The 144,179-nt window shown below is 36.1% G+C and overlaps 1 protein-coding gene and 1 pseudogene across 1 annotated transcript; one reads left to right on the top strand and one right to left on the bottom strand.

The window, feature by feature from the left end:
* Nucleotides 1-19,763: 19,763 nt before the first annotated feature.
* On the bottom strand, nucleotides 19,764-21,560 carry LOC103007430 (cationic amino acid transporter 3-like; annotated as a pseudogene).
* Nucleotides 21,561-35,690: 14,130 nt separating this feature from the next.
* On the top strand, nucleotides 35,691-120,368 carry LNPK (lunapark, ER junction formation factor). The gene is made up of 13 exons (XM_007190426.2): nucleotides 35,691-35,829; nucleotides 41,248-41,337; nucleotides 42,976-43,017; nucleotides 43,810-43,997; nucleotides 57,878-57,936; nucleotides 64,404-64,444; nucleotides 71,210-71,293; nucleotides 71,376-71,427; nucleotides 94,441-94,653; nucleotides 109,483-109,588; nucleotides 110,849-110,919; nucleotides 111,825-111,995; nucleotides 119,353-120,368. Exons 2-13 carry the CDS (start codon nucleotides 41,311-41,313, stop codon nucleotides 119,586-119,588), a joined length of 1,290 nt encoding a protein of 429 aa, XP_007190488.1. The 5' UTR covers nucleotides 35,691-35,829; nucleotides 41,248-41,310; the 3' UTR covers nucleotides 119,589-120,368.
* The last annotated feature ends 23,811 nt before the right edge of the window (nucleotides 120,369-144,179 follow it).

The raw sequence follows: 144,179 nt of genomic DNA, 5'->3' as shown, positions 1-144,179 counted from the left end.
ATGGATTCATCTTAACTCCTATTCAATAAGGAGAAATCTTACTTTGATCAGCTTCAAAATTGCTATTGTACAGGCATGGGGAACATAAAAGTGAAATTAAGCTCAGAGCTTTGTTACAATGTGATCAAAAACTGATAAGTATCATCTGCAACAGATAAGGTATTCCAAGAATTACATGGTTTAAAAGACTCACTGTTATTGTAAATGACACTGTCAAATGCCAGTTTTGCATAAAAAGTCTTGTCATTTGTAATAATATTCATTCCTACTTTTATAATCAAGGTTATATCTCACAGCAGAGCAAATTTTAAATGCACTTACACAGACCAGAACTATCTTGCTTTTCTTATAATAAATTATCTGCATCAGAAATGCACGATCAGGGCTTCCCTGGTGGCGCAGTGGTTAAGAATCCGCCTGCCAATGCAGGGGACACAGGTTCGAGCCCTGGTCCGGGAAGATCCCACATGCTGCAGAGCAGCTAGGCCCGTGTGCCACAACTACTGAGCCTGTGGTCTAGAGCCCGCGAGCCACAACTGCTGAGCCCGTGTGCCACAATTACTGAAGCCAACGCACCTAGAGCCTGTGCTCTGCAACAAGAGAAGCCACCGCAATGAGAAGCCCCCACGCTGCAACGAAGAGTAGCCCCCACTTGCCGCAACTAGAGAAAGCCTGCACGCGGCAATGGAGACCCAACGCAGCCAAAAATAATATTAAAAGAAAAAAGAAATGCACAATCATGGAACCGGGGCTATAAAGAGGCTTTTATATGTGCTAAAGAAATGATTATAAGCCAGTAGAACTGCTGTCATTCAAAATATACATTTTGACTCCTGGCTGTTTAAAAATTTATTTTCATATTGATTTTGGTACAGTTTTCAATTAGAGGGATTTAGGAAAAATCAAGTTTCAACACTATGAAATATTTATTTCATGAAGTGTAGGTCTACTCTATCTATCAAACCTCAGCATCTGGTTAAAGATGTTTGGAAAATCCACCTATAGAGCATTTCTTAAATTTGGTCAAATTAATTGGACAGCCTTAACATTACTATTTTCTCTGCTTTCAGTGGGAAGTCTCATAGTTGTTTTGGTCCTGAATAAACACTGAAGTGTTTTCATGACCACACTAACTAGTTATTGATTTTATCACTTTTTAACATAAACATATTTTTGTATTGCTATGCAGAAACAACCAAAGTATCGTATGTTTAGACTCCTATTAGAATATGTGAAGAAATTTATATTTAATTTGATTTCATCATAGTCTTTTCTCCATTCTTAACTTATTCTGGGCTTATAGGGCCTGAAATTTTCAACTCAGTAATAGTAATATGGAAATTAAAGATTTAAGTAGTATTTGTTCCATAGGAAATCTAAAATCAGCATTTGGTAGGGTGGATGTGGGCTAATCTATTTAGTATAAAAACTTTACTTTGTTAGGCAATCTCTGGGAGTAGCACTCATTTGAGAAAATAAATTGTCAATTCAAATCATCTCCTCCTCCCCTTCACCCATTATTTGCCCTTATTGACTATTGATTATTTCTTATATTATATATGATATTCATTAAAATATATAAGAATCTCATTATATGAAGAAATAAAGAAAATATGTACAATTAAAGAACTAAAAGGCCCTTACTTGACAACAAGGCATATTTGTTAGATCATGCAAGACACAGGTAAGATGGATTTTTATGTGGCTTCAGGGTCTATTGGCATTTTCTTTTGTGGGTCACATTTACATCACAGTCTTATTTTGTTCTGCTCTTGAAAACATTTAAGACATGTTTGAAATCATTACACCCTTCACAAAACTGAAACAGGAAATAGGCTTTTCTATGAAATATTTCATTTTTTGAGAAGCTCCTGGCTGTTTCCCAAATCTAAGTTGGGTTTTTAATATCCCACTAAGAAAACCAGCTCACCCTGGTGAGATGATAATAGACAGTAGGCCATCTGTGTCCCAGTCCTATTTCAACAGGAGCTTGGGATGACCGCCCAAGATTTCCGTGTCTCCGTTTTTTCATCTGTAAAATGCTTTGTAGAGGTGCTCAGTGTTTGTTGGATGAATGAATGAAATAATAATAACCAACACTTACTGAAAGCTCACCACGGGGGCTAGGCACTTTATCACACCGAAGCCCTATGAAGTAGATGCTGTTATTAACTCTATTTTATAGAGGAGAAAGGAGCTTAATTAACAAGTCCAAAGTCACACAGCTAGCAATGTGTGAAATTTGAATCCAGGCCATCTAAACCCAGTACCTGTGTTTTAAACATGCTACGTCTGAGTCTTCCCCCTGGTTCCAGGAGCAGAACATTAGCTAAAGGCAACTAACAGCACCCCAGCTATCCTCTGCCTTGTGAACCCATGTCTGTGCTGTGTTGTGTTACACCACAGAAGAATTTGGCAGGGCTGGAATCTCTCACCATGTGGTGTCAGTAATTTTGGGTGCAGAGAAACTCCTTTACCTTTTGTGTCTTGAAGATTGCATAACTAAGATCCTTCTAAACCAAAGAGACAGAGTAATTGACCTCAAAATATGTACTGCCCTTTGATCCCTCTGGGGGTAAGTGAGGAACAGAGAGCTAAGTAATACTGCCATCTCTTTCAGAAATCTCAATATAACACTCTCAAAAAGAAATTTGACACCTGGCAGAACAAATGGCCAATGGATGCTTCAGATCCAGATGGCGGTGGTTGGAAATTTGGAGAAGGAGACCCCACTACAGTTTATCGAAGACACAGAGTCTCCTAATTAATATTTAGAAAGTGTATACTTGGATATGGAGGTTGAGTTTATATGACTCTGAAAACCTTCATTTCATTTTGAAAACAGTCAGTGCCACAGAGTGACCTGACTATGTGTAGTTTGAGATGAGATTCTACACTTTTCGTTATGGCTTAGAAATACATTTTTGTTTTGGAATCTTATTGAAATCTGATTTGTATAGTGAACACATTCTGGGGCATAAACTGAATATTTTACCAAGCTGAAGTTAAGTAAGAGTGACTCCAGTCGTGGGTGTCAAGGGTGTGCTGAGGCAGAGCTCACCATGTGTGTCTTGAACAAAATTGGAGATGCTGCTGCACGTGAGAAAGGTCAAGGGGAACTCACAACCTATTAGGTCAGGCACGAGAAACAGATAGCACAACCGAGCAAATCTGTATCTTTCCTAAGCTATTTTTAAAATTTCTTTTAAAAAATGCAGTTTGGCTGAGAGGAAGAGAACAGAGAGACTACCCCAATGTACAAGGAGGAGAGAGAGGCACGGAGTGGAGGAAAGAACTGTAAAGAAAACAGAAGTGTGATTTTTGCTTTCTTAACCAGAATCACATACCTAAAGAGACTAATGCTTCATAAACTCTCAAAAGTACTTATCAAAACACAGAAGACATTTTAAATGCCCAACTCTGCAAAAACAGAAAACACCGCCCCTCCCAAACTATTAAGATTGTGATATAAGCCAGTAGGCAGCAAAATACTCTGTTAATTTTGGAAGCCTACCTTATGTCATTGGAACACAGCAGAATGCTGTTTTAATGGTTCTCTTAGCATACCCTGCGGTGTTTGAGTGTTGGATGACACAGTATCTTTCTGGCGTAATTGTGCATTTCCTTGCTTCCTTTCGTTACTGTCAAAATAGAAGTATTCTAATGTTATGCATATAAATATAAAAATCTAATGGTTAATAATGGAACAATTTAGTCTGCTCCAAACATTTTTAAAACTCAAAGCAAAGCATACATAAAATATTTTAAAATTTTTCCATAGGAAAATTTAAAAACAGTTTTCTGTGTTAATAATTTATCTTCTAAATTAGATTCAGGGAGAGAGGTTTTAAGGTGGTTATTCAAACCATGTACAATGCATAATTATTAAAATGGATGTAAAAAATAGAAGTAACTAGCTCTGAAGAAATGGGTTAAATTATGTAAAAAAACCAGTAAATGGCATTAAATCGTTAACTTGTAAAACTGAGCACCATAAATCTTAAATGTACATTTAAGATATCTTAGCACAATAACCTGTATTTATGGAAAGTACTTTTCCTTGTAGAAAATATCTGAAGAGCTGCACTTTAATCATTTACATTTATATGCATTTAAAATGTTGTGTTTGTGGAATCAAAACCTATTAAGAAAACATCTGAATGTTTGATTATATATGTAATTTATTTATTAGGAAAAACTGAAAAAAAAAGATGAAATTGCTTAGCACACTTTAAGGCAATATTAATACTACTGAACTCAAGAATAAGGACAAACAGAGGTCTTACTCATAACATGGTGTAGGCGAAGATTGTCTTCCCTTCTCTCCACAGGTCCTCCTATTTCCACATTAAACTTAAAGGAAATTCCTTTTTAAAAGAACTTGAGAATAATGAAATATTATGATTAATTTAATATTCTGAGTAATGAAGACATTGCCACACATATGAAACTTTTAATCCTGGATCATACATTTCAAGGAAATAATAAGATGACTTTAATACTGAGACTAAGTCAAACATAACTGTACTGCGTTGTGCTTCAGAAGGCACTTTCATCTTGTGGAGTTGTAGGGCCATCTATAGGAACATGAATTATTGCCTATGACTACAAAGAATTCTGGTTATTTCGGTCTGACTAGATAGGAGCTTATGGTATTTGCTTCAATTCTCCTTTTGACTTCATATAAATAAAACCTTAAGTAAAATGGTTTTTAAAACTTTTCTTAATGGTCTTTTTGCAGTACAATAGACTACTTCTTATGTTAGATGTTTTCTTCAAAACTAAAAGTCATGAAAGACTTGCAGTAACTTAAGTCCTATTTGTTAATTTACTTCTGATTTAATATACTACATTATTAACTAATATTAAAATATAAAATATAATATATATACTACATATATTAAATCAGAAGTAAAAGTTTTTATCTATCAGGAAAATCAATGGAAAATTACATTTATAATGTGCATGACAGCATAATGCCCCAATTTAAGAAATAAGTTTAATTGGGAGATCAGTGAGGGAGCATATCCTTTTGAACTTTTCAATTTCTGAAACTATGTACATGTATTACTGTTTTAAAAAAAGAAAACAAAACAATTAATATTTTATTAGGCTAGAATGGGGGCAATAATATTCTATTATTGTAGCGCAGGTAAAATGGCTTATTTTTTTTGGCCTTTTTAAAAAAATTTTTATTGGAGTATAGTTGATTTACAATATTGTGTTAGTTTCAGGTGTACAGCAAAGTGAATCAGTTATACATATACATATATCCACTCGTTTTTAGATTCTTTTCCCATATAGGTCATTACAGAGTATTGAGTAGAGTTCCCTGTGCTATACAGTAGGTCCTTATTAGTTATCTATTTTATATATAGTGCTGTGTATACGTCAATCCCAATCTCCTAATTTATCCCTCCCTCCCCCTTTGCCCCCTGGTAACCATAAGTTTATTATTATTATTATTAATTAATTTATTTTTTTTGGCTGTGTTTGGGTCTTCGTTTCTGTGCGAGGGCTTTCTCCAGCTGTGGCGAGCGGGGACCACTCTTCATCGCGGTGCGCGGGCCTCTCACCGTCGCGGCCTCTCCCGTTGCGGAGCACAGGCTCCAGACGCGCAGGCTCAGTAGTTGTGGCTCACGGGCCCAGTTGCTCCGCGGCATGTGGGATCCTCCCAGACCAGGGCTCGAACCCGTGTCCCCTGCATTGGCAGGCAGACTCTCAACCACTGCGTCACCAGGGAAGCCCCCATAAGTTTGTTTTTTACATCTGTCACTCTATTTCTGTCTTGTAAATAAGTTTATTTACACCTAAAATGGCTTATTTTTAAAAGTACCTTGCAGAGTCAGAATTATAATTTTTCTCCGTTCTCTCTCATTGCTATTTTCTGGTATTACTGTTTGACTTTCAGCTACTAAGTATGGCTATTTCTTTAAAAAGTAGTAAAAATCATTCATCTTATGAGAACATTGTGACTCAGATTAGAGAATCCTGAAAAAGTCCTTTAATGTTTAAAAAAAAATGTATTATGTTAAAAAAGCATTATTATGTTGAGTTTAGAAAAATGTACTCAGAGGCCAGTTTCACAGTGGTTCTTTCAAAGAAAGTTAATGTTTTCCATATTGGAATATGTAGAAAACAGGTAGATGGCTGCAGGGGAGTTTATTTTCCCAGCTGACCTAATAAAACCACATATATCCACTTATGTTTTATTCATGGGAAGACACAGGACATGTACATTATTGTTGATTTAACCTGGAGTTTAGGACAAAAGGTAGAACCCAATAATCTGGTGTTTCTGTGGAACTGTGAAGGCAAAATAATATTAAATACTTGATTTTTTGTGCCAGAAGTTGAGATTTGGAAACTGATGACATCTCATCAATTTTTTAATTGACCACCAGGCAGCCTAAGTAATGGCAGTCACATAATTCTCATTTGGTTATGTCTCCAAATTTATTAGTGGTTTTTAATAAAAATATTCTATAGACTCCACTAATGAGATGATTTTGTAAGATAACTCCTTATCTGCCTAGAGAATGTTGCTTGGTTCCAAATGTTTAGCTGAGTATATATCATAGCAATAGTTCATTTTTATTGAGTGCTTACCATGTGCAAAACATTTTACATGAGTTATCCCATTTAATCCTCACAAAAATCCTTATAATGTCGGCAATATTATTATTTGTACTTTACCAATAATGAAACTGAGACTCAGAGAAGCTAAGAAACTTGCCCAAGAACCTGTTCATAAATGTCAGAAATGGTATTAATTCAGGTCTGTCTGAGTCTAAAATCTGAGCTCTTTCTATTATGCTATCATCAGGCTCCAGATCTTAAGTTCATAACCAATGACATAGTTAGACAATATTTTGTTAAAAACGCATAAATTTATTAAAGATTAAACACCTCTCAGGGCTTTGACAAATTGTCTTTTATTCATTGCATTAACAGATGGGCCACCTATTTCTTCTGAGGGTTAGTTTTGTTCCTGTATGTCACTAATTCAGTTTTATGATATATTGTTCCTTTTATATTTTCCAGGATTAGATTCTAATCTGTATTGTGATGTTCCAGATCTTTAAAAGTGACTTACATAATAAAGTATTTCACATTTCTAGTTTCTTGCTGATTTTGGGGGGAGTCATTTTCTTTACATCATTACACAAGATCCTCATTTTTATCCTTACACCCTTCTGTGGTAAGGAACTAAATGTTAGGAAATGCTTCTGTCTATAAGATACTACTCATTTAAAAAGAATTAAAATCTCAGTTTGTTTTCACAATAAAATGATCAATAATGCAGAGAAACTGCTTGTGATGAAGAAAGTAAATAAAAATAATAAAATAGCAATTAAGTTTTACAGCACCATCCCTGGGTACTTCCCCTTACAATTTCTACTGCATTATTTTGCACTGATTCAATCAGTCACTTTGTCACTGTTCTACAGTTTCATACACTCCTCTTTTGTCATCTCAATGACTTTATATTTTCACTGGAACATCTTCTAGGTTTTTGTTTTTGTTTTTTAGATTATGATCCTGAAGATCTTGGTATTATGAATAAATTAGCACTCAGTAAATGCCTACTAAAAGAATGCTTAATCATTTATGTGTGAAGGGAAGAATTAACTCCATTAACTAAGAAGTAGGATTTATTTATTTCTGAGTCAAAGAAACAAGATGGAATTAATACATTTTTATAGTTCTAAAATCCCAGTGTACTTTAAAAAACATGTGCCTCCTTAAGAGCAAACACCAAAGGATTAATTTATCAACAGACATAGCATTTTCATGGAAAAATCATGAGAAAGAAAAATGTTTATTAAATTTTATTAAGGCAAAGTCTTAGGCTACAGGGTGGGAGTAGATCACGGCTCTCCATTGCGGTTTTTTAAATGGAAGTGGAAAGAGCATAGAAACCTTATAGTCTTTGGGCACAAGAGTATCACACACTCTTCCTGAGAAGCTGCTAGAGTTTTGGTGTGTGGGCGTGTTATCCAGGCTACTAGTCCTTCATTAGCAACCCAAGAACGTTGGTTTTACTATGTAGTTTGTCTTTTTGTGTTAGATTTATTTGCGATCATTTGCCACCTATTATAGGCACATATTATTTGGATCTAGACAATCTGGACTAAACCTTTTTCCATGAGAGGAAGTGAAGGTATAGAAAGATGAGTGCCAGAACCCAGAGCATTTTTCTATTTAAATTCAATTTTTTCCCTTCTTGTATTCTATGTGCAAGATTAAACTAAGAAGGATAGAGCATTTATTCCTTTTAAAATTCCACCTATATCTCTTCTAAAAAATCATCTAGGATCCTCTTGAAGCATCTTTATATGCAGATAGTTCCTAATTTTATATTTATATTTATGGATTTTTTTTCTCTGTTAGGTCTCAGCCCTCATTAACATTCTACTGTCTTTTGGGCACTCCAAGTGGGATTGTTCTCCATGAAAATATCTACATACATATTTTCACTTTGCTCTTAACACAATTCATAGCTATGCTAGTATTAAAAATATTGGTAAACCGGTATGTGAAAAAATCTGATGAATCACTGCCTTTCCTCTCTATAGTATTATTTTATTACTTTTGAAAATGATAAATTAAGGGAAGAATTTTGAAGATAAGTCCTTTCTCTCCATTTTGTTGTTACTAGAGTCAATTTGTATGTCCTTTATCGTCGGTTCTTTCAGCAAATCTCATCTCTCAGCTTGTCCAAAATTTATTATGCAAGTATTCAAGCTTCAGTCTCAAGCCAAAGAAGATAATAAATACAATCTCTTTGTTATATCTCTTAGAAAGTTTTTAAGAAAACTATTCAAAACTATCCAACTATTCTAGAAATCTTTAGTACATTCTTTCAAGGTATGGAGTTTCCACATACTTTCACGGTAGAGCAGGGCCCTCTTAAAAATCCCTTCTTTCTTCACATCCCCCTGTGTATATGAGTTTAATTTTTCACTTCTTACAAGTCATTTCAGAACAATTCTGCTTTAGTATCTTCTTTTTAGAATTTCTTTTTATATTTATATTTCCTCCCATATCACATCATTCTGACTTTCTCAACTAAATGGTTTAGGCAAATATATATTTATGGTATTGCTGTACTGTTATAATGATTTGAAATAGGAAATTTTTAAGTGGAAAAAAGGAAACTTGACAGAGTGAAAAGTTAAACAGCCTATGAAAACACCTAGCACTGCCGAGCTGCCCTAAGAGATTGGTATTGGACTCCAACTGTGATTTTGTTATTTATTTAATTGCGAAGAAAAGGTCTTGTGTAAATTCAGTTTTTAAAAGAAGGTTTGATGTAATACTAGTATCCACAACCTTCTTAGCACTAGAGCCAATTACAGTGGGAAAATGGAGACACGAAAAAGACATGGATTATCTCAATTTGCATGTCTATATAATTTATCTGATATATTTGGTCAGATATTTTCCTCCTTTGACTGAATTTCTTCTGCATTTTACAGTTACTGATTGAAAGGAGTATTACATAGTCTATTTTGGGTTCCTTCCTTGCCCTGCTGTACAAGTATACTATGCTTGGTAAGAAACAATGTGATGAGTTAACAGGAATCATGCAACAGGAAAGGAAGTAGACTGTTTAACTGAAGGGATCCATTATAAGAGGAGCCCAAGACTGGATGCAAGAAGCAGCACATAAAGTTGTCTTCTCCTTCACAGAAATACGAGCTTACCCGCCCCACGTGTACTAAATGAAACACATGCACACAACATTTCTTGAATTTGTGCACTAGTAGTTAGTTTTTAAAAGTCATACCCATTTTCTGTGCATCAAGTTCCTTGGCAGTGGCCAATGAGGGGGATTTTAGGATGTGAGCAAAGTATTTGAATGACAGTATCGAAGAAAATTTGGCTGCTTTCCTTTATTAACGACCAGCCAATTAAATATCTCTAACTTTCCTTAGATAACTTAACAATGGAACTTATAACTGAGACTTGATCTTGTAAAAAAAATTTTAACTGTAAAACCACCACCACAACAACAAAAGAATCCTTGGCTTAATTTGAGTTTGAGCATTTCAAAGCTGGTATTTGCAAACTCAGAAAAAAGAGCTTTTCATTAATCCATGATTTTGGAAACAGTTACTCTAACACACAACCGCATACAAATACAAAAATCCTAATGGGACTATTTTCTTACTAAGCCTGTAACAGTTTACATTCACCTAATGGCCTGGGGTTATGAGCAAACTACTCAATTAGAGAATTTAGGCTGGTTGCCCACATATTTTAGAGCAAATTATCCCTTTACAAATGCAGAACCCCCTATATAAAACGCCTAACCAGTATTTTCTGTAAAAAAAATACTATTCCCTAAATTCTCACCTTGAACCTACTAAGAATTTCCCTTTTTGCTAGGGCAAAGGTTTTATGGAAATATTTGTTTTTATATCACATACCTTACTGTTGGTCTTCTTGTGGGCTTGTGTTTTGACCTTAAAGCGGCTAAGAATTTATAATCAAAACACTTCTAAATAAGATATTTCTTTCTAAGTACATTTGCTAAGTACTCAAGCTAAGAACCTTAAGTTAGAAGGTGTAGACTTCTGTCAATTCTTTGATAACAGATCTTCTGCTTGGGGGGTTAAATGAATTTCATGGTTATCCTTAACACTTACTATTTCTTCTTAGGCCTCTTTCATTTAAAAGGGGGTCGGTGCTTCCAATCTATAAACACCTATTAAAAGTTCTCCACCCTTTTATACTTGGCTGCTGGTCCTAATTGTCTGCAGATGGGTGGATCACTACATTTTTATTTCAAAGGTAGAGATTTGCAAAATGTAAACGAGCCTATTAAAAGTTCTAAATCGAGACTCTCAACATCCATTAAAGGGATCCATGTGTAAATGCGGATAGAACTCAATCTGAAAGTGTCTTTTTGTAACAAATGTTTTCACCCACATCTAAGTAAGACTGCATATTCCCACCAATGCATTACACATGTATTCAATACAAATAGTGCATCACTAGAGGGGTATTTAAAAATTTCTTGCAAAACTTGGAACTAAGGAAAATATGTGTTTGCAAAACATTATTTTTCCCTTTTATAATAGTTGATAGAGATGCCACATAACTTATCCTACATTATAAGTTTTCACTGGGTTGATCAGAAACAAAAACATTTTTTATATTTTATCCAACAAAATAAAAAATCAATACAATATAGACATATAGTACTACCAAATATTTTATTGCACTTACTATGAAATCTTAAAATGTGACTATTTTCAGTTCACCTACTAAATTATTATTTTCCATCCTGGTAAAATTCCTTTTTTAAAAACTAAACCTCAATTCGCAGTGTTGCTTGTGACTGAGAACTGAAATCTGAGCTAGTTGTTCTTGGCACTGTGGTGTTCTGGCTTATCTTGCCTAAGGGACTGACAGTTTATCTCAGATTCTACAGTTTCTTCCATCCTTCTTTCACTAGCATTTCCCCTTAGTCTTGCTTTTCATTAGCCCACCCTGATGGCTGATCATTTCTAATCTATAAATTAAGCAGAAGGAAAACACAAAAGTATGCTTCTTTTATCTCTGGAAATCAAACCCATCACAAACGCAATTTAGTTTGAGGTCTTTAGGTACGAAATAAAATATTCCAAGTAGCACAAAATGTTGCTAGAATACCTGAACTTAAAAACCAGCCTGAGGGACTTCCCTGGTGGCGCACTGGGTAAGAATCCGCGTGACAATGCAGGGCACACAGGTTCGAGCCCCGGTCCGGGAAGATCCCACATGCTGCGGAGCAACTAAGCCCATGTGCCACAACTACTGAGCCTGCACTCTGGAGCTCGCAAACCACAACTACTGAGCCCACGTGCCACAACTACTGAAGCCCACGTGCCTAGAGCCTGTGCTCTGCAACAAGAGAAGCCACTGCGATGAGAAGCTCGCGCACAGCAAGGAAGAGTAGCCCCTGCTCTCTGCAACTAGAGAAAGCCCGCACACAGCAACGAAGACCCAACGCAGCCAAAAATAAATTAATTAAACAAACAAACAAACAAACAAAAAAACAGCCTGAGATACTCACCTTGCAATGGAGGATACAATGGAATTACTTCCGACTATTTTATTAACTTTGGCTTTGAGCCCCACAATCTGTACCCAGTAGTCATATCAGGGTTTGAACATCTGACAACTATATTTCCTTCATCCTTTCTCTAAATGCAATGCACAATTTATTTAATTTTAGGGGAATGGTGTTTTCCAGTTTTAATATACAGACTACAGTGACAGTAATTCAGAGAAGACCCAATCTTTGAAACCGCATTTTCTTTTCTTATTTAACTTTTCCGTGTGACAAAAAGGGAAGCAGAAGTTGGGTATCTAAATAGAAACAAAAAGACAATTTAAGTTACTCTCCTTCAGCTTACAAAAATACATTTACAACCTCTCAATAAAATTTTACTTTTAAAAGCCATTTAAATATCTGTTATCTTTTTCTGAGTAAAATAAGCTGATGCTTTTACATGTGGATCTTATTATGTGAAAAGCTGTCTAAACCTGCTATTGAACATAATCATATGAATTACGAACTGTGACTTTATTTCTTTTATAATCTTTGTAGTTTTTGCCATTACTTTTACATGTCTATGTCTGGCATTATGTAGCTTTGAAACTACGCCAAAAATATTTATTGTCGTATATCTGGCATTCTCATACTATGTGGCTGAGTTTGGTTTCCAAGCTGGGTAAAACTTATTAGCAGATATAGTTCTTGGCATTTGTTTGAAAAAAATCATATGTAATTTAGTACCCCCCCCCCCCCGTAATACAACTTTTTGCACTCTTCAAAACATGTATGGAGTTGAAATTCCTGTGCTTGAGCTATCTCTTTTTCCAACTTTGAGTAATTCTTCAGTTATAAAGCACATAAAATGTAACAAAATAACAACAACAAAACAGAAAATAAAAGAATGAATTTAACTGCAAACCAGGACATTTTGAAATACTTGTATGGATGGTCTCTGTAAAATATTTTCCTAGTATGCAAATCCTAAGCTGGGGAAGGCTCTGAATGATACAGTGAAGTGCTAGTACTTTGTTACATGGACTAACAATAGTGATAAAAAACAAAATATGTAAGAATAGTTTTTTTAGTAATCTCTTTGCAGCTTGACTAGTAAAATTTTTTAAAGGTGTGTATTCAGTTCCTGCTCAGGCATAGCACAGTGTTCATGTAGTTCATTCTCAATACATCTTTGTCTACATAAATAAACTATTAGTATTATTTAAGATGTTTTTAAGGTATCAAAGCATATTTTCTAAAAGAAGGTAAAGTCATGACTCATACAAATATAAACACATATCAAATATCTAATTTAATGCATTGATTAATGAGGGAACCAGTAGAATGTTATATGCATTTCAAAGGAGAATTCAAAGAACCACATACATGTGGGCAGTATGGAAAGCTAAACTACATTTACAAATGATGCAAAACTGATCTATGCATAGAACAATAATCAACTGCATTCTACTGGGTATAATTTATTTGCATTTCTAAGGACAAGAATCATTTGTATTATCCATTCTCTATAATTTACAGAGTAGTGTATAAGAATACTTGCACCATGTACTTTAGATGGTAAAGATTTTATTACTTGAAATTTAATATAAATTATTCTGTATTTATATATTCATGAATTTTTTTTGGTCACCAAAATTTTTTTGAGTACCTATTATGTGTTAGGTATTGCATTTGATGCTGGAGATACAACAGTGATCAAAAGTAGTCCTCACAGATCTATAGTTTAGTGTGGGAGACAGACATTAATCAAATAAGCCCAAAAATAAATGTACAATTGTAACTGTGAGTAAAGCCACAGTGCCTCAGAGGAGTCTGTAGGGCTCCGAGAGGGTAAAATTTGTAGAATTTTACTTTAGCATCTCTAGTTCCTGATTATTGTATTTATCAAAGGCGATATTTTAACTTAGAAACCTACTTAAAAATAATTCTATCTTGCTGTGTTAATTACTCATACAAAACCTAGTAATTCTGCAACACACAAATAAGTCTCATATTTACATACTTTAATATTATTGTAAAAAATACTGTGCAACATAAACTTCTGTGTTAATTTATTAATTAGGATTATAGAAGAGAATCACAGATGGTTACAATTAGTAAAGTCAAAACTAAATCAGCTAATCTTTTGCCAGTTGCTTCTTCTGCAGTCCTTCTGCCTCCCCATACCCAAAGGCCCGCACGGTTTTCTCTGTGGTTCAGCAACCAGTACCCTTGTTCAAAACAATTACATGCAATATATTTGGGCCCCCAAAAGATGTCACTCTTCGGTGCTTTAGAATCCATGATATCTTGTATTTGGAAAGGCTCTAAGTACCTGTGGGTTACCCAGTGCTGAGGTGTCACTGAGCACTTTCATTGCCCATTCTCTCTATTAACTTAACTGTATTCCCTTTATCTTCAAAGATCCAATTAGAAGACTGCTTTTATGAAGCTTAATTTGATAATATACAAGATACAAATGCATTCACTTTTTGAACAAATTGTAGATATCCACATCACAAAAGCTAAATTTATGTATATGAATGTACCCCTAGCAACAGAAATACACATTTTCATTTGTTTGTTTGTTTTTTTCCCACAGTAGTGGTGATAGCTGCTAGCTAAGTCATTCATACTTGTCCAAATACTCTTTTTGATCGTATGTGTGAAGCCACTGAAAATGATCCAGCACCTTCAATGCTTTACCTTGTGTCTTAGATTAAGTTTCCTAGAAGCAGACCATCAGATGAGGATTCATGTGCAAGTGATTTATTAAGAAAGTACTCTTGGGGGAAACCAAGAAGGGGATGTGGAAAGCAGGACAGGAAAGAGAAGACATCCAAGCAAGGATGAATCTCAGGCCAACTCCCATAGAGAGTAGCTTCAGCCTATGCTTACATGGGAACTCTGAAATGTAAGTTATGCCTCAGAATCATCCTGACAGCAGAGGGTAAGGGGGCTGGTCTTTCATACTCCTGCACTCATCAGTCCCCCCTGGGTGAGGTAGAGTGGGGGGAGGTAAATTCCTAGGACTTTCCAGTGCTCCTAGAGCATCTTCTGAGAAACAGTCCAGTGTTTGACATTGGAAGCAGAAACACATAAAGAGGTAAAACAGGATCTGAGGCTACTGGGGAGAAACAGCGTGGAAGGAAGGGGTAGTTACAGAGTTTGGGGTTGACATGTACACATTGCTATATTTAAAAAGGATAACCAACAGGGACCTACTGTATAGCACAGGGAACTCTGCTTGATGTTATGTGGCAGCCTGGATGGGAGGGGAGTCTGGGGGAGAATGGATACGTGTATATGTATGGCTGAGTTGCTTTGCTGTGCACCTGAAACTATCACAGCATTGTTAATCGGCTACACTCCAATATAAAAAAATATATATATATATTTGCCTTGAAATATTTTTTATTAAATATAATCATGTATATGCATCGCATTGATAGGCAAATTTTCCATTTTAATCGATTCTTTATTTTTTGAATTTGTTACAACTCAATGAAAATTTGAAAATATTTTCTTTTTCTCTTTGTCCTGGAAAATAAAAAATTCTTTATATTCTAAAAAAAAAAATCTACATTTAAAAAATATTTAGTTATTTATTTGGCTGCATCAGGTCTTCACTGTGTCATGTGGGATCTTTTGTTGCATTGAGCAGGCTCTTCGTTGTGGTACATGGGCTTCTCTTTAGTTGTGGTGCGAGGGCTCCAGAGTGGGTGGGCTCGGTAGTTGCAGCACTCGGTAGTTGCAGCATGCGAGCTTAGTTGCCCCATGGCATGTGGGGTCTCAGTTCCCCGACCAGGGATCAAACTCGCATCTCCTGCATTGGAAGGCGGATTCTTAACCACTGGACCACCAGGAACGTCCCAATGTTGATAGTGTTTGCAACACCCTATCTGGGCCCCCCGAAATCCATTCTCCTCTTCTTCATGGGCACATGGCTAGCCAGTCTCTCTTGCCAAGTGTGGCCCTGTAACTGTGTTCTCTTCATTGGAAAGGAGTGCAAGTGATGTGTGCCATTTCTGGGCCTGGGATAGCTTCATCCATACTGTCTTTCTCCTCTCTGCTGGCTGGAACTCTGGGTCACCCAGCTTATACTATAAAGATAGTGACAATGACCTAAGGTTTGATTATGCAACATGATGGAAGGACTGGCATCGCTGAATGGCTTTATGGAGCAGAACTTCTTGATGACAGAGCAGTCAGGGTGGACCGTTAGGTAAGAAACAAACCTCTTCTTCAAACCACTGAATTATTGTTGGGTCTCTATCACAGCAGCCTAGCTTTTTTCTAATTCATACAAGGTGCTTTATTCTTATCATAACATTATATTATATTACATTATAGATCCATTTTTAATTGCTTATTCTTGATTTCTTCTATTAGAATATATATTGTATGAGAGCAGGAGATCTGCCTATCTTTTTCTTGCTGGCACAAAATACTCAATAAGTACTTATTTAGTGAATAAACAAAAGTGTTGTTACCTTATCCTACAATAATTAAAAATTTAAAAACCACATTACAATTAAAGAACTTACTATAATGTTAAATTAGGGGTGATATAGAACAAATGGAAAGAATTTAATGATGGGCTTCCCTGGTGGCGCAGTGGTTAAGAATCCGCCTGCTGATGCAGGGGACACGGGTTCAAGCCCTCCCTGGTCCAGGAAGATCCCACATGCCATGGAGCAACTAAGCCCCGTGCACCACAACTACTGAGCCTGCGCTCTAGAGCCCGCCAGTCACAATGTGAGCCCACGTGCCACAACTACTGAAGCCTGCATGCCTAGAGCCCGTGCTCCGCAACAAGAGAAGCCACTGCAATGACAAGCCCGCACACCACAAAGAAGAGTAGCCCACATGCAGCAACGAAGACCCAATGCAGCCAAAAATAAAAATAAAATAAAATTTTTTTAAAAAGAGTTTAATGAAAAGTAATCCATATGTTTAATGAGATAAAATAGTGATATAGAGAAGATAAATTGTGTAAACTTGAAAAAACAAGGCTGAAGGGCACCTTGGTAACTGTCTTTGCCTATTGGAAAGGTGATTATAAAGAGGTTGCTGACCAACTGTTTTCCATGTCTGCAGAGGAAAAACTAGCAGGAAAGAGCTTAAGCTAACCTGACAGTAATAGTGATTAAACATTAGAAAAGGCTCCAGAGTAATACTGTAGAATCTCTGTCCCTGGTGAATTTTAAGGACAAACCATCTGTCTTAGACATTTCAGGCAGAGCCTTGCAGGAAGAGAGAGGTCTGGATTAAATGACTCCTCGAGCTGGCTCCTTTTCAATTCCAGGAGTCTGTGCCACTATACAGGTTATCAGGGGATCTGGCAGTGACATCTTTCACTCCAGTGACCAGCCGGATTGATTAATTGGCATCTCTTATCTGTAACTTGAGAGAGCTATTTCTCTGGATGAGGATGATCAGGTGGGTGGAAAGTAGGGAGTAAGAAGACTGATCCCCCCCCCCCAAAAGATATTAAAAATACTAAGTATTTCCATACTATCAATACAAACTAACTAGAAAAGTTCTAAGATGCTTGATACATTTCAAGTGCTAGATTTTATTTAGTAAGACTAACTTCTATAACAATGATTAAAAGATAATGGTATACTACTATATATAAACTAGATAACTAATAAGGACCTACTGTATAGCACAGGGAACTCTACTCAATACTCTGTAATGACCTATATGGGAAAAGAATCTAAAAAAGAGTGGATATATGTATATGCATATAACTGGTTCACTTTGCTATACAGCAGAAACTAACACAACATTGTAAATCAACTATACTCCGATAAAAATTTTTAAAAATTAAAAAAAGAAAGAGAATGGTTTAATGCCAACAGTGAAATGACATAGAACAGAGGGAAACATTACTATTGACATTCATTTACAATATTTATTTACATTGGTGTTACTACTCTAGCAACAATGTAAGAATGTTATTTATGGATACCGCATTAAAATTTATACTATACTTATGTTACTCATCAATAATCATTTTAGAAGGTCCCTAAAGACAAGCTTTCATTAGAAGAGGGATTTTCTAAGTCTTAGAAGTTTACTTTTTATTACTGAATAATATCACAGCTATTGTTTTGAAGGAAAACATTTTTTATTGTTTTGTTTTTTTTTTTTTGCATTTTGGCATGGAATTGTGAAAAGCAATTCAAATTGAGCATTTATATACTGTGGGGATTTCCAACTTTACTAATAGATAATCTCTGTGAAATTTCACATCTTTGTTACAATCCAAAGATAAACTTTTGAATTCTTCCAGAAAAGGTGGAAAAACTCTGCTTTTATATTCTAAAGTGTTGTAATGTTTTTATTTATTTATCTATTTTTTAAAAAATAATTGTTTTATTTATTATTTATTTATTTATTTTTGGCTGTGTTGGGTCTTTGTTTTCTGTGTGAGGGCTTTCTCTAGTTGTGGCAAGCGGGGGCCACTCTTCATCGCGGTGTGCGGGCCTCTCACCATCGTGGCCTCTCTTGTTGCGGAGCACAGGCTCCAGATGCGCAAGCTCAGTAGTTGTGGCTCACGGGCCTAGTTGCTCCGTGGCATGTGGGATCTTCCCAGACCAGGGCTCGAACCCGTGTCCCCTGCATTAGCAGGCAGATTCTCAACCACTGTGCCACCAGGGAAGCCCCTATCTATTTATTTTAATGGTAGCTGTTATAAAGCTACAACTCAGTAGGAGGGTTTTTTGTTTTTGTTTTTTTCATTGAAAGGAAAAGAATCTAGTCAAATCTGGAAGGAAATATTGACTACTCTTTCCATAATGAGCCTTGAAAGTAAATGTTGCTCTTAAACACATGAAGTGATGATCCACCTCCCTCATAATTAGAAAAAATACAGAACTATGATGAGATACCATTTTAAAAAATTGAAGCATAGTTGATTTACAATGTTGTGAGATACCATTTTTTAAAACTATCATACTGTCAACAATTTTTAAAATGTGATCATACACTGTGCTGTCCAGGGTGGGGAAAAAGGCATTTCTGGTGGGAATGTAACTTAGTACAACCTCTGTGGAGGATAATTTGGCAATATCTATTGAAACTATAGTTGTATAGATCCTTTAGCCCAGCAATTCTACTTCTAGAAATTCTTTTTTTTTAATTTCTAGTTTCTTTTAATAATAATTTTTTTAAAAGAAATTCACATTCTTTTATTTATTTATTTATTTATTTATGACTGTGTTGAGTCTTCGCTTCTGTGCGAGGGCTTTCTCCAGTTGCGGCAAGTGGGGACCATTCTTCATCGCGGTGCGTGGGCCTCTCACTATCGCGGCCTCTCCTGCTGCGGAGCACAGGCTCCAGACGCGCAGGCTCAGCAATTGTGGCTCACGGGCCCAGTTGCTCCGTGGCATGTGGGATCTTCCCAGACCAGGGCTCGAACCCGTGTCCCCTGCATTGGCAGGCAGATTCTCAACCACTGCGCCACCAGGGAAGCCCTAATAATAATTTTTTAAAGGCCAATAAGCAGCTACAGATACAATTAAAAAGTAGACAAGTGAAAAAAAAATAGATAAGAAACAGCAAAGACACATTCTTCACTCCACAATAACTACAGAGCTCTATCTGTGTTCCCCCACCAACATCCCATGGGAAGCCTAGCTCTCCGTGTGGTCAGGAGTACTCTCCATTATTGTGTGGGGAGACCAGAGAGCACTCAGGTGTGATTATGTCAGATCAAATGTGTACAGGCACTGCTGAAATCCAGGTCTATAGTTTTTGGCCCTAGACTTGAGTGGGGGTTGGTCACTCTTAACCTCTTCCAGGCTGTGCTGCATCCCATAGCCAAAGTAGATAGCAAACCCAATCAGCATCCAGACCCCAAATCGGGCCCAGGTGCCAGCTGTCATCTGCATCATAAGGTAAATATTCACAAAGATGCTCATTAGTGGGAGGAGAGGCAAAGCAGGTACCTTAAAGTGAAGTGGAGTGGAGCTCGGTGGCTGTCTCCAGATGACTCCAGTGATCCTAGAAATGAGCATCAGGAGCAGCACAAACGCTGCAATCCACTCTGGGTCTCCAGAAAGCGGTGGAACAGACTACTGGGCCAGCAGCAGGCAAAGGACACCCAGCAGTAGAGCAAGCAGTGAGGAACAAACGTAGACAACTTGGCCAGAGAGTGGAGTGGGGATGGAGTTGAGTGGACAAAATAGTCCCTGTAGGGTCAGCTTCTCTGCTTCATGGATCTTCTCCTCCACTTCACCTTCCTCATTCCTCATCTCCTGGTCAGGCTGATACCTGAGGCTGAGAACACAAATAGCCACCAGGGAGTAAGCAAGCAGGGTCCCAATTGACATGAGGTCCACCAGATCAGTAAGTTCAAAGAGGAATGCCATGAATCCTGCGATAATGCCAGAGACCACAGTGGCCACGATGAGGGTGTGTGTGCCGGTGTGGTTCCCGGCAAGGACACAAAATAGGAGGCCATCCTCTGCCATCGCGTAGATCACCCGAGGCATGGAGAACATAGAGCCCAGAGGCTGGTAGACAGAGCACAGAGGGATCCGACGGCTACAACATAGCAGGCAGGGGCCCATCCAGTACAAAGAAAGGCCTCAGGCAAGGGGCTCTTGGGTTGAAGCTGATAGTAAGGCATTATGAGCGTGAGTGCCAAAGAGACACCAAAATAGGCCAAAAAGCAGACGAAGAGTGAAATCACAATGCCTGTGGGGATGGAACGCTGGGGATTTTGGGCCTCTTCCCCAGTGGTAGCAATACAGTCGAAACCAACAAATGCATAGAAACAGGTTGCTGCTCCAAGGAGAATCCCCTCGAAGCCGAAAGGCACAAACCCTCCAGAGCCCAGAGGGCCCAAGCTATGGGTGTCATTGAGTCCAGCCATGGCCAGTTTGTAGTCCTCTTCTGTGCGCTTCCAGTTGTGCAGATCTCCCGTAATGAAGCCAGAGATGATGACAAAACCGAGAACCAAAAGATTCACCACTGTGAACACTTTGGTAACCCGGGCCGACTCACTAGCACCCAGAGCCAGCAATCCACTGAGCAACAACACAAGGCCCATAGCAAAAAAGTCTGGATATTCTGCGAGTACGTGGGGAATATGCAGTGAGATGCTCCCCTGCAGGGTCTGAGAGATGTGGTTCCCAATCAGGTTGTCAAAAGCTGAGCTCCAGGCCCGGGCCACACTGGCTGTACCGATGACATAGGAGAGGATGAGTTTCCAGCCCAGAGTTCACCCACAGTGACGTGGCTGTAGAGATATGCAGAACCAGAATGGGGAACCCGAGCATCAAACTCCGCATAGCACAGCCCAGCCAACATAGAAGATAGGGCGGCCGCTAGAAAGCAGATCACAATGGATGGTCCTGCTTTATCTTTGGCCACCCACACCTAGGGCCACTAAGTCCAGAGTGGTCAGGCATCTGGCAAGGCGAGTCTCAGCCTTGCCTGTCTCCAGTGTACGTCTGCATGCCAGCTTTTGACCAAATCTGCAAAGCGCCTGCCACAGCATTCTAGCTGGAATTGAAGAGGATGCTAGGAAGGATCAGGGAGCTGTTGCAAGCCCAGGGCGCAGAACGTCTCGGATAGGGTTCGGCGAAGCTGAGTTCAGCCGAGTTGGGTTGTGGCTGCCGAGTTCGGTTGCTCAGGCTTCAAAGCTGTTGCTTCTAGAAATTCTTTCTTACAGATGTATATTGATATACAAAGAAATGGCACATGTAAAAGGTTACGGGCTTTTTTGCATTGCTTGTAATTGTTAAAAGATCAGAAGCAACCTAAATAATGATGATGAAGAATGCTACATCCTTTCAATTGAATATAACACAGCCATTAAAAAGACTGTCATTCTTAAGATATATGCATAATAGTGTATAGAATGAAATAATCTTTGTGCCAAAAAAAAAAAAAAAAAGAGAGAGAGCGAGCAGAATATATCCTTATATTCACAAAAGACATCTGAGAAGCTAACCAAGAACTGGCAACAGTGGTTGCCTCTAAGGAGAGGAACTATGAGTCCTGAGAACAGGGTGGGAGAGAGACAATTTTCACTGTATGCCCTTTTGTAACTTTTGAATTTTGTATCATATGCATGTTACCCATTCAAAAAATAAACAAAATAACTTAAAAAGAGAAATATATGAATAGTATAATAATTTATTTGTTCTGAGTTTGAGGATTTATTTACATTTAACACAAAATTATCTTTAATTTCGAAGTGTAGAATTAAGGCAATTTCAAAATTTTTTAGACTCTCCTTATACTTTCTATGTGGGCTATAATTATGGGTTATAATTAATATTTATAATATGAAAACACACCTCAAAACAATTTTAAAATATCACCCTATGTAAAGACCACAAGTTATTCTTTTCTCCTTCACCTTTAAAGTATGAGGTCCTTGAAGCCAGGGATCCTGTACTCTTTCACCTAGAAGGATAGAACGGGAAAAAAAGTGCACTTAAAAAATTATTATTTTAATTATAAAAGTAATATGTGCCATGCATATTTCAAATTTGGTGGTTATGTTAGAATTGACCTTAAGCAAGTACCGATTTATACTTTCACCAACAGTGTATGAGAGTACACATTACAGAGCATATCTCAAGTAGACTATCTGAAGTGTTTTACTCCATCACCTCAGAGAAATAGTCATAAATAAATTTGGCTAAATAATTTAGATGGAAAATAAGAACTTACTGGTATATAGGTAGAATTCCTAAAGGAAGCATAAGATCTCTGAAGTACTCTGAAATGAGTCATTTTGCAAAAGGTTGAGAGTGAAATTTAAATAGCTTCAGTGTAGGAAAAAATGGAATAGATCATTCTAGAGTGAGGTTATCTGTAACAGAAATTGATTTCCAAAACAGTAACCTACTTTTCAATAGAGCAAACAATATTTCTAAGGTAAAACAAAGATAATTTGCGCATAATCATCTATTGTGGAGGGTTAAGGGTTTTTTTTTTTGTTGTTTTTTTTTTTAGGGAACGCGCTATTTATTTATTATTTATTATTGGCTGTGTTGGGTCTTCGTTTCTGTGTGAGGGCTTTCTCCAGCTGTGGTGAGCGGGGGCCACTCTTCATCGCGGTGCACGGGCCTCTCACTGTCGCGGCCTCTCTTGTTGCGGAGCACAAGCTGCAGACGCGCAGGCTCAGTAGTTGTGGCTCACTGGCCTAGTTGCTCCGCGGCATGTGGGATCTTCCCAGACCAGGGCTCGAACCCGTGTCCCCTGCATTAGCAGGCAGATTCTCAACCACTGTGCCACCAGGGAAGCCCGAGGGTTAAGATTTGATGCTAGAAAAATTAATACTGGAGGTATTGAAATATGGCATCTGTAAAAACAACTGAATATAAAGAGAATAATTTAAATGCCATGAATAGTTATAAAAAATAATCTTCCAAATTCTTCCATCAAGTTTTGATCACCAGCTCCAATGTGAGTCATATTGGAGCCTAAGGCAAAGGAAAAATCAGTAGTACTGATCCCATCGTTAAAAAAATTTTTGATATTTTGTTCTTTATGGATTTTTTTCACTGATTTTTTAAAAATATTGAATTTATATTGATTACTGAGTTTTTTGACACCTCCCTATAGTTTGGACCTAAGGCAAATGTCTCACTCACTTCATCCTAGTTCCAGTTCTTTTGATCACCCAAATAATAAAATAATGCTAAAAGAAGAGAAACAAATAATTTAAAGCCTCTCTTAAGCACCATTTTCTCAATGTTTCCAATATTCTATGGAGAGATATTAAAATGAGAAAAAATAGAATTGATGAAATTGCTAAATTTAAAAAAATTCTTACAAGTCAGCAATGTATATATATTTTATCCGTATTTTATATATGAAGAAATTGAGGCTCAAAGAAGTTAGTACTTTGGTTGTGACACACAAAGAACATGAAGCCCAACCAAGATTGAAACCCTCTATCTGTCTTTTATCAGAGTCCAAATTCTTTCCAATACACTGAGTTCTTTCTCAGGGAATTACTGACATTTGAATTAAGCCGTGAAAGAAGAGTAGGGATTTGCTAGGAGTAGAAAAAGAGAAGACATTTCAGGCAGTTGGGGAAATTGTGGATAAAGCCTGGAAGTAACGTCCAGAGGCAGATTTACCAAGAAGCTAAGGAGGTTGATGTGTCATGACTCCTTGGAAGAAAATGTTAATAAAGCTTCTTGATAGGGACTCTAATGACGTACTCCCCAAATTATATATTTTTGCAAAATTTGCCCAAGTAAGATATTTTAACTCCAACCAGTGAAGATTGCTGTGTCTTTCCTTTCTGTCTTTCCCTTCATCACACTTCCCCTTGTGTTAGGTGGCTTTGCAATTGCTTAGGCAGTTTTGGGATCCAGCTTAGAGGTAGTTGATTTGGAGATATGCTATTTTAGGTTTAGTGGGATATATTTACGTGGTTCACAGCCACTCCTATGGTTATTGCTAAGCACCTCAGGGTAAGAATAACCTCTCAGCATACTTCAATTGCCTGTTCTGCCTGCTCACTTGGCATGGTGGTATGAAGGTGCAAGGCCAGAGGCTACCGCAAGATGGGTGGTACTTGGATGGTGGGAATAGGCTGTTAGTGGAGGAGAAACAAGGTTTGCAACATATGGAGCTAGAAGATAGTCTGTGGAAAATTCTTTCAGTCATCAAATGAGTAAAATTATAAGTGGAAAATTGAGTTCTCATGAAGAGAGTATCCTTTTGGAAGCAAAAAATTTAAACTGAAGATTCACAAAAGCTTCAAAATATCAAAAACTTTCTTATTAGCTTGGAATGTATACTAAAACTGCCAAAATCATGAAGAAAAGAAAGCATTCATTAGAGCCAAGAAAATTTAGATGATTAAAATGACAACAGAAGAGATAAAGATTATGAGAATCAGGGCACTCCCAAAGAGGAAATGAAAAAGCAGGAGAAATAGAAAATAGTCAAGCAAAATACAATTTGTATAGTCAACAAAGGTTGGCAGCAGTTTGATGTTGATGACTTCATTGACCTTAATAAGGACTGTGGTCTTTTATTATGGCCCTATTGCAAAAAGTAATAATGTCATTCAGTACTTTAATTAAAGAAAAATTTTTCCTTCAAAATTGTGATTCCAATAATATTTATACAGAATCAAACAGAACATAAAATGGGCAAGAGAGATGTTTCTCAAAAAGATATTTTGAAAAAAAAAGTTTTAAATAGTCATACTCTTATGAGATTCTAGCTAGTTTACGCCAAGGCAAAAAAAGATCAAAAACATTGTTTTGTTTGTAAATTATTTTCAACAAGACAGACATTACTTATACGGGATGGGTTTTCAGACTAAGCGAATATATCGAAAGCCGTCAAAAGCTGTGACTATTCTGTGGAGCACAAGACAACTATCTTTTCTTAGATTACCCATGAATCAAAAAACAGCTGAGTAAGAACATTCCATATTATTTTGAAGAGCTGAAAAGAGTAGTTGAGGTTATTGCATTTTTAAGGGAACTTTCAGAGGTCATGATGAAACAATAATCATGATTCAATTAACAGAAATTTAATGGGAATCCTAGAAATAATTGTTAAATTTAACTAATTTGTGCATGAGAACTTGGAAAAATGCCCAAAATAGGGAAAAAGTAACAGTTTATGAAGAATGAATAGAAGTAATGGGAAAATATTTATATAATGGAAGGGTTAGCAGATAAATAAACCAGAAACCAAATACTACTCCATTAGTTGGCCATTATTGTGCTCTACTGCTGTTATCGAAAACTCTATGTATAGTTTTAAATTTTTTCACCGACTGAAAACCAGCCTGTGGCTTTATCCAACAGTGTAAAATAACTTTTGGAAATAGTAACCTGTGGTTGAAAACATTCATGGAGTGTTGTCCAACAAAGGTGAGGAAAAGGGCTCCCAGCAACCTTTAAAGAATGTTAATAAGTGTGCAGGATATACACCACATGCAGCTCATTCCTTTAATCTGGTAAGAGAAAAAGCTGCTTCACAGTTGTTAACCACCTCGGCATTTTACAACAGTTATTTTCATTTCAGGTTCCTCTCACAAATGGAGTATTTTACATAAACATATCAACTTGGATTAAAAAAAAAAGTCTAAGAGTAATATAATGGGTTATCCATTATAAAGCTGTTCAAGCTTTACAACATGGGTCAAGGATATTTTACAGACGCTAAAATATATTTTCAAAGATTTGGAAGAAAAACCCCAACACAGAAGAAAAACCAAAAAGCTTATTCAAAAAATTGACAACCAGCAAATACATCATTATAACTGTAATACAGAAAGACACTTTGAAATGCTTCTATATTTAAGAAATTGCAATCACCTTATTTGAATTACATAAAGGGGACCATCTTTCTTCATCTTTAAATCTATTTATAAAGAACTGAGAAAAAATTCAGATAAAAAAATTAATGGAATATGAAACAAAAGTGGAAAAGGTAAGCAATTAAATTAATAGAAATTGTTCTGACATCAAGAAGTATTTGCAACAAAAGGTGTCAAATCATCACCAAAAGCAGGAATTCACTAAAGGAAGAGATACATTTCAAATAAAAGTGATGAATAGGCTCTTGGATTGTTTGATAATGCAATTAATGAGAGGAAGGAATCATATGAACACACTAGAAAACGATTTAAAACTCTTTGATTAGACACAAAATGATTACTTTGAAAAAAGTAATATAAAACTCATAATGTGCTATTACAACAAGGACATCAAGAATGAGTAATAACTGTTATTGATTCAAAGAATATTTTCAATTAATTACTGCACAAAGAAACATGAAACCCTGACATCTTACAATGCCTATATGAAAAAACTAACAGTCTGATAGCACTTTTCCCACACTTGACAGCCATTCTTAAAATTCACATATTGGGCTTCCCTGGTGGCGCAGCGGTTAAGAATCCGCCTGCCAGTGCAGGGGACATGGGTTCGAGCCCTGGTCCGGGAAGATCCCACATGCTGTGGAGCAACTAAGACCATGAGCTACAACTACTGAGCCCTCGTGTCACAACTACTGAAGCCCACGTGCCTAGAGCCCGTGCTCTGCAGCAAGAGAAGCCACTGCAGTAAGAAGCACGCGTACCGCAACAAAGAGTAGCCCCTGTTCGCTGCAACTAGAGAAAGCCTGTGTGCAGCAACGAACACCCAACACAGCCAAAAATAAATAAATAAATACATTTATGTTTAAAAAAAGTACCAAAACCATGAAATACTTAGATATAAATCTAACAAAAATATGCAGGATCTATATGCTGAAAACTATAAAATAATGATGAAAGAAATCAAAGAAGATCTAAATAGATGGAGAGAAATACTCTGTCCTTGGATTGGAAGACTCAATATTGTTAATATGCCAATTTTCCTCAATATAATATATATATTCAATGCAATCCCAATAAAAATTACAGCAAAATTTTTTCTAGAAATTGATACATTTACTTAAAACTTCATATAGAACTAGGATAGCCAAAACAATTTTTAAAAAGAGCAAAGTTGGAGGACTCACACCACCTCATTTACTTACTGTAAAGGTAGAGTAGTCAAGATGGTGTGGTAAACAGCAAAAATATAGAAAGAAGAGGGAGCCCAGAAATAGACACACAAATATATAGTGAACTGATTCTTGACAGAGGTGCAAAGGCAATTCAATGGAAAAAAGATAATCTTTTTAACAGTTGGTGCTGAAACTGTTTGACATCTATATGCAAAGAAAATTTTAAAAATGAACTTCAACTCATACCTCACACCTTACATATAAAATTAACTCACAATGGACCATAGACCTAAAAGCAAAACCTTAAAGCATAAAACTTGTTGATGGAAACTTGGGAGAAAATTTTTGTGATCTTGGGTTAGACAAAGATTTCTTAGATATGATACTAAAGGCACAACCCATAAAAGAAAAAAAATGATAAATTCCCTTCATTAAAATTAAGAACTCATGCCTTTTGCAAGACACTTAAGAGAACGAATAGACAGGCCACAGACTGGGAGAAATATTTGAAAGTCACATATCTGAAAAGGAATACCCAGAATTTATAAAGAATGCTCAAAACTCATTAATAAAAAGACAATGTCATTTAAAGATGCACAAATTTTTTGAACAGATAATTTCCTGAGTATGACCTATTTGGTGAATAAAGAGAAAACTGTACACCTGCTGTGTCCTCAAAGGTAGCACATGGAGATGGTGTGGGCCCTGAATACACTGTACAGGAAGTTGCCCTTTATCTTGGAGAGAAATATTGGGTCTGATTTCAGTATTGCCATAGCATTGGGACTTTTCTAGAACATATGTATATATAAAGAAAACTACTGCTTTTGAATATATAGTCTAAAGTGAAGTTCCTTTTACATTATAGCTAAAAAATATTCTTAAGCTTTTAAGTTGTTCACAATTCAGCTGCATACAGAGTTGTACGGAATCTTATTTATATATACATATGTTATAGATGGAATAATTTGGCTTGAACAAGAAGTTTGGTTTAGTGTCTACTGTTTGGAAAATTTGCTCTTAAACTTTATAAGAAATAAATTGTATAGTTAGGATTTCCAGTTGTCTAGTTTCAGAGGTTTGTCAAGCAAATCAATCCTACATTTTTTCTCATGTATTGGTTCATGCCTCACAGTGGCAAGTCTTTTCTTTTATCTTTATCTTCAGTTTTTTCTCCTTCCTCATTTCTTAGACCTTTGTCTTTCATTTCTCACATCTCTTTTTCATTCTTCCTTCAAGCTTTTGCAATCTTTTTTCAAATCCCTGGCATTTCCCAATTCTTTGTTTTTATGACATCTTTTTTTTTTATACCCAGTCTCCCATTGGTGATCACTTGTAAATCATCATGACTTAATATTTTTCCTGTTAGCTACTGCCTACACATGTTTTACTAAGCTCCTCAGGGCAGAAAATTTGTCTTCCATATTTTATGCTTTGTAAAATCCCATGTACTCTTATGACTCCTATTAACAATAAATCTCAGTATGAATTAGCTAAAGCTACATCTTCCTTGTTTTATGTGTAAGCTTTACATGCATACAAGTGAAGACTCAAGTTTCACTAGCTCCCTGATTTGTCATGTGTATCATTATTTTTCAGGTAGCATTAGAATGCCATCTTTTAGAATTACTGGGCAGCAAGCCAATAATTTATTTTAGCTTAGTTTATATATATATATTTCCAGAACAAGCAAAGTTTTTTTTTTTCATTTTAAGAAGGAAATGTTCCTTTCTTTTTCAGTAACTAGATTGAGCTCGCATGGAACTATCTACATGCCAGGATACTTTGTGTTCTAATTTTAAATTATGCCTTTCAGACACAAATGGTCTCTGGAATTATGCATTATTTATGATAATAGATGGATCTTTAATGTTAGACTTGATAAATGTCAATATTTATTTTCAGTTATTTCACAGCAATCTAGCCTTTCTTTCTTCACTTTTTTGTTGGAACATGGGAACTACATTTAGCATGCATTTGCTTCCAGAGCACGGGCTGGACGAATCTAAATGTGAAGTGAGCAAACAGGTTGAGGAGCCGCAGTGCTCCTTCTGCTGCACCGCAAGCTCTTGGCTTTTGTTGCTGTGCTTTCCCCGACTTGTCGTCCCTCTCCTCCCGAGTACTATCAATCTACCAAACCCAGCTTCAGAGGCAGCTGAGAGTAGCTTCAAGTGTCACCTTCAGTAGATATACGTGCATTTTTAGTCTGGATTCTAAAAGGTGAAGTGATCTCAGCTATAGGACTTGAGTAGTGTGACCTCCCTGGTATCATCCTACTTTGAGTAAAGGCTTACTTGATGAGCCAAAAAGATTTTTGCTTAATAAGAAAGGTGTGTATTAATTTTCTTTTGCTGCCATAACACATTACTGCAACACGCACATCTTAAAACAACACTGATTTATTATCTCGCAGTTCTGTAGATCAGAAATCCAGGCATGTTGTGGCTCATCTCAAGTAATGGCATGTGGTTAGCCTGGTGCGGGGCCCAGGCACGGCAGTATCTGCCTCCTGCGTCCCCCAGGGATGCACAAGCACAGCCTGGGGCTAGAAAGGTCACTCTAGAGGCTGGTTCTGGAGCGGAGTCTGGTCCCCTCCTGGTCCACACGTGGTCCCTCCAACCTGAACATGCCCTTCAAGGTCCAGTCCCTGGAGCTCGGGGTTGCCTCTTTTACATCCGTAAAAGGCCTTCACAGCAGGACTATTGTTTTTTGTTTTTAAAAAAAATTTTATTTATTTATTTATTTATTTTTGGCTGTGTTGGGTCTTCGCTGCTGCACGCGGGCTTTCTCTAGTTGCGGCGAGCAGGGGCTACTCTTCGATGCAGTGCGCGGGCTTCTCATTGCAGTGGCTTCTCTAATTGTGGAGCACGGGCTCTAGGTGTGCGGGCTTCAGTAGTTGTGGCTCACGAGCTCTAGAGCACAGGCTCAGTAGTTGTGGCACACGAGCTTAGTTGCTCCGCGGCATGTGGGATCTTCCCGGACCAGGGATCGAACCCGTGTCCCCTGCATTGGCAGGTGGATTCTCAACCACTGTGCCACTGGGGAAGCCCAGGACTATTGTTTTATTGGCTCACCAGGGGATGGGAATCTTGGAGGGCCATCTTTAGAATTCTACCTATTATAACGTATGAGACTCATATGATGAAAATGAAAAATTTTTTTAGAAAACACATTAGGACACTTGAATAAATGTAGAGTTATACCACATTACAGAAAGGGAAGGCTCATGTGGAAGGATATTATTCTCCCTGAAATTAATACATACAGTTAAAGAAATTTTAATAAAAATCTATAGCCACATCCACATGGATGAATCTTAAAGATATAACTTTGATTAAAAACATTCAAGACGTGAAAAAAAACTTACTCTATGATTCCATTTACATAGAGTTGAAAGACAGGCATAAGCTATATTGTTTGAGTGATTAGTCAATAAAACTATAAAGAAAAGCAAGAAAGTGAATATGTTAATAATCATGACAGTGGTTATTAACCCTAGGTACTTGGGGGTTATAAGGGAAGGGGCACTTTGGGGCCTTTTGGGATGTTGATAATGTTCTACTTTCTGACCCAGTGGGGGTTACATGAGTGTTTGGGTTATAGTCTTTAAGCAGTACACATCTGTTTAATGAACTATTCTGTGTGTTTGCTGTATTTCCCATCACAAAAAATAATTCTAGAGGCTTCCCTGGTGGTCCAGTGGTTGAGGCTCCACACTTCCACTGCAGAGAGTGTGGAGGGTGGGTTCAATCCCTGGTAAGGGAACTAATATCCCGCATGCCGCACGGCACAGCCAAAAAAAAAAAAAATTCTAATCTTCTCTTTTCCCCCCATACTTTCTGATTCTTCCTCTACATCTACAGTACCTCATAGAGAAATAGAGATGTTACAGTGACACTAACAATTCAGTCTTTAAAAACAAAACGCTTACAAAGTAGGTTCTTGAGAATAAAAAAAACCTTGCTGAGAGTGAAACATAGCATTTGAACCTATTTCTCTCCCAACCCTGGCCAGATTAGCTAAAAGAAACCTCTGAACTGGGAGCATAATACCCGTAACACCTTCCCCAGGGAGGGAAGGATGAGGTTTGACAGGAGTGACAGAAAAAGAGAGCATCAGAATAGGCTGAGCACCATTTCAATGGACAGGGCGGGAGACCTGGGCTAGGAGCCAGGAAAGCTGTTATCATACCAGCCTGCCAGGGCTGCCTGCTGCCTACATTTGCATCATACAACAAAGGACACCAGCTCTCCTCTGAACTGCCTGGTGGAGGGCCTAGGACACCTCTGCCATAGATGGTGAAATCTTGGACAACCTGGTACTGTACCATCTTCCTTTCTCCAGTCCTCCCATCCCTAGAGATTTTAGTCTGCAGGGCCCAAGAGTCTATATTTTAATAAGCACTTAGGATAACTCTCATGCAGGTGGCCTCTGGCACTAGAGTACCATTGCCCAGAGAAAAACACTGAGAGGAAGGATCACCGGTGGCACTTGTTAAAAATCCGAATTTTGAGGCTTCATACTAGACATGTATAATCAGAATCTGTAGGGTAGAAGCCTGAGAACTTGTTTTCTTCAAAATGAAGTCCCCAGGTAATTTGAAAGGAAGTTTGGGAAACAGCTCTAGAGACTTCTACTTTTTATTTCATTTTTCCACAATATTTATAATATTTGCATTTTGAAATAATAAGTACCTTGTGGAAAAGAACATATTACAAACCATAAAATACTTTTTCTCCAGCCCAGACTTCTCCTCAGTGCTGCAGACCCATAGATCTGTTTACATGACATCTCTCCTTGAAGTCCCGAAAACATCTGAGACTCAACATGTTCGAATTGAAATCACCATCTTCCCCCAAATCCGACTCTCTTTCAGTGTTCCCCACACCTCAGTGAGCATTGCTATCCACCCACTGGGCCTGCCAGAAATCCCATCATTTCTGACTCCTTCCTCTCCCTCAATCCCCATTCATTCCACTCTGCCTTATCAAAATCCATTCCCAAGACCTCCTATTTCACTTCCTAAATCGGTCCATTTTCCGCACTTGTCTCCGTCTCCTTGTGCCCATCCCAGTCCACTTGAACTACTTACTACCAACACTAACCATGACCTATAGATCCTACCTGGTCCAAGGCTGATCCTGTTCCTGTTCCCACACTGCATCTGGAATGATCTTTTCAAAACACAGATCTGATCAGGTCATATCCCTTCCCCACTTTGCTCTGAAGAAAAAGATGAAGGTTCTCAGTATGGCCAACCAAGTTCTGCTTAGTTTGGTCTCCCTGCAAACTATGCTCTAGCCACAATGGCCTCCTTTCAGTCCCTCAGGTTTGCACTGTTCACTCCTGACAAAATACATGATGCTCTCTGTTTCCTTTTCTCCTTTCTTCAGTCTCTCATCCTTCAGATCCCTCTTCCAGGAGACCTCCTCAAACATGCCTTACCTAACTTTTCTGACCAGATCAGTGAATGACCCTAATGTAAGCTCTCAGAGCACCTATCTCTTGCAACTTTCATTTATTTATCTAAATAAATGTGGCTCACTTATTTGTTGAATTAGACATTTTCGAATTCCTTTGCCTAGAATAGTTTGTTTCCTTGCTCATCTTCTCTCTTGTTTGACTTCACTTCCTTAGAACCTATTCCAGAACAATTTTTAGGATGAATATTTGGACTCAACTGAAGAACCACGTTCATTGGCTTTCCCACATCACCTCTGGCTCTTGTTGCCTAATCATTTTCCAATCTGTTGAAATTTGCCTCTACCACAACACTTATTTACCTTATATTGTATTTTTTTGTTGTTGTTTTCTTGAAGGTTTCTCTCACTAGCATCAGTTGCTTTAGGACAGCTGTTTTACTTATCTCTGTATCCCCAGCACTTAACACAGGGTCTTGTCCTCAATAAATATTTGGAATGACCGTTGTAGCTTGTAGTACAGCCATATAGTGCATATGCTGATTTCTCTGCTTCTAATGTCTTCCCTCACTGTGCCTACAAACTCTTACCACTTGATAGAGGCAGTGCTAGCATTACCTTCAATGATATATGTATAATTTTTCTACTTTTCAGTTTCTTCATTTGAATACTGATACCTTAAAACATTGCTGGGAGGATTAAAAAAGTTAATTATTTAATACTCTTCTCTCTCCCCTTGCCAGGCCAAATCTCTCCTCTTGTAGATCAATTACCTAGGGAGTTCTGTCTCAGGATTAGGTTTTTGGAATCTCTTGCACCCAGTTAGCTCTTTTCTGTTTCCCTCTCTTGTTTTTGTCCCCTTTACAGTAGATCTTGATGGCTCAATTAAAACTAGAGAACAGGGGCTTCCCTGGTGGCGCAGTGGATAAGACCCTGCACTCCCAATGCAGGGGGCCTGGGTTCGATCCCTGGTCAGGGAACTAGATCTCTCATGCATGCCGCAACTAAGGAGCCTGCGTGCTGCAACTAAGGAGCCAGCAAGCCGCAACTAAGACCTGGTGCAACCAAATAAATAATATTAAAAAAACCCAAAAAACTAGAGAACAAATGATTAGCAAGTAGAAAACATTTCTTCCTTGTTCTCTTAGGAAAAGAGATTGTCCTGAGGTAAGGAGATTCATTTGCAAAACTGCACAGGCCTTTTTTTTTTTTTTTAACATGTACATGTATCTATTCTTTTTCAAATTCTTTTCCCATTTAGGTTGTTATATAATATTGAGCAGAGTTCCCTGTGCTATACAGTAGGTCCTTTTTGGTTATCCATTTTAAATATAGCAGTGTGTAAATGTCAATCCCAAACTCCCTAACTATCCCTCCTCCCCCTGACCCTTGCCCCCTGGTAACCATTAGTTTGGCCTCTAAGTCTTGCACAGGTCTTTTTTTTTTTTTAAAAAAACAACTTTGAAATAGCAAAGGCTGAAAAAACAAAATGATTAAATTTCCATACCAGAATAGGTGAAATGTTTCTTTTCATTTTCTTTTAGATTTGTAAAGTGTCTGACCCAGAGTACGAGAAGAAACTTTGGCTCCCTTCCCTTGTTTTCAAGTTTACAAAGCTATAACTAAAGATTTTAGCAGTTAAGCAACTCTACAGTGAATTATCTGGTAGCTTCCAGTATAATAAATTATTCTTACCAACTAGATACTATGCTCACTTTCTTTTCTTACTTTACCTGTTTGGTTGTCAAAGTTTAAATGTAGCATATTAAAACGGTTATACTCTTTAAAAACTATGGACACTTTTCATTATTTTAAAATGTGTATGTAACTAAATAAAATAGAAAAATCCCATGAAAAATGTTTGCACACAGGGGTAAAATGTGACAAAAGCTTTTGCTGAGGTTTCTCTACCCTTTTCCAACATTACCTTGTGTGGTTCAAGTACCATTTGTTATTTAGACTTGTCATTCCCAGTTGACTAGGAGATTTAACACTCTTTAGCCAATGTTTCAAATCTGAGGCAAATAAAACCTAGGTGGTTCATTCGTGGGCCTAGTACCAGGACCTGTGAAGGGAGTGTTCTTAAGGTAAGAGATAGAAAACTCAGCTTATGTTGTTATCCGCAAGTTTGAAATCAACATCCTTGGGCATTCGATGTTTACCACACAATGGTAAGCGCCCAGATATCAAATGACCCTTTTTGGCGTCCAAGAGTCATTAAAGCCTCAAGCAAGCACTCCTGGATTCTAGGCTGAATTCCTCCACTGGCTTGTTTGGGAACCCGTCTCTTCTAACTGGTGTAGCATTAACTTGCTCTTCTAACGGCTGGATGACAGCTGGTCGGGCACTCTTCAGGGCGGACTCCTTTCCAGGTGCACCCACCTCCACCCAAGCGCACTCTTCTCTCCCGCGGCCGTCTAGGACCATCAGGACCAATTTCGGTGTTTTCTTTCGCCGGTAACACTTGGCAGAACGGGCTCTAAAAGAAAAGAAGGAGGCAGAGGAGAAGTAAGAAGTAACTGTACTGGTAAGAGTCATAATAAATGACAGTCCACCTGTGAGACGCGACGACGAGCACCCTATTTTGCCGCGGAAGCCACAGGGACATAAGTCCTCGGGCCAACCACCGGGCTCGCCCCCCAACTGCCCGCCCCGGTCACGGTTACGTGACGGGGGAGCGCCGCGCGCCGGCTGCGGCGCCGATTGGCCGACGGCGGGAGCGCGGGGTTTGATGGGAAGTTGGCTGAACCCATCGCTCTGTCAGTGGCGGCTGCTGCCTGCTCCGGGAGCGGGCTGAGCTGTGGCGGCCGAAGGTGGCAGAGCTGGACGCCAGCGCCGGGCTTTGCCCGCTTCTACTTGAAGGTAGAGGGGTCAAAATGAGGGCCGTTGGAAGGGTTCGGCAGAGGGGAGGTGCGCTGAGCTTTTCCATGGGAAATACGCTTCGGGTTCCCCCGCTTGCCTCTCCTGGGCGCCTCCGCCCCATGCCGAGTGGCCTACGAGCTCTGCGGCGGCGGCTAGTCGAGCTCCTGCCCGGCTGCGCGCTGACCCTGTCTCGCCGCCTGATCCCCTTGGTTTCCCAGCACAGTGGCAGGGGTGGCTCTGGAGTGCTGGAGACCCCTTTCTGTTCCCCGAGGGGAGTTGGTTCCCCAGCCTTTCTCGGAGATTCGGGGCGGGGAAGGGGGGCAGTGACTGGGTTGAGCTGAGCATCGTCTCTTTGGCCCACCTCCCTGTTCGGTCGAAGGGTCAGAAGGTCCTACACTAAGCCATCGCTTTGAGTGGGTTCTACCCTTGTCTTTTGCTGAGTTGTGTGGAGGCGCCACGAGTTGGTGAGATCGGGAGGGACCGAAAACTGTCAGTGTCACGCTGCTCGGCCCAGGCGTGTGGGCGTGGATTGTATGCTGCTTAGAGAAGCCTCTCTTCGACTGTATTCCTTTTTTGAGCAATGGTGGGGTGGAGGGAAGGGCGAGATTGCGTGGGTGTCATAGGCATGGCAGAAGGAGAAGAGCAAATCTAAACTACATCATAGTTTTAATTCTTGAATACAGTGTAAGGGGATTGAGAAAGAGTTGGGATTGGTGCACTCAGTTTTGCTGATGGTGCCCTCACTCTACTAAGTAAAATTTGTGACTCACTGAATTTTCCATATTCCGCTTTTCCCAGTAGGCTTCTGGTTTGTGGTGCCTAGTGTCGACTTTCTTCTCCTTTCTCAGTGGCCTGGGTGTCACCATTGACAAAATTGTCACCACACAAAATTCAACAGCGGGTTGTGTGGATGTGAGTAAACTTGGTTTTAGGCATATGTTCAAACTGGCAGGGAATGCTAATCTCTTGTCTTCAGTAGCCCCCGTGGTTTCATTTTAGGAGGACTAAGTTGATTTTCAACACATTTTTTTAAACATTTAAAATTAGAATTTCAAGTTTCTCCGTCATCTACTGGCATCAACCCATTGCTGTTAAAAACCTTAGTGTTTACATATTATTAACTTGAAAGAATAAAAAATGGGAGAAATTATATGGCTTACAACAGGTATGATTTATAGGAGAAATCTTTACAATCAAATAGTCATTTTTTGGTAGTATTTAGTTCAGAATAAGCATTGACTTACCATGAAGACCAGAACTTAATCATTATATAATAAAAGTGCTTTTAGAGATGTACTTCTTTTCAGTAATTTTATTTTTGAGCAATAAATGTGGCGGTTTGGGATATTTCAGAATTGTCTTTTTTGTTAGGATATTCGAAACTTAGAGTTCTAGAACAAACACTTTTAATCTCAAATTGAATAGTCCAGTGTGTTATAGAGGTACTGTTGATGGTGACAATAGTTTCTACTTAAGTTTAGAACTTGATAAACATAAAAGTAAACTTCCTTTGCTGTTAAAGGTTATTTTAATGTAAGAGTCTTCAGAGTATTTTGTTTTATTTTTTATACTGGAGAAAATGAGAGCAATACAATTTCAGTTAAAATACAAACTAACTTTATTTTCCAATTTTAAAATTATGAAACAGTTTCTTCATACGAAGTTAGAAAGAAATGTGTTCCATATGAGAAGTATTGCCGTACTACATGTGTTTTCTGGTAATAGTAGTAATAATATCTATAATTTATTATACACTTATTATTTCATTATCAAGTGATATATAATTTTATTTAACTCATGCAACAATTCTGTGAAGCGTAGATGTAGATATTTTCACCGCTTTACAAATGCTGAACTGAGGCTTAGAGAGTTTAGTTTATCCAAGATCACGTAACTAGTATGTGGTTGAGTCATATTTTGAATCAAGACCTTTTTTATTCCATTATTTCAATATGACTTGAAGTAAGCTGAAAATTTGAGAATAACACATCCCAAGATTTCAAATTCTGACACCTAAACCTGAGTGTGAATAGCAGTTAGTAGAAAACATTCAAATAATATGGTGGGTGTTATTATTTATTGAAAAACACATTAGATGCACCCAGCTCTTAAGGTCATGTCAGGTCCCATTGTGATATCAGAGGGGAAAGAGACTCTTTATACACGTTCACGGAAGATTTCTTGGAACAGGCCACTTGAGATTGAACCATCTGTCCACTCAAGGGCAAGCAAATTGATTTATGCTTCAGAAAGAAATGCTAGTTATTTGATTCCCATGTATTTTCCATGTGTTGAAAGGAAGCAGAGATGGACTAGAAAAGGGCAGCAACCACGGCAGTAAAAACAATTTGTATCGAGAAATTAGTATGTGTCAGGCACTGTTGTAAGTACTTTAGAATACATTATGCTGTTTAAGCTTTTCAGCATTTGAGAGGATTCTTAACTATCGTTCTTTTGCAGATGAAGATAATGAGTAACTGAGAGGTTAAGTTATTTATTTGCCCAAGGTTTCATAGTAATGGGCCACAGGAATTGGAGTTAAGATGTTCAGGTGGCAAGGAGGGAAAAAGTGTTTGGAAATAGAAGAGGTATGAAATTAAAGTTGTAGAGAAATAGTTGATTTATTTAATTTTGTTATGCTTTCGTATCTGTTGGAAAGTACTACTTATACATGTGTATTATAGTAAATCAGGCTTCCCTAACAAATACCAGAATTTGATAGAAAAAATGTTGGGACAATGAGGGTTGATTGGCTCTTTGATTATGAACCTGAAAGGATGAATATGGCATTTAATGACTACTACCATAGTGTGTTGTTCTAGAGGACAAATTTAGAAGCACAGTTCTCTGCTTCAGGGATCTTAAAGGGATCTTATGTAGTTTGTTTCATTAACACCAAAACAATTCTCCAAGCAAATAGTTGATGTCAAAGTTGGTATTAATTGTAATAGTATGCATACATTTCATATTACACGTATTTTAAAAGTGATGTGCAGTAAACAAGTAGAGGCAGTACTTGCAGACTTCTAGCACCAGTTCTGCCCCTAGCTGGAGCTGCATGATTTTGGCACGTCATTTAGCTTCTCTTCCATGCAGATTTAAGCATTCAGACTTAATCAGATGAAGGAATTGGGCTACATCATACACTGTACTAACCCTGTGTCTTATGTTTATAACTTTCCACTTCAGTAGCTCTGTTTTCCAGCTATTTGAGAATGTCTGAGGTGCTTTTATATATTTTATATATAAATACTCCAAGCTAATCTACAGAAAGACTTAATTTCTGATTTTGAGTTATTAGAAGTAACTTCTTGCTTTTTTTTTTGGCCTTTTTTATTGAGCTATAATTGATTTACAATATCATATAAGTTTCAGGTGTATAATATAGTGATTTACAATTTTTAAAGATTATACTCCACTTATAGTTATAAATCTTGGCTATATTCCCTGTGCTGTACAATATATCCATGTAACTTACTTGTTTTATACATAGCAGTTTGTATCTCTTAAGCCACTACCCCTAACTTGTTGCTTTTTAAAAAATCAAAACTAAAATACTGAGTCTGGCTCTGCTAGTTCTTTGGGAACTTAGCAAATTACTTCACTTCTGTAGACTCAGTTTTGTCATTTGTAAAATGGAGTGATGGTAGTATCTAAATGATAAAATTCATGAAAAACATTTGTTTTAGGGCCTGCTAGAAGATTAAGTCCTTACCAAGTGTTTAAATGATATTATTGTTGTCATTACTTTCAAATATTAAAAATTCTGATTTGTGATAGCTATAAACTGTTTCAAACCAAAATGTGTAGGTCAGTTGTGTACAAAACACTGTGCTATACACCATACATAGTGATGTATAGCACATACATTCAACGTATACATGGCATAATGTATACTTTGAAAATACACAAGTTAAGTGGTTCCTCTGAATCTTCCCTTCCCAGCCACCTTTCTTGGTGATTTTTAGCATCTTAAGGTTTTAAGATCTAGTTAATGTCTTAACTCAGAAATTTATACTTTTATTCATTAAAGTTCCTGGATTTCCTACAACCACACTTTAGAAATTTGAATACTGATTTACTATTGAAGGATTAATAATATTTAGATTGCAACTTAAATGTGACTTATAACATTGATTACATTTATAAACTTCAGAAGTTTTCAGGACAGATTATAGGTATTTCTGTTCGTAAAAATCACTTTGTGTGTTTCATTATTAGGCTTTTTGTTACTTCTGTAACCAAGAAAGTTCAAGACAGGCATGCCTGATGCTAATTCCAACCTAAAAATAGTATTGCAGAGTGAATGTACTTACTTTGTACTGGCATTATTTTGTGATTACATTTATGGGTTTAAAAAAATGTAAGAATTATGGCCTAACTTTTTTTAGGTGGAAATGAAGCAGTTTTATACATTGGTAGTATATAACTGTAACCTGGTAAAAATATGTAAGTTTGAAAATATACTTTCACTATTTCTGTTTAAAAGAATTAAAAATTATATAACTATTGACTGGTAAATCGATTTAGGATATAATATTGCTGATACGTTTTTATATGTATGGTAATATTTAATACATTTGAGAGTCATAGAAAAACAACTAAAAGAAGGGGATATGAGATACAACTAGCTGACATGACAGTTTAACTTGAGGGACTTAGACACAATTTCAGAAAGAAATGTTTATTTGGGTGTTGAACGGTAGTGAACAGACCAGAAGTCTGCAGATAGAGTGGCTTTGGGTAATGTTTCTTCTGAGCTATTGGGTGAATCACTAAACTTCTTTCCACTTAATTTTTTTGTCTGTAAAATGGTAATAATAAAGGCTATCCTGTGAAAAGTGGTAGTATTATTAACTTTAATATACAGAAAAGAAAATTATGGCTCAGAAACATTAAATGATATGCTCACTGTCACAGGTAGCTTTATAACCCTTATTTTCTTACTCAAAATCCTGTTGGCTTTCTATTATTGTAAGGTGATGTTATTCTAAACATTGTAGAGCACCCCTAATTCCAAATAACTAGTTTAGTTGGGAGACAGCTGAATGATAGAAATGACTGTATCTAAGAATGTAGAATGAAAGTAGTACAGCAGAATTTTTCTTAGAACAATATAAGGGACCTACTTTAAGGAACAGAAAATTGCAAAATGGTATGAATATACACTTTTAAAATGCCTTGCTACTTAAGTCTTTCCAGCTTTATTTTCACTTTTAAATATGTTTTGGCTTGGAAGAAAGGAATTTTTAAAAGGTGGACTGTCTGCAAGACTGTCTGAATTAAAATTCCACATAAGTGGAGTCCAAATAAATTAATATTTTATAGTATTTTTGGGTAGTATTGCAACATCTAAATTTTATAGTGAATATGCTGTATGTTTAACTTAAATTTTAAAAATAATTGCTTTATTTCTAGCTGTGAATTCCTTTGGACAACTGATGATATTTATCATTGTGCCCAGTTTCTACAAATAAAAAAATGGGTGGATTATTTTCTCGATGGAGGGTAAGTTACTTTTCTTTACAGCCAGTTCTTAGTCTAATAAAGAAGTGTCACATAAAGCTATTTGTAAAGGTCTCCTTTGCGGTGTAGACTTGAGTAGTAGTTTAATATTATCCCTAACTCTATTTAATATTTTTTCTTTCTTCTCTTATGAATTAGTTTTTTATTTGGACTTTAATGGTTCTACTTGCTATATAGGTGTCTGATGTCTCTGTTTAACAGAATTATTTCACGTTGACCTATGAATTATTTTTATTTCTCTGTTTATACATTCGTGTACAAATGGTTATCTTTTCTTGTTTTTATACTGCCTAAATTTCAATCTTACTTGAAAGATAGTTGAAATTAAGTATTCTATACAATATTTATGCTTTTATAGGCTATATCTTTTTGCTTAAAGCTTGTCACAAATATTTACTAAAGTCACACTAGGTATACTTTTAGGAATTAATAGGTTAAACAAAATTTAAAATATAGTTTGATTTTTTTGGCTAAGTCTTTAGAGGAAGTATCTCAAATTTAGAGCTATAAAATATAAAATATTCTGGTCAATGCTCTTCTCTAATATAAGAGGAGGTAATGTAGTCTAGGACAACTACTTTGCTTATTTTTTGACTCCTTTTTACCATAACAATGGAGTCTAGCAATACTTGGTACACAATTTAGTTTTTGGACTATTACTGGAGGTGCTCTGTTTTGGATTGGCATTACATTGACACCCTCCACCCCCCTTTAAAACCTTATTACAGTTCTGCCTGAGAATCAAATTTATCTATTCTTCCTTTGTCTTTCTTGTTAGGTTGAACCATATGAAACTGCCAGTTTTGACTACATAAACAGCAATTTCATGTGGTTCAACCTAATGTTAACAACTCCTGTGGGCGCTACAATGAATTGATAATCATTACCCTCTTAGATGGTTGAGTATATAATTGGTAATTACTTTTTTCAAATGTTGTATGAGCCATTTTGGCTGGTTTTTATTCTAGGTGATATAAAAAAATATCTTTGACAAACAAGCTCTGCAATAATGAAGTATTCTTAGGCGCCCTTTAAAAATCTGATCTTCAGAAAAGTACTTTAGGAATTCAGAATGAAGGTAACCTATTGATTTTTGACCTCCAGAGTCCTAAGTGAACTTTTAGCAATAGTAAATCAGACCATCTTTAGTCTTGAATTTTTAAATAGAATTTATAATTATAATAATTTAATAGAATTATTATAGAATTAATAATTTATAGTAACTTAATAGAATTCTTTTGAATAATCATATCTAAGAAAATTTTTCTTAGAGGAAAATTTAAACAAATTTTCTCTCAATAAAAGTATGTTTTATTGGGGTTGGTTAAGGATGGTAAAAATTGAGCTATCAGAGTTGAAAGTACTTCTAGGACTAAAAATAAGTTAAGTAGGTACATCTTATTTCTTATTTCTTTAGTCTTATGTAATTTTATTTATAGTTATAATTTTTATTTAAGTCTAAATCTCATTTGTAAAAAAACAGGAATACATATTGCTTGATAACATTGAAAAAACTTAATTTTGGATTAAAATGTTCTTTTATGATTATATAAGTCAAAGTGTTTCTAAGTTAGCAATAACAAGTTTTAATGCTGTCTCTTATTTCTGTTTCTATAACAGACAAAACCTTCAACTGTAGAGGTTCTGGAAAATATAGATAAGGTATGTTCTTTGGCTCTGGGGTGTTTTAATTCATTTTAGGTGTTATATAAATATTATTTTAGTACATATTACTTTGGAGACTAGATCTGGTATGGGAATTTAGAGGTGATATAGAGTAAGCCTGAGAACTTTAATGTTAAAATTCAAAGTCTATCAGTGACCTAAGAAGTCTGTGTCAGGTAATAGTGAATGTTAGAATGAAATTTGATCTACAGCATGGTGTAAATCAATGTTACGGATAGGACAAAGTAGATTATAAAATAGTCTGCAACTATTTGTATCAGTTTGCAAACTTCACAGCTTTTTATACTTTCTATCATAAAAAATGGTTATTCTTTGAGAATATTGAGAGTGATGAATGGATTGAAAGAATCTAGTGTGGGTCACTGTTTCAATTTTTATGAATTCTTTTTAGAGTCAAGAGTTTTTTTTTTTAGGCCTTATACAGGGAGAATTATTACTTGTTTGATTTAACAAAGACTATTTATTGATGCCAATTTTATACCTCTGATCTTTGCTAATTTGATAAGTTATCAAATATTATTTTTAAATATCTTAATTTTGAATTTAAAAAAAGATTTGTCAAATCATAATAGACATTTTTCATATATTTTAACTTCATTTTTAATTTTCTTTTTCATATTATGTTCTGTTTAAAATATTAAGGTATTATGTTTCATTGAATTTTTAAGAGTTCTTTATAACCTCTCTATCATATTAAAAATTTTTTTACCATTTTAATTTCTTTATGAATTTGAGATTTAATAATACATAATAACTTTCTCTTTACAGGAAATTCAAGCATTGGAAGAATTTAGGGAAAAAAATCAGAGATTACAAAAATTATGGGTTGGAAGATTAATTCTCTACTCTTCAATTCTCTATCTGTTTACATGTTTAATTGTATACTTATGGTACCTTCCCGATGAATTTACAGCAAGACTTGCCATGACACTCCCATTTTTTGCTTTCCCGTTAATGTAAGTAAAATGTTCTTTTTGTTGACTTTTCCTGACTAGATAGTTTTAATATAGTCAGTTTCTTTTTATTATGAAATAATAATGTTGCAGATTGAATAAATTTGCATTTTTTTGCAGTTTGAAAACTGTTTCTTTAAAAAATAGAACAATTGTTTTAAACCTTTATTTACAATCCAACATACTTGAAGAATATGACCCAGTGACATTAGTAATAATGGCTCTGTATGGAATCTTTTGTGATTCTCTAATACATGTTCATGCTCCCTAGGAGTACTGGGCATGGAGTAGGCATTTCAGATTGTGGGTAGTGGCAAGTGAGGAAGGACTTGTAAAACAAAAAGAACAACTGCCCCATGTTGAATGTATTCCATTCATCCTACCCTTCCCCTCTTTTTAGTAACTGCTATAAAGCAATTGACCCTTATTACAGAAATATTTTGTAATACAGCACTTTACAGGAGGTGTGAATTGAGATGAGAATGATTGAGAATGATTGAGAATTTTGAGAGAAAGTTGAATGAAAAATTTGTTCATTCAATCAACAAACATTTAAAGGTACCAATTGTGTGCATGTTGGATTATAATGGTGTATGGTACACAAAAATACAGAACCTTTGACTGCAGATCTTAGACTGCATACATTAAATTAAGTAAAATGTATAATGAATATTATAATGGGTCCCTAACACAGTCTGGAGTGGACATGCAGGTCAGGGAAGGGCCTTTGTATTCTTTACTACTGTTGCCACAAATTTAGTGACTTAACACCCATTTATTATATCACAGGTGTGTAGGTCAGAAGTCCGGGTAGTTTGACTGGGTTTTTTTTTTTTTTTTTTTTTGACTGGGTTTTTTGCTTAGGATCTTGCAGGCTTAAATCATAGTTATCAGCTGGCCTGGAGTCTCTGAGGGGGGAGAATCTGCTTCCAGGCTCAAACAGGGTGTTGGCTGACTTCTGCTGTATCTCTCTGATTTCCTATTTTGCCCTTGGCTGAGAGAAACCTCTGTTTTTAAGCTGATGGTATTAGACGCACCAGGATAATCTAGGTTAATCTCTCTATCTTAAAATCAACTGAGTAATACTTAACTATATCTGCAAAGTCCCTTCATGGTAGTACCTAGATTACTGTTTGATAATATAACCAGAGAATGGAAATCTTGGGGAGAGAGGGGGGGATATCTTTAGAATTCTGCCTACCACAGCCTTCCTGAGGAAGTGATGTTTGAGTTTGAGACCTGAAGGATAAGTATGTGTAGCAAGGGTGGTGTGACATGGTAGGTAGTGTTTTAGGCAGAAGGAAGAGCATATCTGAAGACCCTGAAGGAGGATAGAGCATGGTAGGTTTAAAGAATTGAAAGAAGGCCAAAGACTGGATTATGGAGAAAAGTCTGGATAGTTAGACGAAGGATATTTCTTTTGGGCCTTATAGTCCATGATAAGGATTTTAGGTTTTAATCTAAGAATGGTGGGAAGCCACTGAAGATTTTTAAGGAGTATGACATGATCATATCATTATCTTGAAGATACCAGTGAGGCTACAGCATGGAGAGTAAATTAGAGGGGAGTAAGAATGGATGCGGAGCAGCAAGTTAGAAGGTTATTGTAGTTGTCTAGGGGAGAAACGATTGATGGTGATTTGCACTTGAGTGGTGGTAGCAGCGTTGAAGAGAAACAGATGGGCTGAATGAAGTGGATGGGTTGAAGAGATTTAGGAGGTAGAATTGAGGTAATATGGAGAGGCTCTTGGTGATTGGTTAGATGTGGGGTGAAGAGGAAGAATTGCATCAAGGATAAAATTCAGGTTCATGGCTTGGGAAATTTGGTTGATGGTAGCATCATTCATCTAAATAGGGAACAACATGAGGAGGAGCAGGTAGTTGACCCACTGAGACCAAAATACCTATGTTCTATCCAGATAGAGCTGCAAGTGGGATGGTTAAGTATGACTATGAAGCTCAGGAGAGAAATTTGAATGGGAGATATAAATTTAGGATTTGGCAGCTTATAAATATTAGTCAAAGCCGTCATCTGTTCATTCAGTAAATATTTGGCACCTGCAATGTGTTAGGTTTTGGGCTAGCCCGTTGTGATTGAGAAAGTAGGGAGCTTACATTCAGTTGGGATTGGACAGACAAAAAACAAGACAAGTAAACAAACATAGTTAATTTAGAGAGAGATAAGTGCAATGAAGAAAATAAACAGGTGATGTGATAGAGAAGAATAGGATACTTTAGGATGGTCCTGGAAGGCCTCTTTTGAGGAGGTATTTGAATTGAGAACTAAAGTATGAGAAAGAACCAGTACGGAAAGAGTTGGAATATACGGAAGAGTATTTATATATACAGTATGTAATAGCACATATATCCATAGAGAGATATAGGAAAGGATTATCCTCAGAATAATAATGGTAATTTTCTCAGGTGTTGGAATTTTAAGTAGTCGTTTCTTTCCACATGCTTTTTTTTGGTATTGTTAGAATTTTTTACATCAATGTGTTCTTCAAATTAAAAAAAAAAATTCCAAGAAGAAAGAACAGAAAATGCAAAGTCTGTGAAGTAGGAGAGAGCGTGACTTATGCGAGGGTCAAAAACATAGCCATATCTGGAGTGTGTGATGGAGAGGAAGAGTGATGCAAGGTGAGCTTGCACAATCTAGGTCATGGAGGGTCACAGAGAGGAGTCTGAATTTTATTTTGGGTGAAATGGAAAGTGTGTAAAGGTTTTAGTAGAAGAATGGCATGATGAGATCTACAAAGATCGTGTGTGATGTTTTATGGAGATGGAGTAAGAGGAGGGCAAGAATAGAAACTGGGAGATCAGCTAGGAGGCTGTTATAGAAGTTTAATAAAAAATGAAGACGGATTGGACTGCCCAGTGGCAGTAGAGATGAACAGATGATTTGGAAATATTTTGGAAGTAAAACTGAGACAACTTGATGGGAGGAAATGGAAGGTAAGGGAAAAGGAGGAATCAGGGTGATACTTAGGTTTTTTGGTTTGACATTGGTGGGTGGGGTAGGACCTTTTTCTTTGGGACTACTATAGTAAACATTTTTGGTTTAGTCTTTAGGAACTCCTGGTGCTGATACAATTTTAACTTTGTATGTAGGTAAAGAGCCAAAAATCGAGTACATGCATATTACAAAATAATTGTCTCTGCCATTTAAAAAATGTTTCTTCTCTTTTGAAGTCTTTTGGAATGCTTCTTATCCCAGGTGTAGTCTCAGATTTCATAATGCTGAGCCCCTTTCCCTTGTTAACTTTCTATTTTTTTTTTTTTATGAAAAGAAGGGAGAAAAATTTAGAAAGGGAATAAGTGTGAGATGTTTAGTTGATTTAAATGTCTTTAAATACTTTAAAAAACTCCATTTGACATCCATTTCCATATAAAAATTGATTTTCTGATTATAGAAGATTTTTATCTAGTTGTAAAAGAATACCTGACAGGGAACTCTCTGTGCTAATTCTAATGCCTATGCACAGATTGTGATTGGCTATTGTGACTCAGAAGATTTCTTTTTGTTTTTTTGCGCATAAATCATATACTAATTGTTTTTAAAAGTAAAAAAACTTAGTTTCTTTAAAAATGTTTGTTATTTCTTCAGTTTGATCTTTCTACTCTTTTGAGTATGAAGCTTTGTTATCCTTACTGTGTCCTTCTGCCTGTTCTGCATCACCTGCATCTAGTATTTCTTGGCTTGTTAAGCTTCAGAGCCATTTCTCACTTTGTCTCATTCACATCTGTGACCTGGTTCTCAACTGCTGCAGCTTCTATTTCAGTGAGCTGTTGTTCACTTTTGGAAGCAGAGACCAGTTATCCAACAAAGAATAGAATTGTCCTTCTGATTGATGACAATCAAAAAAGCATGAAATAGAATACAACAACATGAGAGTGGATGTTGTGGTGAACAGAAAGAAGACTTACCACAGGACATTGCCTTTTGAGTGTAATGTGAGCTCTCGCCCAAGCTTACCCCTGGACTTTTTTTCTTTGGAAACAAAGTTTGAGGTCTAGACCAGGGTTTGCTTAAAGAAATGGAGGCAGAAGGAGCAATAAAAGGTATTGCTTTACTCATCACTGTCTACATTAATTATAAAGCTTAGAAATCTACCTGGTAATGGCAAAAAATGACTGTTTTCTCTGCATTCCAAGTTTCCCAAATGCTTTTACTGGCAGAGAGGTCATGGATTCAGGACTGAGCATATATTTCCTAATCATAACTGTCCCCTAATTATCTTTTATGGTAGAGTATCAATACCTAAGAAGCTTTGAGATTTTATCTTGTCTTCTTTTTAGGATGTAATAGGGAGGAACTTGGTGAGATTCCAGTCTATTGGTTTTCTGCTTTTCATATTCAGTAATATATTTATATCTCTCTGATCTTTTCAACTGTTACTGAAACTGAAATTATGGTGAAGTGATTTCATAGGAATTATTAAGATTGTGCTCCATAGTGAGGGAAGGTTTGGTTTACAGTTAAATTTTTGTATTTCTGCATTATGCTGGCAGATAGGCATTATCTTGGGAGTTGGCTCATTTTCTAAGAATGAACAACCATAAACTTTGTCTCTACCCTTAACTGACTCTGCAAGCAATCTTACAAACTTTTATTCCTGGATACCTTATTCTTACAAATAATAACTTTCTAGAAGTTCCATTCTCTATAAGGTCATTTCAGAGACCAATTAGCATAAAATGTTAACCTTCCCAGAGGATTTGGCCATATTTTCTTTCCGTGTGTATGTGTGTTTTCCTCTTAAAATGAGATCTGAGGGGAAAAATTTTAAGCAAGGAACTGAGGAATGTGGTTTTGTCTCCTGTTTTTTGTTTTCTTGCTTTCCTACTTGAATTGAAAGCCATTTGAGGTTAGAGCTTTGATTTTATACAATTTTTGGGTTTTTTTTGCTGCACTGTGCAGCATGTGGGATCTTAGTTCCCGACCAGGGATTGAACCCGGGCCCCCTGCATTGGAAGGTGGAGTCTTAACCACTGGACTGTCACGGAATGCCGCCTTCCCACTTCCCCTCCTCCCAACCAGTTTGTGGTATATATTTCCTCAATCCAGCTAGGCAGCTAACAGACATAATTTGTAGCCTTTTCAGGAAAGTTAAAAGTTTGTCTCATGGCACTCTAATAATAATACAAAGTATCTCCCATCAACTGTAGTTGGCTCTTAAAGGAGAAGGTATCTGAACATCTCTTGGTATTTACTCAAGGGGAATATTTACTCTTAGTTTTTGTAGGTAAGAAAATCATTTTGCAAGCATCCCTTTTATAATATTGATATTAAAATATAGATATTCACTTGATATAATTCTGTACTTAAAAAATTATGTACTGAGACATAATTAAGAGACAAATCCTATTCTTGGATGGGAAAACAAATCCTATTCTGAGATTAGTTCTCCCTAAATTAATCTAAAAATGTGTGATCACAATAAAAATAATAACAATACTTTAAAAATCTTGGCACACTTATTCCATAATTTTTAATGGAAAAATAAGCACATAAGAATAGTCTTGAAAAGTCTAAAAAAGGAGCAGAATGAGAAGCAGAGGTCTACCAGGCATCAAATGCATTGTAAAACTTCATTAATTAAAAGTTTGATAGTGTCTAAATAGAGACACAGACCAAAGGAAGAGATACAAGAATCCAGAAATAAATCCCAAAAGGAATTTTTATCATATATGGTTTTTATATATGATAAAGATAGCATTTCAAATCATTGGGGGAAAATGGTGTTGAGTTATAGCTCTCCCCAACAAATAATAAAAAATAAATAAATAAATAAAGCTTGTTCCTTATACCAAAATAAATCATTGTTACTTGTCTAAATGTGAAGGTAATTCTCCCTAAAGCCTTTGATGGTTAAATAAACTGACAAAATTGTCAACATAGTTATAAATATTGAGATCTGTATCTTTTCATTTTTAGCTTTATGTATTGTTAAGTCTCATCTTAAAGACATTTCAATAAATTGGATTGGACTTGTGTAGTTGTTGGAAAGAAAGCACTTAAATTTGGCAGAAAGGACGGGATAAGTAAAAATTCCTTTTTATATGAAGGTTGGTGAAAAATCATTAGAGGTTTATGGAATGTTAATCCTTTAGTAAAAGTGAGGAAGGTTTTATTATATTGATTGAGTTTTAGGTATTCTGCTACATTTTAACTTTTAGCATTTTTAACTTTAGTACAGTAAAAGCACTTAGTATTAAGGATTTAAAATGTTTACTGAATCTCGGGCTTCCCTGGTGGCGCAGTGGTTAAGAATCCGACTGCCGATGCAGGGGATATGGGTTCGAGCCCTGGTCTGGGAAGATCCCATGTGCCATGGAGCAGCTAAGCACCACAACTACTGAGCCTGCGCGTCTGGAGCCTGTGCTCCACAACAAGAGAGGCCACGATAGTGAGAGGCCCGCGCACAGCGATGAAGAGTGGCCCCCGCTTGCCGCAACTAGAGAAAGCCCTAGCACAGAAACAAAGACCCAACACAGCAATCAATCAATAAATAAATCTTTAAAAAAAAATGTTTACTGAATCTAAAGTATGATTCTGTTTTATTGAGGCTCCAGTTATTCCTGTTAGAACACCTTTATAATTTTATAGTGCAAGTCACTGGATAATATTTAACAGAAATTCATGCCGTACTTACATTTCAAATAGCATCAGTTTCATTCAGGAAAGAACAACAGGAATGATTTCATGAATGTAAGTTAAGGTATTTAGTATGTCTTAGAACTGATAGTATATATGAACTTATTGATTTTCTATACTAATTTTGTACTCAACTATAATAATTGTCTTATTGTTTCTAATAAGTTTTTTAGTTGATTCTTTGAGAGTTTCCAAGTATACAATCATATTATTTGTAAATAGCAATAATTTTACCATCTCCTTTCAGATTTTTTGACTCTTTTCAGATTTTTTTTTCCTCTTTGCTAATTGTATTGGCTAATACTTTCAGGACAATGTTAAGTTACAGAGAAAATAGTCGACATCCTTAACTTGTTCCTTGGGAATGCTTCTAATGTTTCCCCATTGGGCATTATCCTGACTTTTGGATTGAGACAGATATATTTTATGTTAAGGAATCTTCTAGCTATTTATATTTTATTTAGTTTTTTTTTTTTTAATCAAGAAAGATTATTGAATTTTGTTAAATGCTGTTTCATCATCTATGGAGATAGCCATGTGATTTTTCATCTTACATCTCTTGATAATGATAGATTATATTAAATATGGAAATCAAATATTGAAATCTTGAATTCTAGGAAAATTTCTACTTTCTTAGTTGTAGTCATTTTATAAGGACATCAGGAAGCTTTTCTTTCTTTTTTAATGCTCTGGAACAGTTTAAATAATACTAGCATTATCTGTCCTTTACAGGTTTAGTAGTATTCCATTTGAAATCTTTTGGTCTTGGTGTTTTTTATAGAGGGTAGCTCTTAACAACTTTTTTTTTTTTTTTTATAGCTACTTTATTTATTTACTTATTTAATTTTTGGCTGTGTTGGGTCTTCGGTTCGTGCGAGGGCTTTCTCTAGTTGCGGCAAGTGGGGGCCACTCCTCATCGCGGTGCAGGGACCGCTCTTCATCGCGGTGCACGGGCCTTTCGCTATCGCTGCCCCTCCCGTTGCGGGGCACAGGCTCCAGACGCGCAGGCTCAGTAGTTGTGGCTCACGGGCCTAGTTGCTCCGCGGCATGTGGGATCTTCCCAGACCAGGGCTCAAACCCATGTCCCCTGCATTAGCAGGCAGACTCTCAACGACTGCGCCACCAGGGAAGCCCTTAACAACTTTTAAAATTCAATAATAGTTAATTTTTTAGGCTTTCTCTCTCTTCCAAGGTTAGTTTTGTTAACCATTCTACAGTTTTAAAGTGTATTTGCATAGTGTTGTAATAGCAATAATCATTGTCTCATTGATTTTTAAAATTTCTTTGTAGCTATGATTATTGCTTCCTTATTATTTCTTACTTTGTATATTTGTAATTCTTTTTTGGTTGTTTTTATTAGCTGTTTCTTCCAAAGAACCAGCTTAAAAAATTACTTCTTTTTATTAATTCTTTTTTCTTCCATAGGCTTACTTTATTCTTGTAACTCAAAATGGGTGCTTTAATGTATTTATTTTCATTCTTATTTCTTAACACAGTACACCACACATGTATTTGAGGCCATGGTATTTTTCTGACTGCTTTAGTTTTATCCCACAGGTCTTGATAGGTAGTGATATGTATTTACTTTGGTTATTTTTAAGACTTCATTACATTTTTTAAAAGATTTTTTTAAGTTTTTTTTTTAAGTTTTTATAATCTAAGAGTTATTTCCAGGTGGCAATGTGTGTTTGTATGTTTGGTTTTTGGCTTAGTTACTATTTCTAGTTTTATTATATTGCTTTCAGAGAATGTTGTTTAATAATATTTCTACTTCTTTGATTTTATTGAGACCTTTTTTGGTGGCATGCTATTTGATCAGTTGCTGTGTTTCATGAACACCTGAAGATATATATATATTTTTTTCAGAGTTTAGTACTATCATTGAAAACTACCTGACTGTGTTAATAGGTCTTCTGTATCCTAATAACAGTATATTTCTACTTCTCCCTATATTTCCTTTAGTTTTGCTTTATGAATGTTATGCTTTTCTATTTGATGAGTAAATATTCTTGTTATATCTTCATTGTAGGCACATCCTTTAAAAAATACTTTTTATTTTGAAATAATTATAGATTCACAGGAAATTGGAAAAAACAGATGTACAAGCAAGTCCTGTGTACCCTTCACCTAGCCTTCCCAGTGGTAACATCTTGCATGACTACAGTTAAATATCACAACAGGAAATCGACAGTGGTTCAATTCATAGAGCATATTCAGATTTCACTAGTTTTACATACACTCATTTGTGTGTATGTGTTTTATATTTCTATGCAGTTTTATCATATGTGTAGCTTCATGTAAGTACCCCACAATTTAGATCCAGAATTGTTCACAGAGTTCCTTTTTGCTACCCCTTTGCAGTCATACCAACCCTCTTCCACATGCCCCATTCTTAACCCCTTCCACCCCATCTGTTTTCCATCTGTATAATTTTATTTCAAGAATGTTATAAAATGGGATCACATAGTATGTAACCTTTTGAAATTGGCTTTTTAAACTCAACATATTCTTGAGATCCATCCAAGATGTTAAGTGTAACAATAATTACTTTTTATTGCTGAGTAGTATTTCATGGCATTAATGTAGCACAGTTTGTTTAGCCATACACCTGTTAAAGGACATTAGGATGGCTTCCAGTTTCTGGCTCTAACAAATGAGACTACCATGAATATTTGTGTACAGGTTTTTGTCTGAATGTAAGTTTTTATTTCTCTGGGGTATATGCCCAAGAGTGTAATCTCTGAGACACTTGTAAGTACATGTTTACTTTTATAAGAAACTGCTAAACTTTTTTTCAGAGTAGAGGTACCATTTTATATTTCCACTAGTGATACTTGAGTGATCTTGTTTCTCTGCATCCTTGGCAGCATTTGGTATTATCACTATTTTCTGATTTGATCATTCTGATAGGTGTGTATTGATAGCTCATTGTGGTTTTAATTTACATTTCCCTGATGGCTGTGACGTTGAACATCTTTTCATGTGCTTATTTTCCACCTGTATCTTTTCTTCATTGAAATGTCTGTTCAGGTCTGCTGTCTAATTTTCTAATTGGATAATTAGTCTTTTTACTGTTGAGTTTTGAGAGTTCTTTATATATTGTAAATACAAGTTCTTTGCTGGATATATGGTTTGCAGATATTTTTTTTCAGTCTGTAATTTGTCTTTTCATCCTTATAAAGGGTTTTCCCAGAGCCAAATTTATTATTTAAAATTTTCCTTTTATGGATTGTGCTTTTGTTGTTAAGAACCCCTCTCTATCTATAGGTCCTGAAGATTTTCTTTGTTTTTTTGCTATGCTTTTTTCCTTCTAACATTTTACATTTAAGTTCATAAGCCATTTGAGCCAATTTTTTATATAAGATGTGAGGTTCACACTGAGATCCATCCTTCCTTCCTCCCTCCCTCCCTCTCTCTCTCTCCCTCCCTCCCTCTCTGCCTCTCTTTCTTTCTTTCTTCTGCCTGTGGATGTGCAGTTGCTCCAGCTCTATTTGTTGGAAAGAAACTGCATCCTTTATAATACTATAAAATGACCTTCTTTTTCTAGTTTAAAGCTTTTTTTGGTGGGGGTGTAGTCTTGAATTCAGTCTTGTGGCATATTAAGATCACAACCCTTATTTTGTGTGTATTTGCCTACTATATTTTTTGCCCATTGTTTTATTTTCAACCTTCAAAAACAGTTTTAGGTGTCAGTTTACATTATAGGGTTGGTTTTTATTTTATGATCCAGTCTGAAAGTCTTTTTCTTTTGCTCTAGTGAGTTTAGCTCATTTACATTCATCGAGATGAAAGATGTTGGTCTAAGTTTTGAAACTAATTTTCTATTTTGCTTTTGGTTTTTATACCTTAAATAGAAAATCTCTAGCTATGTGGTATGTTCGCTTTGGCCCAGTTATTTGTAAGAGGTTTATGTGAGAGTATAGAGGCAAGTCTTCCTACATTTAGGCTATCTAGAATTTTCCTTATGATCCAGGATTTAGTGTGTTAGTTTGTTCAGCTTTTATCCTTCTCCAGCCAATAGGGTTAGGCAACTGTGTATAAAATTTTTCATAGTACAAAACTTTTCTCCCCTGCTGCCATAGAAACAGAATATTCTTTGTAAATAGAGCATTTCTGAGTGATTTCTCTTTAAGCCCTGCCTTTTCTGTTTCACTGTTGGAACCAAACTTAGGAGTTTCTGCCTGTAGCATGTGTATCTTATTCTCAGTGTAATAAACATGAGTTTTAGGCTTTACGCTTTGAGAAGTTTATCTTCCTACCTTTTAGTGAGATAAGCAGTTTCCCTTCTCTGCTTTTACTCTTTTGAGCCTCTGCATGAGCTCCACTGTTTTGGGGAACACTTCCACATATTTTGAGGGTTGAGTTTTAGCTTATCTTAACTTTATCAGAAAAGGAATTTGTGTTTTTGTTTTTGTCTCCTTGCTGTTTGGATGATTTCTAAGAAGAGAAGGGGGAAATGGAGATTAAGCCACTATTCTCAAAGGAGGAGTCAATAGTAATATCTTTAATATCTTCACAAAACATGTTGCTGTATTTTCATAAATTATATTTAATTATTGGGAGAGCAACATCTTTGTTAGGATAAGTAGAACACATATTCCTGAAGTACTTTAATTCTTTTCCTAAATTTTATTTTAAAGAATTATGCAAAAGAATTTCATTTAATTTAGCCTTAAGGAATAACTAACTCTATTATAGTCTACCTTTTCAAGGCTTGAAGGCTTGACACTTAGAAATGTGTATTATTTGATAGCTCATTTTCTCCACCAGTAGTTCTGATAAAAACCAAAAGAAGAATTTGTTGTCCACAAAGGGAAATTAGTGAGTTTTATTGTGAAGTAAGGGAGTATATTTCCATTCTTGTAGTTTTTATACTTTGAAAATTATACATGCTTTAAAAAAATCTACCATTTAAGAAAATTTACTGATTTCCTTCAGAATTTTAGTCATTATCTCTGCAACTCCTTCTCTTGTGTTCTCAGTTTTCTTTCCCTATACTTTTTTTCCTAAATCATCTCTCTCAGCTTGCCACTGTTTCAGGGGGTTTGCAATGGGGAAATATTATGGGACTTTTCTACTGTTGTAGGATCATTGAGGGTTGTGAGCTGTATGTTTAACCTCTTTTCTCATCTCCCTTCCCTTGATAAGGACAATGCCCAGTGTCTTTTTTTTAGTGCTTAGATAGTTGTCCAAGTACCATGTAGGAATCTGGTACTGGTTATTTTGGTGTTTTCATATCATAAAAATAAATCATCACCATGTAAAAAACATGTAGGGGCTTCCCTGGTGGCGCAATGGTTAAGAATCCGCCTGCCAATGCAGGGGACACGGGTTGGAGCCCTGGTCCGGGAAGATCCCACGTGCCAAGGAGCAACTAAGCCCGTGCGCCACAACTACTGAGCCTGCACTCTAGAACCCACGAGCCATAACTACTGAGCCCACGCACCACAACTACTGAAGCCCGTGTGCCTAGAGCCTGTGCTCCACAGCAAGAGAAGCCACCGCAATGAGAAGCCCATGCACCACAACAGAGTAGCCCCCGCTCACCGTAACTAGAGAAAGCCCACATGCAGCAACAAAGACCCAACGTAGCCATAAACAAGCAAACAAACAAACAAACAACCCCCAAAACATGTACAGGTTATCTATTGCTGTGTAACAAGTCGCCCCAGAGCTTAGTAGCTTAAAACAACAAATGTTTATTCTCTCTCACAGTTCTTCAGGGACAGAATATGGGAGCAGCTTAGCTGATGGTTCTGGCCCAGGGTCTTTTTTCATATATAAATTGCAGTTAAGCTATTGGCTGGGCCTATAGTCATCTCAAGGCTTACCTAAGGCTGGAGAATTTACTTCTAAGCTCACACATGCAGTTGTTGGCAGGCTTCAGCTCCTCACTGGCTGTTTGCCAGAGACCTCTGTTCCTCACCAAATGGGCTTTTCTATAGAGTTCCCTGAATGTCCTCATGTCAAAGCAGCTGACCTGTCTCAGAGCGAGTAATCCAAGAGAGAGAAAGAAAGCAAGCGGAAGAAGAGGCCTGAGATGGAAACTGCGTATTTTTATAACCTAATCTTGAAGTGACATGCTATTGGTCACACAGACCAACATTGGTGAGAGAGGACTACACAAAGTTATGCATACCAGGAGACAGCATTCACTGGTGATGACCTTGCAGGCTAATTCCTAAGAATAGCAATGATATATTTCAGAGTGGCCTGAGATGGAAACTGCGTATTTTTATAACCTAATCTTGAAGTGACATGCTATTGGTCACACAGACCAACATTGGTGAGAGAGGACTACACAAAGTTATGCATACCAGGAGACAGCGTTCACTGGTGATGACCTTGCAAGCTAATTCCTAAGAATAGCAATGATATATTTCAGAGTGAAGAACTAATTTTCATACCTATTATCTGAATTTGCATTTAGATACAATGTATTTCTTTTATAAAATGATGGATAATGTTTGTATACTTATTCAGCCATATTCTAGGGAGAAGGGAATTTTGTTTTATTTACATTGAATTTAAGAGATGACCTGGACAAGTTTGTGACTAGGATCATTCTTTGATTTTCTTTTAATTCTTTTAGTATCATTTGATGACTTACTAATGCAAGGCCTAAAGAATTACCTTCATAAAATCTTTGAAAGGCGATGTTTAGCTAAATTTACTTATCAGTTATTTACTTGATGGTAAGATTTTATTTTTTCTCCAGATAGCTTATCCTATTTAGTAGAGAAGATCCCTCTAATATTAAATAACGGAAGGAGTAGCAACTTACATTTGTATAATGGTTTGGATTTGTAAAATGTGTTTTTCCCTAACGTATGGGAATAGATAAAGTTTTAGAGTTGATGCTTACCTAGTAAGAAGGGATTTTATAATTTGTTCTTAATCTTTTGGAGGATTCATAGACTCCTTTGAGAATGATGAGGGTAATGGTCTCTCCAGAGAAATGCACTTATGCACACAAAGGCAATTTCACAATTTGGAGGGACCCTCAGGAGGTCCATGGATTTTAGATTGAGAACTCCTCCTTTGAAAGCACAGGTAGACTTCTGGTGGCTTCTGAAAGAAAGGAGTGCTTTTTGATTTTCAAAATACAAAGGGATACAATGTCCCTAACTCTAATTGGAAATGTGTGTTTGTTTTCATTTTATGTGGCTTCTAATTCATGTATCCTAATGATGGTTTTTGTTTCTGAATTTTGCTTGTTCTATAGCATCTGGAGCATAAGAACGGTGCTTATTTTCTTCTTTTCCAAGAGAACAGAAAGAAATAGTAAGTTTAATTTCGAAGTTTTTATAAATACATTAAAAAAACCCATCTTATGGTGCATTGGTTTGTAATTGAATAGCAGGTTGTGAAATGGTATATTGAAGTGACAACGTGGTAAATATTGAAGAGCTGTTTACTGTAAAGTATAAGAAAGGTTATGAATGATCAAACTGGTTCTGTTTTTCAGTTGTGTTATTTCTGTCTTGTCCATTTAGAATTTTTTTTACACAATACACAAAACAATTCATTTCTTTAAATGAAGAGAAATTATATTTATTGAATTATCTTTATAGAAAACATGTTATTATGGAGTAAAATATAGTTAAACATCTTTTGATTTATTCTATTAATTGCATCATTCTCTTCAGGCTCACAACCCCTAGGCTTTTGTTTTTATTGAAGTATGTAAATTATGACAATTTTCCTGTATTCTGTATATGTGCAGATTTTAAAGATATTCAGGTCTTAAAACTATGAGTTATAATTAACCCAAGGTATGCAAATTTCATTTTAAATGAACTTTACATGTGATTTTTTTTCTTGTTTTAACTTTTCATTATAGAATATTTCAAGCATATACAAAAATAGACTGAATAGTATAATGAACACTCATATTACCTATCACACAACCTAAACAATCATCAACTCCTGGTCAATCTTATTTCATTTTTACCCCCACCCACTTCTCCATCTCTGTTATTTTGAAGTATATCCCAGATATATCTATCCATAATGTACTTAAAAAATATGTAAACAATGTACATTATTATACTTAAAAAAGAATTCTTAAAAATATAAAATATTAAACATAAAAATAATAAATTTCCAGTTATCTTACAAATGTCATTTGCTTTAAAAAATATTTTGTTTGACTCAGGATCCAAACAAGGTTCACGCAGATACATAACTTTCAAACTGCCCTCCTCATGTATGACTTATCTTTGACCCAGTTAAGGTTCTGTGATCTAGACCAATGATCATCCCTTTTAGACACCCTTGACTCCTTTGCCTCTCTTTCCCATTCTACTTGTCTGGCAAACCATACCTTCTTTAAATACAGTTATATGCTTAATCTGTGACTGGCAAAACCATATCCTGGTTAAAAACATTTATATGCTTAGTCTATGTCTGCATCAGGAAAGCTGAATTTGTTAGAGGAAAATCATACAACATGCTGACTAGATTCACTTTAAATCTATGATTGCAAATATCAAATGTACACTCAACACTGCTACACAATCCTATTATAGTTCCCTAGTAAATTTACTTTTTTCTCTTTGAGAGTATTATTTGACACTGTATTTCTCCTCAAATCACTAATACCCACCACCATACCAAAACCCCAAAACCAAAACCAAACCAAACCAAAATAAAACCAACCAACCAAATAAAAATTCAGAAGCCACAAATAAACAAAACTTCACAAAATCTACCTGGACACTCTCACCTGATAGTCTCACTTCATGAAGAAAATAGATATAAACAGGTGAGTGCTATCTCCACCACCAAAAACATAAAGTTAGCCCCATCTGTTACTCAGTATGCTGTCATCCATCATGGTAATTTGGAAGACCGACCTTGATCCCATCTCTGGCTAAGCCTTTCATTTATGCTCTGGATTCTAGATACTCTGACCATCTCATGAACTTTGCTCTTATAGTTATCCCTACCTGCATCTCTTTTGCATTATCTATTTGTATTGGCTTGTCCCTATTTGGCATGTAATCCTGTCTCAATACAATCATCTGGGGGAAAAATCCCATCCTGACTCCATATTCCCTTTAATTTACAATGCATTTCTCCCTCCCCTTCAAAGTTCTCTCATTTTTACCTCCAAAATTATCTTGAATATGACCACTTCTAACTTTCTTTACTACTACTACAATTCTAATTCAGGTCATCATCATCTGTTGCTGGCACTATTGCAGTGGTTTCCTAACTAGTCCATTTTTAAGGTATAAATCAGATCTTGTATCTCTCCTACTTAAATTCTTCTAGTGGTTTCCCATTGCAACCAGAGTAAAATCTGACCTTAACCCCAACTTTCTGGCTTATGTCTATTTCTCTAACTTCATCTCTTTCCACTCTCCTTTTTTCACCTTTGCTCCAGCCACACTAGCCATCTTTTTGTCCTACAAATAAGTTTAAGTCCTCTGAACCTCAGTTTGCTAGTTTATAAACTAGAAACAAATATTTGTTTTGGCAAGACTGTTATGAGTTTTAACTGATAATATTGTGTGTGAAAGCATATAAAAATTGTAAAGTGTTATGTACATGTGAGCTGATGGTACTGATTTTTCTTTTCCAATTCCTATTTTTATTTTTCTTGCCTTTAAAATTTTTCTTGCCTTGTTTAATGGGTTAGGACCCAGTATAATATTGAGTTGAAGTGGGAATAGCAGGTATCTTTGTCTAGCACCTGATTTTGGTGGAAAAGCTTTTAATTTTTACCATTAAGTATGATGTTTGCTGTGGTTTTAAAAAATATTGATACTTTTAATCAGATTAGAGAAATTAAGCTTACGGCATTGTTTCCAGTGATATTTAGCAATATAGTAGATGCCGGAAAGACAAGGAGAAGTTTAAAACAAATATGATCTCTGACCTCATGGAACTAACAAAATAGTGAAAAATATAAGAAAATTTATTTTAAAAGAGCCCTTGGAAACACTTCTCTAAGGAAAATGTGTGAATATTTTGACTTGCAAGTAGGCACATTAGGACATGCTTATTATATAAAGGAGTTTTTTGCTTTAAAATTTTATTTCACAGATCCTTTCATTTAAAAAAATTGTACAAATTCATTTGCGTAGGTATTGCATGTAGATAAAATCTCTTCATAAGAGATTGTCTTGCAGTCTTACACTTCTTTTTAGCATAAAGTTAGGTACCATATGTACATATATGTGTGTGTGTATATATATATATATATTTTTTTTTTTTTTAAGTCTGAAGCTACTGATCATGTCTTGCTTTTTGTTCTCTGTTAGTTGTATTTCCTTTGTTTTACAAGTTGGACCTAGTATAGATTCGAGCAAGGATTGGCAAACTACAGCCTGTGAGCCAAGTCCTGCCCACCACCTTGTACAGCTCATGATCTAAGAATTGTTTTTACATTTTTAAATTATTGAAAAAATTCAAAGAGTAATATTTTGTGACATGTTAAATTTGAATGAAGTTCAAATTTCTGTTTTATTGGAACACAGCCACATCCATTCATTTATGTTATCTGTAGCTGCTTTCATTCAATGATGGCAGAATTCAGTAGTTGTGACAGACTGTATGGTACTCTCAACATTTCAGCCTATTGTAGGATGCACAACAAATCACAGTGACACTGTTATAACTTGACAGCACTTCATGTGCCATGTATATTGCTGTATTGCGACTATTTTATTTAATATTACCAGTGTACACTCATTATGTAAAAACAAGAAGAGAAAATTGGACTTTGAATGTTACACTTTTAAGGCACAATGGATTATGGACTATTTTATTATCAAAACACAAAGCATTGTGCTTATTATGCAATGCCATTATAAATGTACTAAAAGAATACACATATACATTGACTATCATGCTAAGTACTCATCATGATACTCCCAATGCACAGAAAAGCAATGTTAGAAAAATTAGAACATTTAAAATGGAATATCTCATCATAGCAGAATTTCTTCATAAAAATAAGAAGTGAAAATGGAACTTAAAAGTAAGTTTATGAGTCGCTTATTTGTGAAGCAAAGAAAGCTGTTTACCAATGGTGAGTTAATTAAACTGTGTAATTGCAGCAGCTGAAAAAATGTGTTTAGAGAAAATACTTGCTTGGCTAGTAGCCTTTTTAGCAAGAACAATTGCTTGAAGAATTAAGAACACTGGAAGCAACATAGTTAATTTAAAAACAAGATCATTTAAAAAAAATTATTTCAAGTGATTGTCATTGGCTCTTTTTTTTTTTGTTTTTTGGCCATGCTGCGAGGCTTGCAGGATCTTAGTTCCCTGACCAGGGATTGAACACGGGCCACCACAGTGAAAGTGCCAAGTCCTAACCACTGGAGTGCCAGGGAATTCCCTGTCATTGACTCTTGATGAGTTGACAGATGTTACTGATACAGCTCAATTGTAGTTTATTTCAGGAGTCAATACTGAACTTGAACTGACTAAAGAATTAGCCTCTGTGAACAGTCTGTGTAGAACACTCTGGGAGAGAATATTTTTAAAGAAGTTGAAAAAACACTAATTTAGTACAACCTGAAGTGGAATCTACTGAGATGTATTTACAACTATTGGTGGTAAAAATATGTGTGAAGCAGAAAGAGGCTTAGTGGATTAATTTACAAAGCTCATGAAACTGTAAGGTGTTTAAATTCTGTGGTTATCCACTGTGTTATTCAACAGCAGGTACTTGCAGAGCATATCTGAACCTATCATGTGTTACTGAACGAGTATTGTCAATGGGGAACTTCATTTGCTCTCATGGACTTAATCATCATCAGATATGTGAACTTTTATCAGAAATACAAGCAGTTGGATGGATTAGTAGTAGTAGTAAAGTTTTATTGTGATGTTTTGAGCTCAGAGCCAAGACTAAAATGTTTCTGAATGAGAAGAACCACCTTCAACCATTAAGAATGAACTGGCTTTGGAAATTAGATTTTGCTGCAGACTTGATAATGGTTCTTAATGAATTCAACCTAAGTACAAGGCAAAACAGTCCTTATATGTGAAACCTATACTGCTATAAAGTGATTTAGAAAAGCAAATAATTTAATGACGAAAGGTAATTTTTTAAAAAGTGCTATGAAAAGTTAAGAAACAAGATCTCCATTCCCACGCAGATTTGCAGCAGATACATTATCTGAACTCAAACTGCGATTCCAGCAGTGTTTTTCAGACCTCATGCAAGTACAAAGGAAATTTCCGTATTTCAAAATCCATTTAACTGGAAGTGATTAATTTGCAATGACATGATAAAAGGCAAATATCAAGAGAAGAATCTAAAGAATTTTATAAATGCCTTTCACACAATGAATATGCTCAATTAAAATCATGTGATTGTGGATTGATTTCAATATTTAGCAGCACCTATCTGTGTGAAAAAAATTTTTCAAAAATAAAATGTGTGAAATCTCATTACAGATAAACTAACAGATTGACATTTGTGATCAATTTTGAGGATGGGGGACACTAATTTTGAATCTCAATTAAGTGAAATGTTACCCCCCACCTACCCCCCCAGATTCCATTCTTTTCATTGGTAGACCTATGTTACAAAAAATTGAACTCAATTATTATTATATTTGTATTATGTCAATGAAAGTTTTGTGGAAATTTGTTTACTCCTTTAAAAGTGCTCACCTAACTTTGCCTTTTGGCCCATAAAGCCTAAAATATTTACTGTCTGGCCCTTTATAGAAAAAGTTTGCTGATCTCTGCACTAAAGGTTAGATATTTGGCTTGGTCTTATCTAACTAAAGATGACTATTCTCTTTAAAGATGTCAGCAGTTTTTTTCCCCTTTCAGTAATAAGTCTGCTAGAACACTTTGAAAAAAATATATAGTAAAATCATCTTTTCATAAGTTTGTATTTCTTTGGATTTTTACATAAATAGTATTATTTGAATTGGGTATTCAGATGTTTGCTACTTCAGAACTTCAATGAAAAGGCAATAATTTTATTTGTAAATTTAATTAAACATTAAGAACAATTATTTAAATTCTATTTGGTAAAATGTTTAAATCAAGTTGTAAGTCTTCTTTCCAGCTGGAATAGTATTCTTATACTAGTTCAGTATTCCTAGAGAAAAACTAGAAACCTAAAATAAATTTGTAAAGCAGATATTGACATTCATAAATTATATCCTTTGAAATGATTCTTTATGTTCCACCAATGCAACCTAACTAAACAGGCAAATCTTGGAAAAGTTTAATTTTGAAAAGTAATTAGAATCCTCTTCCTTTCCAAGTCCCTCCTCAGGTATATAATACTATAGATTTTCAAAGGTTTTCTTTATTAGTGCTCAGTATCTTGAAGATCAAATAACTTAATAAAATATGTACTTCTTTCCTCATAAATAAAGAGAACATTTTTATTACCAATGTATAAAAAGAGAATTGGCTTTAATTTTGTAAATTAACATGGGTGGGATGTTGAAAGGAAGGAGAAATAATAAAAAGTAATATTTCTGAAAACATTTTAAAAATATGTATCTTTTAAAATTTGGAAACGTGTTTTATTCTATATAAAGTCCATTTTTCCCCTCCTGAGCTTGTAATACATAATATAAGCAAACATATAAAATATATATGGGTAAAAATTGAGATGACTTCTGTCTGTACATATCTGTGAGAAATTCTAAAATGAGACTGTTTTCTTGCAGTTGCTTAATGTATATCATTTGACATGATTTTTTTTCTTGTATCTTAAGTATCTTAATATCTGATTTAGTTTTGGTTTAAATCTTGTTTTCTAGATGAAGCATTGGATGATTTAAAATCCCAGAAGAAAAAAATAGTAAGTTAACTTTTATTTAAGTTAATTTATATAAAACTAATAAATTAAGAACTGAATAATTAATGTTTATATGTTGTAAGTAATGACTCTCCAAGGAACAAGTATGTTTTTAGATAACAGTTTAATGGTGAAGCTAAGTTATGAATATTTTTGCTAGTTAATAATGATGGACAGGAAAAAGTAGTTAGATGAACTTTTGAGAGTCTGAGTGTCTATGTCAATTGGAAGCTGAGAAGTAAGTAAATGAATCATTTTGGAGGACTAAATGAGGCAGAGTGGTAAAAAGGTGGGTATCCAGATTTATTATTAGGGCCAAAAAAAGACCAAACATCATATGTCAGTTCTCAGATTTTCTTGACATAATAAGGCGAGGAGAGACAGAATCAACAAGATTGGTTGTAAAAAACGAATTTAACATGCAAAAAAAAAAAAAAAAAAGCCAAAGAAAACTGGGGAGAGAGAAAGAGAGAGTATTTTTTCTTTGGTTTCTTTCGTTTTCTATCAGCAGTTCTGATCACATGGGTGTCTGTTGTGAGGCCAGTTAAATGCATCCTTCAGATGGGTTGGAAAAAGGAGGATCAAGAGAGAGTAAGGACTCTAGATGTTTAGAGGTTGATATGCAATAGTTTTTTTTGTTTTTGTTTTTGTTTTTTTTAAGTTTATTTATTATTTTTGGCTGTGTTGGGTCTTTGTTGCTGTGCGCGGGCTTTCTGTAGTTGCAGCGAGTGGGGGGGTGCTACTCTTCGTTGCAGTGCGCGGGCCTCCCATCACGGCGGCTTCTCCCGTTGTGGAGCACGGGCTGTAGAGCACACGGGCTTCAGTAGATGCGGCATGTGGGCTCAGTAGTTGTGGCTCACGGGCCTAGATGCTCCACAGCATGTGGGATCTTCCCGGACCAGGGCCTGAACCCGTGTCCTCTGCATTGGCAGGCGGATTCTTAACCATTGCGCCACCAGGGAAGCCCTGCAGTAGTTTTTAATAAGTGGGTTGAACTTGGTGTTTGGCTTGAATTTACATATACTTTTTTCATATAATTATTTTTGAAGTATAAAAATGATAATTGATAGGAGCATCATGTTATATGGAAACTTAATGAAATTTAATCAGATGCAAAATCAATTTAATGTATTTTAGTCTAACATAATAAGTAACAATTATGGATGAAACTAATAAAAATTATGAAGGTTAAGATTAATGTTAAAAATTGTTCTGTGAATTGGTAAGAAAAGACACTGGTCCTGAGGGATTTAAGTACCTGAAAAATAAAGAAACTTTAATTCTGAAAGGATTCTTTATCTTTTTTATTTGATGCCTCTTCAGTGTTCTGTGAGGTATTTATCAAGATTGCATTGATATTTTTGATGGTCCTAAATTGAAACGTAGAAATATTTCCATTGTATCTTATTATATTTCTGGCATTCTACACATTATGGAACAGCCAGAAATTCAAAGTGAGTAAATACTGATGGTTCTCAATAATATAGAAGTTGTGATATGATTGGTTTGGCTTGCTGATGTGATAAAAAAAGAAGAGCTGGTAGTGTTGATCAGAGCCAAGTCTTACTTGTACCAAAATGGAGAAATATTGATTAAAGTAGAAAAGACAAGGAGGAAGACAAAAGAAAAAAGAAAAAAAAAAAAGAAGAAAATAAAAAAATTCTAAGTGATGAGAAGCTGATTCAATGTCAGTGGCATCACATGAACAGAAAACAGAATCTTAGAGAACATATGATTGGTGAAGAACTCTCAGTAGAGTAACAGAGCAGACTTAGAAAATTCTTTGACAGGGCAAACGAAGCTATTTACTTCTTTAATAGCCCTTGATGGAATCACAACATAAACGATGCTCCATCTAGGTCTGACAGTTGGGAAACTCAGTTCAAGGTTCAATAGTTTTGTATATCTAAATGGTTCATGAGACATCAATATTACAGAATACTTCAGTATTTCATTTCTCTTGCAGTGTATGATTAAAGAAAAATAAGTTGGCTGCTCTAACTCATTTTGTTAATTAGGGAACACAATTTGCATTGACTTGATTGTTTCTGGTTTCAGTACTGTTGCTGTTGGGAACTAGTCCCTTGCCTTTACTGCTCAAGCCCTTAACAGAGCTGCTTTGTTTGAGTAGTAGCGTTATACTTTGTTTAGAACAATAGGTGTTAAGGGTGAATTTGTAAGGAGTACAGTGCTAGTTAATGATTGTACTGGTAATGAGAGGAAAAAGAAGGGACGTTACTTTTGAGCAAAAGCAAAATGTAATCAAAACTGATCTTGTTCCTTGATGTTTAACTCTACATTTATAGCTTTAAAAATGCTGGCAGGAAAAATAACCATTAGTTTAAAATTACCCAACTCCTAACCCTTCTCTTTCACTAAAAAAATGAATGTAAATTGTATTTACTACTTGATGTGTTATTAAAGGTGGTTTCCTCAGGGATGCATCTCTTTAATCTGGATAGATTTGTAATGTAATTTGTAATTTGTCAAAATGTAATTTGTAACAATAAACATGAATTATCAATTGATTAAAAAGTTAAATTACTTAGAAAGGAAAATGAGTGACAACAATGTTTTAAATGTTTTAAAACAATGTTTTAAATCTAAAAACTTAATGTAAGTATTTACTTACTAAAATAAAGCTAGGAATTAATCTTTAGTTACCTAAAAAACCTCCCAAGTCTGGTTGTGTACATTTTGCCACTCACATTTTTTTTTTTAACTTTTAGTTTAAAAAATATCAGTATTCAATAGATAATCGCTTTGTATCCATGAGCATCCCATCAAAACAGCTCAAAATCAAAATCCATCAAAACTCGAGTCAAAATGACCTCTTTAAGTGGCTTCATGAAAATGCTGTGCTTTTTTCAGAATAGTACAGGTCATTCTATGTGGTAATTCCTTTCTGGCATTTCTCAGGCAATTTATATTTTTCCAAGTCCTGAGGAAAATCGGTTGAGAAATTGGGAACCTGGGAAAGAAGTATTACAATTCTCTGAGAATTAGAACTTAACAATCACTACAAATGTTACTGGTTCAAAAGAATCCACTAGTGTCAGTTGAAAGCAAGAGCAAGAAATGCTGACATGCTGAGCTGTAGGTTAATGTGGACATTTCAGGCAACAGGACAGGAGCACATAGAGGAGAAGTGGCACAATCTAATTAGTCAGTCTTGCTTTTGTGGCCATAAGTCTGTTTTATGGGCCCTGTCTCTTATTAATGGTGACTTATTCTTACAAATAAATGTTAATAAGTTTATATATATAGAATACTCTATACAAAATCCTGTGAGTGATATTCCATGAAATAAATTTTGGAAGCAAAATAAGTCCTTAAATTGGCAATTTTAGCATGTGATTCTGTGTGGGGCTGTTAACCTCACTAGAAGTTTCATATGTTACATTTTTATATTACCCAGTAATATTTGCTGGTGTTTTCCAGTGTTTGAATATTCACTGTAGGCCAGAGATCTTTGTAAATACTTTAACAGAAGAAATGCTGAGAGAGATGTTACTGTTATTGTAGAATACTCCTATATGAAATCAGAAAATGATTTAAAATCTGAATTAGTAAAAACAATATTGATTTCAACAGCAAAACAAAATCAGGATAAGCAGACAGTATTTTCATCATTTTAAAAACATGAGCTTAAATAATGCAACATGCACCCTAAAGCTGTGAATTGAAGATGCTTTTAATAATTTGACCAAAGTCAGTACAAAACAGAAGACATTTTTCTACATCTGGAATATTTGTTGTGAAACAAGGATCAAGAATATTGGATAGGGCAATTAATGCTTTGTGTGTTTTAAAATTTTATTTCAAGAGTTATAACTTAAATATTGTATAATTATCTTTCAGAATTAAAAAAATTGACATTTATTTTGTGTTAGTGTTCCCTTCTTTTAGTATTCTCTATGATGAAATTCTATATCAGGTAGAAATAATTTTTATATGTCCTCAAAATATATAATCTTGTCAAAATAATGTTGATTCATAATAAATAAGCAACCATGTGTTTATTATTCTCTTTTTAATTTTTATTTCTTTAATTTTAATTAATTTATTTTATTTTTAAATTTTTTGCTGTGTTGGGTGTTCGTTGCTGCATGCTGGCTTTCTCTAGCTGCAGCGAGCAGGGGCTACTCTTGTGGTGCGCAGGCTTCTCATCGTGGTGGCTTCTCTTGTTTCAGAGCATGGGCTCTAGGCACGCGGGCTTCAGTAGTTGCAGCATGCGGGCTCAGTAGTTGTGACTTACGGGCTCTAGAGCGCAGGCTCAGTAGTTATGGCACGCGGGCTTAGTTGCTCCGTGGCATGTGGGATCTTCCCGGACCACGGCTCGAACCCGTGCCCCCTGCATTGGCAGGCGGGTTCTGAACCACTACACCACCAGGGAAGCCCCTATTATTCTCTTTTTTAAATAAAAAACTTTGAAACTTTTAGTATACTCATATCACAGAAAAACAATTCACTCTTTGTTACATCATTCATTATTATTTGAAATATGTAAAATTTTAGGAAGAATACAGAGTAATTTATAATTTAGGGAATTCTGAGAATTCAATTCTCATTCCTGAATCCTGATATTAATATGTTGGGTATTTGAAAACACTGCTTGTTTCAGATCCACTCTGAATAACTGAGGTATCATTGAAGATTATGCATTTTTGTGTTAGGTACTGTTATAGACTCTCCTACATTATTTAAATTACGTAACAGTGCTATGAGAAAGTATTAATGTTTCTGATCTACAAAAGGAGAAACTGAGGCTAACAGACTTGCTCAGTCTTTCTACAGCTAATTAAGAATGGAGATGTACTTTGAACCCAGATCTTTTCTGATGTCATGGTTTCAAGTTTGTATTCTTCCCACTGATCAGATGTCTCCCTATTTATAAAACAAATTATTCACTTAAAATGTAGTAGGAATATATGTGTTAATTAAGCTATTATGTGAAAAAAGAATTCTTCAAAGTAAATGCAAAAGAAAAAGAGAATGGATTTGTACCTTTTGCTTTTTAAAATGATTTTATTTAAGATACTTTACATGTACATAGACATAAACATGAATACTTGCTGAATGATGTACTAGGAATGGCAATCGTTTAATAAAATGACATTTTAGTTTTGAGTTTTATGTATTGTTTTAAAGATCACAGTTGTATCTAATCTTCTTTTTAAACCTACCAATAGTCTTACTCTAGAATTGTGCTGTCCAAATCAGTAGCCACTAGACCCATGTAGCTTTTAAAATTTGCATTATTCAAAGTGGAATAAAAGTAGCTACAGTTGGGTTCCTCAGTTGCACAAGCAATATTTTAAGTGATCATTTATCACATATGGCATTGTAGCTACTCTATTGTGCAGATATAAACCACTTCCATCATTACATGTAGTTCTGTTGTTACAGCACTGGTCTGGACCATGAAAAATTAATTTGTAGAGATCAGGGATTCAGTTCTTTGCTATTTCATGTAGATTATGTTGATTTGGGGATAGATTCTATCATGCCCTCTCTCTGTCCCCATCCCAAGTTTTTCCCCAACCCTAAAGTAGTAATGTTACAAACATTTTCTTTACATCAGAAATTTAAACTTGCTTGTTTTGAGAATTTATCATAATTTTGAAATAATTAGAAAAATATTTTAGTTTCACTAAACCAAGGTTAATAAATCATTCATCTAAGCACTTAAGTGTTATATTGAGTTTTTAATGAGGAATCTATTAACTATTGTGGCAGCATATTTTAAATTGTATTTTAACTTGGTAAATGTTCTCTGCTTTGCATTTTAAAATAAATGTCCTTTGGAATAAACATGACATTTAATGAATCTAAGTGGCTCTCAGTGGTCACTGAGAAGGAAAAGGTCCTCTTCCAAGTTTTGCAAAAGCATTTTTATTCTATATATTAGCTATTTGTCATAACTGTGACTGTCTTGTACTAAAGTTAAACTTTTTCTGATATTGGGCTGTAACTGCTAAAATGATACTTTACTAGTGATTACTTTTTAAATTAAACCCACATATTAAGCCATAAAGTGACTTGAATAATGAAGTGCTTTAACTACAGTCCCTAGTGTGAGCATAGAACTCAGTAAAATCTTTACTTAGGTTCTTATTATGTTCAGTTTTTTCCCTCCAAAGTTGTTTGAATCTAAGTAAAAAAGGGGGAGCTTCAGCTTTTAAAGTCATTTGAGCAAATTCCATGAGAGAGCATGGCTGTTCTCCCAGTTAAGTGAGTTTTCACTGCATTTTGCAGCAAGCTAATTGCTTCTGCTAATAAATAATCTAAAATCGATGCTGACAGCAGTTAATTGGCACAGAGATTTTATTTTGTAAAGCTCTTGGCTAACGACCTTCTTTAAATTAATAGCATTAAGTGCTAGGAGGAAATAAATCTGAGGAATTGCCTGTCATTTGCTTGTCATGTCTAATAACTTCCAATAATGATGGCTGATAGATTTTTGCACATTCCATTATTGAAGTTGGTGCATGTAATTATTCTCCTCATTATATGTAAACAATTAGCAATATTTGGTATTTCCTTGCAGTAAAGCTGTTAAATACAAGTAACATATTAGAGGTTAGAAGCCATTTTAAAATCTGGATTTTAATTATTTGAATGTGGCAGTCTTTCATGCTATCTGGATATATTATGTGCTGTTTATTTTAAGCCTTGTACTTGAATACTTTTTGAATAGGACTTATGAAAGTAAGTAGGGTATGTGTGTTTTAAAGTGTGACAACTTGTGGAAATTTTTGTTTGCAGCTTGAAGAAGTCATGGAAAAAGAAACTTATAAAACGGCTAAATTAATTCTTGAAAGGTTTGATCCAGACTCAAAGAAAGCAAAGGTAAGGCTGTAATATCACTACAATTTTATTATAAATCGCACATTGTAGTAGGTCACTGTAATAACATTATTGTATTTGACAGGAGTTGGAGCCGCCATCTGCTGGAGCAACTATAACTGCAAGACCTGGACAAGGTAAATAACTTTGTAAAAACTGCTGCTGCTGTTGGAAAGATCCATATTTACCCAAGTGAGTTCAAAAGTGTGATAGAGGTGTGAAAAACTTATGTAGAATGCTTTTATGTTAATTTGTTTTTGGTAATTTGGGATATGACTTAACATAGATGGCAATAAGTTTATTTCATTTTGATTTTATAGAAATATGTTGATGAGTAAAGTTATTATCTGTTGAGATTAAATATATAATTAGTTTTAATCTTTTGAAATTTAAGTGATTTCACCAGTATTTTGTAAGGTTTTTTCCCCCCTTTAAATAAGAGTCTCCTGGAATATCTGCTATTATGAAAATTCTTACATTTTTATGATTTATTTTTTGAGGAATTTAATGAAGATTTTTGTCAAACTTGAGTTCCTTCTAAAGTAACACTTTTAGTTAGGAAGAGAAAAAAATAATTTAGAAATGAGAAAAAAAATTGAATTACTGCTATATAATAACATTAACTCTTTCTTTTTGAGGTTATATTGCCAGATTACTAGTGAAACCATTACTATTATGTTATTATTTTAAGTGGTTACATAAAGTATTCCCAAGACTGGCACGTGAAAAGATATTTTTGAGTTTGCATTGGCTTCCTTTTTTGTTCTCTTCTCTAGAGTATAATAAAATAACAGGCATACCTCAGATATTGCAGGTTTGGTTCCAGACCACCCCAATAAAGTGAATATTGCAATAAAGTGAGTCACACACACTTTTTGGTTTCCCAGTGTGTATTAAAGTTATGTTTACACTATACAGTAGTCTATTAAGTGTGTAATAGCGTTCTGTCTAAAAAAATGTACATACCTTAATTAAAAAATACTTTATTGCTAAAAAATGCTAACCATCATCTGACAATGCAGGTTGCCGTAAACCTTCAATTTGTAAAATTCATGTTGTGAAAAAACTCAGTATTCACAAAGTACAATAAAATGAAGCACAATAAAATGAGGTATGCCTGTAGTTTGTAAGGCTTTTGTTGCTATATGGAATATACTATTACAAAAATTTAACTTCTACTCTTATAAATCATCAGAATTGGAGCCTGGTTTATAAAGTTAGGGTGACATTTAGAGCTTCGAGAAGTCAGTTCTTTTATAAATATCCACAAAGACCATGGGTACTAAATAAGCCATAATAGTTTTAGGTATTCTAATTGGTGGAGGTATGTGGGAAGAATCCCACTGTTTCCCATCTTTTTTTTTTTTTTTTCTTTTTTGTTCCCATATCTCTTCCCTCTTGCATCTCCCTCCCTCCCACCCTCCCTATCCCACCCCTCTAGGTGGTCACAAAGCACCGAGCTGATCTCCCTGTGCTATGCGGCTGCTCCCCACTAGCTATCTATTTTACATTTGGTAGTGTATATATGTCCATGACACTCTCTCACCCTGTCACATCTCACCCCTCCCCCTCCCCATATCCTCAAGTCCATTCTCTAGTAGGGCTGTGTCTTTATTCCTGTCTTGCCACTAGGTTCTTCATGACCTTTTTTTTTTTCCCTTAGATTCCATATATATGTGTTAGCATACTGTATTTGTTTTTCTCTTTCTGACTTACTTCACTCTGTATGACAGACTCTAACTCCATCCACCTCATTACAAATACCTCCATTTCATTTCTTTTTATGGCTGAGTAATATTCCATTGTATATATGTGCCACATCTTCTTTATCCATTCATCCGATGATGGACATTTAGGTTGCTTCCATGTCCTGGCTATTGTAAACAGAGCTGCAATGAACATTTTGGTACATGACTCTTTCTGAATTATGGTTTTCTCAGGGTATATGCCCAGTAGTGGGATTGCTGGGTCATATGGTAGTTCTATTTTTAGTTTTTTAAGGAACCTCCATACTGTTCTCCATAGTGGCTGTATCAATTTACATTCCCAGCAACAGTGCAAGAGGGTTCCCTTTTCTCCACACCCTCTCCAGCATTTATTGTTTGTAGATTTTTTGATGATGGCCATTCTGACCGGTGTGAGATGATACCTCATTGTAGTTTTGATTTGCATTTCTCAATGATTAATGATGTTGAGCATTCTTTCATGTGTCTGTTGGCAATCTGTATATCTTCTTTGGAGAAATGTCTGTTTAGGTCTTCTGCCCATTTTTGGATTGGGTTGTTTGTTTTTTTGTTATTGAGCTGCATGAGCTGCTTGTAAATCTTGGAGATGAATCCTTTGTCAGTTGCTTCATTTGCAAATATTTTCTCCCATTCTGAGGGTTGTCTTTTATAAGTAGGATTCTGGTTTATAGAAATATTAGCCTGCTCTTTTGATAAATGTAAAATTCTATCAAAAGTTATGTAAAAGTTTAAATATGATTAAAATAAATTAGTCATAGAGAATTCCCTGGAGGTCCAGTGATTAGGACTCTGCCCTTGCAACTGCAGGGGGTGCAAGTTCAACCCCTGGTCAGAGAAGTAAGATCCCACAAGCCGCGCTCTGCTGCCGAAAAAAAGAAAATTAGTCATAGATACTTGCAATGTAACACCTACTTTCATAATCAGTTTAAATTTTTCTATAATTTGTACTTCTTACTAGTAATTATAAAATTTTTTTGGCCTGCAGGCCAGGTTTCTATACTTTTTACTTGTATGACTGGTAGTAACTTTTCAAAAGTGCTTCTTGAATAACCTTAGTGAATATATTTTTAAAATGTGATATTTTGCAGAAAGCTGTTGCTGTTACTTTAACAAAAATCTGTTTTCTCTCTTATTAAAAAAGAACAGATGTATGATGCCCTTTATTGACATTCTTAAGCATTTATTAATATTAGGCAACATTAGTTCCTTTAAGAATCTAAACTTATCTTTCCTTAGAAACTTTTGAAGCCCCAATTTTTTTCTTCTGCTGTCATATTGTAACTATAGAAAAACCATTTCTGGTCTCCTACTTTGGATTCCTGCAGCACTGCTTTTGGATATTCTTTTAGGGAGAATTAACATTTAGCTATAATATGAATGAATCATTCACTTCAAAGAATGTATTAAATAACTCTTACGTGTAGACATCATGGGGAATAAAGAGATGAATGTAATATGGTTTTTGACCTTAAGAAGCTTATAACCTATTTTTTTTTAATATTTCTTCTGGGGTACACTATTCTAGTATTTCTAACTTTTCTGGGTCTGTAGATATTAATTGCTATTTGGAATTTTTTTCCCTATTTAAAAAAAATTCTAAGCTGTATCTCAACTTTATTCTACTTTTTGAGAATTATAATTTAGTTCCTTGTTTAATTTGATCTTGTTATTATAGGTGACTTCGTCATACATTTTATTTATGTTTAAGTTCTGAGTTTCTGTGAGTTTAAAATTTTTATTTCTTTGCTTTGAACCATTGTTAGTCCGTCAGTCCCTCCCTCCCTCCCTTCCTTCCTTCCTTCCTTCCTTCCTTCCTCACTCCCTTTCTCCCCAACACCTTCTTCTCTCCCTCCCCCTTTCTTTCCTTTTTGTTTCTTTCACCTATTTCTGAACTTAAATAATAGAAAAGGGAAAAAATACTAAAGGATGTATGTATGTACATATGTGGCTCTCCAAACTGAATCTAATTGTGGTGTCCTTATTTTACTAGCTCTCTTGCATGTTTTCTGAACCAGAACTTGGGTTCATGTGTAGTAGATAGCTTTCTTTTATTTTTTATTATTTAGGTGTTAATGATATATATTACACTAAGAATGATTATAAAATTTGAGAATAGTATTCTTTGATTTGCTTAGGTGTAGCACTAAAAGGAGTATAATATTTACTGAACATAATACTAACCTGACTGCCAGCCTCTCACGGCCCCACCCCCCCACCATTTTTTTATCTCTTGTGTTTTTCTTTATTTTTTAAAAAAATAATTGAAGTATAGTTGACATACAATATTGGTTTCAGGTGTACAACATAGTGATTCAACATTTACATGCATTACAAAATGATCTCCACAATAAGTATAGTAACCATTTGTCACCATACAAAGTTATTATAATATTATTGACTATATTCCCCATGCTGTACACTATATTATATCCCCTTAACTTATTTATTGTGTCACTGGAAGTTTGTACCTTTTAATCCACTTCATCTATTTCATCCATTCCCCAACTCCCCTCCCCTCTGGCAGCTACCAGTTTGTTCTCTGTATCTGTGAGTCTGTTTCTGTTTTGTTTTGTTTGTTCCTTTGTTTTGGTTTTTAGCTTCCACATATAAGTGGTTTTTGTCTTTCTTTGCCTGACTTATTTCACTTAGCAAAATACCCCCTAGGTCCATCCATGTTGTTGCATATGGCAAGATTTCATTCTGTTTTACGGCTGAGTAATATTCCATTGTATACATAAATACATACCACATCTTCTTTACCTATCTATGGGTGGACACTTGCTATTGTAAATAATGCTGAAATGAACACAGGAGTGCATATATCTTTTCAAATTAGTATTTTTGTTTTCTTCAGATAGAAACCCAGGAGTGGAATTGCTGGATCTTCTGGTAGTTCTATTTTTATTATTTGAGCCAGCTCCATACTGTTTTCCATCGTGGCCGCACCAATTTACATTCCCACCAACAATGTATGAGGGTTCCTTTTTTCCTCCTTGCCAACACTTATTTGTTGTCTTTTTGGTATTGGCCATTCTGACAGGTGTGAGGTGATATCTCATTGTGATTTTGATTTGCATTTGCCTGATAGTTAGTGATATTGAGCATCTTTTCATGTGTCTGTTGGTCATCTGTGTGTCTTCTTTGGAAAAATGTCTATTCAAGTCCTCTGCCTATTGTTTAATCAGATTGCTTGGTTTTTTTGATATTGAGTTGTGTATGTTCTTTGGATATTTTGGATATTAACCCCTTATTCGATATATCATTTACAAATATCTTTTCCCACTCGGTAGGTTGCCTTTGTGTTTTGTTGTTTGTTTCCTTCTCTGTGCAAAAGCTTTTTAGTTTGATTAGTCCCATTTGTTTATTCTTGCTTTTGTTTCTTTTGCCTGAGGAGATAGAGCCAAAAAGACATTGCTAAGACTGATATCAAGGGTTTATTGCCTATGTTTTCTTCTAGGGGTTTTATAGTTTCAGGTTTTGCACTTAAGTCTTTAATCCATTTTGAGTTTACTTTTGTATATGGTATTTGATACTTTTGCATGTAGCTGTCCAGTTTTCCCAACACTATTTATTAAAGAGACTGTCTTTCTCCACTTTGTATTTTTGCCTCCTTTGTCATAGATTAATTGACTATAAGCATGGGCTTATTTCTGGGCTCTGTTCTGTTCCATTGATCAATGGGACTGTTTTTGTGCTAGTACAATACTATTCTGATTACTATAGCTTTGTAGTATAGTTTGAACTCTGGGAGCACAGTAACTCTGGCTTTGTTCTTCTTTGGCTATTTGGAGTCTTTTGTGGTTCCTACCAGTTTTAGGATTATTTGTTCTAGTTCTGTGAAAAATGCCCTTGATATTTTGATAGGGATTGCACTGAATTTGTAGATTGCTTCGGATAGTGTGGACATTTTAACAATATTAATTCTTTCAACCCATGATCATGGTATATATTTCCATTTATTTGTGTCATTATCAATTTCTTTCATCGGTGTCTTATAGTTTTCAGAGTATAGGTCTTTCACCTTCTTGGTTAAATTTATTCCTAGCTATTTTATTCTTTTTGATGCAATTATAAATGGGATTGTTTTCTCTTTTTTTCCCTTTCTGCTAGTTCATTATTAGTGAATAGAAATGAAACAGATTTCTGTATATTAACTTTCTGTATATTAACCTTCAACTACCCTGAATTCATTAATGAGTTCCAAAAGTTTTTGGGTGATGTCTTTAGGGTTTTGTATATACAATATCATGTTATCTGCAAATAGTGACAGTGACTTCTTCCTTTCCAATTTGGATGCTTTTTTTTTTTTTTTTAATAGAGCAAGTCAGTAGAGCAACTGCTCCTAATCTCTTTATTTTTATTTATTATTATTTTTTTGAACTTTATTTTATTTTTTTATACAGCAGGTTCTTATTAGTCATCAATTTTATACCCATCAGTGTATACATGTCAATCCCAATCTCCCAATTCATCACACTACCCCCGCCCCCTCCCAGCCACTTTCCCCCCTTGGTGTCCATACGTTTGTTCTCTGCAACTGTGTCTCAATTTCTGCCCTGCAAACCAGTTCATCTGTACCATTTTTCTAGATTCCACATAGATGCATTAATATACGATATTTGTTTTTCTCTTTCTGACTTACTTCACTCTGTATGACAGTCTCTAGATCCATCCATGTCTCTACAAATGACCCAATTTCATTCCTTTTGATGGCTGAGTAATATTCCATTGTATATATGTACCACATCTTCTTTATCCATTCATCTGTCGATGGGCATTTAGGTTGCTTCCATGTCCTGGCTGTTATAAATAGTGCTGCAATGAACATTCGGGTGCTTGTGTCTTTTTGAATTATGGTTTTCTCTGCGTATATGCCCAGTAACGGGATTGCTGGGTCATATGGTAATTCTATTTTTCGTTTTTAAAGGAACCTCCATACTGTTCTCCATAGTGGCTGTATCAATTTACATTCCCACCAACAATGCGAGAGGGTTCACTTTTCTCCACACCCTCTCTAGCATTTATTGTTTGTAGATTTTCTGATGATGCCCATTCTAACTGGTGTGAGGTGATACCTCATTGTAGTTTTGATTTGCATTTCTCTAATAATTAGTGATGTTGAGCAGCTTTTCATGTGCTTCGTGGCCATCTGTATGTCTTCTTTGGAGAAATGTCTATTTAGGTCTTCTGCCCATTTTTTGATTGGGTTGTTTGTTTTTTTAATATTGAGCTGCATGAGCTGTTTATATATTTTGGAGATTAATCCTTTGTCTGTTGATTTGTTTTCAAATATTTTCTCCCATTCTGAGGGTTGTCTTTTCGTCTTGTTTGTAGCGTCCTTTGCTGTGTAAAAACTTTTAAGTTTCATTAGGTCCCATTTGTTTATTTTTGTTTTTATTTCCATTACTCTAGGAGGTGGCTCAGAAAAGATCTTGCTGTGATTTATGTCAAAGAGTGTTCTTCCTATGTTTTCCTCTAAGGGTTTTATACTGTCCGGTCTTACATTTAGGTCTCTAATCCATTTTGAGTTTATTTTTGTGTATGGTGTTAGGGAGTGTTCTAATTTCATTCTTTTACATGTAGCTGTCCAGTTTTCCAGCACCACTTATTGAAGAGACTGTCTTTTCTCCATTGTATATTCTTGCCTCCTTTATCAAAAATAAGGTGACCATATGTGCGTGGGCTTATCTCTGGGCTTTCTATCCTGTTCCATTGGTCTATATTTCTGTTTTTGTGCCAGTACCATATTGTCTTGATAACTGTAGCTTTGTAGTATAGTCTGAAGTCCGGGAGCCTGATTCCTCCAGCTCCATTTTTTTCCCTCAAGACTGCTTTGGCTATTCGGGGTCTTTTGTGTCTCCATACAAATTTTAAGATTTTTTGTTCTAGTTCTGTAAAAAATGCCATTGGTAATTTGATAGGGATTGCATTCAATCTGTAGATTGCATTGGGTAGTACAGTCATTTTTACAGTATTGATTCTTCCAATCCAAGAACATGTATATCTCTCCATCTGTTTGTTTCATCTTTAATTTCTTTCATCAGTGTCTTATAGTTTTCTGCATACAGGTCTTTGTCTCCGTAGGTAGATTTATTCCTAGGTATTTTATTCTTTTTGTTGCAGTGGCAAATGGGAGTGTTTCCTTAATTTCCCTTTCAGATTTTTCATCATTAGTGTATAGGAATGCAAGAGATTTCTGTGCATTAACTTTGTATCCTGCAACTTTACCAAATTCATTGATTAGCTCAACTAGTTTTCTGGTGGCATCTTTAGGATTCTCTAGGTATAGTATCATGTCACCTGCAAAGTGTGACAGTTTTACTTCCTCTTTTCCAATTTGTTTTCCTTTTATTTATTTTTCTTCTCTGACTGCCATGGCTAGGACTTCCAAAACTATGTTGAATAATAGTGGTGAGAGTGGACATTCTTGTCTTGTTCCTGATCTTAGAGGAAATGCTTTCAGTTTTTCACCATTGAGAATGATGTTTGCTGTGGGTTTGTCATATATGACCTTTATTATGTTGAGGTAAGTTCCCTCTATGCCCACTTTCTGGAGAGTTTTATCATAAATGGGTGTTGAATTTTGTCAAAAGCTTTTTCTGCATCTATTGAGATGATCATATGGTTTTTCTTCTTCAGTTTGTTAATATGGTGTATCACATTGATTGATTTGCATATACTGAAGAATCCTTGCATCCCTGGGATAAATCCCACTTGATCATGGTGTATGATCCTTTTAATGTGTTGTTGGATTCTGTTTGCTAGTATTTTGTTGAGGATTTTTGCATCTATATTCATCAGTGATATTGGCCTGTAGTTTTCTTTTTTTGTAGTGTCTTTGTCTGGTTTTGGTATCAGGGTGATGGTGGCCTCATAGAATGAGTTTGGGAGTGTTCCTTCCTCTGCAAATTTTTGGAAGAGTTTGAGAAGAATGGGTGTTAGCTCTTCTCTAAATGTTTGATAGAATTGACCTGTGAAGCCATCTGGTCCTGGACTTTTGTTTGTTGGAAGATTTTAAATCACAGTTTCAATTTCATTACTTGTGATTGGTCTGTTCATATTTTCTATTTCTTCCTGGTTCAGTCTTGGAAGGTTATACCTTTCTAAGAATTTGTCCATTTCTTCCAGGTTGTCCATTTTATTGGCATAGAGTTGCTTGTAGTAGTCTCTTAGGATGCTTTGTATTTCTGCGGTGTCTGTTGTAACTTCTTTTTCATTTCTAATTTTTTTGATTTGAGTCATCTCTTTTTCTTGATGAGTCTGGCTAATGGTTTATCAATTTTGTTTATCTTCTCAAAGAACCAGCTTTTAATTTTATTGATATTTACTATTGTTTTCTTTGTTTCTATTTCATTTATTTCTGCTTTGATCTTTATGATTTCTTTCCTTCTACTAAGTTTGGGTTTTGTTTCTTCTTCTTTCTCTGGTTCTTTTAGGTGTAAGGTTAGATTGTTTATTTGAAATATTTGTTGTTTCCTGAGGTAGGATTGTATTGCTATAAACTTCCCTGTTAGAACTGCTTTTGCTGCATCCCATTGGTTTTGGATCATCGTGTTTCCATTGTCATTTGTCTCTAGGTATTTTTTGATTTCTTCAGTGATCTCTTGGTTATTTAGTAATGTATTGTTTAGCCTCCATGTGTTTGTGTTTTTTACGTTTTTTTCCCTGTAATTGATTTCTAATCTCATAGCATTTTGGTCAGAAAAGATGCTTAATATGATTTCAGTTTTCTTAAATTTACTGAGGCTGGGTTTGTGACCCAAGATGTGATCTATCCTGGAGAATGTTCCATGCGTACTCGAGAAGAAAGTGTAATCTGCTGTTTTGAGATGGAATGTCCTATAAATATCAATTAAATCTATGTGGTCTGTTGTGTCATTTAAAGCTTGTGTTTCCTTAGTAATTTTCTGTTTGGATGATCTCTCCATTGATGTAAGTGAGGTGTTAAAGTCCCCCACTATTATTGTGTTACTGTCGATTTCCTCTTTTAGAGCTGTTAGCAGTTGCCTTATGTATTGAGGTGCTCCTATGTTGGGTGCATATATATTTATAATTGTTATATTTTCTTCTTGGATTGATCCCTTGATCATTATGTAGTGTCCTTCCTTGTCTCTTGTAACATTTTTTATTTTAAAGTCTATTTTATCTGATATGAGTATCGCTACTCCAGCTTTCTTTTGATTTCCATTTGCATGGAATATCTTTTTCCATCCCCTCACTTTCAGTCTGCATGTGTCCCTAGGTCTGAAGTGGGTCTCTTGTAGACAGCATATATGTGGGTCTTGTTTTTGTATCCATTCAGCAAGCCTGTGTCTTTTGGTTGGAGCATTAATCCATTCACATTTAAGGTAATTATTGATGTGTATGTTCCTATTACCATTTTCTTAATTGTTTTGGGTTTGGTTTTGTAGGTCCTTTTCTTCTCTTGTGTTTCCCACTTAGAGAAGTTCCTTTAATATTTATTGTAGACCTGGTTTGGTGGTGCTGAATTCTCTTAGCTTTTGCTTGTCTGTAAAGCTTTTGATTTCTCCATCGAATCTGAATGAGATCCTTGCAGGGTAGAGTAATCTGGTTGTAGGTTCTTCCCTTTCATCACTTTAAATATGTCATGCCACTCCCTTCTGGCTTGTAGAGTTTCTGCTGGAAATCAGCTGTTAACCTTATGGGAGTTCCCTTGTATGTTATTTGTCGCTTTTCCCTTGTTGCTTTCAATAATTTTTCTTTGTCTTTAGTTTTTGCCAATTTGATTAGTATGTGTCTTGGCATGTGTCTCCTTGGGTTTATCCTGTATGGGACTCTCTGCGCTTCCTGGACTTGGGTGGCTGTTTCCTTTCCCATGTTAGGGAAGTTTATGACCATAATCTCTTCAAATATTTTCTCACGTCCTTTCTCTCTTCTCCTTCTGAGAACCCCTATAATGTGAATGTTGTTGTGTTTAATGTTGTCCCAGAGGTCTCTTAGGCTGTCTTCATTTCTTTTCATTCTTTTTTCTTTATTCTGTTCCACAGCAGTGAATTCTGCCATTCTGTCTTCCAGGTCATTTATCCGTTCTTTTGCCTCAGTTATTCTGCTATTGATTCCTTCTGGTATATTTTTCATTTCGTTATTGTATTGTTCATCTCTGTTTCTTTGTTCTTTAATTCTTCTAGGTCTTTGTTAAACATTTCTTTCATCTTCTGAGTCTTTGCCTCCATTCTTTTTCCGAGGTCCTGGATCATCTTCACTATCATTATTCTGAATTCTTTTTCTGGATGGTTGCCTATCTCCACTTCATTTAGTTGTTTTTCTGGGGTTTTATCTCGTTCCTTCATCTGGTACATAGCCCTCTGCCTTTTCATCTTGTCTATATTTCTGTGAATGTGGTTTTTGTTCCACAGGCTGCAGGATTGTACTTCTTCTTGCTTCTGCCGTCTGTCCTCTCCTAATCTCTTTATTTTTAAACCAGGACTTTTCCAGTCTATAACACCCTGCTAGTGTTGGAAGGTGTTCTGCAGAGGCGGGAGGTGGCTGTGTCTTACCATGAGGACAAGGACACTGGCAGTAGCCTGGATGCTTTTTATTTCTTTTTCTTGTCTGCTTGCTGTGGCTAGGACTTCCAATGCATGTTGAATAAACATGATGAGAGTGGGCATTTTTGTCTTATTCCTGATCTTAGAGGCAAAGCTTTCAGCTTTCTCCGTTGAGTCTTAGCTCTGGGTTTGTCATATATGGAATTTATTATGTTGAGGTATGTTTCCACTATACCCACTTTGTTGAGAGTTTTTATCATAAGTGGATGTTGGATTTTGTCAAATGCTTTTTCTACATGTATTGAGATAATCAGGATTTTTATCTTTTGTCTTGTTAGCGTGGTGTGTCAGATTAATTGATTTGTGGATATTGAACCATCCTTGCATCCTTGGTTTAAATCCCACTTGATCATGGTTTATGATCCTTCTAATGTATTTATTGTTCAATTTGGTTGCTAGTATTCTTTTTTTGATTAATTATTTTTTGACTGCATTGGGTCTTTCTTGCTGCGTGCAGGCTTTCTCTAGTTGCGTTAAGTGGGGGCTACTCTTCGTTGTGGTGCATGGGCTTTCATTACAGTGGCTTCTCTTGTTTTAGAGCACAGGCTCTAGGTGCGTGGGCTTCAGTAGTTGTGGTGCATGGGCCAGTAGTTGTGGCTCGTGGGCTCTGGAACGCAGGCTCAGTAGTTGTGGCGCACGGGCTTAGTTGCTCCGCGGCATGTGGGACCTTCCTGGACCAGGGATTGAACCTGTGTCCCCTGCATTGGCAGTCGGATTCTTAACCACTGCACCACCAGGGAAGTCCTGGTCTTGGTTTTTTGATCCATTCAGCCATCCATTGTCTTTTGATTAGAGCACTTTGTCCATTTACATTTAAAGTAATTATTGATAGGTATGTACTTATTGCCATTCTGTTTATGGTTTTCTGGTTGTTTTTGTAGTTCTTCTTTGTTTCTTCTTCTCTTGCTTTCTTCCCTTGTGATTTGATGAATATCTTTAATGTTATGTTTGGATTCCTTTGTTTTGTGTGTGTGTTTTGGTTTTAGGTACTATGAGGTTCATATATAATGACCTGTGTGTATAGCTGTCTATTTTAAGTTGATGATCCTGTTTTAAGTTCAAACACTTTCTAAAAGCCCTACATTTTTAGCCCCCCATCATGTTTTATGTTTTGAATTTACATCCTTTTATTTTGTGTATCCCTTAAGTACATAGATATAGATGATTTTACTACTTTTGCCTTTCATCATTTCTACTAGCTTTATAAGTGATTGATCCACTACTTTCACTATATGTTTGTCTTTAGTGGTGAGATTTTTCCTTCAGAATTTTCTTATTTCTAGTTGTGGCTTTTTCTTTTCCACTTAGAGAAGGCCCTTTAACATTTCTTGTAAGGTCAGTTTTGTGGTGATGAACTCCTCTAGCTTTTGCTGTCTATAAAACTCTACCTCTCCTTCAATTCTGAATGATAACCTTGCTGGGTAGAGTATTCTTGGTTGTTTCTTTCTTTCTCCAGTACTTTGAATATATTGTGCCACTCCCTTCTGGCCTGCAAAGTTTCTGCTGAAAAGTCAGCTGATAGTCTTATGGGGGCTCTCTTATGTATAACTAGTTGTTTTTCTCTGCTGCTTTTAAGATTCTCTCATTATCTTTCTCTTTTGACATTTTAAGTATAATGTGTCTTGGTGTGGACCTCTTTGGGTTCATCTTGTTTGGGACTCTCTGTGCTTCCAGCACCTGGATGTCTGTTTCCTTCCTCACATTGGGGAAGTTTTCAGCTATTATTTCTTCAGATAACTTCTCTGCCCCTTTCTCTCTCTCTCTTTCTTCTGGAATTCATGTAATGCGAATGTTAGTATGCTTGATGTTGTCCCAGAGGTCCCATAAACTATTCTCATTTTTCTGAGTTCTTTTTCTTTTTTCTGTTCAGTTTGGGTGATTTCCACTACTCTTTCAGATCACTAGTCTATTCTTCTGTATCATCTAGTCTTCCATTGATTCCCTCTAGTGTGTTTTTAATCTCAGTTATTGTATTCTTCAGCTCTGATTTTTTAAAGTATTTTCTTACTCTGCTGAAGTTCTCACTGTGGTCATCCATTCTTCTCCTGAGTTTTGTGAGCATCTTTATGATCATTACCTTGAACTCTTTATCAGATAGATTGTTTATCTCCATTTCATTTAGTTTCTGAGATAGGTCTTGTTCTTTCATTTGGAACATACTTCTCTGTCTTCTCACTTTTCCTAATTCTCTGTGTTTATTTCTTTGTATTAGGTAGGCCCATTACATTTCCTGATCTTGGAGAAGTGGTCTTATGTAGGAGGTGTCCTGTGGGGCCCAGGCACATGCTCTCTTCTGTCCACCAGAGCCAGATGCTTCAGGGGTGTATCCTATGTGGGCTGTGTGTGCCTTTCTCTTGTTGCAGGGCTAACTGCCGTGGGTTTGCTGGTATGCGGGACTGGCCCCTGGGCCCAGCTGGCTGAGAGGACCTGCTTTGTGCTATTATGGGGGATACATTGGTGGGTGGTGCAGGCCCCCCAGCACATCTGGCTGTGAGGCCTGGTGGCAGGCAACTGATGTGAGCACAGTGGTAGGTGAGGCAGGCCCCTGGTGCTAATAGGCTCGAGGGAGGATTCCAGAGCATGCCTGCCGGTTCTGGTGTCATCTAGGTAATATGAGATCACATAAGTGGCTGCTGCCATCATCTCAGTCCCCAGGGGGAGTCCCAGCAGGAGGCTTTCTGAGATCGGCAAGTAGGTCTGACCCTGGCAGCTTTCACACTGCTGCCTTTCTGCTTGAATTCAGATTGAGTGAGTTTTTGCCTGCACCCTTTAAGAGCAGTCTCAGTTTCCTACAGCCCTCTGGCTCTGCAAAATGTGAACCCTGCTGGTTTTCAAAGTCAGACATTTTGGGGGCTCATCTTGGTTCAGGACCCCTGGGCTGAGGAGCCCAGTGTGGGGAGCAGACTCCTCAGTCCTTGGGGAGGACCTCCTTTTTAAGGTTTTAATTGGTATATGGGAATAAATTTGACTTGTATATACTAATTTCTGATGTATTCATTTGTTTTTGTTTTTTCCAGTACATGTTTATTGAGTGTGTGCTGTCAGGCACTGTTTTAGGCCCTGAGGTCATAGTAGTAAACAAAAGAGACAAAAAAAAAATCTCCCTTTGTGCATGTTGTGGGGGTAGACAATTTTATCTATCAGTTTATCTGTATAGTGTTAGATAGAGGAAAATGAAGAAAGGATGATGTATAGGGACTGTCTTGAGTGAGGGTGGGTTGAAGTGTTAAATAGGGTTGTCAGGGAAGGCCACATTGATAAGGTGACATTTGATCAAAGTCATTTGACCTCAGAGGTGAGGGAATGAGTCATGCAGATATCCGAGGGAAGTACATTCCAGACAGAAGGATCAGTAAGTGCAGAGATTGAGTAAAGAGCATGCCCAGATTACTCTAGAAATAACGTGGAGGCCAATATGGCTGGACTGGATTGAACAATGGGGAGAATAGTAGGAGAGACAGTAAGAGAGGTAGCAAAGGATCATATCATGTGGGGTCTTGTAGAATGTAGACCACTGTAAGAACTTCAGTTTTCAATTTTTAAAAAATTTTGTTTTTTGTTTTGAGCAGAGGATTGACATGATTTAAATTATGTCATAAAAGGAAGGTGACTGTGTTGAGGCTGCAAAGGAAGCAAAGGTGGTAGCAGGGAAAGTACTTAGGAAGCTCTTGCAGTTATCTAGGAAAGCACTGATGGTGGCTTGAACCTTTGTTTAGTAACATAAGAGGTGGTTTAAGATTCTGCATATATTTTACAGTTGGAACCTAAAAGATTTCCTGATGGATTGGATATTGGGTCAGAGACAGAGGAGTCAGAGGTGACCTTCAGGATTTTGGCCTGAGTAACTGGGAAAATAGAGTTTCCATTTACTGAGATGGTAGAAATTACAAGAGGAGCACTGTTTGGATGGGGTTTCAGGTGAGGTGGTGAAGAACAGGGTTTGATTTTGGATATGTATGTTTGAGATGCTTATTAGACAGATGTCCAAGTGGGGATTCTAAGGAATTAGTTGAATATGAGTCTGGCAAACAGGAATTATGTGGGTTGGAGATATAAATTTGGGTGTCATCAGTATTTGGATGGTATCTATTAAAACCATGAAACTGGATGAGATTATCAAGGATGTAAATGTGGAGAAAGAAGAGGAAAGGACCAAGGCCACCCTAGGGTACTCTAACATTAAGATATTTGGAGTAATGAAGAAGAACCAGAAAAAGAAAGTGAGAAGAAGTGGTCAGTGAGATAGGAAATCCCAAGAGTGTGCGGTGTCCTGGACACTAATTGAAGTTTCTGGGTCATGATCATCTGTGACACATACTGCTGCCAAGTAAGTTGAGGGTCGAAAATTGACCATAGGTTTTAGCAATGTTGAGGAACTTGGTGACCTTGAGAAGAATAGTTTTGGTAGAGGAATGGAGTAAAAGCCTGTTTAGAGTAGATTTGAGAAAGTAAGGGAGTAGAGAAGTTGTAGACAATGAGAAGAGGCAGTTCTTTTGCGTAAAGGAAATTGAAAAAATGGGTAGCTGGAGGGGGAAGCATTTTGTGTGTATGAGTGAGCATGATGTATGAAAGAAATGATAGCATGTGCATGTTTATGTGCTACTGGGAATGGCCTAGAAGACATGGAATAATTGATGATGGAGAGAGTGGGGACAATTGATGGAGAACCATCCATGAGGAGGCAAGAAGGGATGGGATCTAGTGTACAAGTGCATCTTGTACTAGTGAAATTAACAAAAGGAAAGTCAGTTATATCCTGCCACAGCTAAGTTTGAAATCAAACAGTATTGAAAAAAAGTTAATGGTCCTAGTAAATGGATTACAACTTGTTATTTTTTTTTTTTAAAGAAATTCACATTCTTTTATTTATTTATTTATGACTGTGTTGAGTCTTCGTCTCTGTGCGAGGGCTTATCTCCAGTTGCGGCGAGTGGGGACCACTCTTCATCGCGGTGCGCGGGCCTCTCACTGTCGCGGCCTCTCTTGTTGCGGAGCACAGGCTCCAGACGCGCAGGCTCAGTAATTGTGGCTCACGGGCCCAGTTGCTCCGTGGCATGTGGGATCTTCCTAGACCGGGGCTCGAACCCGTGTCCCCTGCATTGGCAGGCAGATTCTCAACCACTGCGCCACCAGGGAAGCCCGCAACTTGTTATTTAAGTAGGTTTTTAGAGTTTACTCACTTGTGTTCCATGGCATATATGGAAGATTAAAGTAGAAGTCATGAATCTTTTTTGCTCTTGATAGTAAATGGAATGTTACTTCATCCTTTGCTGTTTTGGGGGATGTACATTTGATAAAGAAAATCTGCGAAAACATAAAATAGCAAATGCACTTTTTTGGGTGTTCTTACATGTTATAGCTATACTGTTGTAGTTATCTATTGTATTACAAACCACTCCAAAACTTAGTGGCTTAAAACAGCATTCATTTGTTTTGCTCATGAATTTACAATTTCGGCAGAGTTTGGTAGAAACATCTCATCTCTACCCCACATGGGTTGGAGCTACCTGATGGGGATGGAGGATCTACTACCAGGATGGCTTACTCACATGACTGACAAATTGGTGCTGGCCACTGGTTCCTCTCCACATGGACCTCTCTAATGGAGCCACTTGGACTTGCTCCTAATATGGTGCTGGGTTCTAAGAGCAAGCCACCCAAAAGACAGAAAGTAGTTTTGAAAGCTGGCACACCTGTATTCTCTTGGTTAAACAGCAGTAGTACAGATTCAAGGGAGGGGACATAGGCATTCTCCTCCCTTTGAATGGAGGTGACTCAAATAATTTTGGACTCTTATTTTAAAACTGCCACATATACCTTAATACAGGTAACAAAGGCATTTCTATCCCCATCCATTTTTCTGTGTTCATCTTAAATGCCAACATTACCATGAAACCTTTCTTCATCCCATCACTGATTTTAATATCCCCCTTCCTGAACCCTTCATGGTACTTTGTTGTTTCCTTTTTTTGTGGCACTTACCTTGCATTAGTGTATGTTATAATATTGTGTTATCTTTGCTTGCCACCTTTATATTGCAACTCTGAATTCAATTCAGTAGTGCTTTGCTCATAGTGGTTGCTTAATAAGTGTGTTGTCAAAGGAAATAAAAGGAATTTTTTTTTAAGAATTCATAAATTTTGTTTAAATGTTGTAAAAAAGTGATTAACCAAATGAGACCTTGGTGAACTGCAAGGTGCAGGTTGTTTAAAATTGAGAGAGGTAGGAGACAAGCTAGAGTAGAAATAAATCATCAAGGTGATGAAGAAAAATAAATGTTTCGATAAATTAAGAGTACATTTTGCTTAATAGTTCTTTAAAAAGCAGAACAACAAAAAAGTAAACTCAACTAAAGGCTGGCAAGTGGTATATATTATTAGAAAATTTTCTGCTTGAAGATAGCTTTTTTGTATGGTCTCCTGAAATTAGGCTGAAATTCTCAATGTAGCAGGCAACAAAAATTCAGTTGATTAACAGTCTTATTCCATGTACCGCCTTACTTATTCTTGCATGTAACATAACATATTTATATTTTCTGGGGATGAGGACATGGATGTGTTTGGGAGGCCTTTATTCTGCCTACTATACCACGTAAGTTGGGTAATAGGCAGTTGGAAGTTCATTATTAAAGTGCAGGAGGAACATAAATTTGTTTCATAGACTTTATTAAGCTCATACTCTGTGCCAGTGCCTTGCCACATCCTGGGGCTATAAAGATGCAGTTCCTGCCTATTAGCTCATGGTTAAAAAAGTTATGCACATGTAAATAATCTTAACATACCAAGGACCATGGTGAAGGTCGTCACGAATCACAATGCATGTTTTAATAACAATTTGCTTTGAGAACATGGTGGGAAAGGACTCTTAAGGTCTACTCTAAGGTACCAAGAAGAGACCTTGGTACCTTGAGGGACTGCAAATAGTGCCATATGCCTGAAAAAGTGAGGTAGGGTTTATGTGAGGGAGGGATAATTATGAAGGATTTTGTATGCAGCATTACAGAGTTTGGGACTTTATCTTATATGCAACATGGGAACCACTGGAGGCTTTGCATTTTAAAAAGAACAGCTTTTGTTTATTTGGTTTTGGTTTTTTCTTTTTTGTAACATGGAGAATGGATTGGAGAGAGCAAGGCTGAACACATGGAAGTCAATTAGGATACCAACTAATATAGGTAAGAGATAAGGGCCTACACTAGATAGATTATTGCAAAGAAGTTGAAAAGGGAAGAGATTTAAGAGATAATTCAGATTTAAGAGTAGATTGATAGGACTTGATGGCTATTAGATTTGGAAAGTGTGGAGTCGAAGGAGGAGTAAAGATTTTTAGCTTGAGCAGCTGGTTAGATGTTAGTGTTTTAAGCAAGATAAGGAACATAAGAATCAGAGTAGTAGGTTTGTGTTGAAGATAATGAATTTGCTTTTGGATCTGTTGAGTGGGAGTTAAATCCAGGTGATATGGTTTATAGGTAGTTAATTATTTCAAATGGAGCTTAGAAAAAAATTGAGGTTATAGATACAGATTAGGAGTCATTGGGAAGTATAGGTGATATTTATTGAAACCATGGGATTAAGTGAAATTGCCCAGGGAGAGAAGATAGAGTAAGAGGACCTATAAGAACAGCGTCCCCAACCTTTTTGGCACCAGGGACAGGTTTCATGGAAGACAATTTTTCCACGGCCCGGGGTGGGATAGGGGGTGGGGGTATGGTTCAGGCGGTAATGCAAGTGATGGGGAGAGGCAGATGAAGCTTCACTCGCTCGCCCGCCACTTACCTCCTGCTGTGCGGCCCGGTTCCTAACAGGCCGTGGATGATACTGGTCTGTGGCCCTGTGGTTGGGGACCCCTGTATAAGAACATTAACATTTAAGTGTAGATGGAGAAAGAGGAGCCCAGGAAAAAGAAGAAATGATCAAAGTTAAAAGCAGAACTAAACTGGCATCTAGAAAGCTGAAGTGTAAGTAGGGATGATATCCATTGTCATATTCTGCAAAGGGTCAAGTAAGTAGAAGACAATGAGGCCCTTGTTCTTTGTAACAACCATGGAGGTAAGTATTCTCATTATGTGAGGAAGCTGAACTGCGAGATGTCAACTTGGAAAAGGCTGCATGCACATCTAATAAACAGGGTGGAGCTAAAATTTAAATCAAGACAGTTTGATTTCGGAATCTATGCTTTTAACAACTATCTTATTTTATTATTTTAAACTTTGTTTTCTTCCTTTTGTTTATCATAAAATAGTAGTTTTTAATCTCATTTTGAGTCTGCCTCATTTTGAATTTAAAATTATAGACATGTCCTCATACTTGGTATGATTTTTATTGAATAGTTGATTGATCATTGATAAGGATGTTAAAACATCCTCTGGCCAAGAGGTGGCTTTATGGGACAGTCCTTTTTTTTTTTTTTTTTTTTTTTAAATTTATTTATTTATTATTTATTTATTATTTTTAGCTGTGTTGGGTCTTCGTTTCTGTGCGAGGGCTTTCTCTAGTTGCGGCGAGCGGGGGCCACTCTTCATCGCAGTGCGCGAGCCTCTCACTATCGCGGCCTCTCCTGCTGCGGAGCACAGGCTCCAGACGCGCAGGCTCAGCAGTTGTGGCTCACGGGCTCAGCCGCTCCACGGCATGTGGGATCTTCCCAGACCAGGGCTCGAACCCGTGTCCCCTGCATTGGCAGGCAGATTCTCAACCACTGCGCCACCAGGGAAGCCCCTATGGGACAGTCCTTATACTTAACCAGACTGACACAGAATGCTTGGTAAATCTTTTTGGGGGATGGTATTTTACATTTAAATGTGGGAAATGTTCAGTATAACCGATATGACTACTTTGTTGAGTACTAGAAACCTTTTAAGAGAATTATAATACAAAGCACTTTTAAGTGCCATGTAGCTATAAGTAGATAAATCTTAGATATTTTAAATTGAGACTACCAGAATATTCCATAACACTTTACCAAATATAGATTTGGTATTGTATTGCTAACTATTTTCAACCATTGTCATTGTAACTCTTTGTTACCTGCTTTTCCTTTGTAAACATTGAAACTTTTTCTCCCTTTCCTGACTCTTCTGTATCAGTTTTCCCTTTTGTCTGCCTAATTTTAGATTTAGAAATTATTAAGCCATATCTCTTTTATGGAATGCTAGATATGGTGTTCTTTGTTAAATAGTTAGTTATAGGCCTTACCTTTCAGTAGCATATGAGTGATGTTAAAAAAAAAGAGTGCTTTAGTTAATTTTCACTGGGTAAATGCACAGTCAGAGGAAGCAGTCTCAAGTCTTTGTTCAAGAAGTGAAAGGATGGGGCTTCCCTGATGGCGCAGTGGTTGGGAGTCTGCCTGCCAGTGCAGGGGACGCGGGTTCGTGCCCTGGTCCGGGAGGATCCCATGTGCTGCAGGGCGACTGGGCCCGTGAGCCACAATTGCTGAGCCTGCGCGTCTGGAGCCTGTGCTCCGCAACAAGAGAGGCCGCGATGGTGGAAGGCCCGCGCACCGCGATGAAGAGTGGCCCCCGCTCGCCGCAGCTGGAGAGGGCCCTCGCACAGAAACGAGGACCCAACACAGCCAAAAATGAATTAAATAAATTAATTAATTAAAGAAAAAAGAAAAAAAAAGAAGTGAAAGGATAATAGTAACTTTTAAGATAGTCTAAAAAATGTTAAGCATTTATTTATCTGGAAGAAAAATGTAATTTTTGAGTTATGTTTTACCTAAAAATCTGCTAAAGAAATGATTTACAATATTTGATGCCTTGTTTTTTTAAATTAATTCCAGTGACCAGATCTTTATATGATTTCATTGATCTCAGTACCTTTTGCAGCGTTTAATGGCTTTCTTAATGTGTAACCATCTTTTAAGGTGTTCCTTGTGAATAAAAGATAATTAAGTGACCAGCTAATTTGCAGGAGTTATTAAGATACACTTAGTCTAGGTAAAATCTGAAGTTTTCTATAAACTGTAAGGAAAGTAGCCAAATATAAGGGCAGTTCCATTTATATAATGATGACATGCTTGTAATTTATTATTGCAGTGGCTAGGTTAGAGATTAAATTAAGAACCAATGGAAAATTAGTTGGTCCCACTAATTACAGATAAATGGTGATTTGAAATACTTAGCTGTATGAAAACACTGTCATCTGAAATATGTATTCAATAAATGTGAGCTATCAACTTACAGATATTATCTTATTTAATTCTCATAACAATTCTGAGTTAGGATATTATTATCCTAATTTTAGAGATAAAGAGACAGAGACTTAGTGAAGTTAGCCCATCTGAGGTCTTGTAGCTGCAGCCAGGATTCTAACCAAACCTTTTTGACCGCAGGGCCCAGGTTCTTAACTAGTAGACTAGATTATAGTAAACTGAAATCTGATGCTCAAGCTGTACTTTTGATTGCAATGAACTTTTCATGAAAATCTTTAACTGCCAAATAGAGTCCAAATCTAAACTATTTTGCTTCTGGAAGTATGTATTTTTTACCAGTCATGCCAATTAAAATTTAACTTCTTTAATTTTAGCCTACAGTTTCAGGATTTGTGATAATTTAAGGTGATATGTAGAATTAAAAAGCTAGACGTGCATCTTTATTTGAGATCTTACCATCGATATTCAAGTAAGATACTGGTGGGTATGGGGAATGACAGAATTGAATTTTATGTTATCGAGTAGGCAAGGGATCATGAAACTTTCTGTAAAGCACCGGATAGTAAATATAGTAAATGGCTTTGAGAGCCATAGGGTCTCTGTTGTAACTACTCAACTCTTCTAAAGTAGCCATAGACAGTATGTAAACAACAGCATTATTGTGTTTCAAAAAGAGGCAACAGCCTGGATTTGGCACATTTGCCCACTTCTTGTAATTTTTGCAACAAAAAGATAAAATTTGTTTATGATGATATATTGTTTATGCAGAGTGGAAGTTTTCCTTTGTAAACTGTATTGGCAAAAAAAGTTTACCCTGGGGCTTCCCTGGTGGCGCAGTGGTTGAGAATCTGCCTGCCAATGCAGGGGAAACAGGTTCGAGCCCTGGTCTGGGAAGATCCCACATGCCACGGAGCAACTGGGCCCGTGAGCCACAACTACTGAGCCTGCGCGTCTGGAGCCTGTGCTCCGCAACAAGAGAGGCCGCGATAGTGAGAGGCCCATGCACCGCGATGAAGAATGGCCCCCACTCGCCGCAACTAGAGAAAGCCCTCGCACAGAAATGAAGACCCAACACAGCCAAAAATAAATAAATAAAAATTAAAAAAAAAAAAAAAAGTTTACCCAAAAAGGTAGCAATAGTATAAAGGAGAATGGGAAGCTAATGGTACCTAATAGTAAAGAATACTTTTTCAGCACTTCTATGACTACTTTGATTAATTACTTCATAAATACTTGATAATTACAGAATATACTTATTTACTCATTTCTTAGCATTACCATTTTTTTATCTTGAAAACACAATTCTACAGTTTTCACTGGTGTTTTCACTAATTCTGATAAACTTTCTTTACCATAACTTGGGAAGGATTATTGTAAAAAGATATGATACATAACTGGGTGATGATTTTATTTTATTTGAATTTATTTTGAAAAATAATATCAGCAGGTAGATCAAGGCTTGTTGCGTAAATATATACATGTAGTTGAATTGTAGGTTCAGAAATGGAGTACTCTACAGTCAGCTTTCAGTGTCACATTTTATAGATTTCTTATTACAAGTAGTTTTGACCCTACAGATGCTTTCTAGTGCCACAAAACATTATTATATGTAAGTCATTTGTGATATTGACTAATGGTGGTATGTTGGATGTTGAACCTAATATATACTTTTTATTCTTATTCTCAGAAATTCGTCAGCGACCTGCAGCTCAAAGAAACCTTTCTCCAGCACCAGCAGGCTCTAGCCAGGGCTCTCCCCCAAAAGTTCCAGTATCTCCTGGACCACCAAAGGACACTTCAGCCCCTGGTGGACCCCCAGAAAGAACTGTTATTCCAGCCCTATCGTCAAATGTGTTACCAAGACGTTTTGGATCCCCTGCTACTTCAGTGCCTGGAATGGGTAAACAGAACACTTAATGTTATTTACAGTTTATATTGTTTTCTCTGGTTACCAATAAAACGGGCCATTTTCAGACAGTATGGAAATGGCATTTCATTTGGAAATAGCAGAGCAGTTATCTGATTAAGCAGGAGTTCCATATTCAATTAGCCATAACTCTTTACAGCTGGCACCTTGTGATACTGAAACCTATTTCTTGAGCTCATTTAACTGTTATGGCTTCTTTGTTTAAATGGCAATAAAACTTTGTAGTATTCTGTAGTCAACAGTATAACATGTCTTTTTATATTCAGCTTTAGAATGGTCCCAGATTTATATAAAATGAGGATAGAAGAGAACATTTTTGGAATATATTCGTGCTTTTTGCTAGCCCCTTCATATATATTTTAAAATATGACAATTAACATATTTCAGGAAGAATATTCATGTGTTATGGTGTATAATACTACTAATGTTAATGTGGGCTTGGTAGATTTTTCTTTTTTTAAGCCATAGAACCTTAGTATTTTCTGACAGATACTTTAACATAAAGTTCTATTGAATTAATAACATACTGCCTTTACTACTATTTCATTTCTTTGGATTCTCTTTTTTCAGTGTTGTAGATCTCTAGGGGAAGATCCCATTTTTGGAGTGTAATAGATTATATTACCCTGCAACTTTCTTTTGGAGTGTGATTGGGACATGGAAGTCCACTACATCAGCAGATCACATTAGTTTATGTAGATTTCCATGTCCGATTATTGAATATGATAGTAAATTATTTATCTTATTTTAGAATATTTAATTTTAATTTAGATTACTTTCATATTTCATGACTAATTACATATAATTTATAATGATTTTGAGGCTAGTCAGTAGTTGATATCAGGTATTCAGGGCACTTATGTAATAAAATCAATAAGCAATCTAAATGTTACTAATGCAGTAGACTTTTTTTCCTGCTTTTTCTTCAAAAAAAGCAGCATAAGGTTTTAGAAAACTAGAAAACTATTAATTTATAAATACATTAAGAAAGCTAGCTACAAATGAAATGAATACAAAACATAACTTTTAATTATTGGTTATTGAAAAAATACTTTTAAACTTGACATATAATGATGCCACCCAAGGCAGCCATATATTTTGTGAAGTTGAGTAAATTAAAGTGATTGAAAATTATTCCTCTTTCAGTTGTTATCTGGTTGATTCGAGATACCCATATTTGTAAAGTAAAGCTCTTAGTTGTTTAATGAAAGAACTTTTTTTGTGAGAATGCATGAGTTATATACATTTGTGTAACTAGTTTTAAAGAAATTAAAGTTTAGCAATTTATATAAAATAATAAAAATTATATAATAGCACATGTAAGAACAGGATTATAGAAGGAGCAATGGCCTACCATTTCATGATCATGTAAGTATAACATATTTTACTGAAGTTTTTAATTAGTTTCCGTGTAAAAGACTTTGTATTTAAGTTGTACATTGCCAAAAGTCTGAATGAGTTAAGTGATTTCTTACAGAGAAGATTAATAATTCATATTTTCATTATGCCATATTTGTGGAAGAGAATCAATTTAATGTGTATTACCACAGGGCTCCCATATGTTTGGAAATTAATAACCAGCAGGTACTTGATAATTTGCCAAGCTGTGTAAAAATGACCAGTATTCCTACAATGATTGCTCTTGATGTTTTTATTAATTACTGTTACCCATAACAGCATGAATACAAAGATGTGTTATTTTAAAAGTTATTAGTATGCAAGGGAGTTAAGATAGTTTTATGAAATCTGTTGTTTTATTTATCCAGATTCCTTTCTGGACATTTTCATTTTAAACAGGTAGAAGTAAAATACTCCAGAAAAAGTTAAGTTAGCTTAAATGCTTTCAAAATCTAATTTGGCATGTTTATTCAAGTTGAAAATTTGGTAATGAAGGATGACACTTAATGTCTGCATTCAAGTTAATGTTTTGATGATAATGATTGAATGTTGTTAGTACGACTATACCAATAACTGATGAAATCTGAAAAATGTACTTGATTTGTAATACTAAAAACTTATTCTAGAACCTAAATTTCATTTACTAGCTATAATTCTACATCATTTGCCTTTTTAAAGATGGTAACAACCTTTAGATTTGTGATTATTTACAAAACAAATCTCTTATCTTTTAATATATTAATACCATATTGCTGCCCTAAAGCCATTTTTTAATGCTTTAAAGTTTTTGTCACAGTCATTTTGAAAACCTTTTATCCATGTATTGCAGGGCTTATTCCAACAAGACCGCATTTTTTCAAAGTCTTCTACGAGGTCTCCACGTAACCTCCATTGCTGCCTATCTTACTCTTATCTGGCCTTGTTTTACAAAGGCAAACATCACATCTTATTTATTTTATTCTCTCACTTCTCAGTGCCTTCAGTGTAGTCTCTCAGTTCAGAGTATCTCCTGCACACAGTTCTGTTTCAGTTTTCAGAGACTGTGGAGTTACAATTCATAAAGTTTGAATGTGCAACTCTTTGTTGCTACTGTTTTTATATGATGTAATCATTAACTAAATTCTGGGTTATTCCTCCACTCCGCATTCTCCATTCATCTCCTCTGATACTGGCTAATTTATTACATGAACACAGTGTATCTCTCTATTTATTTAGATCTTCTCTAGTTTCTCTCAACAATGTTTTGCAGTGTTCAGTATATAGGTTTTGCACCTTTGGGGGGTTAAACGTACATCTAATTTTTTCATGTTTTTATCCTATTTTAAATGATATTTTATTAACTATTTCCATTGTTCATTGCTAACATATATAGAAATAGAGTTGATTTTTGTATATTGATCTTGTATCCTGTAATATTGCTAAACTCACTTGTTAGTTCTGATAGCTTTTTTTTTTTATAGATTCCATAGTATTTTCTACATAGGCTGTCAGATTGTAAGTAAGGACAATTTTACTTCTTCTTTTAAAATCTGGATTCCTTTCATTTCTTCTTCTTGCCTTATTATACTAGCTAGAACCTTTAGTGCAGTGTTAAATAGAAGTGGGGAGAGCAGACATCCTTGCCTTATTGCTGATCTTAGGAGGAGAGCATTTACTCTTTCTTCCTTCAGCCTGATGTAAGCTATAGGGTTGTTGTTTTTTTTTTTTTTAATAGATAGCCTTTGTCAGATTGAGGAAGTACCCTTCCATTCCTAGTTACAAAGGTTTTTATCAGTAAAAGATGATGGATTTTGTCAAGTGCTTTTTCTGCATCTATTGAGATGCTCATGTAGGGTTTTAGTTTGTTCTTTTGTTTTAACATCACTATTTCATATGGTGAAACACACTGATTGAGTTTTTTAAAATGAATTTATTTATTTATTTTTGGTTGCGCTGAGTCTTTGTTGCTGTGCGTGGGCTTTCGCTAGTTGCGGCGAGCAGGGGCTACACCTCGTTGCAGTGTATAGGATTCTCATTGTGGTGGTTTCTTTTGCTGTGGAGCACAGGCTCTAGGCACAGGGGCTTTAGTAGTTGTGGCACGTGGGCTCTAGAGTGCAGGCTCAGTAGGTGTGGCACATGGGCTTAGTTGCTCTGCGGCATGTGGGATCTTCACGGGCCAGGGATCAAACCCGTGTCCCCTCCATTGACAGGCGGATTCTTCTTTTTTTTTTTTTTAATTTATTTGTTTTATTTATTTATTTTTGGCTTTGTTGGGTCTTCGTTGCTGTGCGTGGGCTTTCTCTAGTTGCGGCGAGTGGGGGCTACTCTTTGTTGCGGTGAGCAGGCTTCTCATTGTGGTGGCTTCTCTTGTTGCAGAGCACGGGCTGTAGGCACACAGGCTTCAGTAATTGTGGCTCGCAGGCTTAATAGTTGTGGCTCACGGGCTCTAGAGCACAGGCTCAGTAGTTGTGGCACATGGGCTTCATTGCTCCGCGGCATGTGGGATCTTCCTGGACCAGGGCTCGAACCCGTGTCCCCTGCATTGGCAGGCAGATTCTTAACCACCGCGCCACCAGGGAAGGCCGGCAGGCGGATTCTTAATCACAGCTCCACCAGGGAAGTCCCTGATATGTTTTTTTAACACTTAAAAGGATCTTAGATTTTTAACACTTAGAGGATCTTAGATTTTTAGATGTTAAACCACCTAGCTTTCCTGAGATAAAGTTCACTTGGTCATGATGTTTTATTATTTTATATATACTGTTGGGTTCAATTTGCTAAAATTTCATTAGAAATATTTACATCAATTTTCCTTAGGGATATTGGTCTGTAGTTTTGTTTTTGTTTTTTGTTTTTTCTTGTAATTTTTTTTTCTGGTTTTGGTATCAGAGTAATGCTGGCCTCACTATGAGAAAGTATTTTCTCATTTTTAATTTTATGGACAAGATTGTGTAGAATTGGTATTATTTCTTTCTTCGAATTTTATTTTATTTTTTAATACAGCGGGTTCTATTAGTTAACTGTTTTATACATATTAGTGTATATATGTCAATCCCAATCTCCCAATTCATCGCACCCCCCCCACCCGCTTTACCCCCTTGGTGTCCATACATTTGTTCTGTACATCTGTGTCTCCATTTCTGCCATGCAAACTGGTTCATCTGTACCATTTTTCTAGATTCCACATATATACGTTAATATATGATATTTGTTTTTCTCTTTCTGACTTACTTCACTCTGTATAACAGTCTCTAGGTCCATCCACGTCTCTACAAATGACCCAATTTCATTCCTTTTTATGGCTGATATTCCATTCTATATATGTACCACATCTTCTTTATCCATTTGTCTGTCAGTGGGCATTTAGGTACTTCCACGACCTGGCTATTGTAAATAGTGCTGCAGTGAACATTGCGGTGCATGTGTCTTTTTTTTTTTTTTTTTTTATAGTTTTCTTTTTTACATATAATTTATTTATGTCTTTTATACTTTTATTTTTGATAGTGGATGTTTTACCCCCTTTTTTTTTTTTAAAGAAAGGGCAGTGTTTATAAATTTATTTATTTATTTATTTATTTTGACTGTGTTGGGTCTTCGTTTCTGTGCGAGGGCTTTCTCCAGTTGCGGCGAGTGGGGGCCATTCTTCATCGCGGTGCGCGGGCCTCTCACTGCCTCTCCCGTTGCGAAGCACAGGCTCCAGACGCACAGGCTCAGTAGTTGTGGCTCACGGGCCTAGCCGCTCCGCGGCATGTGGGATCTTCCCAGACCGGGGCACGAACCCGTGTCCCCTGCATTGGCAGGCGGATTCTTAACCACTGTGCCACCAGGGAAGCCCCATGTGTCTTTTTGAGTTATGGTTTTCTCTGGGTATATGCCCAGTAGTGGGATTGCTGGGTCACATGGTAATTCTATTTTTAGTTTTTGAAGGAACCTCCATACTGTTCTCCATAGTGGCTGTATCAATTTACATTCCCACCAACAGTGCAAGAGGGTTCCCTTTTCTCCACACCCTCTCCAGCATTTGTTGTTTGTAGATTTTCTGATGATGCCCATTCTAACTGGTGTGAGGTGATACATCACTGTAGTTTTGATTTGCATTTCTCTAATAATTAGTGATGTTGAGCAGCTTTTCATGTGCTACTTGACCATCTGTATGTCTTCTTTGGAGAAATGTCTATCTGGTCTTTTGCCCATTTTTTGATTGGGTTGTTTGTTTTTTTTAATATTGAGCTGCATGAGCTGTTTATATATTTTGGAGCTTAATCGTTTGTCTGTTGATTCGTTTGCAAATATTTTCTCCCATTCTGAAGGTTATCTTTTCGTCTTGTTTGTAGTTTCCTTTGCTTTGCAAAAACTTTTAAGTTTCATTAAGTCCCATTTGTTTATTTTTGTTTTTATTTCCATTACTCTAGGAGGTGGATCAAAAAAGATCTTGCTGTGATTTATGTCAAAGAGTGTTCTTCCTATGTTTTCCTCTAAGAGTTTTATAGTGTCTTGTTTTACATTTAGGTCTCGAATCCATTTTGAGTTTATTTTTGTGTATGGTGTTGAGGAGTGTTCTAATTTCATTCTTTTACATGTAGCTGTTCAGTTTTCCCAGCACCACTTATTGAAGAGACTGTCTTTTCTCCATTGTATATTCCCGCCTCCTTTATGAAAAATAAGGTGACCATATGTGCATGGGGTTTATCTCTGGGCTTTCTATCTTGTTCCATTGATCTGTGTTTCTGTTTTTGTGCCAGTACCATATTGTCTTGATTACTGTAGCTTTGTAGTATAGTCTGAAGTCAGGGCGTCTGATTCCTCCAGCTCCGTTTTTTTCCCACAAGACTGCTTTGGCCATTTGGGGTCTTTTGTGTCTCCATACAAATTTTAAGATGATTTGTTCTAGTTCTGTAAAAAATGCCATTGGTAATTTGATAGGGATTGCATTGAATCTGTAGATTGCTTTGAGTAGTATAGTCATTTTCACAATATTGATTCTTCCAATCCAAGAACATAGTATATCTCTCCATCTGTTGGTATCATCTTTAATTTCTTTCGTCAGTGTCTTATAGTTTTCTGCATACAGGTCTTTTGTCTCCCTAGGTAGGTTTATTCCTAGGTACTTTATTCTTTTTGTTGCAGTGGTAAATGGGGGTGTTTCCTTAATTTCCCTTTCAGATTTTTCATCATTAGTGTATAGGAATGCAAGAGATTTCTGTGCATTAATTTTGTATCCTGCAACTTTACCAAATTCATTGATTAGCTCTAGTAGTTTTCTGGTGGCATCTTTAGGATTCTCTATGTATAGTATCATGTCATCTTCAAACAGTTTTACTGACAGTTTTACTTCAGTGACAGTTTTACTTCTTTTTTTCCAATTCGTATTCCTTTTATTTCTTTTTCTTCTCTGATTTCCGTGGCTAGGACTTCCAAAACTATGTTGAATGATAGTGGCGAGAGTGGACATCCTTGTCTTGTTCCTGATCTTAGAGGAAATGCTTTCAGTTTTTCACCATTGAGAATGATGTTTGTCGTATGTGGCCTTTATGATGTTGAGGTAGGTTCCCTCTATGCCCACTTTCTGGAGAGTTTTTATCATAAATGGGTGTTGAATTTTGTCAAAAGCTTTTTCTGCATCCAATGCGATGATCATATGGTTTTTATCCTTCAATTTGTTAATATGGTGTATCACATTGATTGATTTGCATATATTGAAGAATCCTTGCATTCCTTGGGTAAACCCCACTTGATCATGGTGTATGATCCTTTTAATGTGTTGTTGGATTCTGTTTGCTAGTATTTTGTTGAGGATTTTTGCATCTGTGTTCATCAGTGATATTGGCCTGTAGTTTTCTTTCCTTGTGACATCTTTGTCTGGTTTTGGTATCAGGGTGATGGTGGCCTCATAGAATGAGTTTGGGAGTGTTCTTTCCTCTGCAAATTTTTGGAAGAGTTTGAGAAGGATGGGTGTTAGCTCTTCTCTAAATGTTTGATAGAATTCACCTGTGAAGCCATCTGGTCCAGGACTTTTGTTTGTTGGAAGATTTTAAATCACTGTTTCAATTTCAGTGCTTGTGATTGGTCTGTTCATATTTTCTGTTTCTTCCTGGTTCAGTCTTGGAAGGTTATACCTTTCTAAGAATTTGTCGATTTCTTCCAGGTTGTCCATTTTATTGGCATAGAGTTGCTTGTAGTAGTCTCTTAGGATGCTTTGTATTTCTGCAGTGTCTGTTGTAACTTCTCCTTTTTCATTTCTAATTTTATTGATTTGAGTCCTCTCCCTCTTTTTCTTGGTGAGTCTGGCTAAAGGTTTATCAATTTTGTTTATCTTCTCAAAGAACCAGCTTTTAGTTTTATTGATCTTTGCTGTTGTTTTCTTTGTTTCTGTTTCATTTATTTCTGCTCTGATCTTTATGATTTCTTTCCTTGTAGTAACTGTGGGTTTTGTTTGTTCTTTCTCTAGTTACTTTAGGTGTAAGGTTAGATTGTTTACTTGAGACTTTTCTTGTTTCTTGAGGTAGCATTGTATTGCTATAACCTTCCCTCTTAGAACTGCTTTTGCTACATCCCATAGGTTTTGGATCATCGTGTTTTCATTGTCATTTGTCTCTAGGTATTTTTTGATTTTCTCTTTGATTTCTTCAGTGATCTCTTGGTTATTTAGTAACATATTGTTTAGCCTCCATGTGTTTGTGTTTTTTAATGTTTTTTCCCCTTTAATTGATTTCTAATCTCATAGTGTTGTGGTCGGAAAAGATGCTTGATATAATTCCAGTTTTCTTAAATTTACCAGGGCTTGATTTGTGACCCAAGATGTGATCTATCCTGGAGAATGTTCCGTGCGCACTTGAGAAGAAAGTGTAATCTGCTGTTTTTGGATGGAATGTCCTATAAATATCAATTAAATCTATCTGGTCTATTGTGTCATTTAAAGCTTGTGTTTCCTTATTAATTTTCTGTCTCGATGATCTTTCCTTTGGTGTAAATGAGGAGTTAAAGTCCCCCACTATTATTCTGTTACTGTCGATTTCCTCTTTTAGAGCTGTTAGCAGTTGCCTTATGTATTGAGGTGCTCCTATGTTGGGTGCATACATATTTATAATTGTTATATCTTCTTCTTGGATTGATCCCTTGATCATTATGTAGTGTCCTTCCTTGTCTCTTGTAACATTCTTTATTTAAAGTCTTTTTTATCTGATATAAGTATCACTACTCCAGCTTTCTTTTGATTTCCATTTGCATGGAATATCTTTTTCCATCCCCTCACTTTCAGTCTGTATGTGTCCCTAGGTCTGAAGTGGGTCTCTTGTAGACAGCATATATATGGGTCTTGTTTTTGTATCCATTCAGCAAGCCTGTGTCTTTTGGTTGGAGCATTTAATCCATTCACATTTAAGGTAATTATTGATGTGTATGTTCCTATTACCATTTTCTTAATTGTTTTGAGTTTGGTTTTGTAGGTCCTTTTCTTCTCTTATGTTTCCCACTTAAGGAAGTTCCTCTGGCATTTGTTTTAGTTCTGGTTTGGTGGTGCTGAATGTTTTTAGCTTTTGCTTCTCTGTAAAGTTTTTGATTTCTGTGTTGAATCTGAATGGGATCCTTGCCGGATAGAATAATCTTTGTTGTAGGTTCTTCCCTTTAATCACTTTAAATAAATCATGCCACTGCCTTCTGGCTTGTAGTGTTTCCGCTGAGAAGTCAGCTGTTAACCTTATGGGAGTTCCCTTGCATGTTATTTGTCGTTTTTGCCTTATTGCTTTTAATAATTTTTCTTTGTCTTTAGTTTTTGTCAGTTTGATTACTATGTGTCTTGGCATGTTTCTCCTTGGGTTTTTCCTGTATGGGACTCTCTGCGCTTCCTGGACATGGGTGGCTATTTCCTTTCCCATGTTAGTGAAGTTTCCAACTGTAATCTCTTCAGATGTTTTCTTGGGTCCTTTCTCTCTCTCTTCTTCTTCTGGGACCCCTATAATGCAAATGTTGGTGCGTTTAATGTTGTCCCAGGGGTCCCTTAGGCTGTCTTCATTTCGTCTCATTTTTTTTTCTTTATTCTGTTCCTTGGCAGTGAACTCCACCATTCTGTCTTCCAGGTCACTTATCTGTTCTTCTGCCTCAGTTATTCTGCTATTGATTCCTTCTAGTGTATTTTTCATTTCAGTTATTGTATTGTTCATCTCTGTTTGTTTGTTCTTTAATTTTTCTAGGTCTTTGTTAAACATTTCTTTCATCTTCTGAGTCTTTGCCTCCATTCTTTTTCCGAGGTCCTGGATCATCTTTGCTATCATTATTCTGAATTCTTTTTCTGGATGGTTGCCTATCTCCACTTTATTTAATTGTTTTTCTGGCGTTTTATTTTGTTCCTTCATCTGGTACATAGTGCTCTGCCTTTTCATTTTGTTTTTCTTTCTGTGAATGTGGTTTTTGTTCCACAGGCTGCAGGATTGTAGTTCTTCTTGCTTCTGCTGTCTGTGCTGTGGTCTGGTATTATTTCTTAATAATAAATTAAAATTTTACAGGTTTAAGTACCTGGGCCTGGTGTTTTCTTTGTGGAAGGTTTTTTTTTTTTAACTAAAAATTCAATTTTTTAAAGGGAAAACTACAGACTAATATCCCTCATGAATATGGATGCAAAAATTCTTAACAAAATGTTAACAAATTGAATAGTTGTCTAATTCTTGTTGAGTGAGTTGTGGTAGTTTAGTAGTCTTTCAAGGAATTTATTTCATCTAACTTATAGAATTTATTGGCATAAAGTTATTCATAATATACCCTTCTTATTCTTTTAATATTTTTACTATCTCTATTTATGTCATTTCTCTCATTCTGTTTTTTATGAATTTATTTATTTATTCATTTATTTATTTTTGGCTGCATTGGATCTTCATTGCTACGCGCGATCTTTCTCTAGTTGCAGCAAGTGAGGGCTGTTCTTCGTTGCAGTGTGCAGGCTCCTCACTGCAGTGGCTTTCTTGTTGTGGAGCACGGGCTTTTAGGTGCCTGGGCTTCAGTAGTTGCGGTGCACGGGCTCAGTAGTTGTGGCTCGCGTGCTCTGGACCACAGGCTCAGTAGTTGTGGCTCACGAGCTTAGTTGCTTCTTGGCATGTGGGATCTTCCTGGATCAGGGCTCGAACCTGTGGCCCCTGCATTGGCAGACGGATTCTTAACCACTGCGCCACCAGGGAAGTCCCTCTCATTCTTAACGTTAGTATTTTGTATCTTCCTTTTTTTTTTTTTCCCTGATTAGTCTGGCTAGAGGTTTATCAATTCAATTGGTCTTCTCAAAGAACTAGCTTTTCTCTATTATTTTTGTATTTTCTCTTTTATTAATTCCCTCTCTGATCTTTATTATTTCCTTTATTCTGTTTACTTCAGGTTTCATTTGCTGTTTCCTTTGTGGTTCTTAAGGTGGAAGCTGAATTCATGGATTTTAGGCCTATCCTGTTTTGTAGGTGTTTAGTGGTATAGTGTTTAGTGTTATAAATTTTCCTCTAAGTATTGCTTTAGGTGCATGTCATAAATTTGACATGTTTTTTTTTTTTTGTTTTCATTCAGTTAAAAATGGTTTGTAATTTATTTTTTGATTTTTTTTAAAGCCTGGATTTTTTATATCTCTGTTATTTAGTCTCCAAAAATTTGGATATTTTCATGAAGTCTTTTTGTTGCTGATATCTAATTTAATTCTATTGTTATCAGAAAACATACTTTATATTATTGAATCTTCTTAAGTGTATTGAGACTTGTTTTTTTTTTTGAGACTTGTTTTATACCTCATACTATCATTTGTCTTGGTGTATGTTTTATGTTCACTTGAAAGGAATATATATTCTGTTCCTGTTGGGTAGAATGGCTATAAATGTCAATTAGGTCAAGTTGGTAGTAGATAGTATTGTACGTCATTAATGATTTTCTGTCTGTTTGTTCTGTCAATTATTGAGAGAATGCTGTTGAAATCTCTGACTATAATTGTGTCTTTGTTTCTTTTTGTAGTTCTGTTAGTTTTTGAAACTCTGTTATGATGCACATATATGTTTAGGATTATTATGTCTTCTTGATGAATTGACTTCTTGTCATTATGAAATTACCCTTTTCATCCCTGATTATATTCTTTGCTCCAGAATCTACTCTGATTGCTATTAATACAAGTGCTCCAGGTTTCTTTTGATTAGTGTTAGTGTATTTATATATTTTTTCCTGTCATTTACTTTTAACCTGTTTGTGTCCTTATATTTAAAATGGGGTTTTTGTAAGCAGCACCTGTTGGGTCTTGCTTTTTTATCCATTCTGACAATCTTTGCCTTATAGTGAGGATGTTCAGGCCACATACATTTAATGTAATGATTAGTATGTTTAGGTTTGAGTTTAAATCTTTTACTGTGCTATTTTTTTTTCTATTTGTCTCATCTGTTCTGCTCCCTTTCTCCTGTTTTCTGCCTTCTTGTGGGTTGAGTGTCTTTTATGATTCCATTTAACTTTTTTTGTTGCCTTATCAGCGATAGTGCTTTTTTGTTTTTGTTATTTTAGCAGGTACTTTAGAGTTTGCAGTATGTATCTTTAATTTGTCACAGTTCATCTCAAGTAATATGATACCAGTTCTCACATAGTTTACGAATCAAACTACAGTGTACTTATGTTTCTCTCCTTCTGGCCTTTGTGCTATTGTTGTCATACATTTTGCTTATATATGTATTATAAACCCCAGAAGAAATTACAGATATCCCCCACATTTTGAAAGTTCACTTTACACCACTTTGCTTTTATGAAAGACCTACATTAGTACCTGTTTTCAGTAACTGAAAGAAATCGGAAGAGGGTTTTCGCTTTTACAAAAAAAGGTGGAAAGCAAAAATAGCGTTTAGCATTTGTTTTGCAGTGAGCTGTTATAGAGGCAGCGCACATCCTGAGCAGCAAGAGTGGCACCACCAAGCTCCTTCCCTGGGAACTACACTCAGCCTCTCAGCCTCAAGCCGCCATAGCTTTGAACTTTGTCTGTGAACATCTGTGTTTTATCTCAATTTGTTTTGTGCATCCATTAGCAAGATTTATTCTAAGGTAATTGCTTCTTCACTTTATGCCATTTTGGCTTACAAAAGCTTTCATGGGAAATTTTGGACAGGAAGGGAAATCATGTATTACTTTTTCCTTAAGCCATTGATTATTTTTTAAAGTGATTTAAATAATAAATTTTATATATTTACCCACATGGTAACCATTTCAGGTACTCCTCTTTCTTTTGTGTAGATCCAGCTTTCTGTCTGATGTCGTTTTTCTTCTGCCTGAAGGATTTCTTTTAACATTTCTTGTAGTACAGTTCTGCTAGTGATGAATTCTTTCAGTTTTGTATGTCCAAAAAAAGTCTTCATTTTGCCTTCATTTTTAAAAGATGTTTTCATTAATACAGAGTTCTAATTTGATAGTTTTTCTTTCAGAACTTTAAAGATACTGTTTCACTGTCTTCTGGCTTGCTTATATTCTGATGAGAAATCTGTCATTCTTATCTCTGTTTCTCTGTATATAATGTATCTTTTTCTGACTACTTTTAAGATTTTCCCTCTATCACTGGTTTTAAGCAGTTTGAGTATGCTGTGCCTTGGCACAATATTATTTATGTTTCTTTTGCTTAGGGTTTGTTGATATTCTTGGGTCTGTGTTTTTGTTTACAGTTTTCATCCAATTTGGAAAATTTTTGTGCATTATTTCTTCAAGCATATTTTTCTTTCCCTCTCTCTGCTCTTCTGAACTTCAGTTATATGTATACTAGGTGCTTGAGGTTGTTCCACAGCTCACTGATGATTTGTTCATTTTAAAATCTTTTTAGACTTTGTGTTTCATTTTGTATGGTTTCTGTTGCTCTGTCTTCAAGTTTACTAATTTTTTTTGTAATGTCCAAACTGCTATTCATTTCGTCTGTGGATTTTTTAATCAAGATATTATAGATTTCATCTATAGAGGTTCAATTTGGATCTTTTAGATTTTTTTCATGTCTCTACTTAACATATTAAATCTTTCCTCTGGATTCTCTAGCATATGGAATATAGTCATAATAAGTGTTTTAGTATATTTGTCTATTAATGCTGTCATCTTTGTCATTTCTGGGTCACTTTTTTTTTTTTAAAGGATTTTCTTATTTATTTATTTATTTATTTATTTTTGGCTGTGTTGGGTCTTCGGTTCGTGCGAGGGCTTTCTCCAGTTGCGGCAAGCGGGGGCCACTTTCATCGCGGTGCGGGGACCGCTCTTCATTGCGGTGCGCGGGCCTTTCTCCATCGCGGCCCCTCCCGTCGCGGGGCACAGGCTCCAGACGCGCAGGCTCAGCAATTGTGGCTCACGGGCCCAGCCGCTCCGCGGCATGTGGGATCCTCCCAGACCAGGGCTCGAACCCGCGTCCCCCGCATTAGCAGGCAGATTCTCAACCACTGCGCCACCAGGGAAGCCCCTGGGTCACTTTTGATTGATTTTTCTCATATGGGTTGTATTTTCCTGCTAATTTGCATGTCTAATAATTTTTTATCTGATGTCAGACATTGTAGATTTAACCTTATTGGGTACAGGATGTTTTCATATTCCTATACAAAGCTCCTCTGAATACTTACCCGATGACCTGTGAGTTATGAAGTTTTCCACCCTGGCTGGTGGGAATATGTGATTTTTTTTTTTTTTTAATGTGATATTTTTGATCCCATGTGAGCACTGGTAGCTTTAATATTTTGGGGCAGTTATTTCTCTGTCCTCAGGTAGTCTTCCTCATATGCATCCTGCGCAGATCTTTGGTGTTCTTGCTCTGTGCATTCTCTCCTCTCTGGTACTCTTTCCAGTGAACTCAACCTGCCTTGGCCTCCCCAGAGTTCCAGCTTTATCTCCTCAACTCAAGGAGACTGATGAACTTCACCTGGATTTACCCTTCCTGAGTTGCTACCTGGAAATTCTCTCCAGGCAACAGGTTGGGGGCAGTTGGCTGTTGGCAGTGGGCTCATCTTATTTGCTTTTTGTCTTTCAGAGATCTTTATCCTACATTGCCTGATATCCAGTGTCTTTAAAACCATTGCATCATATATTTTACACAGTATTTTAGTTGTTTTAGGTGGGAAGATTAAATCTGACCCTGGTTATTCTATTGTGGTACAAAGTGGAAGTCCCCTAGTTTATTATTACATAAACTTTTAAGAGTCTGAGCATTTTAAAAATTAATTGTACAGAACTCAACATAGCTTTATTCCTTAATAGATTATGTTCCTGGTTCTAATATAGCACATGTATAAATGTATTTTTTGTAGTGCAGTATTTTTAATGAAAATTTGAATACAGAGGTTAATAACAATATTATTTTTGTTTTGTTAAAATCATTTAAAAGTTCTGACAAGCATAGGTAGTTTTTGGCAACTGAATTAAAGTTTAAATGTATTTTATACATATAAGTTATATATATATTTATTTATTTACTAGGTCTTCATCCTCCTGGTCCACCTTTAGCAAGACCTATTCTGCCCCGAGAACGAGGTGCTCTGGATAGAATTGTTGAATATTTAGTTGGTGATGGTCCACAGAACAGGTAATGTTTACTAGGGTGGTAGATAAATGAAAATGAAGAAAAGTTTATTGGTTAGGGTATGTGTGTGTGCACATGTACTAGATGTTCTACAACTTTGTGGTTCTTGTTTCCTGATTTTAGAACGTAATGGAGTATTTTATAGCCCTGCAAAAGAGTACATATTCAATTATTTTTCAGTAGTAGCTTAAAGTATCTAGATAAAACATTTAAAACAGAAAAAATATTGTAACTCTGCTATGTTATAACTGCACTATAAGGTAATTTTTAGAGAAATTGAATCATTTCATTGACTCTTTTGAACTTGAAGAGCATGTAAATAGTGAAAAGTTGGTAGGTTGTTAAAAATGGAGTTTTATAAATGTGAGTACTGGACTTGATGGTGATAATTTTAATAACAGTGAGGACAATTTCATGTATTTGGCACTTACAGTTCCAAAATGCTTTTCCAGTTATTATCTTAATTGATCCTTGTAATAACTGTAGGATTATAGGTATGATGTGAGCAAAGCAATTGTTATAGTATAGACTTTTAAGTAATTCTTAGGATATTCTTAGAGTAAATATTTGCCAAGGTTATTGTAATATTATCATTTTAATAAAGGGACTAGAATTTAATGTTAATGTAAAAATTTATATGTTATCCAAAACAGATAGAATGTTGTTTGATAGGGCCAAGTATTTGTTAAGTACATATGCAGAGAACAGAAAGATTACATAAGTAGAAAATGCAGAAGATGTTTAAGTGTAACTGGGATAGATACAGGAATCATGATGTACAGAAATTAACCTTTGGACTGGACTAAACAAAATTAAATTCATTTCTTTACTACAAGACATCTCAGAGGTTTTAATAATACTCACTGTGAATCTCGGAAGAGGTTTCATCTTTTCCAGTCTTATCTGACCACAGATTTGGGGTCTGTCATCCCCAGGAATATATGTTAGAAAACATTAAAATTTAAGTGTTCTGTTATCAAATATGTTTCTGCTTACTTAGTAAGAATATTTTCATTTGAGTGTTTCTTAGTTTATTTTTAATTTGATGTATAAATTATATTTTAAAATAGTTGAAATTTTGACTGTTAGCATGTTTAAAGAGTATTGTTTATTGTTTTATAAGTAATATCTAATCTACTATGACACATTTAGCTATATTAAATGCTATGTACTGTGTACTTTAGCTGTGATGGCTAAAGTAGCCTCTCCCATGGGTTTTATCTGCATTTGTAACTGGTTTATTCATTTTTCCTTTTGGTGTAGGTATGCCCTTATATGTCAGCAGTGTTTTTCTCACAATGGCATGGCTTTGAAAGAAGAATTTGAATACATTGGTAAGAATTATTTGGCAGATTTAAATGTTTTAAATATTTCATTCTATGCCAATTCCCATGTAATGCCATTTTATTTTAGGTACTACTCTTTATATGTTGTTCAGGCATATTGTAGAACACAGAGCAAAGCAAGAAAGACAACTCAGGTTCTTTTCTTCGTACAGTATACAGTTGTTCTTTTTTTTTTTTTTGCCGTGCAGTGTAGCATGTGAGATCTTAGTTCCCCGACCAGGGATCGAACCCACTTCCCCTGCATTGGAAGCATGGAGTCTTAACCACTGGACCGCCAGGGAAGTCCCTATGCCAGTTGTTCTTAAACTTCACTGTGCATCAGAATCACATGAAGAGCTTTTAAAAATTGTGATGCCCAGGTCCCACCTACAAATAATCTGCTTTAATTGGTCTGGGGTGGGGTCCAGGAATCAGCATTTTTTTTAAAGCTCCTCAGAATATTTTTATGTGCAGCTACTAGTACTTAAAAATATTGAACTAGATTAATTATGCTTCTCAAATATGACATACTACATTTTTTGGGTCAAGTGAGCAAAGTTCTGGATTTTAAGATACCTAATGATTCCGGTGACTAGAAATGTAATTTCTGTAACACATTTAGATCATTATTAATATTGTTTTGCTATTAGTTAACCTGCTATGTAACTTATTATCTTTTCTGCTTTAAATTGATATTATAATTTTAATAATAATTAGAAAGTATGCTTTAAAATAAACTTTGGTTAGAACACCTGCCATAATATTATTAAAACCACGAGTAATTTCACAAGGGCTAAGTAACTTTTGAAGGGTTCTTTGACTGTTTGTAAAAGTAATCTTGAGAGTTACTTGATTAGTCCTTAAAATTTCTTTGGTTTTATGGTTTTTGTTTTGTTTTTTTTAATTCTCTGCAGCTTTTCGTTGTGCCTACTGTTTTTTCTTGAATCCTGCAAGAAAAACCAGACCCCAGGCTCCAAGACTTCCAGAGTTTAGTTTTGAGAAGGGGCAGACTTTGGAAGGCTCAAGTACAGTTGGTTCCTTGCCCTCAGGAAGTGTGATTTCATCAGAGAACCAGATCAGTGAAGGTATGAATATGTTAATTAAAAAGTTTTGTCTCTTAATAATGTTTTAGACAAGAATGGATCAGATTTTGCAGCATGCGTATATCAGCTGTTGTTCTGATACTGTGGCCTCCCGTGCAACTGGTATGATGTGTTTCAGTTTTAAAATACAGGTTATATTGTGTTAAGCAGCATCTAGAAATAGCTAGGTAAATATTATTTATGGAGTTACCTCTTTTAATAACTGTTGGGAGATTTAACTAGTAATGTTTTCACGGAATTATTTTTCAATTTATTTAAATGAAGCAGATTATGAGAATTATGAAACTACTACTCATAAGGGTAAATTTCTTATAAGCTTTGTAATTAACATTGATAAAAATAGGTTTGTGCCTACCATTTCAATGAATAGAAGTTACTCGAAAGCCGGAAACTTTGGAGTTGGAAAGTCAGCCTTACATTCTTTGGAAGACTATGTTGATAGGACTGGTGTTCCTTTGAAACAAACAATTTATTGAGGTCCACAAGATTTAACACTGCTGATGAATGCCTTTGTTGTAAAACAACCTTATTTTAGAGAAACTGAAGTTATCAGGATTCATTGAGTTTTAGAACTTATCTTTTAATTCTGTTTTAGGAATTCTTGAGGAAGTTTCATGAAAAAATGGAAAAGATGAGATGGAAGATCTGACTATTAATTGCCAGCTATTTCTTGTTATTAATATTGGGTGAGGAGCTGCTTGTTAAGCAGCTCTGAATTATGAAGATTGCTAAAATTATGACAAAGGCCCTGATATTTTGGTGCTTTACCTGGTACAGAAAAAAAAATCCATATGGGAAGTTCAGTTCACATAGTTTAAGTAGTAGTCAGTATGCATCTTTTTAACTTCTTGAAATTATCAGTTACATATATTTGATTTCTTTATAAAATCACTGAGTAGTAGAAAAAGTGCTTAAACTGAGAATAATATATGAGGCAATGAATTTTCACATATCTAAAGTTTAGTATGAAACTGTGAGTATCTTTTTTTTTTTTAACTTCGAAAAATGAACCTAAAATATGTGTGTTGACTTGGGCTTGGCTTTTGGCTTACTAACAAATATCAAAATGAATTTGAATACAGATAGCCATGACAAGAGGCCTGTGTACTTCCAACATTGAATCAGTGCATTCGTCTTCTCCAAGTCTGCAACATCGACTCCAAACACAATATCAGATTGTTTTCTTTTGCTTAAGTCATGCTCTGAGCTGCATGCTGTCACATGCAAATCATCTGCTTTGCCATTGCAAGCCTCTTGGAACTGAAAATTAAAGAATTCCATACTGAAGATGCCTAGAGGAAAAATTGGAGTCCTTTCCATGAGTACCCTTGCTTATGAAAGCTAAAGTGAATATTTGAAAGCCAATAGTTGGGACAAAAGAAAAGAAAAAACAGCCAACAAAATAGATATCTTGATAATGAGTCCCATACTTTATATCTTCTGCTAAGGTCAAGATGCACAGTTAGCAAAACAACACCCAGCTATACCTTCCCTTCTCGTCTAATCTAGGAGGAGCAATACCCCAGATGTCTCATTTTTTGTCAGAAATCTCCGGAATGAAGTCTAACTGGCTCAAAGTCAACCCTAATAAGGTAACGTTAATAGGTGAAGACATTGAGGCAGGGTCTGATAGTTCCACAGTGCTAGAAACTGAAGCGATTCCATTTGGTTAAGATAGTCTGTAGAGTAGTAACTTCTTCATTCTTCTGTTTGGATTCATCAAAATGGCTATTATGAGCACCTTTTTACTTCTTTGGCTTTCCAGAAGACTGAAAATTTTTTCGAAGACTCCTGTCTCAACACTGTTGATATACAGTTATCAATTCCAAGCTGGATTCTATTAGTAAATGACAGGAAGTATTTCTGATGAACGGATGAAGCTGCATTTATTTGAATGCTGGTAGCATAGCTTTATGATTAAATTGAACTATGAAGTAAGGAGCATATCATCTGAATCAGCTACTGTCTCTGCTGACAGCCGATGTGATTAAGGGCTTAGATTGCTGATTTCTACACTTTTGTCATAGAAACTTGAGGTCTGAGAGAAAAACTGTCCTGTTTTAATATTTATATTTTTTTGAAGTATTGAAATAGCTCCTTGAAATTGCATTACTGAATTTACAGATGGAACCAAAAGGTAACTTTCTTCCATCTGAATTTTTTTTTCAAAAAATATTCCAGGGGGCTTCCCTGGTGGCGCAGTGGTTGAGAGTCTGCCTGCCAATGCGGGGGACACGGGTTCGAGCCCTGGTCTGGGAAGATCCCACATGCCGCGGAGCGGCTGGGCCCGTGGGCCACAATTACTGAGCCTGCGCGTCTGGAGCCTGTGCTCCGCAACAAGAGAGGCCGCGATGGTGAGAGGCCTGCGCACCGCGATGAAGAGTGGTCCCCGCTTGCCACAACTAGAGAAAGCCCTCGCACAGAAACGAGGACCCAACACAGTCATAAATAAATAAATAAATAAAAGAACGCGAATTTCTAAAAAAAAAAAAAAAAAAGACCTAAAGCCATAAAGCTAAAAAAAAAAAAAATATATTCCACAACCATTTATATAAATCTAGAGTTAATAGAAGAAACCTTTTTTTTTTTTTTTCAATTTATGATGCAAGACTTTGAAATTAAGTTTTGTCTTGATCCTGCTACTGGAAGATTTTGCGTTTAGGATGAGGCACAAGGCTTTTGAAATTTTTGGACCACTCTTTAGAACAACATATGAAACCTTGGAAAGTTTTCATCAAAGAAAGAGACCTGGAAGAAATTCCTCCCATTAATTGCTCATTTGAATTCCTAGTATTTTTTATAGAACTGTGTATACAGATGCTTTGGTAATAGACTATTAGAGAAAGCAAGACATTAGGATTGTCATTTTATCTAAAAGCATACTAGATATGGTATGCCAAACTAATGAACTGGTTTTTGGTTCCTCGGTTTCTTTTACTGTGAAATGAATAGTACAGTAATATTTGAGTCTCTGCTAAGCCATGTTAAAGTGGGTTTATCAGTTTTGCTTTTTTTAAAAATGTATTTTCCAAAATAACTGATACATAACATTCTTTTTGTTAGATATGGTAATAATTAGAGTACAAGGTTTCTACACTGTTAGTATTTTAGTAAAGTGATTTGGAGTTAGCATGTTTGAAAAATGTTAACATCATTTTCATTGTTCAGTTATATTTGGCTAGATCTTATGTAGTTATTTTAGTCGAATATAGCTTTTATTCAACTGGAAATAACTTGCTAATAATAAAACTCATGGCATCTAATCAGTACTATCAAAAATAGTGATTAAAATTTATATAAGGTGAAATTTATCTGATAACCTGATTTCTGCTCTTCCTTTCTTTTAAGCAATATACTGTAACCATTAGGTTATGTTGAACTAGGGAAAATTCTATTTTTAGTATTGCTTATTATGATGCTCTAGGAAATTGAACTATTTGATAATATAAATTTTATTGAATTCTGTGTATTTATCAGATCAAAAAAACTTATACCTTTATTTATATTTAGCTATGTATAGCTTACTCAAGATGTAAACTTGCCTGTAGTATGGTTTTGCATGTTTGTTTTAGACATATAGATCTTTTAGCCTTTTGATTCCCTTTTCTAAAACACCTTCATCTAATAGTTTTACATTATTACTTAATAATGACATTCTAAAGTCTCATCTAATGAATTTGTTCACCAGTGGTAAATAATTACACAACATTCTGTGTGTTTAAGATAAGCTGTTTTCTCATAGGTGGTTATCATTTATTTGAATTTTGTTCGTTGAACCACTGAGTTGAGTTTTGGGATGAAATTCATGTCTTTGGTCCTTAAATATAAGTTGGCCATTTTTCTTAAGGCAGAAAAATCTTGCAAAAACTGTTTGTTTAAAATCTGTGAGTTCAAAGACAAATTGTCCATTTTAATTTAATATATTTCCTTTAGGTAAGTTTTATAGTCTATGCATATAGTAGGTACTGATGTGTTAGCAAGGCAAAAAAAAATTTTAAGTTATTATAAAAAGGAATAAGAAGTAAGAATCTAAATCACTAAAATATGAGGGGTTTTGGAAGGCATAATCTAAATACAATCATGTATTTTGCTGTGGAAGTTATGTGTTTCTTTTGGAGATATATGAACTTGTTTTGCTAGACTATTCTTTAATTTTCTTAGAAAGTTATTCTTTTAAGAGCTAGAGTAAAAACCTAAAGGTAAGGTGATCTTCTTAGATGTTTTTGCATGTGTGTGGTTTACAGGTGAGGCAGTGGTATTCACTGTACAGTTACACTCAGTTTTACGAGTTTGAGCTCTGTCTAGCTGAACTGAAGCTTTGCCCAGACAAGTGGAAGCCAGTTGTTACAATTTTGTGGAAAAAGCTTCTCTCTCAAGGATATTGGGGTGGGAGTTGGGCAGGGGTAGGAGTCAGGTAAGGAACAAATCCCTTGGGTAATTTTTGTTTTATCACATTGTGATCTGCTGTTTTCTTGGCATTACAGATGTCAAAGGTGATTTTTAAAATTTTCTTACAGATTGAATTAGGTCACTCATGTAACTTGCATCAATTTTAGTCTTAAACTGGTGCTGCACAGGGAGAGTAGGCCTGTTTTATTAGTGTGAACATGAAAGCTGGTTTCTCTTTTGGTATTTTATGCCCAAATATTGACATCTACTGTAATGTATTTTATACCACCAAGCTATTTTAAACTTAACAGAAACAATTCACTGTTTTTATTAGAATAGGCAAATGATAGCCCCCCACCGAAATAAAGTAAGTACTTTTGGAATATATTTCATAAACTTGTTATAAAGCTCTGTGGTTTAGTTAAACTGATATGTAATTAATTCTCTGTTAATCTTGCACACCTAGTTTACTTCAAGCTTATTGGGATGACCTCTCACAAAATGGCATTGGCATCCATACACTGAATATCTATGTCGTTTAGACTAGCTGATATCTGCATTATAGATATTATGACACATACCAAATTTTTGTAGTGTTAACTGCTATTAAAATTACTTTTCTAAAAATTAACCTGGGGGAAGAAAAGTAGTCATTACTATGCTTTCTGACTGTTCTCCAGCCCTACTCATCATTTCACCAGTTTTTAGTCTTCTATATATTTTCTGAAATACAGTGCAGTATTGATGAGCAAGTTTTGTATATAATGCTATTTTCTAATTATGACAGCACATGGTATTTCTTAGAATTCACCTCTATAGACATTAAAAAATTAAGTATTATAGTTCTTCTCTTTGTATTAACTGCTTCTTTAAGATCCCAGAATTTTTAAATTAAATCGGATTTGACTGGGGATGTATCTGATTCTGAAAATAGTTACATGACAGAGCTTTAATACGATAAATCATGAACTTTGATACCTCTCCTGTTTTAAGTTTAGTACTGAGGCAATCTGTCAAACAGAATATGACAAACTATGTGGGCCTATGTTCACTTAGGCACGTTTATTGATGAGTTGAGTCCTGAATTTTGAGCTTTTTGTTTTTTCATTTCATGTGACTTTATTGGAGGGCTTACTAAATTATAACCACTTGTAAAGTTCTTGGCAAGTAAGTATTGCTCTATGGCCAGAGAGTTGTGGAAAACCATGACTCTTAAAATTCTACTCTGGATAAATATGTGAAGGTAGAATTACAAATGGTTAGTGACTCCTGAAATTTTCCACTGAAGAGCTTGCTTGCCCTTATAGCAGAAATGATCTGTACATGTCCATAGAGTTTCATTTCACTTTCTGCTTTTTCTTTGAGCACTGGAACATTCAAGTAACACAACTCAAATGACCTACTGCTTTTCTGCTTTGGATTTTTGTAAGATTCCAAGTGGTGCAGCAGTGCCATTTTAAGTTCCTTTTAAGATAAAAATAGCATTTTTGTGACATGTGAACATTCCTCACTACTTTTTGTGAGCATGTGAAATTTTCATACAGTAAAACCTCATTAACTTGGATGTCCCTAACTATGCAATTTTGGCCTTTTGTTCTATATATAAAAAGAGAGAAAGAGATTGTAATTAATTTTGTAAACTAGGGTCTAAGATATCTGCTTTAAATATAATTTTAAAAATATTTTTCGACTCTTGGCATAGAGTGTGTGATTTATAGATAATTTGTATTTATTAAAACTGATATGATAAAACCATGAATTTGTAAGACCTCCATGTCAATATGTGTGCATATAGCACATAATTTCTTTGCAAAACTATTAATTAATTCTATTTAGCAAAATTCTGGCCTGTACTATATAAGGAACAAAACTAGAACTTTTTACTAGTGTAGACTGACCTTTCCTCCAGATTTTTTGAATTAGTAACATTTGTAGTTTATTGCAAGGGATCTCCTGTGATGGTATGAAAATCGGCTTATTTGCTTAGCCGATGTAGTTTAACCATATTTCTCCTAACAATAATATTAGTTGCTGTTTATTACAAAAACAAAACAAAGAAACACCTCAAAGTTAGGTTTTTATCTTTGATTTGGAAATTGGGTGGCTCAAAGCTTTCTGCTCCTGTCATTCTCTTTCCTATCCCTTTCTATAAACTTTAAAGAATTAAAGTTGTTATTATTAAATTATTATTAAGAGATTTGAATTTAATGAAACTCAAAAGAGAGTTTGAAGGGAGTAAGTTTTCAGGTAGGAACCAAGACCCTTACTTGGCCTCCGCTATGGAGACAGGGGCAAAAGACCCTTCCCTTTCTCTCCCTAGCATTCAAGGTATGTAGCATATTCTGACCCAGAGGTTTAAATCCTGAGGACTTGTCTTGCAGAGGGATGAGGGAAGATTTGTCATGCCTTTGGAAAATGTGGATCCAGACCTCCCCAGTCATGGATAATAGAGATGTAAATTAGTGTGGGAAATCACACCACATACACACACACAAAGGTACACATTTACACATTGGTCACAGCGTTGCCTGGACGCAAGGGAGACCAGTTCCTTCAGGAAACATAATCTGGGAGTTAATACATTTGCTTTTTTTGCTGGGCTGTTGTCTTATAGCACATAATTCTGTTGGGACTTTGATATATTTGGACATTCAACTTTCATACCCATCTTGAAGTTCTTAAATATTATGAAAGTTCATATATTTCATGAACTATGGGTCTTTAGGTAAAAGTATGTTTGTGGGTTTGTTTCCCCCCAATTTGTTTTTTCCTTCATTCATACCAATTCATATATGGTATGCTGTAGGGAGTTAAGTACATATTTTTTAAGATTTTTGAAGTTAATGTTAGACCATTCTACTGTTTCTTAGTCCATGTTTGCATGTGCTTATCTTATTTAGTAGTTTTAACATTTGGGTATACCTAAAGTCTTGACTCTTTATCTTTTCAGAATCTTTAGAAGAACAAGATGTTCTAGATAACAGTACAGAGCAGACAGATGACAAAATACCGGATACAGAGCAGACAGACCCAGTGATTGAACAAGCATCTGGCACAGAGAAACCAGAGGAGAAGCAAGAAGAGACCGAGAATGAGGAAACCTCAATGAATAAAGCCAAATCAACAGTTCCCAGAGCTGATGCTATTCCTAATCCTGAACTAAGTGGAGAATCTTCGACAATGTAGTAAATGCTTCCACGTGCCTTCAACTGGATATTTGTAGTCTCGTTGATGTCAGTTATTGCTTTCTTAGGTGGTGCTTTCTTTTTCCCCCTCTAAAGACATGCTTGATGTCATCTGAATTTCCGATTGCCTAGCTATTTCAATATGTCAAAGTTATGTCTACTGCTATTAAAATTAAAAGCAAGTGATACCAGTAAAGTAAAATCCTTTTTAATGTATAAAACCCACACTGTTTAGACAGCTTTTAGGTATTTTTTTCCATTCTAAATGTAAACAAATATAGCAGTTTTGTTTTTTATTTGTGACCTGTAAATACTATCCATTTTGACATAGGAAGAACTTTGGTTAGGAATAAGTTCTAATAGCGTTTGTTTTAAGGAATGAAACTCAATTAAGATTTTTAATACTACATCATTAAAATGGATAGAATTTTAACTCTTGAGATATTTTCCAAGGGGTAAAATGTCTATTTAGGCACTTATATTAAGAGGTATGAAAGTTACTACAGTAACAATATAGGCATTGGTATGAATTCTCAGTAAGAATGCAGTCGAACAGTCAAGTGCAGTGTTAATTTTGATGTCTCTTTTTTTGCACCTGGGCCAGAGGTACCTGATGTATATAATTAGCTTATGTTTACATATTAACATATAGGAACTATCTCTGCACTTGACTGTACTTGAATTTTGAGCATTATTTATATTTGTAAAATGATGATATTATAAGTGAATTTTGTGCTCTATTATGTATTTTGTTAAGGAAAATAAAGATGATCTGGCAGCAGTTTCTTTCTGTTAAATACCTAGACTTCTTCAGACAGTATCTTGGTGGCTGACATGGCTACCTGAAAAGTCTTAGGAGGAAAAGCTCACAATTCAATAAATCAATAGATTCTGCTAAGAGCAAATTATGATCTTTTTATTCAGACTTGTTGCCTTTCAAATTCAGAGAAATAGTGACATTTAGAGGTTCTAATCAGAGGTTAGATTTTTCTGATTCATGAAATCCTTAGGCCATTTGTAGTTTTTAATTTTGAGAGACATAGTTTTGTGAGAATAGGCAGTTAATTACTAAGTAGTTCATTGGATTTAATATGTGTATTAAGGATTAACTGGGAAATTTTTTTGACCCAGAATAGTAATTCTTGTACTTTAAGTACAGTGTTGTTATCTTTTCTCTCTTCCTTTTATCTCTCTTCTCTATTATTAAAAAAAATTGAAATCAAGTTATGCCAAAGGGAGGAATATATAGGAATGGTGTATATGGCAAGTATTTCTAAGTTGTACACAGTTTATTAAAAATTTAATAAAATACCATTTGTTACCATTTAAAAATTCATCTTTATGATTTAATATCTTATATCTGACAGGTATTTTTAAGGAATCTAAATCTGTTGATAGTCTGAGGCATCATGGTATAGTGACCAGAGTTTTCAAGATTACAGGACTGGGCTTAAATTCCAGCTCTTCAGTCTTGGGCAAATCAGCTGATCTCTCTGAGACTGTTTTTTCATCTGTAAAATTGGAAGAATAATACCTACTTTTTCAGGTATGGGGACAATTAAAAATAATTTATGTAGTGTGCCTAGCTCACTGCCTGATAATTAATAGATATTAAGTAAATGGTAGCATTTTATACTATTGATATCCTTGTGAAATATGGAAGGGCTATAAATTCTTCCTCTTGCAGATAAGGAAATGAAAAAACAATATGCACATATAATTCAGCTGTTCAAAATCAAGCCAAAGTTTTCTGCATCAGCTTTTCTTTATCATATACATGTATATAAATGCATAGGTTAAGAAAATAGGAACCTGAAACTGTGGAATATAATACTACAGGATATAGACACTCTCTCTTTTTTTTTTTTTTTTTGATGAAGCCCATCAGATTTTTTGTGTGTTATTGGCCCATAACACTTTAGTAACACCTTGCTGAGTCTTCTTGTTATAAAGCATTCAAATTCTGATGTACATTACTGGAAAATGAGGAGTACCTCAGAGAAATATAATTTAATGATAGAATTAAGCAGATATTATGAAAAGTATCTATGGAAGAAGGTTAAAAGGTTAAAAGGTAAATTAATGCAACGGGTAACATACTGTAATCATATAGTACCCTTTAAAATAGAAAAGTTTATTTTGACATTGTAATAAACAGCTAATGGTTGAAAGAGTGGTAAAATGTCCTATTTCTGATTATTAAGACTAGTATAAATGAGGAAAAGCAAACTAATAAGTGCTGTTAGTTAGAGTGATCTTAACTTCCCTACTTAGTAATGCTCAACAGGTCATCACCTAAATTTTTCTCACTATACCCTCAGCGTAATCTACAGTCATGAGCTGGCTTCTCTCTCCTTGGCTCTTCCACCATTATGCTGCAGTCTCAGGGCCTCTTTCAGTTCTCTGACCAAGCTAAACCCTTTCCCATCTTAGGTCTCAGCTTAAATGTTCTTTCTTCAGAGAAATGCCCTCCCAAGCTCCGCATCTAAAGCTAGCCTCTGCCTTTTACTCTGTCATGTTACTTTATTATCATAATGTGTAAGTATTTTATCTGTTTACTAGTTTACTGTATCTCTTCAAGACTTAGAGTCTGTGTGTGCAAGGCTCTTGTCTTATTTACCTCTGTTTCTCCAGGGCCTAGCACAATGTTTGACACATTTATTATGTGAATGAATAACTTTGTTGCTAAATCCAGTGAAGACTCTCAGTCCTTAACTTATTCCACTGCTTGGCAGTATTGACACTGTTGAGTACTTCCTTTAGTTTGAAACACTTCTTTTCTTTTGGCTTTTGACTTCTCACACTATTGTTCTTATTTCTCTGGCCCCTTTCTCTGTGTCCTTTGCAGGCTTCTCTTCCCCTGCCCATCCTTTAAATGTTGGTGTTTCATACTTTTTACCTTGTCAGCATTTCTTCACTCTATGTATTCTCTCTCTAGAGGTTCTGGTCAACCCCAATGGATTTAATTACCATCTGTCTCTCTCATTCTCAGATCTTCACCCTTGATCTGTTTCCTTCACTTTAGAGCGATATATTCACCTGCCTGTTGGAATGTCTTTCTCAATCAGTTTATTAAAAAATGAACACTATTTTCTCCTTCAAACTTTGTGTTTCTCATCTCATCAAATAGTGCCACTATTCAAGCCAGAAACTAGAATCTGTTCACTCATTCCTTTACCCTTTTCCTGTACCTTAACTGTCAATTTCTGTATCCTAAACATCTTTCAGTTATATTCTCATTTCTCCATCCCATTAACATTACTTAATGATAGTAAACATTTGCATTCTAACTATGTGCCAGTCAACATGCCAACTGTTGTATGAGTATTATTTTAGTTGGTTCTTTGGCAAGAACCCTGTGAGGATTTTTTCCTCTGGATTATACATGAGAAAAGAGGTGTAGGGAGTAAGCAACTTGGTAAGTGGAAAGTCTGGGGTTTGAATGCAGGCAAATGACTTCAGAAGTCTTACTTCTTATTACTGTTGTACTGCCTTCTAATTCAAGCCTCCTTCGTCTCAAAACTGTCTCTTAACTGGTTTTCTCGTCTCCCGTCTTGCCCACAGCTATCTATTCTGTGCACTGTAGCCTGAAAGAGTTTTCACAATTGGAAAACAAATCATGTCATACCATTGCTTAAACCCTTTAATTATTCCTCATTGTTCTTGGAATGGGGTCTAAACTTACCCATATGGCCCACAAAGCCTGTGTAATTTTGCTCCTAGTTAACTCTGGCATGTCTCACCACAGCTACTGCCACTGTTCCTCTCCCCTTGTTCCCCCATGTTTTTAATGTAGCTATACAGTTTTCTGAGTTTTGCGTATGCAGTGTTTTTTTCTCTAATCCCCCAGTCTCCTGGTACTCTTTCTCTGCCTGGGGTATCTTCCCACTCACATAGATATGGGGACACTCAGTAAGTAGTTGTTGAATTCAACTGAAACAGTTCCAGTTAGAACCCAAGTTTAGAAATTTTGCTAATTATTGTCATTAAGCTTTGCCCTTTATTCTTGTAATTGGTCTTTCTCATTGTATGCATTAGACACACAATCACTATTGTTTGGTGAACATAATTGAATCAGGAGAGCTACCATTTCATGAGGTGGGGGGGAAGATTCTAATTATATAATGATTTTTTTCATTAAATATTGTATGCTGAGTGTTGGAAATACTAAATGACTTATACAAAGTCATAGGGAGAGCTAGCTACCTGAGCCAAGTCAGAACTCAGATCTCAGCTCTTAATGTAGGATGCTTTATATTAAACCACCATTTTTATACATTTTACACACCATTTATATACAATCAATACTGGTGTTAGAGATTAAGATTATTTAAAATATGTAACATGTTTACTTCTATTTCCAGCTGACAGTAACTACTTAACTATCTTAAAACTTTTTCCTTATTTTTTTCCTTATACCACTTTACAGTATTACTCTACAGTATTACCTGTTGGCTTGTGTGCAGATCAGTTAGCGGAAGGGTCGAAGAATGAGCATAATTTATGGAATTATGGTAGCTATTTTGAAACAATTATGGAGAACAGAGCTGCTTTAGAAAATTGAAAGAAAAATAATGTGGTAAGTTATCTAGTATAACTTCAATTCATTGTAAAAATTATAGAAGGGATTTAGATATAGTTTATGAACTCCCAAAGAGCTATTAAAAATAATAAAAGTACTTATGTAAAGATAGACCAAGATAGAGATAGTTGTGAATCAATGATCTGCTAAATCTTACAATTTGTAATTTGACTTGTTTCAAAGTTATTAAAGACCTAAATATATTAACTCTACCAAGTTAATAAGTAAAATGTGGACATAAAACAAACAGATTTTGTGTTGTTGCTATTACTGCAAACAATTTTAATACAAGAAACTAGTGTCTTACTTTTAAACAGTTCAGTGGTAGAGCTTCAGTTTCTGTCTTGATTAAAACCAGTTGAGATAATCACACAACAACATGGTCAGAGCTGAAGAGGAACAGCTGCTAAAAACAGGAGCCCCAGTCAGTCTCTGTTCATGGTCACTTGGTCAGTTGACTTTATTATGCATAAAAAAAGATGGAAGCCAATGAGACTGGTTAACAAGTTTGCTGGTGACCTCCTTTAAAGTGTTTGATTAATGTCCACAGATTCAGGCTCTGAGTTTGGAAAGATAAACATATAAATATAGAAAAGTACATTTATGAGAATATAATCATAAGAATAAAAATTAAAATGAGTACAGAATTAAACCTTATTAAATTGTATCAATCCATAAACTATTTATTTGTCTAATTTCTTTCCTCCTCGGAAACTAATCTACATTTTCTACTTTAATACTATTTAAAAATTCCTTTTAAAAAATTGTTGCATTTATTGGATAGTAGATATCCCTCCAGTTACCTTTATCAGTTTGCCTTTGTATGAAACTTAGATTCCATTTAATTTCCCATTCTTTCTCCTTCAAAGGTCCTGTTATATGTAGTTTAATTTATACTACTCATGTAGTTTTAGGAGAAGAAAATACTATCCACTTATGTAGTTCTGTATTATTTGATGTTTTTTAAAACCTAGAGTTTCTGCTTTATGCATTTTTCTCTCTTTAAAAAGATATTTATGCCTTCCTTTTTTCTTTGGCAGCACAACTGATAGAATCTGGAAGCACTCTGAGAAGATTAAAAAGAGTTCTCAAAAATCTCCCTCATAAATTAGTTTTTTAAGTTCTTATTCCAGGATTATATGAGAATAGGCCAAATCTTCAACTGCCAAAGACTTTTACCAGATCCCTGGCACTTGATTTAGGAAAACTGGGAAAAATCATTTATTTTTGTGGAAATAAATATTTCTATCTTAGTCTGATTTTGAAGGATAAAGAAAGTGGGGAATTAAATGAACATTTTTTTGAATACCTATTCTTGGTCAGGCACTGTGCTCTGGGTACTTTCATATACATTCCCTTACAGTCTGTGTGAGACTATGAGCTATGTGAGAGGATGGAATCCTGTCAAGCAGGGATTAAATTAATTTCCCAAGATCACTTAGTTTATGGATATTTTAAATGGAACTGGAACCTAGGATCTTTAAGTCCTGTCCTTTTCGCTACTACCTACGAGTTCTCTACTTCTTTTTCTTTGGTAACTGAAAGAAATAGACCCAGGCTCCTGGGTTTCTCATTTTTGTGATAACTCAGTTGTTACTTCTTCAGGGCAATCTTCTCTTAGCCTAACACTTGTCAGACTTTCCACTCACACATAACCTCCCCTTGAAATGCTTTCATAATATTATCTTTTGCACCAGACTATGAACTCCTTGAAGGCAAGGACATGTCTGGTTTTGCTAATTATATTCCTAGTGCCTGGTGTATAGAAGAGATAATAAATTATCTGTTGAATGGTAGTATGCGTGCATGAACACACACGCACAATGGGAAATACCACTGCAGTCTTAATGCAGATTTTATAGTGTGAAGAATTTTGCAAATCTCAAATTATTTGAATTATTGAGAAGGGAAAGGGCCAGAAAGCTTGTTTCTCACAATTTAGGAAAATTCCAATGGACACTTTTGTCTTTTTTTTTTTTTAATACATTGTCCACATTGCTGTTGGAGTTTTCTAAAACATAAACTTTAAAAATTATTGTAAGGCTTCTTTGTGTATGGCCAACTCCTTAGGTGGCTTGTAAGCATGCCCTCAGAATCTAAATCACTTTTCCGGCCTCATCTCCCACTATTCTCCCTCGCGTTCTGACCACAGGTGAGTCTTTCATACTTCTGAGAGATGCCCTGCACTGATCTTGCATGACGCTACTCTTGTCAACCCTCATTTCTTTAAGGACTAACTCTGTCTGTAATCTGAGTGATTTCCTCAGCCTTCCTAAGCAGTCACTTGCCTTTTGTTCCCAGTGTACTTTATATACCAGGTGTAACTTGTAGTCTCCTGATGTTTGCCTCCCTCATTTGATTGTAAACACTGAAGAAAGACCATGTTTCTCAGTTTTTATTTTCTCACTTTTTTTCTCTTCAAACAAAACGGCACAAATTAAAACAAAACTAAAACCTGGCATGGTCTCTGCTACATGTACGTTTAGAGAGTGGATTCCTATAAGTGATAGACCTGAGTTGATCAGCACTAGTGGTTGGTGTGCTACTTCCATCTGAAACTCCTACAAATATAGTAATTGGGGCTAGAAAGTGAGAAGGACTGGCTCAAGATATAAGAAAATGGAAACTGTGAGCACACTGAGGGTGGGGAGGATTCATTTGTTTTGAATTCTTAATGCCTGATATAGATGCTCAATAACTATGAATGAACAGACCTGGAGAAGGCCTAAGAACTGGTGTGCTGGGGGGGACCACAGTGTCAGAGCTCTTCCTTGACTCATGTGAGTCCACTGTTTGGGTATGATTTCTAAATTGTATGTATAATTTGTGTTCTTTAGCAAACTCCCATTCTTGAAGATCCCTATACTCCCCCCACCCCCAATCCCGTATTTTACTTACCTGTGGAATGAGGTTTTTAAAAATACCTTGTTTTTATGTTTATTTTTATTCATTATCTCATTTCTGACCATTTAATGTTGCAACTGACATTAAGTTAGGAATTTTATGGATTAAGTTGCTGCTTTTTGGACATTGGTGGAGCCTGGACACACACACACACACGCACTCACACACACGCACACACGCACTATATATATAATTTAAGAATATTTCCTCTTTCAGTATATAAGCTATAGGAATTCAGACCTTAAAATTGAGTACTTTCCTCAAAAAATCATTAAAGGCAAAGTTTACAGTACATGGCAAGTATAATTAAAACTTGCATTAGTGTGGTATATTTTATGAATTATAGTCAGCTATGTTATTTTTTTCTGAAAATGAGAAAGGCTACTTGTGCCTTATTGTCTATAGCAAGAATTCTAAAGGCTTGGCCTACCTGCCAAGAGTTGACATATTTTATTAAATTACAGTGGTATGCTTTAAAAAAAACCTTTTCCTAGGAACAAGAAGGAATCAAATTTTGGAGTGAATTTGTATTCTCAATTATGAGTGTTCATACAGCCAAAGAATAAATGAGTTTTCAGTATAGGATGTTGTGAATTTTATAAAATAATCTAACCTGAGAATTGGCTGAAATAAAATTGATATGCTTGAAACATGTTTTGGGTGGACGTTGTGGATTCTTTTCAGAATGATTTTTTTTTTCTTTTGGTTTTTGAAGATCTGGATTCTTTTTGTATGTTTGTATGATCTTTCTTCTCTTCAATAAGGCAGTCTCCTGTAGTTGGGCTTGATGGAATTAAATGGCGTTTTATTTATTTAAAGACAGCCACAATCCTTACTGAAGAGTGGGGATTCTTCCTTCCCTGCTGCCTGATGCCCCACCCTGCCACACCTCCTCCCCAGGCAAGAGCAGCAGCTGTTCAGGTTTTAGGAGATTCTGATAAGACCAATTTCTCCTCCCAGCAAACAATTGTAAGCAATAGTTTGAAGCAAGCATGAATGTTCAGCACTCCTTTTAGGTCAGGATGGCACAGGACTACTAAATTGGACAGTAGTGTTGTATGTTTGGAGCAGGAAGAGGGGAAGGGGAGCAGATGACTTGCCTTCTAATGAAGAAGTGGAATTCAGGGCTGCTGTGTTGCAGATGAGTAACAAGAGGTATGGCAGCCAACACTTCTGTTTTTAACAGTGTCTCCAATAGACATGTAAACAATTCAATTTGTGCATTATAGGTTTTATTGTCTCTAAAGGGTGATTTATGTCCTTATCTCTGCATGATTGTGCACAAGATACTGCCCTCTGTCAGAGGGCCTGTGCTAAGTTTTTAGACCTTTGTCTTCATTAGTACAGCAATTTTAGCTTGTGATCATTGTACTAGACCTCACTGATAAGCTAAGACACTGCGAGGTTCATGGTGCTGATATCTAACCTCGCCACCACTGGCTTCTTGACCCTTCTGCTTCCGAAACATGGGTCATTTTTTTTTTTTTAAACCCAAGGTAGAACTCCATCTATTTTTCACACACATTGTGGGCAGTTTAAAGGTTGGTCAGAATCAAATATTGTGCTTTCAAATTTGATAATGTATGAGTACAGAAGGATGACCTTTGATACATGGTCATACATCAACATGACATGAGCAGTAAATGCAGCAATTACCTTTACTACATTGAAATGGTGCTTTAGTTTTCATCTTCAGAGCAATTATTGCAAAAACAACAAAAATACATTTAAGTTCTTATAACATTTGTGAAGTTAAGTATCTTTTGAAAACAGTCCTAATTTATGCACTTATTTTCGATATGAGTTTGGTTTTCATAAGATGCAGTAGTTCACTATCAAAAGATGTTGTTGACGTGATAACATTAGGCAGGTTTGTTGTAAAGCTACTTTGTGTTTTATAAATAGGTTATTTTTCAAAAGGATTAAATGCTGGTTCTGTACAAGAGTTTTACCATTTGTAGTTTAAAATGTATTGAAGTCTGTGCCCAGTGGTCATCTAAAGGAATATTTAGTGATGATAAGGATCTTTGTGATCACACACAGCTGCATGCAGCTTCTCCCACTGTCTAAGGGATTGTTGCCCCAGGGTGTTAATTTATATATTCATTTCTCCTTTGATGAGTGCCTTCTGTGTGTCAGGCACTAGAGATATAAAATGAGTGAGACATGGACCCTACTCTCAGGGAGTTCATAGTCTACTAGGTGGTTATTCTAATAGGTCAGTTCTATCTTAGGAAGTCCAAGATGAAAAAGCAGTAAGTTGACTTAGTAAGTCCTAAGTGAAATGTACATGGGACTTAAAAAGTCAAGAGAGCAGGCTTGCATTTTGACTCTGCCACTTTCCAGCAGTATGACCTTGTGGGAAAGTTAGGTAACCTCTCTGAACCTTGGTTTCCTTGACCATAGAAAATGATATGTAGTACACAGAGCTGCTGTGAAAAGTAAATAGGGGAAGTCTAGGCCAAGTCTGGACTAGAATGGGAAACTTTCTTGTCTACTTCCCATCCTTCCTTATCTCCCTTTACACCTCTCAACCTGTTTACTATTTCTCTATAAATTCTTCTCTTTCTGGCATAGAGGTTAACAGGGATTCAGGGAGTCCAAGGACCTCTGGAAATTTTCTGCAGAATTTTATATGTGTGTATGCACATTTTTCTATGAAGAGAATACATAGCTCTCATCTAATTTTCAAAGGGGACCATGAGTCAGTAGAGAAGGAACTCTGTAGCTCTCTTCTAGGAGAATAGCTAACTATCAAAGATACCAGTTAACATTACTGTAATATTTAAATTAATGATGTTAAAAAAAACCACAGTTGAATCTCAAGTACCTTTTCTTTGGGCTTTAAAGAACCCATCAAATTATCCCCATGGCCAGAAGCTATATGCCAGGTACAAAGCAGCAATGGCCACAACAGTGGCAAAATTAGTATAAAAAAGTAACTATAGTTTAGTGTGTGGGTCTTGAGTGTTTTTAGATTGCTGATAGCTTTATCAGTGATCATTTTTAGACAGGAGAATTGCTTAAAACTCAACAGTGTTAGTGAGATTAGTGAGATTGCATTTTGAAAATAAGGTAGGGGTATTGTAAGGAATCCCAAAGTATCTTACTGGATTTTGATGTTATAAATGTTAAAGTCTCACCACCCTCCCCCCAACCCCCTACTTGTTCCCTCCCCACAACCCAGGAACTTCCTGCTCATGCAATGATGTCATAAAATTAGTTTTTTTCATCAATACTTGTCTATTTCTCTCTTGGTTTTTAATACAAGAAATCTAAAACACAATGATAAAAATTTTAGAAGCTATTTCACTGCATTCTATCATTGTAATGCATTAACTGCTTTCTCTTCCTTAGGTTCCCTTTTAGTCTTTAGTCCTTTTAGCTTACATGCTTTATAAATTGATAGGTACACAGTTGTATTCTTAAACCAAACTGTGTCTGAGCAAGGTGCTCTGTGTGGGGCCCCACTTGCCTCCTGTAGCTTCTCTCACATGAACTGTCATCAAAATCGTGAGTCAGTTACTGACCGTTCCGTAGCACCTGAAGCCATGGGCATCTGGTCACTGGGAAGAGGTTTGAACCCTTAACTTTTTATAAACCACGAAGCAGCTGTCAAGTGGTAATGAGTTTTTTTCCCTTACACTCAGGCAAACGCAGGCTGAACGCTTGAATGCCTGGTCTCCCTCCTTCCCCTAGTATCTCCTCTTCCATTTCTCCCTCAGAATATACCTTAAGTTTGAGTTTGTACATTTGCCTTGTAGGTCTAAACCTGTTGCATTGTAAAATGAAGTTCATCACAGAATTATTTATGATAGTGAGAAAAATAGATGATCAAAATGCTCAGAAGTGAGCGAGTATTTAAATAATGCATTTAAATATTTTTGAAGTATTTTTAATAATGTGAGAAAATGCTGAAGATTTAATATTAACAGAAAAGTGGATATGAGGTTACATGGTATATTTAGTCTGGTCTCATATACAAAGATGTGGAGATAAATCTATATATAAATACATAAATATAGATCTATCTACAAATATATAGATATATGAGAGAGAAGAGTTTATAAAAATATTATAACAAATGTTATAAAAATATAAGAAATTTTAACTAATTATAGTTGGGTTGTAGTGTACGTGTTACTTTGTTTTTTCACCTTTTCCCCCTGTACTTTGAATATCAAGAATGTGCATTACTTTTTAGCAAGTCTAATTTTTAAAGTAAAAAATTAAAAATCTAGAATAATGAGCTACAACAAATCACTGTGTTACAGAAAGATTTCTAAATTCAAATTAATAGTTCAGTTATTTCCAAATTCAGAACATTTTCATATATGCAAAGTCTTGAGAAAGTGTTCAACTTCAAAAGGCAGAGAAAAAAATGAGCTTATCTGGGCAGTAAAAATATAGAAGGACTCCCCTGGTGGTGCAGTGGTTAAGAATCTGCCTGCCAACGCAGGGGACACAGGTTCAAGCCCTGGTCCAGGAAGATCCCACATGCCGCCGAACAACTAAGCCCATGCGCCACAACTACTGAGCCTACGCTTGAGAGCCTGCGAGCCACAACTACTGAAGCTCGTGCACCTAGAGCCTGTGCTCCGCAGCAAGAGAAGCCACTGCAATGAGAAGCCCGCGCACCACAACGAAGAGTAGCCCCTGCTCGCCGCAACTAGAAAAAGCCTGTGCGCAGCAACGAAGACCCAGTGCAGCCATAAATGAATGAATGAACGAATGAATAAAAGAAAAAAATAGAGACCTCTGTTACTTTGGAATAAAGAATAGAAATGAATGCTTTATGAAAAACATGGACTTAAAAATTAGGAAGGAATCTGAGAAACTCAGATAATTTTTTTCTTCCAGCAGCTTAAATAAAGTACTCTCAGCCTGTAGATTTTTATGAAAGCCCCTGTGCATTTACATACTTTCTCCACCTTCCTTTCTTTGCACATAGGCATACATAGCTCATTAATTCCTTTGATTAAGAGGAATGAATCAAAGGTCTTTGTCTTCTAATAAGCAGTTGCTTCGTTTTGTGCAATGTGGCACCATAATCTTTGATCTTCCCTTAATGTATTTCTTTGGAAATCTCACAAGTTGTCGAGACTGCTTCCTATGGATGGTTAAATAATTTCCTAAATCTGCGTTCTGATAAACATTTAGAAATAATCACAGTACAGTATGCAGTAATGTAGCTTAGTGCAGATTGCTCTGGAATTATCATATGATAGCAATCATAGCAAAATCTGACTCAAGCTTCCCAAATTGAGAATTTGTGGCAATTTGTGATAGAGATGAGAATGAATTTCATGATTTACAAAATTAGGTAAATTTAGAATACATTTAAGATTTTGTAGAAATATTTACTTTATGGTAGTTATTTTAAGTGTCTATTTATGTAGGCTAGTATACCTGGAGGCCTCCCTGATGTGCTGGTTTCCTACTGGGGAAACCATAGTTGACTAAATACTTAATATATACCCAACCTGCTGTAAGACATATACACAGTGTCATTTGATCCTTAGAAGAATTCTTTGAAATAGAAAATTATTTATCTCCGTTCTTTAGATAAGGAAACTGAAGTTCCAGGAAATTCAGTCACGCATGTAAGGTCACACAGCTGGTAAGTGGGAAAGGCAGTATTTGAACCTAGGTTGATCCATAAATGTTTCACTGTATCACACCACCTCCAGTCTTATCCATTTGTTCAAGCTGACTTTTTACCAGCAATACTCTCTTTACTTTATATACTTTTAAGTGATTAAAATATCCTGTAAAAATGTTCCATAGTAATATTCTGAAGGAAATCTTGAAGAGTCCCTTTGGTAAGACACTCACTCCTTGGGTTGCCCAGATTTTGTGAAACAGTATTCGAGATGTTACTATTATTTTAGAATCTAAAAAAGAATATGGTACTGCTTGCTGGCTCCTCCTCCACTTAGTAAGGAGCAGTGCGCATTCCTTCCGCTTTCACTGTTAGCTGTGTCTCTTCTGTGCTACCATACAGAGTTGACTTGATTTGTGACAACAGCAGAAAAGGTGATTATAAGTTGCTCAGTACATAAATTACCTTTCTATTCTTGGTACTAAGTAAATTTCTAAAACCAACATCTAAATTCTTTGATTCTGTGCCATTAAAAAATTTGTCTTTCCAATGAGATTTTTACTGAAAGTACTGAAAAATATCTAATATTTCTTGTGTATCAAAATGTTTTTCTGAGTACATGTCAAATGCTGGTTTGATTTATACAAAGGATGCAGATTTCTTCCTGGATTGCGCTTTCACTGAGGGACTAATTGTCTCTTAGGTACCTTCAACTCTCCACTTAGAACAGTTCTTGGCAAACAGTACGTTCTCCATGCATGTTTGTTGAATTGGAATTGTTTCTAGCAGGACACTGTGCCCCTGATATAGATGCTTATCTTCTCCGAAATTTAAGATTTTTGAATGAAATGAAGAAACCTTGATTTTGGATTTCCTTGTGCATCTAGGTCTTCATCTGAAGCCAGGGAGGGAAGGCTACGGACTGCTGCTGTCCACAGCTCCCATGCCCTTGGGCTTTACCTAGAGGTCTAGGCATTGATGACCAGCTGCCTTTCTCCACTTAACCTTTGGTTACAGGCACTGGCCCCACAAAGGTCCTCACACTAGTCAGCTGCCTTGTCTGGCCCCTCTCCCCTTCCTTCCTCTCCTATCTTTCCTCTGCAATCATCCTGTGCTCACCCAGCACCTGCATCCCCAGTACTTTGCATGTCCTGCTATTGAATTTGGGGTTGGTATCAACCTTTCTCCTAGTCCTTTATGGCTTTTGCATGTAGTTTTCAGGACTCCTGATTCTTATGTGTGATTCATGCATTGTGATGGTTCTATTCACAAAGAACATGCGTTCTACACAAACTTCTAACACATGTTGCTGTCAAACATTATCGCCAGATGTTTGGGAAGGCAAGTAAGGAAGTAGTTCAGGGCTGTGAGACTAGGCCCTCCCAGAAAAGTGATGAGGAAGTGGGATGTCCTATTGCTTCCAGTCACTTCAACAGTCCCCGCCTCTCCTGATGCCTCCCAAGAGTGTTCTGAGGCCACCTCCGTCAGTTTTCACGGATATGGCATCTTTCCTAGCAGCCTAGGGAGTTCTAGTTTTCATGCTGTGCTCCACAGATCCCCTAGACTCCACGGGTCCCTCTGTCATTCCTCGAACATTTGACTCAACTTCTAATGCAGATGTGTAGTGACTTTAAAGAATGTACACACAATGTATTTTATTACAAATTTTAACACTGGAGGCCACTAAGTTGTGTTCTCACTGATGGATTGATTTCACAGTACATAAATTTTATGAATTAGAATTTATAAAATAAATTCATTTGTAACCTAGATGTTGGCTGTCTCTGTGAGCAGTCTCTAATCTCACTCCATGCTGTTCAGACCTGAGCTCTGTGTCTGTTCTTCTTTCAGACCCCAGCCCCTCTCATCTCTCCTCTGGGTTATTGTAACAGGCACTCATCCACTTGCTTCACAATCCATTCCCAGCAGCAGCCAAAGTAAGCCTGTTCATAGGGTCTGATGACTCCTCTACTCAAAAACCTTCCCATAGTTTCTCATCTTTTTTTGTTCTTCTTGTTGTTGTTGGGGTTTTTTCCAGGTTAATTGAGATATAATTGACACATAACATTGTGTAAGTTTAAGATGTACAACGTGTTGATTTTATATAATTATAAATTGTAAAATGGTTACCACCATAGTATTGGCTACCCTGCCATCCTATCACATGGTTACAATTTCTTTTTGTGGTGAGAAAGTTAAGATCTACTCTCTTAGCAATGTTCTAGTATATGGTACAGTATTATTAGCTACAACCACCATGCTGTGTATTAGATCCCCCAAATTGTTAATCTCATAACTGGAAGTTTGTAACCTTTGACCAGTATCTCCCCATTTCTCCCACCACCCCCCAATCCCTGGTAACAACCACTCTACTCTCTATTCCTCTGAGTTCGTCTTTTTAAGACTCCACATACAAGTGATATCATACAGTATTTGTCTTTCTCTGGCTTATTTCACTTAGCACAATGCTCTCAGACTCCATTCATGTTGTTGTAAAGGGCAGGATTTCTTCCTTTTTATGCTTGGATACTATTCCATTGTGTATATATCACATCTTCTTTATCCATTCATCTGTTGACAGACATTTAAGTCCATAGTTTAGATTCACAGTTCTCCATATTATTTAGAGTAAAAGCCCAAGACATTGCAATGGCTTATAAAGTCCTACACTATCCACCCTCACCCCCTGCTTGATGTTCCTGTTCTTATTATCCCATCTCTCTTTGCCCTCACTGGCCTCCTTGGCCTTCCTCTAACATGCCAGCCATACTCCTGCCTCAGAGCCTTTTCTCTTAATTGTCCCTCTGCTGTAAACATTTTTGCTTAGCTGGATCCCCCATCCCCAGGTCTTTACTCAAATATCAACTTGCCTTACCTAACCTGACAACACCTGCCTTATAATATCCCTCCATTCCCTTTCCTGCTTTTTTCCTCTGTTAAAATTGTCTAAAACTTCTCTATTATCACTAATATTCAATAGCAATATTATCACCATCTAATGTGTGTATATTTTGCATCTTTGTTTATTGCACCCTTTCCCCCTGTAGAAAGTAATCCACGTTGCCAGAAATTTCTGAAAGTTTTATTCCCTGCTGTACTCCCAGTACACAGCAGTTGGTAGGTTATCAATAAATATTTGAGTTCTCCAGAAATAATCCATGAGCCCCAGAACGTTAGTAAATAGACTAGATTTTTCTGGGACTTTTGCAGGGGAGATGGACAAGGTAGTTTATGTCCAAGGGGAGGTTCTCCTTTCAATGATTCCCTTCCTAAGAATAGAGACCAAATTGTTTTGACTTAAGAGAGCTGCTCTCCCAGTGCCTTGGACATTACGATAAACAGTTCCTTTTTAGGTCAGTACAACATTTAATCAAGCAGATTAAGTTATAATGTTTATGAGGATCTGAGAGTGAGATGTGCCATAATGCAAAAGTCAACTGGATTTTGGAGGAAAATAGATTTGTGAAAAGTCTTTTTACTATTACCTGAATGCAATGATCTAGATAAGCTAAATAAATAACTTTTTTTTTTCCCTATTTTTCCTAACCCCCAACCACCAACTGCCTCCCCCCTCATCGCCATCCCCATCCCCAATCGATGAAGTAAAGCCAAACTTATTGTCCAAATGGTGGATTACCCAAGCCATTTGCTTTTCCTCATGCCCTTTCTGTTTATAGACTTCTGGCCAATTTTATTGTTCCCTACCTGGAATGACGATATGAAAAGAATTAAGGCAATTAATGTATCACTTACGGTAAAAAGTTGGGTGAGGAAGAAAAGAACAATTATTGGCTAAAAGGAAATTTGAAGGGTCCATATGGATTGTCCCTCCATGTATTTTGTTAGCATATAAAATTGATAGCAATACTAATGCATTAAAAATGATATTCTTTACTTCCCAGTTTGCATTTTTAGCTCACATGTATTTCATTAACACACATGAGCAAGAGCAATACACACATAGCAACAAATGAGCTTTCTTTACCAGCCATTGTGCAAAGTTAACAAGTGGCTATTTTTTTAAAAATATTTATTAATTTATTAATTTATTTTTTGGCTGTGTTGGGTCTTCGTTTCTGTGCGAGGGCTTTCTCTAGTTGCGGCGAGTGGGGGCCACTCTTCATCACGGTGCGCGGGCCTCTCACTTTCACGGCCTTTCTTGTTGCGGAGCACAAGCTCCAGACACGCAGGCTCAGTAGTTGTGGCTCACGGCCTAGTTGCTCCGCGGCATGTGGGATCTTCCCAGACCAGGGCTCGAACCCATGTCCCCTGCATCGGCAGGCAGATTCTCAACCACTGCACCACCAGGGAAGCCCACGAGTGGCTATTTTTAAGGCTGATCTACTAGTATATGTAAATGTAAACACCTCTGTATGCAGTGGTGACATCTTTAAGTAATTGAAAGCTCAGCATGAAAATTGTGTCCAGCCTTAAGATCATTCTCAGTTAAAAGGTTAGTCCTTTTAATAGTTAAATAGGCTGCCCTCTCAGATATATCTCAGAGAAGAGAATTTATTATATAAGGTATAATCTCATTGGGTATGCAAGGTAAATAACCTCATTATGATTGGAATGTGAAGGAGATACACTACTATTCAAATAGGGCAAAAGGGGGCCAACAAGGTAAAACAAAAGGCAGTTATGGAAAGTCAACCACTGCTTTTATTTTGTGTTTCATATTTTGTGCTGAATAAGCAGATTAAAAGGGTGAGCTGCTTAGCTTTGAGAAGAGCCTAAAGAAAAGAGGCCTGGATAAATCCTTTTGGTGAAAAGCAACAGATTAGAGTATAGCCTGTTGGTCATGCATTAGTTGAATAATCTCAAAGAGTGGAAATTTTGATTTCCATGAGTGTGTCTTCAAAGGGCTATAAAAAAAGTGATCCGTCCTGGATCTAAAACCCTGATAGACCTTGGACACTTGTTTCCCCAAAGCATGCCTACCCCTGATGGCTGACTTGATTAACTGTCCTCTCGTTTGACTAAGTTCCCTTGTTATGTTGGAATTTCAAAATCATTATGCTATGAAAAATTCCTCTTCCATGTAGGGTATTGGGCAATGGTCTCCTACCAATTAGTATCTACATTTATTGTCATCTACATCTATTTCATCTACTGTTATTGTCATTTATATATCATTAAAAAAATTAAATTGCTCTTGAGCCTCCAAAATTGAATATTCCTAAAATGGAAGAGCTAGATGGGGCTTGGAGGTTATTTGGTTCAGGCTTCTGCCTTTAGATGGTTAAAGAAGTAATGCATAGCATTCTCAGATGTCTTCTGTGTTCTCAGAAAATACCATGTCAACACTTGGATGACAACTTTTCCAGGGGAGTCTGTAGTATGTTTCTGTAACAGGAATTAGCTCTTACGCAACTGGTAATTAGGAGGATGAGGCCAGTATAACTCAGAAGTCATGTAGGTCATACATGATTTTCCTCAGATCATTAATGTTTTGCATCAGCAAACAACAGCAGCTGAATGCAGCAAGCTAGAAGAACACAGAATATAGAACCTACAGCCAAACTAAGTTAAAGAGAAGAGCAACCTGTGAACAGTGTGGCCATGTGCTTTGTCTTAGAAGTGCTGAGTGTGTGGTTCTCTCTGATCTTTGGGTATTTGGCTCTTGTCTTCTCAAATCAGTAGCCTCTATCTTTCATTTCATCCCTTCCATCAAGCTGTCTTCTCTCCCTCTCTCTCTCTCTCTCTTTTTATTGTGGTGAAATATACATCTTTTTTTTAAAAAAGTTAAAAATTCCTGTGTTCGCAGTAGTCTTTTTTTTTTTTTTTTTGCCATGAAGTTTATTTCTATTGATCAAAGGTGAGGGCAGGGGCCCCTGTGGTCACTGTGGTATGTATATCTGAGAGCACACATTAGGCTGAGGATGAAATTTATGTGCACACTTTAATGCACACAAATTTCATCCTTTCAATGATAAAAAAAATATGTTCATTAAAAACAGCAACACAAAAATGGAAAACTGCATATGTAAAATAAAAATTTACCAAGTTAGTCAAATATTATTATATTACAATCTTAAATTACCAGGTTAGACACATATTATTGTACTGTAAGCACACAGATAACAACAGATATTTTTCTACCAAATATAATATAAAATCATATTTTGCAATAATTTGAACATTACCCCACTTAATGTATCATATGGAACATTATTCACATCAATACTTGCAGAACGGTCTCATCTATACTTAATGACTGTGAAAGTTTTTTTGTAGGCATACATTATAAATTATCTCATTATTTAATTTATTGATAGTTAAATTGTTCCTTTTACTTTTTTAAACAAAACAGCCATTGGTCACTTGAAAAACTGAGAAAAGTTATGAATAATTATTTCAACAGATACATTGCGGCAACAGAGTTGTATGTCATTTTCATTTTCTCTAGGATACCTTCTAATAATGAGCATGAATATTTATAACCACAAAAAAGATATTTCTAAAAATCAATATTTGTTACATTTTATTTAAATATAATACATCCTTTGTTTACATAACAGTGTTTTAGTCTTCATTGTTCATTCACTGTTTCTGAAAAATAACAAGGCAGAGAAGAAATCGTTTGGGAAAATATAATTTTAAACTTTTGCAGTAGTCCTTTAAATTAGGAAGTTAACGACTTTTTTAAAAAAACTGAAAATATTTTGATTAGGTTTATTATTCTCTGTGTTGGTGTTTTCATTATAAAGTTGCTTAAGTTTTGAGTGGTTTGCTACTTTTTTTCTCCTATAAATCCTGTGATTTTGCAGAATGCAAGTATCATTTGAAACACATATATATCTTTTTTTTTTAAATTAATTAATTAATTAATTTTTGTCTGTGTTGGGTCTTCGTTTCTGTGAGAGGGCTTTCTCCAGTTGCGGTGAGTGGGGACCACTCTTCATCGCGGTGCGCGGGCCTCTCACTGTCGCGGCCTCTCCCGTTGCGGAGCACAGGCTCCAGACGCTCAGGCTCGGTAGCTGTGGCTCACGGGCTTAGTTGCTCCGCGGCATGTGGGATCTTCCCAGACCAGGGCTCGAACCCGTGTCCCCTGCATTGGCAGGCAGACTCTCAACCACTGCACCACCAGGGAAGCCCTGAAACACATATATATCTTATAGTAGAAGAGCCTGTATTTCATTTTCTTAATGCATGTTGCATGGCTGTTATAACTGATCATGCTCAGGGTTTGTCCTAGGAAGCTAAACTAAGGGTGGAGCAGGATTATCTATAAAGAACGTAACAGGAGGAAGTTCCAAGATCAGCCAGGAGACTTGCTGAAGTTTTTGTGGGTTTATTAGTGTCAAAGTTCAGAAGTCTCACAACCTATCAGTCTTGGTGCAATGTTCTTATTCCTCAGCCTCTTCTACTTCCACTGAATGAGATATAAAATGCTGCCTAAGCTTATAGTGGTGACTTCTCTGAACTTTCCCACAACCAGTAAAAATAATTTTTGTGTCAAGAATATAGTTTGTTCAGTATACAATGAAGCCTCTTTCTAAGCCTTTTTCAGTTACATAAGAATTCTGTATTTTCAGGTGGGATTTTTATTTTCTGCTCTCTCCTCTGCCCCCCACACAGCACTCAGGACTCGCTCTGTCCTGTGATGCTTTTGCTCATTACCGATTGGGCAGATTACATGGACGTGATCTCATGGGTGCTATTTCAATTCAATGAGCATATATTCTTACTACATGTAGGGAACCCTGCTAATGAGTTCCTGTTAACTCTCCCAGATCAGAAATTGTTGTCTTATCAGAGAGCTTCTAGAGGCAATGCCTTAAGCCAAGACAGCAACCGGACAGAATAGGGACTCAAGTATTCCTTAAGTGTCTCTTAAATCTCTTCAGGGACCAACCCTGATATTTTCCTGGATGACCTATTCGCTATGGTGTCTGCAGACAAGCTGGGATCCAAGAGAAGAAAGGTGTGGAGCTGGTGGGCATCCATACCACAGAAGCCACCTTTATTTGATAACTGGTTTCATCCAAGATGTTAGTTTAATGACATGTGTGTGGTGGGTGTGTATGCGTTCAATTATTCCACAAAAGACTGTGAAAACTTCAGTGTCTCAATAACTAAATTTCTCTGCGCACAAAGCCACAGGGCTGGCCTGGAATAGTGAAATTCCCATGAAATTGAATTGATCCTCAAATTATTGCTTAAATGATAGGACAGTTAGAACTTAAGAGCATATTAACACTGATGGGAATTCTTTAGCTAATGCTGTGAGACCAGTTGGAAACTGCACTAGGCAAGCTACAAAAAAAACCCCATTATGGTCTTCTTTTCATTGATGCATGATTTGTTTTATTTAAAACATTTGAGGCTTAAAGTTTTTATACCATGCTCTATGAATAGAAGTATAATGAGGTTGAAAACCAAAATAGTGCTCACCACTATTAGAAAAAGAAAAAGGAAAAAGAAGCTTTAGCTGAATGCTGCCCATTTGAATCCCTTTTTCTAGAAATCCAATTTAATTTTTTATTTCTTGTCTCATTAACCCCAAGATTTAGAAAATAGAATGCTACCTGAGTAAAATAAGAGTGACAATGCAAAATATTTTTAAAGGGCTTAGTTTTTCTATTGATCTTCTCTTAAACATTTTAAAATTAAAATGTTCTTACATTATAAAGCTATTTTGCAATATGTATGTGATTTATTCCTAAGTTTGAATCTACCTGAATTAAACATATACTGAGCTTTTATTTATTCTTTGAAAATATAGTAGATAAAAAGCCTAAGTGTTTCTGATATTATATTTTGTCATCTCCAGCGAAGAAGATTGAAATCTTGAGAAACAATTTTCTGAAGAAATGAAATCGTATGCCCTCCTGAACCCTTGGGGGAAAATAGCCTCTCTGTTTGCTCAGAATATGAAACAGTAAAACAGTGCAAGTAAAACGGACAGCCATGCCATGCATGTCACATTTCTATTTGTATTGTTTGAAATGATGTTTTAAAAAGATTTTCTGGGGTTTTATTTATTTGTTTAAGAAATAACTGGTACAAATAATATACAATCTTGCTGATGTAAGAATTTCCAAATCAGATGTATTTATTTTCTGGGAAATGTGAGAGATTGCTTTGTAACCCTTGTGATCTATAACACAGAGAATATATAAAAAAAGAAGATTTTGGAAGTATGAAGACAATCCTCCAGGATCTTTGTCTCCTGGACCATTAGGGGAGTCCTCAGTAGACTCAATGGCCTCATAGTGTAGGCAAAAGAATAACTTATAGAGGAAGGAAACTTTTTAAAAGGCAAAAAATGAAAAAAAAAATATTTTAACTGCTATATTTTTCAAAGAGAAAATTATCACATTTAGAGGGAAGAATTTAGAGTGAAGAATTGTCCCTTCTCATCCCCCAAGGTAACAAATGTCCCCCTTGGGCTTGATGATGGTCCAGATAATTCAGTATTGTTGAGGTTGGAATGGAAGATTCTGTAAAATCCAAAGTAATCTTCTTTTTTAGAACAAGTTTGCATAATACGTCCAAACACTTCTGGTGGCGCATCTCTTGTTGTCAGATCTTGGGCTTAGGGGGAGGAGATTTTCCCTTCTCATTTATGAATCTCATTAGATAAACCATAAAAGTAAGATTTAAAAATTTTACTTTGCAGTTAAACTATATTACAAAATTATAACAGTATATAACTGAGCAAAATCACTTGTCAGTAGCAGTTTGTCAATAATGAATGAAAAAATCCATCTCCATATTTATATTCAAGTGTTATTTCTGATGCCAAGTAGTTTTCTAAGCTGGATTACTCACCTTAATCAATAACCTTGGCTCCAAATATTTTGGCTCATTCCAAAAGTCTAGACCTGCCTCCAATGATAAATATTTGGTACCATTAAGAATATTTAGAGGGGCTTCCCTGGTGGCACAGTGGTTAAGAATCCGCCTGCCAATGTAGGAGACACGGGTTCGATCCCTGGTCCGGGTAGATCCCACATGCCGTGGAGCAACTAAGCCGTGCGCCACAACTACTGAAGCCCGCGCGCCCTAGAGCCCGTGCTCTGCAACAAGAGAAGCCACCGCAATGAGAAGCCTGCACACCACAACAAAGAGTAGCCCCTGCTCGCCGCAACTAGAGAAAGCCCGCGTGCAGCAATGAAGACCCAACACAGCCAAAAATAAATACATAAGTAAGTAAAAAAAAAAAAAGAATATTTAGAGCATAGGTGGTAAGCTGTGAAGGCCATCCCCCAATAAATAAATAAATAAATAAATAAAATAAATAAGTTTCAAAAAAAAAGAATATTTAGAGCATAGATGGTAAGCTGTGAAGCCCATCCCCCAAATGGAGTTCCAATGCTGCTTTGAGACATGGCAGCCTCAGAGACCAAGTGTGTGGTCCTAGGTTGATGGCTTTAAATGAAAAAGCACACATTTGGGCTTTAGACTCTGGTATATTTATTTAAAAATCAGTTGCTTTGCTGTGGAGTCATAACTTGTGTACCATTTGACTTAGAAATGCATCTCTTTCAGATTCTTTGTGTACTCAGGAAACTGTTGGGAGGTGCCATGTTTTAAAGCACATAGGATCCCCCAGCCCTAAAATTTCTGGTGTCAGAGAAGAGGGGTGGTCTCGATAAGTGTGGGTGAAGCTGAATCACTTGACAACATGAACTAAGTTATCTGTTGCCAATCTCTACCTTTAAGAAAGTGTCCCTTGGTCAAACTTTTTCCACTATGTATATGTCAATGATATATATATATATATTTTTTAAAGAAATTCACGTTCTTTTATTTATTTATTTATTTATTTATGACTGTGTTGAGTCTTTGTTTCTGTGCGAGGGCTTTCTCTAGTTGCGGCAAGTGGGGACCAGTCTTCATCGCGGTGCGCGGGCCTCTCACCATCGCAGCCTCTCTTGTTGCGGAGCACAGGCTCCAGACGCGCAGGCTCAGTAATTGTGGCTCATGGGCCCAGTTGCTCCGTGGCATGTGGGATCTTCCCAGACCAGGGCTCGAACCCGTGTCCCCTGCATTGGCAGGCAGATTCTCAACCACTGCACCACCAGGGAAGCCCAATGATATTTTACATAGTGATACAGCAGCCCTTGCTTGCAGGTTGTTTATAAAGAGTTTCTGAGTATTTTTATGGAAATTAATTCTTTATGCTTGTGTTATTCAGGACCTTTTTGATTGCAAGTGGCAGAATTCCAGCTGGTTTAAGAAAAAGGTGAATGTTTTGGAAGGCTACAGGTTTATCTTATTTGACCTAAATTCAGGTCGGGGGGATATGTGGCTAGACCTTAGGGAAAATAGGATCTGGACATTCAAATGCCCTCAGAATTCCTGCTCTCTCCAACTCTCAGCTGTGTTTCTTTCTGCCTGTTGGTTTTGCCCTCAACCGCTGTAGACCACGTGGCTGAGAACACATGGCTGATGATGCCAAGTCTTGTATCTCACGGCTCCGGCCACTAGATTCGCCAACTCCCACTTCTCAGTTTTAGTTCAGTCAAGACCAGATAGGCACACCTCTAGATCCA

The sequence above is a fragment of the Balaenoptera acutorostrata genome, chromosome 8 (assembly GCF_949987535.1).
Source record: "Balaenoptera acutorostrata chromosome 8, mBalAcu1.1, whole genome shotgun sequence".
Lineage (NCBI taxonomy): Eukaryota > Metazoa > Chordata > Mammalia > Artiodactyla > Balaenopteridae > Balaenoptera > Balaenoptera acutorostrata.
This window is presented reverse-complemented; position numbering and strand designations above follow the sequence as displayed.

What these genes read in the sequence shown, in the direction of transcription:
- LNPK (XM_007190426.2), top strand. Translation starts at nt 41,311, where the DNA reads ATGGGTGGATTATTTTCTCGATGGAGG. An exon ending in TTTTTTGCTTTCCCGTTAAT is followed by an intron (nt 43,998 to 57,877) that starts GTAAGTAAAATG and finishes CTTGTTCTATAG; the next exon opens with CATCTGGAGCATAAGAACGG. An exon ending in AATCCCAGAAGAAAAAAATA is followed by an intron (nt 64,445 to 71,209) that starts GTAAGTTAACTT and finishes TTTTGTTTGCAG; the next exon opens with CTTGAAGAAGTCATGGAAAA.